The sequence below is a fragment of the Galleria mellonella genome, unplaced genomic scaffold (assembly GCF_026898425.1).
Source record: "Galleria mellonella isolate WM207_F2 unplaced genomic scaffold, CSIRO_AGI_GalMel_v1 utg32, whole genome shotgun sequence".
Taxonomy (NCBI): domain Eukaryota; kingdom Metazoa; phylum Arthropoda; class Insecta; order Lepidoptera; family Pyralidae; genus Galleria; species Galleria mellonella.
The window spans coordinates 758,786-880,681 of NW_026442075.1; the positions used below are offsets into that span (position 1 = coordinate 758,786).

The 121,896-nt window shown below is 36.6% G+C and overlaps 1 protein-coding gene across 1 annotated transcript; it reads right to left on the minus strand.

Moving 5' to 3' along the window:
• Positions 1-33,147: 33,147 nt before the first annotated feature.
• Positions 33,148-115,384, minus strand: LOC113510703 (RNA-binding protein MEX3B). Its single transcript, XM_026894208.3, has 2 exons — positions 114,982-115,384; positions 33,148-35,845 (listed from the first exon to the last, which is right to left on the minus strand). The coding sequence occupies exons 1-2, from the start codon at positions 115,226-115,228 to the stop codon at positions 34,971-34,973; spliced, it is 1,122 nt and encodes a 373-aa protein (XP_026750009.1). The 5' UTR covers positions 115,229-115,384; the 3' UTR covers positions 33,148-34,970.
• Positions 115,385-121,896: the final 6,512 nt, after the last annotated feature.

The window sequence follows — 121,896 nt, forward strand, 5'->3', positions numbered from 1 at the left end:
AAATATATATGAATAACAAATATACTTACACATATATAATATATACTATATTATATACGAAATTGAGAATAATATAAAGTACTAAAATGAGTTTATTTGTATGTTATCTCTTAGCTTCTTGATAGCTAAACCAATCAGTACGAAATTAAGGTACATTACCATATATGGAGTACAGGCCACATATATTATTTATAGCTGTATATTATTATTAACCAAATTCGATATTGACACGTATATTGTTTTCTTTTGGCTTGCCTTCACGGTTCTAGTCTTCTAAGTTCCTTTGACCAATATACATATATTTCCAATTTCCATTTATTTATTCTTTACTGAACAATAAAACTTTGTACAAGTGGCAAGCTTAATGCCATATTGCATTCTCTAGCTAACCATTCATATTCCATTCGTGTTTTCTTTTGTCGCCCACACCATGTGTAAAGTATTATACATACTTTCAAAATGGTTTCCTAGACATTTTATCAAAATCGGTTCAGTTTTTAAATCAAAACGTGTCACCTATCACCGTTTGCTGAGTCCATTTTTTTATACTCATCCTCTCAAATTGAAGTAAACAATTACGTTTTTATAACCTAGTTCAAACACAAACGTATAAGCTGATCCAAATGTACTAATGCATTTAAGTAATCGTACCAACTTTTACTGTACTTTCCAGTGCTTAGTTTGTTACAATAATGTTTATGCAAATAAAGTTTGTTTTGTTTGTTTGTAACACTTTACTGTACAGTAAAGTATTAAATTATATAGTACAGAGCTCTTGAGAAAAGAAAGAGTACAATGGCGGACTTATTCCTTAAAAGAAATCTCTTCCAGTCAACCTGTTAATGTCTAATAGAAATTGTAAATTGGTCGAGACAGAAAAAAAATTGCTAATTAAAAAAAATATATATAGAATACTGTAACACCTATTATTACAGTTACAATAGGAGCACAACATCGATACTGGACAATATAACACATCTAAATGGTACTTAATACCTCTAAAAGGATTATATCTCTATGTATAACACTTAGTTTTATTATTATTTATATCTGTCCTATTTAAGAGCTGCGCTCTTGTCGGTGGAGCTCTCGTCACTCACTACGATTTTCAGCGAGTCCCTTCACCTCTTGATACGACACGACACCAATTTTTTCCTTGATCTGCCTGATGTAACTATGCCTTAGTCTCCCCCTTCGCCTACATCCTTCTATCTTACCTTCTATTATAATGTTCATAAGTTCGTCGAGTCGTGTCAAGTATCCTAACATTTTTTTTTCTTTTTATAACATATTATTATTTATATTAGTTTTTTTTTCTACAACTTAGAATGGCAAACAAGCTGACGGCCCACCTGATGGAAAGTAGTAATCGTCGCCTATAGACATGAGCAGTACCATGGACATAACAGTGTATACTGTTTCGCCCATGGTACACCTCCCATGCGTTGCCATTCCTGAGGACTCAGGTGTTATTCCTCTGTACCCAGTAAATTTACGTATTTTGTAATTTACTTTTGTACAAAGTCTCCCTCTGGTAATAATATTCACAAAATTTTAATAAAATCAGTTGAGTGGTTTCGTAGGTCGTGAATAGGACACAACGGACACGGGATTTTTTACATTGAGACGTGTATTATATCTATTTAATTTCGAAAAAAAGCAAATCTATTTTTCTTATGCTTTTTTTTTTCAATTATCTATTCCCGCATGTTGGTTTTTCTAAGACAAGTTGCGAGAGAGTATTCTTCTACGCATTTGTGTCACAGCGTCATTAATTGTATTGTTCCACATATTATTGGTAAGTAGGGTGATAGCATAGTATGAAGATTCCAATCCAGTGATGTGTCGAGTGAGTTTTCTACATTTAAACTAATATTATAAAAATAAATTAATTATTAATTAAATTAGAGTTTTTGTGTCTATTCGTTTGTAATGGTCAGGCTAAAAAAATACTTAACTAAATTTTAAAATACTTTCACTTCTAGAAATAATAATTTCTAGAAGTCTAGTTTTAATTCTAGAAATAACACAGATTTTGTATTGGTTTTAATTCGTGTAATCCTGGTATAGCATAGGCCACCTCTTTCTTTCTCGTAGGTGTCGTAAGAGGCGACTAAGGGACTGCGAGGGATGGGCAGTAGCGTCCCTTTTAAAACATTTCTAAAGCCTAATCGCGGTTGTCAATCCATCTGCCAAGCATAGCAACTACTGGAAAACCCCCCAAAGGGACGGCTTATGTAGAAGACGTTCAGAAATAGACTGTTAAAGGCTGATATAATTAATCAGGAATAGCTACGTATTAGATGTAGCACGGGTGCCACTGTATATTCTGTGACGTCTATTACAAGACGCATAAAAAAAAAAACTGTACAGATAAAGAAATCGTGGGTAACGAATTTGTTTCAGTGCTACTTAGTGATTCAACTTGAAATTTAGAAAACCGTTTATCTGCCATTGGCCTCCTGAATTAGCGCGCCGGATATTACAGGCAGCAAAGATGTATTTACCGATAGCAGGACCATTTCCTGTGCAGCCACTCGGCCGGGGGAGGCTGCGAATAGTTAGAATATTCCTTCTCGATACGATGTAAGGGGAGCCATACATACGTTTATACAGTGAAACTGTTTTATATGGTATATATATATATATATATATATATATATATATATATATATATATATATATATATATAAGACAGGGGTTGATCGTAAAACGGTGAAAATTTAAAGTTGTGTGTATTTTTCAATGCTAAATCATTTTTGGGGAGGGTCACCCTTATCATTGAGGGGTATGAAAAATAGATGTTTGGCCGATTCTCAGATCTACCCAATATGCACACAAAATTTCATAAAAATCGGTAAAGCCGTGTCGGAGGAGTTTGGTAACAAACACCGCGACACGAGAATTTTATATATATAAGATATATACATTACACTTGTATAAGCCATGGCAGTTAGTTCCTGATGAAATCGTCACGATGAGCCAACTAACCTGCTTTCATCCTCACCTATCACTCACTGATGCCCTACATTGTATACCAATCGTGGAGGTAAGGTTATCGTTCCATTTTACTTATTTGTTCTTTATTAACCGCGTTACAATAAATGTTTGGTAAAAAAAGCGAACTTAATGTTATATAGCATGATCTCAGTGAATTTACTGGGTACAGAGGAATAACACCTGAGTCCTCAGTAATGGCAAAGCATGGGGTGTATCATGGGTGAAACAGTATACTCTGTTATGTGCATGGTACTGCTCATGTCTATAGGCGACGGTTATCACTTCCCAATATGTGAGCTGTCAGCTTGTTTACTATTCTAAATTGAATAAAAAAAGATAGTAGTAACTGCACAGCTAAAGATAAACTCAATAATACAATAATATAGTTAAAATTTATGTTAATAAAATTGAAAATTAGGATATAATCTAGTCGTAAAACAAATTTCATTCAAATCCACGTAGTAATTTTTGGGTGAAAGAGTAATAAACACACACGTTTAGAGCAGTTGTAGAATTATATTATTTGTTTCAACAGGTGTCTCGGTTTATGCAGACGATAACGGGGCGAATTGTTTGCCGCAATGTACTGTGTGTGTTATAATCCCTATTGCGAATGGGCACGAGTCATATGTAGTTCGGATTAACGCCCTATGATTCACTATCGATTCACGCGGAACAACTAAACCTTTCAGTGTGCTTAGTGTGAGTTGCACAAAGATTTACGTTACGATCGCGTTCATGTTTACGTTTTTTTTAAAACACAGGGGGCAATGCCGACGATCCAGGACGAGCATGCGGCTCACCTGATGGTAAGTGACTATCACCACCCATGATCACCTACAACACCAAAGGCATTGCAGGTACACTACCGGCCTTTTAAAAAGGTATATTGATGTATCTGCTACCCTCATTTAATAATAATGTAGCATAAATATATCTACCTACATACATATTAGTAATGGCAGAATTGATGCGCAGTTAGTAATAAACCAGTATTCTTTCAAACCACTTGTCATCTATTCTCGAACCATCCTTAAAACATATCAAATATGCTCTTGGTTGGTTGTTGGTAAGTTTTTATAGCAATCTGAGTTTTCGAAATTATTTGCTAGAGGCGCAGTTATGTTTTCAATACAAAACTCGCACTAGGCACTTGGAATACTTAGTGTGAGTTGTAAAATATTTATGTGTGCGTCGTGTTTACGTGTCGGTAAGTTTGTTAGAAATCTGAGATTTCGAATCTATCCGTTAAATTAAAAATATGACTGCGGTAGTCATGTTTTTAATTTCAAAACTAAAAGCGTAGTGCGAGCTGTACAAAGATTGAGTTTACGTATAAGTTTGTATGAGAAACTGAGTTTCCGGAATTATCTGCCAGATGCGCAATTAACTAATACAATACTCATACTATGCACTCAGAATATCTAGTGTGAGTAGTACAAATATTTATGTTACGGTTATGTTCACGTTTACAAGTCGGTAAGTTTATTGGAAATCTAAGTTTTCGCAACTATTTGCTAGAGGCGCAGATAAATTTTCAATACAAAACTCACACTTTCTTACTAAGAGAGGCATTTCGAGTGCGTAGTGCGAGTTGTACAAAGATATTAATTTACGTAGACATGTTTGTGTGGAAATCTGAATTGTTGAAACTGTTGCTTACTAGTTGTCGATTATTCGAGCAATATAGCTGAGCCATTGGCAAAGCTTCTGATATTTTAGCACTTAGAAAGAATTTAGATCAGACCTAAAAGAATTTAGAAAAAAGTTTCTTGTAAAAAAACTGTACGACAATGGAATTTAAACCTTATTTATATAAATTGAGAGATAATATTTGACTGTAGCCTAAAGATTCCAAGACAAAAGCATTCCATTTTTAGACTTTTAAATTTTTCAGTTTATGTTTAGATAATTTAATAATTATCGTTACTTCTTACTTTTGAGCTATAATCTATAATGTTTCAATAGAATTTAATTAAAAAGTAAACAATTATTTACCGGATCGTGAGAGAACTTGTTGATGTCTCATAGGGTCGATTCTTAAGCACCATTTCTCTTATCCTACCTCTCAATCTAATATTTTAATTTAATAATTTCACAAAATTGCTGTTTTATTCGTAAATTAAAAATTATAATAATTTTAACTTGAATCAAATTGTTGCTTACAATAAATATTTTGCTGTGATATCAAATCGATATTTTAATTTTAGAGATAGAGAAACAGGGCCACACAATGGATCTCAACAGTAATATATGCTAATATTAGTACAAATTAAAAATGGTACAATTTATTGAATATTGCGGTTTGTTACTAAATTCATTTGGAATGGTTTTTCGTGATAATTAAAAAGAAACTTGGTTACTTTTTTATTAAGTCCCAATTGACGTAACGTCAGAGGTCTTCGTGTACAATGAGGATGGATTTTTTTGATGGGTAAAAATGGTGTAGTAACACCAGTGAAGGGTGATACGTGAGAATGAAAACAGGCCTGTTAGCACATCATGATGAATTCATCAAGAATTAACTATGATAATTTCCAGGGGGAACCGCGAGGAGGTCGACCTGGTTGGTTATATTGTTAGCAATGGGATTCTCAGTCTCCATCACTAACAATCCCTTTCCCCCCAATGAGGATGGATTAGGAATTCTTGACACCAGAAGGCGTACGTGACTTAATACTAGCAGTAATGACATTTAGATGTTTTTAACTCAATCATAATAAAACAGCTGAATGGATTTAAAATAAATTGAGACAACAGATGGACCAACTTCAGGATTAACAATTATTATCGAATAAATAGTGTTATACACTTTATAATTCGAATTAAAACCTCTGAATGGATGAATGAATGAGTATGCTTTCTTTGAATCATACAATATAGGATACATTACAATAAGTAACATAATAAATGTAATGATACAGTTATGTAAGTACAGTAAGGCGGTGGTTCGATTAAGCATTTTTTTTTTCTATTAAACCGTATGAGTCACGTAGTTGGCAACATTGCTTGCCACCGCCTCCCAGTCGCCAGGTTGTCCGTCTGTCTGCGAACGGCGGCGAGGTCAGCCACCGCTCGTAACAACCTTTAACGAGTTACTGAACACTTAATACCCTGAGATCATCAGAGAAATGCGTTAGTCATAGTGTTATTTAAATTAAGATGTATGGCTAGGGGACACATAGTACTGTGCCAAGTGAGAATGGGCACTTCTAAATATTTATTGGTGAATTAAAATTGCCGCCGAAGGTTGGTGAACCCTGAAGTTTAAAAACTGCGATAATTCTGGTGCAAATGCGGTTAAACTATTATATATTTACTAGCTGACTCGGTAAACGTTGTTTTACCATATATATTATTTCTAGAACTATATATGAAAATATATTATACTACAATTATTATATTCGATTGTCATCTTGCAAACCTATTGTGGCATATAAAAATTGCGATTAAACAACAGGGGTTGATCGTAAAAGGGTAAAAATTTTAATTTGTATGTATTTTTCAATGCTAAATCATAATAAATTAAAAATAAAAAAAAATTGCTAAAAAAATAAAAAAAAATATTTAGGGGTGGGTCACCCCTATCAGTAAGGGGTATGAAAAACAGATGTTGGCCGATTCTCAGACCTACCCACCTAATATGCACACAAAATTTCATAAAAATCGGAAAAGCCGTTTCGGAGGAGTTTGGTAACAAACACCGCGACACGAGAATTTTATATATTAGAAATAAAGACGATGAGATAAATAAAATACATATTATGTTTTGAACATCCTTTTTTTACAAAATTAGAATAGAAAGAAGCATTATATTTTTAATAGTAAAATAAGTATAAGTGGCCAGTACGTGCAATAATAAAAAGAGTTCATTTTCACATATTAAATTGAATCTGCAACACCAATATTATAGATAAAAAATTTCAACATAGTTTTTTTTTTATACATTTTATACATGAGCAGTACCATGGACATAACAGAGTATACTGTTTCGCCCATGATACCCTCCATGCGTTGCCATTCCTGAGGACTCAGATGTTATTCCTCTGTACCCAGTAAACTTACGCCATATCCCACCCTTCAATAGAGTGAAATAAATGTTGTTTTTTTCTTTTTTTAGTCTAATAATAATAATAGTTTTTAGTAATTGTACTTAAAAACTATTAATAAGCCTTCCCCATAAGGGGAGTTTTGTTTATTTAAAACCTATGATAGTGATTATTATGGAGTTTGACAGCCCCATTGCTAACAATATATGCCCTATTAGGTCGACCTCCTAGTGGTTCCTCCTGGAAACCGTCATGATTGATTTATTGTTAGATTCGTCACGGTGGGCTAACTGACCTGCTTCATCATTCATTCAGCGCGCATGCTAAAGGTAAAGGAGTTAAGGGGCCGCCTGAAAATCAGCGCTATATAGGTACATCTCGCTGGAGCTGTACATATATAGCAACAGCTGAGACGGCTCCAGCAACCAGCAACATTAATTGTGTTTTTTTTCTTTTTGTTGTTTTAATTTTTTATTTTTTTAATACTGGTAATAAAGGTTATCTATCTATCTATCTATCCTTACCTATCATCATTCACTGGTGCACCGCCAGTGTATACCGATAGCGCAGGCGGGGCTACCAACTCGCCACTTGTACAAAGTTTTATTGTGCAATAAAGAATAAATAAAATAAACAAATAATAAATTAATAATTAAATAAATTCCATACAAATTTTGTCACTACTCTACTCTCTCAAAAAACTCTTTGTGGAGCACTTTTTGTGGAGCAAAATTGTAACTACATAGTCTGTATCTATTTCGTGTATTAAACTCTATTTTCCTTATTAAACAGATACATTATAGTTTCTGTGATTATACGCAATAAACAGACTCATACATTTTTCATAAACGCAGAAAAAAAAACTTGTTTACCTATACCTAAATGTGAAAGAAATAAGGAAAGATTCATACAACCCAGGGTAAGAGTATAAGGAAATACGAGTTGTGTACCTTTGGTCTCATATATAAATCACACGGGCAAAGTTACGGGTAAAAGCTAGCAATAAATAAGTTATAAGTTCACACAAGTAAGGAACTTTGACCTCAGAATCGTTTTGATTTTTGCTTTGTAAAGCGGTCTTATTAAGTTGACGGCCTACTGATGGAGAGTGGTAGCAAGTAAATGTATCTCAAACCTGGCGACTTATGTAATGTTAAAATAACGTTTTTTTTTAGTAATTTTTAGATCGTTTCTACTACAGAATGACTAAAGAATGACATTTTCTAGAACTACGTTACGTTAGAACTACGTACCAGAGGGAGACTTTGTACAAAAGTCGATCGCTTGGGTACCTCTGTCCCATTCGTGTTTCAACCGTGAAGCAGCTGTGTTTGCATGGCTGTGTTTTGATTTGAAGGGTGGGATATAGCGTGAATTTACTGGGTACAGAGGAATAACACCTGAGTCCTCAGGAATGGCAACGCATGGAGGGTTATCATGGGCGAAACAGTATACTCTGTTATGTCCATGGTACTGCTCATGTCTATAGGCGACGGTTACCACTTTCCATCAGGTGGGCCGTCAGCTTGTTTGCCATTCTAAGTTGTATAAAAAAAAAACTACGTTTCATCATCATCATATCAGCTTTTTACTGTCCACTGCTGAACATAAGCCTCCCCTAGGGAGGTTTTGCAAGTAGTTGCCACACTTAGCAGGTGGATTGGCAACCGCAGTTAGGTTTTGGAGACGTTTTGAGAGGTTGTTTGAAGGGGTTTGTGTTGAGAGGAGGAGGTTTGAACGCTGCTGCTCATTCTATTTTTATCCCTCGTCCTCCCTTAGTTTCCTCTTACGACATCTACGGGATAGGAAGGGGTGATCTACGCTGGGACCATACACGAATGCCCCTATTTTAGGTTATAATTCTTTATTCACTTTCTTTATGTTTAAATGAAACTTAATAGTTACACTAATTATTAATACAGAGAAGATTAATAATTAATACAGATTTATTATAAGTATAGATTAGTCGATTGGCTTATGGTTGGGACGATTATTTCTTTGTTTACATTTCAATTAAGTTCAATTGAACCGGACTATTATTTATACCGTTGCAGTCCGCGTCACCACGCTTTTATCGTTATTGTTCCATTTCTAACCAATTCATTTTCACTTCATTTTATATTTTCAGCAACAAAGTAACAAACTATAAGCTACTGCGGCAACATTGTTACCTCGTGGCTTTTAAGTGGAAATATTGTCACGTGGCACCACTTTATAGTTCGCCGACAATGATTCACTTTGGCTCAGCAGTAGCTCTTGTTTGTAGAGTAACAAAATAGTCTATGGTATGGATAGATATTAGGGAATGGTTTGTTGTAAATATTTATTACTATTAATACATCAGCCGTTAACTGTCCACCGCTGGACATAGGCCTCCCGCATAAAAGGGGTGTTGCTAATAGTTGCCATGCTTCGCAGGCAAGTTAGCAACCGCAGTTAGACTTTAAGAGATGTTTTAAATGGGACGTTGTCGACATTCCTTGGCCATTAAGTTCTTTTAGTCGCCTCTTACGGTATTTACCGGTTTGCAATATATAATGGGTAGTAAATATGCTAATGAATACCATACCATAATGGGGCCCATTTTGAGACTTCAATTCTCTAAACCTCTCTTTTAACCTAATAATTATTTGTGTTAGCTTTACACAGATTTTAATATCGGGGAAGCCAGACTAGTGTCAAAATTCGTAGAAGCCTTTATTCAGCTGTGAACCGCGCTCATGAACAAGGGCTCTTGAGTTCGAAACTACATATTTAGGCAGTTTCGAATTGAAAACTATTGTAAATTGCCGATTTTTTTATACAACTTAGAATGGCAAACAAGCTGACGGCCCACCTGATGGAAAGCTGTAACCGTCGCCTATAGACATGAACAGTACCATGGACATAACAGAGTATACTGTTTCGCCCATGATACCCCCCATGCGTTGCCATTCCTTAGGACTCGGATGTTATTCCTCTGTATTCTGTAAATTAACGCCATATCGTACCCTTAAAACTGAAACACAGCCATGCAAACACAACTGCTTCACGGTAGAAACACGAATGGGACAGAGGTACCCAAGCCTTTGTATAAAGTCTCCCTCTAAAAATATATAAAGTGATTGTTAGAATGAAAAAATTTATTCAGAGAGAATTGTGCAAGAAATCGTAGTCTTTAGTTGGAGTAAGCTGCGGTGATGCACAACAAAAACCGAATATTTTCGTTTGATAATTTTGCGAAATTACTATTTTATGGACCATCATACATTGGAATTCTAATAATTTTGATTCAATTTATTAAAAATTAGTTCGTATTTCTTATAATAAAAATTTCGCTGTAAAAACAAATCGAAATTTATATGAATAGAGACTGGTTTAGAGAAATGACGGCTCGGATGTTTTTTTGTTTTATATTACTGAGGTGGCAAACAAGCATACGGCCCACCTGATGGTAAGCGGTTACCGTAGCCTATGAACGCCTGTAATATCAATATGAATGTGTAATTCAATAATAACACGCGCGACTTGCCAATTCTAAATCGTGGGGGAAGGGGTTGTTAGTAATGGGGATTAGTAACCCTATTACTAATAATATACCCTATCAGGTCGACCTCCTCGAGGTTCCCCCTGGAGATCATAGTGATTGGTCCATTATTGAATTTGTCACGATGGGCTAACTGACCTGCTTCATCTTCACTTATCATCCCTCACTGGTGCCCCGCCGGTGTATACCGATAGATAGTATATTGCTAGCAATGGGATTCTCAGTCTCCATTACTAACAATCCCTTTCCCCCTTAATGGGGCAATTAGAACCCGTTACTAACAATCCCTTTCCCCCCGATACCCACGGGTTAGCAAAGGGTGGCCTATTCAATGCCGGGACCACACGGCTTAAGAATATAATAATAATTCTAATCAACTAACCAATTCTGATTAAACCATATTTCAAAATAAAACGAAACGCCTTTTCGTTTTATTAAATTTTGTCTGTCTTGTAGCTACGAGACAAATGTGCAGACAAAGCATCGAACTCCTAACACCCCTCCTTTAAGGTTGGGGGTTAAAATCATATTAGCGAAGCTGAGTTATTGTGTTGGGAACGCGCTCGTCCGTGGTGGCGGAGGCTTGATTTTCGAGTGGTGTGCTGCGAGCCGATGAGGTGTGAGGCAGTGACGTAAGGGGTCGATACACTGTGGAGGGCGCCCACCCTTCACCGTTTCCATTATACTCCGATATTATTGATTATTTTTATGCAGCTACTAGCTTCGCTTGGCAATCGGGTTGGCAATAGCAGTAGTGATGTAAATTAAGTAAATCTCTTCTAATTGGCGTATAAAGATAAAACATGCACCAGATTTTCAATTACACCTTCATACAACTGTGAAAACTGCATTCAATTTGGTGCTGTAATCTTTGTGTGATGGCCGGTACAAACATACAGACAGACAGACAATTCCTAAAAGATATTCTTTTGCATTCAATGATATTGTTAAGATCCTTCGTATTCTTCATCATCCCAGCCATTATCTGTCTGCTGCTGAACATAGGCCTCTTTCAAAGACTACCATAAGGAACGGTCCTGAGTCTCTGCAATGCATTTGAGGTCATATTCCATCTAGCAGAGGGTCGTTCTACACTGCGTTTGCTCGTACGGGGTCCTCACTCAAGAACCTTTCTTTCCCATCGGTTATCGGTATTTCAGCCCATTGCCACTTTAGCTTGTTTATCCTTCATGCTATGTCGATTACTTTGGTTTTTTTGCGGATATTCATATTAATTTTTCCTTAAAAAATATCTCTCATGTATAAACATCAACTAGTTACAGTTTTATCATATTAATAAGATAAATGGCAAACGAATTGAAGGCTCACACTATGGGTAGTTGTTACTGTAACACTAATACGTAGAGCAATATATCCTGATTACTCTGTGTACCATTTTAGCGAATTCAATAATTTTAATTGACATTTATATACAGTCTATTTTATTATGACAAACAGACAAAAATCTGTCAATTATAGTATGGAAGAACATATAAGGTAAACATTATAAACAAAACAATATGTAATGTTATAAGGATATATATAGGATAGATTATTTAAAATAACCTTTATATCGTACAGAAAGTGTGAAATGTGTGTATAAAAGTATTTTTTCGCACAGTAAATGTATATTTGAAAAGAAAAAATAAAATGTAAATTTAAGCGAAAATGAAGTGAAAGTACAAATAAGAATAAATATTTGACATCTGTTAAAAATGTATCCTTAAATTTTTATAATTAATTATTATAATTAGTTAAATTTTAATGTAAGAAAACAATAATTCGATGTTATAGTTAGAAAAATAGATTAAAATTAATTAAAATGTGCTCTGTTAGCGCTATTGTAATATGTTACATAAATATATTTCACTAAAAACTTATTATTATAATTGTTATATTATCATTCACATTTTTTAAATAATTCTATGCCATCAAAATTCAAATTTTCGTCGTCAGCTTAATAAGTATATCAATGCATTATTTCAGAGCATGCAGGCACGCTAATAAATCACTTTTTAAATAATCAATCTGAAATACTGGAAATTATTAAATTCTTTTTGAAAATTGACGGCTAATGGTCATGTCGTCACATTTTGTCAAGCCAAAGTTATGGACGCTCTTAAACTATAAATAAATAAATAAATGGTACATCCGAGAATATTGATCGCATCGAACAACAATGGAGCCACGCAAATCTGACGTCACTGTTACAATTCCGTAATACCCAGAGTCGAATCAATGCTGTTATCCGCATCCCTCCGACCGATACGCGTTGGATGCTGTACATCGCTGGCCATTTTGAAGTCACCAACCGTTTCCTTATTACATTACGAGCATTGTATACATGTCTAATAAAGCTAGTGTAGTATAAATACATCATTGTTGTGAGGACTGGCCTGCTATCTCAAGTCTATGTCCGGAGATGTTTTCATTGTAGATATAGCAGACAAAAGCAGACAGGTAGGGTAGGTGGCGTTGTTCCAGTTTCATGCAATACAATACAAGTATGTTTATGTAGTAGTAAAAGATATTTAATAGAATTTAAATAAGTAGATAGTTTTATAAGCCCGTGAAACACGTATCTTTAAGGGCGATATCAAGTCAAGTTTTTTTACAAGACATAATACATTATAAAGGGGCATCGACTAACATAAACCAAGAGGGGGAAAGGGATTGTCAGTAATGGGGTCCAATAGCCCCATTACTAGCAATATAACCTGTCAAGTCGACCTCCACGTGGTTCCCCTGGAAACCATCGTGGCTAATTCTAGTTGAATTCGTCAACATGGACTAACTGACCTGCTTTTATCAACCATCTATCACTGGTGCCCCGCCAGTGTATACCGATAGTGCAGATGGGGTTACCATACCATGAACACCCATTAAAAAAAAACATAAACCGAGAAGATACTGTACCTCTACTACTGTGGTTATTAAACCAATAGCAGGGCGAAAGGGATTGTAAGTAATAGGATCTAACAGTCCCATAGTGGGGGGAAAGGGATCATGATTTTTTTTATTGGTTGAAAATGGAATGGTAACCCCACCCCGCCTGCGCTAACGGGATACGCTGGCGGGGCACCAGTGAAGGGTGATCGATGAGGATGAAAACAGGCCAGTTAGCCTGAATTAATCAAGATAGTTTCCGGGGGGAACCGCGAGGAGGTCGACCTGGTTGGGTATATTGCTAGCAATGGGATTCTCAGTCTCCATAACTAACAATCCCTTTACCCCCGACTATCATGAATAATTCCTGATGAATTCATCATGATGGGCTAACTGGCCTGTTTTTCATTCTAATCGATCACCCTTCACTGGTGCTCCGCCAGCGTATCCTGTTACCGCAGGCGGGGTTACCATACCATTTTCACCCCAAAAAAAAATACAGTCTCATAGCTAGCAATATCCTATATTAGACCTAGGTAGATGCGATGGTTTTTTTTAATGAGTGATAATGGAATGGTAACCCCACCCGCGCTAATACACCGGCGGGGCACCAGTGAAGCATGATAGTTGTGGATGAAGCAGGTCAGTTAGCCCATCGTGACGAATTCAATAAGAATTGTTCATGATGGTTTCCAGGGGAATCCACGTGGAGGTCGACCTAATAGGGCAAATTGCTAACAATGGGGCTGTCAAACTCTACCTAACTATCCCTTTCCCCCCAGATGCGATGGTTTCCAGGACCACACATCAGGGAACCACATGGAGGTCCACGCACACAGGGTTACCATTGCACTTTCACTCATTAAAAAAATCGAAGGTTCGGATTGAGTACCTAGTTCTTCTTCAAGATAGCGATCGACTTGATGGGTTACATTGGTATCTAATGGAGCTATCTAATTATATAATTGAATATCATTCAATTACTAAATATTAGATAATTACTAACAAACTCTTTCCTCCAGAGAGAGATAATAGCCTATTTCTTCTTTTCATTTAAGAGTTTCCTCTTGTTGGTGCAACTAATTCATGCATCTTCCTCCAGCCAACTCTATCCCATATCCTTTATCTCCCTATACGACATGACGCCTAGTGTTTCCTTTATCTGTCCCATGTAGTTATTCCTCGGTCTTCCTCTTAGCCTATTTATGAAGTTCTATTTCAAGTTACCATGGATTGGTTTATTGTGCTGTGTCTTTTTAATAATTGATAATGGAATGGTAACCCCGCCTGCGCTATCGGCATACACCGACGAGGCACCAGTGAGAGGTGATAGGTGAGGGTGAAAGCAGATCAGTTAGCCCATCGTGAAGAATTCTGTGAGAATTAACCACGATGGTTTCCAGGGGGAACCGCGTGGAGGTCGACCTGATAGGGTACATTGCTAGCAATGGAGCTGTTAGATCCCATTACTAACATACCCTTCTCCCCTGTGCTATGTGTCAGAGGACGTAAAAGAGTGTCAATTTTTGATTCATGTTTTATACATTTTCTTTATTACATCGTTACCGCATGGAGAATGGAGAGCGCGTATCTAATTAATTGCCGGGGTCCCCTTGTGGGCGCCCATTTATAATCGTCTACTTTATGTCTGCTGGGGCTCAACGGATAAATTCAACAGCCACAATCGGCTTGTATCCATCTTCTTAGCAAATTAAGAATTTCCTCTGGTTGTGATATTTTTTTTATATATCTTAGAATGGCAAACAAGCTGACGGCCCACCTGATAGAAAGTGGTAACCGTCGCCTATAGATATAAGCAGTACCATGGACATAACAGAATATACTGTTTCGCCCATGATACCCCCCATGCGTTACCGTTCCTGAGGACTCAGATGTTATTCCACTGTACCCTGTAAATTCACACCATATCCCACCCTTCAAACCGAAACACAGCCATGCAAACACAACTGCTTTACGGTTAAGACACGAATGGGACAGAGGTGTCCAAGCAAACGACTTTTGTATTATACAAAGTCTTCCTATGGTAAAATTCTTCTGATAACTGAATAAGGTATTCTTGAATTTCTACATTTCATCATCTCAGCCATTATCTGTCCACTGCTGGACATAGGCCTATCCCATAGACTGCCACATGAAACGGTCCTGAGCCACCTGCATCTAGTGACTACCTGCAATTCTACATATTAACTTAATATTAGCCGTGTGGTCCAGGAATAAAATGGTCCCTTTCTTTCCCGTAAGTGTTGTAAGAAATGTCGTGTCGTAAAACTGCGGTTGCTAACCTGCCTGCAGTTAGGCTTTGGTGATGTTTTAAGAGAAACACTGCTGCCCTGTCCTCGCTTTCCCTTAGTCGCCTCTTATGACACCCATGGAAAAGGAAAGGGTGGCCTATTCTATGCCGGGACCGCACAGCCAATACCACTAGATTGTATATACTTTTAAGTTGTGTATATATATATATATATATATATATATATATATATATATATATATATATATATATATATATCTATTTTTTAATATTTTTACGGTTGGGTAATTTATTTTTATACAAACAAAAAAGAACAAAAAAATGCAAACAAGCTGTTTTCTCACCTGATAGATTTTTATTTAAAATTTGATAAGTAACAGTCATTTGCCTATAGACATGAGCAGTACCATTGATGTAACAGATGTAATGATGTAATTTTCCTCTCTGTTTCACCTTCATAATCTAACCATGCTCCCATGCGTTGCCATGGTCTCTCTCTGGTAATTAATTTGAGGAACTTAGGTGTTATTCCTCTGTACCCTGTAAATTCACTGCCATATCCAATATATAATACATATGCCATATAAAATACGCAAGCAATCGACTTTTGTACAAAGTCTCCCTCTCGTAATATTAATATTTCAATTAATAATTTATATACAACCAGATAGTAAAAAAAAAATGAAAAATATTTATTTCTATAACAAAATTGGAATAATACAAAAATCGATGTTGTGACCCTCTAGTAAATGATATCACCAGTGTCTATAGCTAGATATACGAGTATATTTAAATTAATAGTTTTATATTAAAATTAAATTAATATTAAGCCTAACTGTGATTGCTAATCCGCCTGCCGAGCGTGGTAATTATTGGTAAATCCCCCCAAGGGGGAGGCTTATGTTCAGCAATGGACGGTTAAGGACTGACTGATATGATATTGTTAACACTAATACATGCCTAGACAATGGCGGACCGGCATAAACGTAGTGGGTAGGCCGTGTAAATTATTACAACGGAACGGTCACCATACTACCCTGCAAATTGGATATTAATCGCTCAGTGGAGACGCCCTCTGTGTGACACTATACTTGACTACTACAAGACTGTCTTATTGTTACGCTTTAAATCTTATTATTATATATCTATTTTTAAGTAAAACTAAAATTATTAAATGTATTAAATACTACTGTATTACTGCATCAACCGGAGTATTTATTAATGTTGTATCAAACAATATAACTCAAATGGTTGACCATTCGTAACCGCAAAGACTTACGTATACTTTGCACACTGTTCTCTATCCTCAATGACCCTTCCTCTCCTACTTATTTGAAAGATAGATTTCAGTACCTCAAAGACTCCCATACCCTTAATCTTCGATCATCTCATAATCTCCTCCTCATCACCCCGTCACACCATTCCGGATTTATGTCCAATTCTTTTACTGTCACCGCTATCTGCCTTTGGTATAAAATCCCTGTAGATCTACGCAGAGTATCAAGTAAGGATATTTTTAAAAGAAGACTTTTTAATTATTTGTTGAGTCAACAAAACCAGTTCTAGTTACAGGTTACTCAATAGTTATTATATCTCATAATGCTTAATATATATATATATATATATATATATATATATATATATATATATATATATATATATATATATATATATATATATATATATATATATATATATATATATATATATATATATATATATATATATATTTCTGTGCTGTATCGTTCGTGAATCTGTTCACGCGATATGTATATTACGAACGCTGGTCGCTCACCGCGCAATTCGCCGTTCGCTACGCTTCTGTACACATATTCCTTCCTTTCCCAGGTGAGTTGTAATAGACGACTAAGAGAACTTAATAGTCAAGGGATGGGCAGCAGCGTCCCTCTTAAAACATCACCAAAAGCCAAACTGCGGTTGCCAATCAAAGTCAAAAGTTGAGGGGTCCGATGGGCATCACAGTGTATTCTATGACGTCCACTTTACATCAGGCGAGCCATTATATTTTCACTATAATTAACCTAGTGAAAAATTAATTACCCACCACCTACTCGTAACATAAATGCCCCACATTATGGTGGTAAAAATACATATGACTACTGCCCGGGAAATCCTGTGAGTCAGGGCTTTTCCCGTTATTAACCTATCCACCCTTTTGTAGACCTTCTATAAGAAATTTTCTATTTTTAGGCAAATCTTTTGTTATTATTTTTAAGCTGTGTATAAAAGTTGCCATCCCTTTATTATGTCGTTGTACAGGGTAGTTCACGTTTGACCAAAAATTTGTCACGTGTCAGCTTGTTATGAGAGAGTTTATAGCTTTAGCTTCATAAAGTGTCACAACGTTACAATTATCCGTCGATTTTCGAAAACAATGTCATAATTTCCAATTTTTTTTTTATTTTTTATTTATTTATTCATTAGTACATGTATAATATATATATTGTTTATTGCACTTGTAAGTTACATATAAAATAATGCATTTATAAATGTTGTGAGCAAGGCTGGACTTATCTCTGACAGAGATCTCTTCCAGTCAACCCAGTACAGTAAGAAAGCATTTCGTTAGCGGGCAGCTGAAGTGCTACAACTATTAATACATTAAACAAATATACAGTTAAATATGTATGTGTACAAGGCAAACTTAATTCTCTCCCATTCAACTTTAAGGGAAGTGCCAGAATATTCGAATGCGGTATTAGTAATAATTTATATTTTAATAAATACATAGATATATATAAATAACAAATATACTTACACATCGTGAATTTACTGGGTACAGAGGAATAACACCTGAGTCCTCAGGAATGGCAACTCATGGGGGTATCATGGGTGAAACAGTATACTTTGTTATATCTATGGTACTGCTCATGTCTATAGGCGACGGTTACCACTTTCCATCAGGTGGGTTGCGTTGCGTAAAAAAAATCTATAAGATTTTTTATGAAAATCTAGAATGACAAACAAGCTGACGGCTCACCAGATAGACCACTTGGTAATCTATTCATCTCTATATTACAGCGAAAATATTACTTTAAATATTACAATAAACTAAATTCATGCATAAAAACTCCTCCACATTTAATTCTCATCTCTAATTTATATCTTAATAATTAAAAATTGATAATTATACCCTACAGCTTAGATGGTTGCATACAACGCGGTTTCAGAGATGTTTTCTCCCTCGAACACTCAGGTTATGGAATGAGCTCCCTGCCGAGGTTTCCCCAAGAGACTACAGCATGGGGTTCTTCAAAAGTGGGGTAAAGAGGTTTCTTCAATATCGGTAACGCGCGCGTAAAATCCCTGGTATTGCAGGCGTTCATAGGCTACTGTAACCGCTTACCATCAGGTGGGCCGTTTGCTTGTTTGCCACCTCAGTGGTATAGAAAAAATTTCGATAATGAATTTCCTATTTGCAATATACAAACTATTATAAATAATTTTATGTCAGCATTTCGATTAGTTTTTTTTTACTTTACTGTAAAATTCACTAAATGGCATTTAATACGTTTTACCTTTCCAATGTAACCTTCAAGAATAGAGCATATTAAAAAGGCCTGCGCACCCGCAATGCCTCTGGTAATGCGGGTGCTTATGCGCAGCGGTAATCACTTACCATCCGTGGGGGAAAGGGATTGTTAGTAATGGAGACTGAGAATCCTATTGCTAGCAATATACCCAACCAGGTCGACCTCCTCGCGGTTCCCCCTGGAAACTATCATGGTTAATTCCTGATGAATTCATCATGATGGGCTAACTGGCCTGTTTTCATTCTCATCTATCACCCTTCACTGGTGCTCTGCCAGCGTATACTGTTAGCGCAGGCGGGGTTACCATACCATTTTCAACCATCAAAAAAAAAAACTTACCATCCGTTTTTTTTAATGGATGAAAATGGAATGGTAACCCCGCTATCGGTATACACTGACGAGGCACCAGTGGAAGATGATAGATAGGTGAAAATGAATGCAGGTAAGTCGGCCCACCATGATGAATTCTATAAGAATTAACCAAGATGGTTTCCAGGGGAAATCGCGTGGATGTCGACCTGAGAGGGTATGTTGCTAGCAATGGGGCTATTAGATCTCATTACTAACAATCCCTTTCCCCCCCGCTTACCATAAGGTTAGCCGCATGCTCGTTTGCCTCCTGTATTTTAAAAAAAAACGTCAATATTATTTACACCTTAGGAGTGCGCAACTTGAAAACTTTAATTCGACCCCAATCGCTCTCTGACAAAGAAAGTTTTAAGTAAACAACAAAATATCGAATAATTATGAAGTGGTTAAAAAACCGTTCGCATCCGGCCGGGTCATGGGAACGGATGGAATAAAAAAAAGGACCATACTCGTATAGTAATGCGAGGAGCGGAAGTAGGCCGGCCGTCGTCACCGCAGCCTCAGAGCGATCGCTCGCGCTTGCTAACTATATTTTAATATGATTTATGTATACAATTACCATAACTATAACGACAATAGCGTCCCACTGTTGGGCACAGAGCTCTTCTATAAAATGAGGAATACCATGACCTCATAGTCACTATGACATAGTGTATACAGTGGTGTTCCTGTGTTCACGTTTGTAGAATTTGTACAATAGTCGTTTGCTTGGGCACCTCTGTTCGATTCGTGTTTCTACCGTGAAACAATTGTGTTTGCATGGCTGTGTTTCGGTTTGAAGGGTGGGATATATGGCAATGAATTTACACGGTACAGAGGTATAACACCTGAGTCCTCAGGAATGGCAACGCATGGGGGATAACATGTGCGAAATAGTATACTCTGTTATGTTTATGGTACTGCTCGTGTCTATAGGTGACAGTTACTACTTTTTACTGCAATTATGGTAAAATAAATTGTTTTGTTTTTAAAACTAAACAACTGAACCGATTTTGGTAAAATTTTAACGATATCAATTTCTAAGTATATCTTTTATGGTAAAAAAATAATTTTCCAAATCGGTTAACAATTGACGGAGTTATGTGGTAACAAACATAAAAAAACTATAACCGAATTGGGAAGCTACTTCTTTTTGACGTTAGTCGAAAATCTACAATTTTGGGATATTTCTAATTCTTTAATTACTTGCAACACTGAAATCTGCGCGCATTGTCATAGATATTGGATAAGTGTAGTGAATCACGTGAGCAGTTTGTTTCGTTTGCGATAAAATATTTGTCATAGAAAAGTTACTGTCAGCTGTCAGTGTCTGTCAACATGACGTTTTTGACACTCTAAATTCCATCTGTAGACGTATAATCTATGTTGACATATTCATCTTCAAACAATATGAATGTAGTTGCTGATAATGGTAACGTATATTCACATTCAATGCCATGTGGGATAATCTCGGATACGGTTGCCTAGCAACCGCAGAGCCTGCGGCAGCACGTGCGCTCCAGTCCAAGGACATAATCCCAATATCCTACATAACTTTCACGTTGTCTACAGGCAAGGTTTGTTAATTATCGTTGATAATTAAACAAAAACATGAACGTTTCGTATCACTGATGTAGTAAACAAATAAACAGCCAATTGTAATTTTAAATGAGGTAGTTTTTTTTTAATGCAATTTAGTTTGGCTTATAAGTTGACGTATCACCTGATGGAAAGTGGTGTCGCCTATAGACATGAATAGTACTGTGGACATAATAGAGTTTACTGTGTCGCCCATGATGTCAATATAATATATGCTTATTTTTTTACTACATTACCAGAGAGCATGCAGAGTGCATGCAGGTGGCTCAGGACCGTTCCTTATAGCAGTCAGTGGCGAAGGTCTATGTTTAGCAGCAACCAAGAGAGAAATTTTGTCCAAAAGTCTGTATGATTACTTCTGTCCCATTCGTGTTTTTTTTTATGGGTGAAAATGGAATGGTAACCTCACCCGCCCACGCTAACGGGATACGCCGGCGGAGCACCAGTGAAGGGTGATAGATGAGAATGAAAACAGGGCAGTTATTAATCTTGATAGTTAGGGGGAAAGCGATTGTTAGTGATGGAGACTGAGAATCCCATTGCTAGCAATATACCCAACCAGGTCGACCTCCTCGTGGTTCTCTCTGAAAACTATCATGGTTAATTCCTGATGAATTCATCATGATGTGCTAACTGGCCTGTTTTCATTCTCATCTATCACCCTTCACTGGTGCTCCGCCAGCGTATCCCATCAGCGCAGGCGGGGTTACCATACCATTTTCACCCATAAAAAAAACCATGATGAAACAATTGATTTCCATCCATCGCGAGAAGGTCGACCTGGTTGGGTATATTGCTAGCAATAGGTTTCTCAGTCTCCATTACTGACAATCCCTTTCCCCACGTCCCGTTCGTGTTTCTGGAAGCAGTTGTGTCTTGTGTGTTGGCTGCCTTTGACTGTCTACTGCTGACCATGAGCCTTTTGTGATTAGCGGTTGCTAATCCAGGCGGAGCAGTCAGGTTTTAGAGATGTTTAAACAGGGCCGCTGCTGCCCATCTCTCGCTCTCCCTTAATCGCCTCTTACGACACCCACGGGAAAGGAAGAGTTGGGCTATGCCAGGACCCCATACCCAGAGGAGGAATTAGAAATGTACTAAGTTCGATATCTGTGGGAAAATTTAATTTTTCAATTTAAAATACGGTACGATCTGTCAACTCGTCTTATCGCGGCGTACCATTAAAATTTATGTCGTCATTATTATAAACAGGACACCATAGCGTATTGCGAGTGATTAATTAGTGTATTTTAAATTAAGTCTAGTTAGATATAATTATTTGGTGACCTAAAAACGTGAGTAAGATGTTTGTTTCACTTTGAACACATTTATTTTAATAACAATTGGCTTTTGTGCCACAATGATTCGGCAATTAGTATTTTGTTCTTTATAAACAAAGAGTAACGGTTTAATATTAGGTCGTAACATTTTATAAGTGAGATTTTTTTTTATTTTTATTTTTTTAAATAAAAATACAATTGTATTCATAATCATCGTCATGGCCTTCAAGAAAAGAGCATTTCTTTTTATACAACTTAGAATGGCAAACAAGCTGACGGCCCACCTGATGGAAAGTGGTGACCGTTGCCTGTAGACTCCATGTCCATATATAACAGAGTATACTGTGTCGCCCACGATACCCTTCACGCTTTACTATTCTAGAGGATTAAGGTGATATATGGTGGTTTCTAAACTAAACTACTGAATCGATTTTAATAAAAATTCTATGAGACCAATCTGGAAGTTCATTCAGATAAAAAAAAAAATTTTTCAAATCGTTTTAGAATGGACGACGTTATGTGGTAACAAATATAAAAAAATATAAATATAAAATAGTAAACTGTGACTCAAACAGAGCAACCAGCAAGATTAAAGGAAAGTGTTTTTTTTTTAAAGAAATATATTTAAATAACAATTTTGTTTTCTTTTTTCTAGGAAACAAAATTTTTTCGAAGATTTAATAATGGTTGACAATAAAAATGATACTAGTTTTAAGGAATAAAGTATGTTAATGAAAATATTTTATAAACTCTGTGTTGGTCATTCAACAAACAAACTATATCACCTCCCTACTAGAAAGCAAATCGCATCCTGTTCAAATACACCAGAAAAACGTGTGATCGTGTTTGAGTGCCCGACATCGTGCTGCTGGCTCTACAGTTACTGCTACCTCCACCTATGAAGTGGCTATTAACCATACCATGGTATTCCTTTACAATTTCTACAGTCTGCTGGACAAATTACAACCTTATGTCACCGTAATAAGTTACTTTTAGGTTTTTAATTGAACAGCAAAGGAGCGTCGCTTTACCCATAGTATCAAATTTCACCAACATCCTGCGTTGTGATGTTCAATAGTTGAACAATAAATCGAACAAAGAATGGTTACATGTTATAAAATAAAATATAGACACACATACAATGTTATAATTAAAAATGATGATATATATATATATATATATATATATATATATATATATATATATATATATATATATATATATATATATATATATATATATATATATATATATATATATATATATATATATATATATATATATATATATATATATATATATATATATATATATATATTTTTTAAGAAACTTAGAATGGTAAACAAGCTGACGGTCCACCTGATGGAAAGTTGTAATCCTCGCTCTTAGACATGAACAGTATCATGGACATAACAGAGTAATGTGTCGCCCATGAAGCCCTATTATTTATAATTCTTGATGAATTCGTTAAGATGGGTCAACTGACCTTTTAAAAAACTTGTCTTGTCATGAATTGTATTATCATTACATAGTATAAAACAAAGTAGCTGTCGCTGTCTGTCCATCCCTATGTATGCTTAAATCTTTGAAACTACGTAACGGATTTTGAAGCAGTTTTTTTTTAATAGATAGCGATTCAAGAGGAATGTTTATATGTATAATACATGCATAATATTGTAGAGAAACACTGATAAATTTAGAGGTTTCTAATGTGATGTCGTAAATAAACGCATTTTTGCGCTTACATTGCAAACGCTGGCTGAACCTCACGGGATAAATCAAAATAATGTACTACAGTATTGTACACCTTAAAAAGGTCAATAAAAATAGCTCTATAGCACTTTATCTTGTTTGTATTGTCTAATGTCAAAAAAGCTGTAAACGTTGTTTATAAGGACATTCTGTAGTAGGTAGGTATATTTAGTATCAGCATTGCACTCGTGCGAAGCCGGGCCGGGTCGCTAGTTATTAATATTGCTTTAGTTTCCCGCTGATGATGAAATTATAACTGTAGCATTTAATATAAAATCTAACAAATAAATAGTTCAAATCTTTTGACATCATAAAAGTCTTTCCTATGGTCCTTTGAGCCGGATTTGAATCAGCGACCTATGGACATTTTATCAAAGTTCGCCAAGCATATTAGAATCAGTATCTAACGTAGTAAAGAGCAAGCCTACCCTCATCACTTGGATTAATTCGGTTTATTAAGTTTTCAGTATGAGAAACCGTAAAAAGTGCCTCAATGATCTTGCTAATAAATTCAAATTTCAGAATTCTTGGAAGACAGTTTCTGTTAAATTAAGCTTTTGACTTTAAATCTTATTTTACTAACTTCACTTAGACCTTAATTTCTCTGAATAAAAATAATTTATAACGTCGATCCCAGATGTGTTCGATAAATTCTTGTTAATATTATAAATGCGTGAGTTTGTTCCTTTATTTGTTACTCTTGGCGTGTTAACGGTTAACCAATCGCCGTGAAATTTGATATATCGATATATATATTTTCAATGCAACATATAATGGTAAACAAGAAGACGGTCCACCTGATGGAAAGTGGTAACCGTCACCTATAGACATGAGTAGTACCACTGATATAACAGAGTATACTGTTTCACCCATGATATCCCTTTTGCGTTGCTATTCCTGAAGACTCAGATGTTGTTCCTCTGTATCTTGTAAATTCAATGCCATATTGCACCCTTCAAACCGAAACACAGCCATGCAAACACAACTGCTTCACGATAGAAACACCAACGGATCAGAGGCATTTAAGCAGACGACTTTTGTACAGAGTCTCCCTCCGGTGCTAGAACTACTAGGGTAAAAGAAAGGCCTCAGAATATATTAATGTTTAAGTTTATATAAACTTGCAGTATAATAGTTGCCGAGCTTGATAACCGCAGTTAGGCTTTGGTGATGTTTAAACAGGGACACTACTGCCATCCGTCGATCATTAATAATAATAATAATCTTTATTATCAGGTACTTAACCCATAGAGGTACAATTGTATTACAACGTTGCAAAATAAATGCACGCATGCATGCATAAATAAAATGCACGGATAACATATAAAAATATAACAATCAAAACATACAAAAAAAAACCATAAAAATAAAATTATGTAGAAAATTTATAAAAAGTAAAGTAAATAATATAGCAAACACAGTTATTAGATAAAAAACCAAAAGAACATTATTCAATGTTCCTGACTTGGTGCGCGGACAACCAATGCTTTTGAATGGGACCGTTCAGACACTGGGACAATGTGCTGAGGATTTCATTCTTTGAATTCCGAATGTGAGCCCAGAAATTTGCTACACGATTTCTTATTATAGCGAAGTTTATTATGTTACTAGCCAGCTAAAGGAAGGGTTGGTCCATTTTATGCCGGAACCATACGACAAAATTATTACTATATGTTTTAGTAAAGTAATAAAGAATTTATATCGAAACATTTCATCAATTAATAGTTTTTTTTATACCACTGAGGTGGCAAACAAGCATTCGGCCCACCTGATGGTAAGTGGTTACAGTAGCCTATGAACACTTGCAATACCAGAGACATTACGCTTGCGTTGCCGACCCTGAAGAAACCTCTTTACCCTCCTTTTGAAGAACCCCATGCTGTAGTCTCTTGGGAAAATCTCGGCAGGGAGCTCATTCCACAATCTGAGTGTTCGTGGGAGGAAACATCTCTGAAACCGCGCAGTACACGACCATTAAGACATTTTTCAACCGACTTCAAAAAGAAGGACGTTTTTAATTCGGTTGTTTTTCTTTTATGTATATTACCTCATAACTCCGTCAGTTGTAAACCGATTTGTAAAACTTGAATTCTCTTTTATCTGAAATAATATACTTACAGATTGGCCCCATAAAAAAATTATCAAAATCGGTTCAGTAGTTTTGCTTTTAAATTAAAATAATTGAGTTACCCTCAACCGAAGTCGAGTTTTTTGCAGAACTATTTGACATCAGCGAACTGTCTTATAATCTGGTCAATTATTCGTTTTTTTTTTTAATATTTTTACTGTGTTTTATTTATTTATTTAAGGACAACCCACAAAGCATACATTTATATCTACTTAAAATACATTATAATAAGGTTACATTATAAAATGCTGCCTCAATTAAAGGCCGCCACGACGCACTATATTTATATTTAAACAAACTACAGATTTTTTATAACATCATGTTATTTACGAGACTTTGTACAAAAGTCGTGTTGCTTGGGTACCTCTGTCCCATTCGTGTTTCAACCATGAAGCAGTTGTATTTGCATGGCTGTGTTTCGGTTTGAAGGGTGGGATATGGCGTGAATTTACTGGGTACAGAGGAATAACACCTGAGTCCTCAGGAATGGCAACGCATGGTGAGTATCATGGGCGAAACAGTATACTCTGCTATGTCTATGGTACTACTCATGTGTATAGGCGACGGTTGCCACTTTCCATCAAGTGGGCCGTCAGCTTGTTTGCTATTCTAAGTTGTATAAAAAAAAAAAAATATTTTAATGTGATGATTCATTATTTTAACTGTAGTTATAAAAACAGCTGTATATTACCTAAACCTTATTTATCCCATCAGGCGCAGTATGAAAGCGCCTTAACGACTTGTCTGCAAATCTTACTCGTCTGACTCGGCTTACTCGCGTTGCGGCGCGCAGTCGCGGCGAGGCACCGCGGGGCGGCGGCTACGTGCTACGTGGCTCGTAGCCACCGGCCGCTACGTCACGCTACACGATCATGCACTACGAGTCTACGGGATAATTAATGAGTGACGAGATTGCAGGCTGCGTAAAGTAATACGTATTATAACAATTATTTTTCTATATTCTGTCATAATTTTAAATAATTGTGTATTTTTCTTAATGTTATGCGACGTCTTCATCAAAACACTACTAATACTTGCGGGAAAGTCAACTGTTCTCCTATTTGCATTGATTTATTTTTAATTATATTTTTTTTTGTAATAATAGTTTTGCATGCATTGCATATGATGAATAATATCTACTTTAAATAATAATTGACTTGATTCGGATTTTGAATCGAAACAGTTTTTCAGTGTTGCCCGATAAAATTTTGTCAAAATTTAAATAGAATTTCGTAAAATAAAATTTTGAATTACTTAATCATTTAATATTTATATAATTATTTATAACATACATATGTAAAAAGATTATGTCCACAAATATACTTCAATTGTGGCAACACATGTGGTTATTTTGATTTAAAAACTAAACTACTAAACCAATTCCGATAAAATTTTTATTGGACCAATCTGTAAATATATCCTTTTAGATAAAAATAGAATCTTCCAAATCGGTTTAGAACTGACGGTGTTATGAGGTAACATAAGAAAAAAATACAACCGAACTGAGAATCTTTTTTTAAGTCGGTTAAAACGGAGAATATTTCGTTCTATGTAGTCACGAATTCGGCATAAAGCCTCCTCACATGCCATTCAGTCTACTACAAATAGGATTGTATAAATTCCCACGGGAGTGAAAGATAAGGAACAGAGCGGCACAAGCCGCTTGAGATCTTAAATGTATTAATAAAGTTGTGTTTCAGCTTGTTAAAGATATTCTTTTTTATACAACTTAGTATGACAAACAAGCTAACGGCCCACCTGATGGAAAGCGGTAACCGTCGCCTACAGACATGAGCAGTACCATGGACATAACAGAGTATACTGTTTCGCCCATGATACCCCTCATGCGTTGCCATTCCTGAGAACTCAAATGTTATTCCTCTGTACCCTGTAAATTCACGCTATATCCCACTGTTCAAACCGAAATACAGCTATGCAAACACAACTGCTTCACGGTTGAAACACGAATGGGACAGAGGTACCCAAGCAATCGACTTTTGTACAAAGTCTCCCTCTGGACGGTCTCTAGCGGTTTGTGGAAGGTGGTAAATAACGAGAATAATTCAAGATATAAAATGTAAACTTGTATATTGAATAGACTGGCTAGCACAGAGCTTGTATCGCGAATATGTATAAGATATGTGAACATATTTTTAATTTAATTGAACATGAAGCTAGCAGTGAATTTAAAACAAAAACATTTTCAACTAGTGTAAAATCAAAGTTTTGTGACTGGGCCACGTTTGGTATTTATAAGTCTAGGGCTAATCTTTACGAACTTTACGAAAAACGAAGCTATATATCCGATCCCTTATTTCATGAACATGTAAAATCTTATTCGAAAATATTTAAAAAGGTTTGTCATACAGCTAAGTCTCTCTATTTAGGTAAAATAATAACTAAATCTAAAGATAAAATAAAAACCACTTGGAAAGTAATAAATAGCGAAACTGGAAAAGTTAATTTTCAAAATAGCAAAATAGCTTTAAATATTAATAACAAATTGGTAAATTCCGACACAGAGGTCGCGCATACATTCGAATCTTATTTTACTAATATTCCATTAATTACGACACAGGCTCTAAAATCTTCCCGTCTGCTGCTGAAACTTTACTAACAGACAATGTTAGCAAGTCATCAGCTGTATTTAACTTTAGACATACATCATGTAGAAATAATGAAAATATTCAAACAGCTTAATAATAAAAAAACAGAGGATCTATGGGGTATATCTGTTAAAATACTGGATAGTATAATGGAAATTATTGCGCCCTCTCTTGCTTTTATTTTCAATAAATGTATAGATGAAGGTAAATTTCCTAACATAATGAAAATTAGTAAAATCATACCGCTTTTTAAATCTGGAGATAGGAGTGACCCAATAAATTATAGACCTATATCCATACTCCCAGCACTCAGTAAAATTTTTGAAAAAATAATCCTTATGCAACTTGTCAGTTATTTCAATTTAAATAATTTAATCCACAATAGTCAATTCGGTTTTTCCAAAGGTCGTTCAACTACAGACGCAGGTGCAGAGTTGCTTAGACACGTATTTGCTGCATGGGAAACTAAAATGGATGTGATAGGTGTTTTTTGTGACCTTTCTAAGGCTTTTGATTGCGTTGATCATAATACATTGCTAAAAAACTTGCTTTTTATGGCGTCAAAGACAATGCTTTAAATTTAATAAAATCTTATCTATCTGATAGAATACAGAAAGTGAAGATTAGCAACGCTACGTCTGACGGGTCACTTGTGCAAATGGGTGTACCTCAAGGATCTATTCTCGGTCCATTTTTATTCCTAGTTTACATTAATGATCTCCCATATGCCATGCAGGATAGATGCGGTATAGTATTGTTTGCAGACGATACTTCATTGATTTTTAAAGTTAATAGAATGACTAATAATTATGACGATGTAAATAGTGCTTTGCGGCGTCTCCTGCACTGGTTTACAACTAACAATCTTATGTTAAACGCTAAAAAAACAAAATGTGTTAATTTCTCTCTATCTAAAAGTTTTAATAATTGCAATATTAAATTAAATGACGAATCTCTCGAATTTATAGAATCTACTGTCTTTCTAGGAATCACACTAGATAGTAAAACACAATGGGGTGCACAAATTCAAAGCCTTGCAGCGAAACTAAGTTCAGCAGCTTTTGCCGTGCGTAAAGTTAGACAGTACACTGATACTGATACTGCTAGATTAGTCTATTTTAGTTATTTTCATAGTTTACTCTCTTATTGAATATTACTATGGGGGAAAGCGGCAGATATTAAGAATATATTCATATTACAAAAACGTGCCGTTCGAGCGATCTACTGTATGAAGAGTCGTGACTCATTAAGAGAGAAATTCAAAGAGGCAAATATTCTCACCGTTACTTCTCAATTTATATATTCAAATATTCTATATGTTCATAAAAATCTTGACTTATTTCCAAAAAACAGCAATATTCATAATATTAATACTAGATTTAAAGACAAACTTGCTGTCCCCAAGTATCGTTTAGAAAAAGTTAATAGGTCTTTTATGGGAATAGGTATAAAAATTTACAATAAGATACCAAAGGATATGTTGGAATTACCCTTAAATAAATTCAAAACATCTGTTAAATCATATTTACTGAGCAAAGCCTATTACTCACTAAACGATTACTTGAATGACGAGTGTGCATGGCAATAGTTGTTCATGCACTGAATTTTCATTTAATGTTAGACATAGACACCTATATAAATATACATTGTAAATAAACTGGCTTTAAAAAAAAAAGTAATTCAATTGAGTTTCTTGCCAGTTCTTCTCAATTGGATCTATATACCGAACTGGACGGTAGGGTAAATATAAAATTATAATGTACAAATTTGACGTTCAAAAGCGGCTAAAATGTCCTACATGAATAAATGATTTTTGAATTTGAATTTGAATTTGATAAAACGTTCAAGTTACGTTGATTAATTTAGGTCACTTACAAATTAGGGAACGGTGCAAAGTTCGCTTTGGAATTATGAATAATCATTGTGCAATATTACATGTAGGCACATATCTGTTAGACATACACCTTACATCTATGTACTATAAATATCAAAAACAAGACCTTAAAAAATTTCTTTGAGATCACTGCCCACTGGTAAGGTAGCTAGGAGACTAGCTGCATTTTCTGAATAGCTATGAAGATGCGTTGACCAAAGTATAAGCCAGCCTTCTGGTCGCCAGAGGTTTCCACCAGTCAACGTGATATTGACATTTATACTTGTACATACATACATATCTGTCACGCCTGTCTCCCATTAGGGTAGGCAGAACCAATGGAACGCCAAATGCTTCGATTCAAACAAACCTCTTTGTTTATTTATTTAAATTACTCACCAAAATATGATATAAAAGGTGGACTTAACGCTGGTAGCGTTAAATAAGTCTTATCTTGGGTACGCTGCCTCGATGTGGTGCGTTGGGAGACTATTTATGATTAATTGTAAATGTAGTTATTTAAAAAATTGTATATGCTAGTAACTTATGTATATATATATATATATATATATATATATATATATATATATAAACAGTGGTAATTAGTATCACGACATCGCCCGCGTGAATCCGACGTGCTCCATCTCAATAGGAAATTCGGGAAATTCATAGTGAATACTTACGTCATAAACCCATTCAGCCAGGTATCTACATAGTTGTTTACCATGGCATGTGCCATCGTGAAGGGATAATTGGGAATTCTTAGTAAATGGCTTCGTCATTTACCCATTCGCAGAGGTACACTTACCATACAAAATTGTAGTTGCTTACTTCGTGTATTTAGACTGTACCTCTATATATAATTTTTTTTTTGTATGTTAGAAAGACTTTTTGAAAATTCTAAAGTTAATACAATTGAAAGGCATTAAGATACTTTCTTCTTTTGAGTTCTCAATGTTGACTGGAAGAAATCCCTTTAAGTGACAAGGCCGCGGCGTGTAGGTTTTCGTTACAACCTGATATGTATATTAAAAATAAATATACAGCATATAAATAAATAAATGTTTATTTATTTTAATGCATTCATGTAGATAATATAGAGTTGTTATGTTCTTATGAAGAGTAAGTACATGAACGTAGAACCTATCCTTATAATCACTTAGTCCTACGTATTTCCAGTTTTATGTGTGTTATATATATGTGTATTAGTATGGTATATTTGTATGTATTTATGCGTATATATGTATATGTATGTATATATATTTATGTATATATATATATATGTATATGTTTGGATGTATGTGTATATGACTATGCTGTCACAGATATTATTTTTTACAATTCTATTTTTTTTAACGCGCCACCTACCTATTTATGCTTTAATTCCTTCTACCCAAAGGTTGTCTGGAAGAGATTGCTTAGCAATAACACCGCCTTTTGTACTACACTATACTTATTGAAAATTGTTTAACAAATCATGTTATGTTGGTGCAATAAAGTGTTAAATAAATAAAAAAAAAACCCTGTTTGGGTGTAGTAAAATTTAAATGACAGGTATTTAATATACATAATATAAATAAGACATAGTTTTGCTTATCTTCACACAGTATCAGCACTTTTTTCTTATAATATTTTATTATTGATATATTGTATCATTTAAGCTGTGTGGTCCCGGCATAGAATAGGCCACGCCTTCCTTTCCCGTGGGTGTCGTAATAGAAAACTAAGGGACGGCGAGAGATGGGCCGCAGCGTTCCTCTTAAAACATCTCCAAAGCCTAACTGCGGTTGCCAATCCGCCTGCCAAGCGTGGCAACTACTGGTAAAACTGTCCAAGCAGTGGACGGTTAAAGGCTGATATGATTTAAATGTCAATTTAAATCAAAATTTAATGAATTTTAGCTACTCTCCAATAGTGTTACGGTCACCACAATAGCAACTGTTGACTAATGCCTTTGACTACCCCTTTAGGGATAATAGTCGTGAGTATATTTATTTTTTCGGTGTTCACACTTATACATTTCTTTCCTCTGTGGACCTCGAGTCTTCAGGATAGGAGGTACCAAGCGTTTTACTATATTGCGATGCTTGTAGATATTGGTTAGGAGTTCCCAACAGGTGGTCAGCCTGTTCGCCATTCCGACTCGTAGAAAGCTTAGTTTGTAGTTAACTACCTAAACCAAACTCAAAAGGTGCATGTGTGTTTGTGTGTCGAAAGCTATTAATCCTAATTGGGTTTGTTCGTGACTTTATGATAAAATAAAAGATGGTATTTCGAAAGTTATAGTTTATATTACATTTATAATAAGATATGTAGTCTACAAAATTTCACAAATTTTCACAACGTTATTTGAACCTAAAGCGTCTACCCATTTTATATGAAAATAAAATTATCGAAACCACTGACTGATCTACGTACGGCGGGGGCTGATTTTACGCAACCATTATTTTTTAAAATATAATCTAATAGGCAGTTATTTATTATATCTCGCGTATCTTTACATGAGTAAGTCAAAAACTAATAACGGTAAAAAAATAAAAAAATATCAATTCATAAAACCGGCCCCCGGTGAACTCAACACAAGACAACAACGCTCCCTCACTTTCTCTCACCCAATCACTCGTCACCGGTACCCCGGTACATATACAAACATATTTAATATATCGTTATATTTAACTAGAGTTATACAGAATAATGATTCCTATGAAATATAATTATTATGCATTCTTTAAATTTATTCAATAATATAATAATAATAATACTTAATAAGTATCAATAGGTAATGGTTAGTCAATGTCGAGCTACAGACTACTATATTTTATAATAATGAATGAGTCGTATTAGTTCTTTATCATTTAATCATTTATTATTTAAATTTATTATTACTTGATATACCAGTAAACGAACATACAGCAGCCTCGGCCCGACTTCGGGCACACATAATCACAAAAAAACATTGTCAACACATAAAATAATAATCAATAATAATAATCATACAGATAAAAATCATCCATAAAAACATTACAATAAAAATCTAAACATTAAAACACACTTAAAACAAACATTATATTAATATTATCATAATCATAGTGTGTACGTATATAATATCATTTAAGCGAATAATCGTATAGTCAAAATAATGTGAGCATGGCGCGCGGGGAAGCGATGCGCGCGGCGGCCACCTAACTAGCTCGCTACAGAGTACAGCGCGCCGCAAGCCCGCCACGCAGCGCATGCGCGGCGCGGCGCTGCGGCGCTGCGGCTGCGCACCCACGGCCACGCACACGGCACAACACAGTCATTAGTCTACAACGAGGACACGCGCGGCCGCCGCGGCGGCGCGGGCGCGCGGCGCGGCGCGGCGCGGCGCGGCATTCACACAACCAACCAACTCATTACCTATAAAACAACACATTAGCTAGGCGCGCGGCGCGGTATACACAGCGGCGGCGGCGGCGGCGGCGACGCAGCACGCCAGCACGCCTGCACGCTCGCACGCTCGCTCGCGCGCGCGCGCGCATACACTACACTACGCTAGCTAGACTCTGAACAGACAACAGGCCGCGCGTCACGCTTCCCGCGCCACCCGTCCCTCGACTATTATATTATAATATTATCTTAATACTTTACGCTATTACGTTAGGTAAGCTTTATAAATTTTCGATTTTTCATTACGCTATTCAATAATAATAATTATACAACTTTTTTTAAATTTTATGTTTTTTTTTTCGAAATTCTATCGTAACGTACTTCGACTCTCTCTGTGGCGGCGAGCGCGCCGTGCGCTCGACGACCTAATAAAAAACGTTCATAATAAGAAAATATATCGTGAACAACTCTGCCGACTTACGATAGGTACGGCGCGGCGGACGGGCCGTGCCGGCGAGGCGCCGACTTTTGGCACCAGGATTTCGATTACGCGATTTTTATTCTTTTAATATTTTTATAACGATTCGAGTAAAAAAGATCGATCTCTACTACGAGAACGTGCGGTTCGACGAGATCCGCGTGCGTCGGGTGAACGGGCCTCTAACGCCCGCCCCGCGCCCGCGGCGACGCATCGAAATACACGAGACGCGAGTCGGCCGGCGGCGTGCCGCTTATGAGATGATACGGATCGCCTGCAGCGCGGGCGCCGAGCAGGCGGGGCACGGCGCGCCGCCTGCCGCCAGTCGTTGCGCGCACTCCATGCAGAAGAGGTTATGTCCGCAGGGCACCAGCGCCGCTGCTACACCGCGTTCGCCGCAAACGGTGCATGCGCGTGCTGGTGACGTCGCGGGCGATGGTCGCGTGGGTCCCCATGCCCACACCCCCGCAGCACAGCCCCCTGGTGACTCAAATGATGGGGACTCTCCTAGACCTTCGTCACGCTCCGTTGAGGACCAGATGCCGAGCAGATCGCCGAGTCGAGCTGATGATCCACCCGATGAGCACGAGCCTGCTGAGGAGAACGCAGCTTCTTGTTCGGGCCGTAGCAGCGAGGCGATGCCAGCGCGATATAGTTGTGCAAGAGGTTCTCCATCTGCTGGCGTGGCGCTGGCACCACCGGCTGCACCGGTGCGTAGCGCAATATGCGCTTCGATTTCTTTACGAGCTGCTTCCACGCTCTCCGGCAATCCCGTCACCTCAAATACGGGCTCACGTTCGCGCGACGGTGTCACGATGTATGTGTGGGTGGTGTGTTGTATACGTTTGATAGTGGCGCCCTTAGGTCCGACAACGAGTCCGACGACGCGATATGGTACGCGTACTTGTGCTGTGACATGTCCAGGCGCGCCAGCGGGCGGCGGTGGTGCGGCGCCGCACTTGCGCGACGCTCTAATCTGCGAGAAGTGTTCGGCCGCCGAGAGGATCTCACGCTTGGCCCGGGCAACATCTTCCTTGCGGCCGGTGACAACGAACACCGGTTCTTCGCCACGCACTGGCGTCTTAATGTACGTGTTGGTTTTCGCTCGCAGAGCTTTGATCTTGCAGCCTGAAACAAAGGAAAAAATGTCTGTATATATCACAAGGACATTCTACTCTACGATACATTCGGGGATAAAGTATATAGGAACCGCATTGGCGCCCAATAGGACTTTTAAATTCAAAGTTGTATACATAAATAAATTTGTTAGCGCGGCGTTGTATGACGTTGAATATTGTTAGACGGCACAATGTTCATTTTGGATAGAGAGAGTCGCTCCGCTACGCGAAATCAACGTGGAGCGAAACACTGTTTATTGTGAAGCGCCGCTAGCCTAACAGTCTGCTTTCGAGCGCCGTACGAACCTATCGCACTACTCAGGCAATAAGTATTTGGTGCTACAATAGCGTTTCAGAGCATTATTTTATTAAACTTAATATTAAGTTACATATTCCTTCTACTTAATAAATGTTCGGTAGAAAATGCTGACATACTATACTTAATACTTATTGTGCGTCATTAAAATAATACCATAAAGTAACTTATTCGGTCGCGTTGCTAAGAGGAAAAGTGGCACGTGTAGAGCCTCTGCGGTTTCCATCCTGCACTGGCGCGTGTCGTATGTATATATCTATCCTACTCATCCTACCCCATTGCGGCAAAACAGAGTAGCGCTACAGCATCTTGCTACAGCGAACGTGTATCTGCTTATTGCTACACTCCCCGCTCTTAAAATCCGTATCGGAATTTGATTTTCTATTTCATTCTGGCTGTAAGAAGTAAACCGTGCAAGTTATTAACATCACTAATGCTTACTCCAATGTATGGTTCTAATATAATAATAAAATACGTGTAGATTCATAAAAAATGACGATTTCAAAGTGATTATTTGTTTAGAACTATTTTGTTTAATTCCGCTACCATTAGTATGTGTGCGTCTGCCAACACTCGAAGATTGACCACCATTATTACTATCATTAGTGCCATACTAATGGTAGCGGAATTAAACAAAATAATTCTAACCGAATAACCAGTGATACCGACTTTCGCAAGATAACACTTCGTTTAGTAAAAGATTAAAAAGTGCTTGTAAACAAGTGTATTTGAATAAAGATGATTGGAATTAAATAAATGTTAGCACAATATTTATAATGTATTACATTTGTTTCATTTGAAATAAATATACCGCATTGGCTCATAATATCCGCATAGAATACAATACACGGCAATAACAAATGGGAAAACCTAACGTGTAATAGGGGTAGTTATGTGAATCACAGGGCATCGAACCCAAACATTAAATTCAGTTTTGATACGTTCACATACGCCTACTTCGCACATATAGATTTAAAGTCGATATTCCCCCGTTTCAGTATGGTCGGCAACTAGGCAGTTCAGTGCAGTTGTGTTATTTTAAAACCAAACGATATAGGCGTTAAGGTATAAAATTACACGGCATCGGTTTTTCATTAGGAAATAAAAGAGCGGTGGGTGCAGAGGGATCGGTTTTAAATATGATTCAAATTAGTACGATCGTATTGGGTTGATTAATACAGCGGGGGATGAAGGTGCGGTAATTAATTTGATTCGACATTGTCGAACGACAGTGCTGATTTTTTTAGACAGAAATTGGAAAATATGTTCTTATATATATATTGAAAAAAAAAAAAATGCTTTTTTGAGCATTTTATCAGAGCTGCGGATGTTTGTATTAAATAAAAATAAGTTAGCATGTTACGAAGGATATCTTTTTATATATGTCTCCGACTGGACTGTTTACAATTTCTCCAAAAGGCGCCTGGAAGAAATCGCTTTTAGCGATAAGGCCGCCCATTGTTTTCTCATTGTGATTATTTCTTGTAATTTTTTATATTTATAATAAGTTTACTATTGTAATCTTTTGGAGGAAACAATAAAGAGTAACTATTTTTTTCTTTACTGACAGTATATGTATACTTTTTATTATATAATTATCTAGAGAGAGACTTTGTACAAAACTCCTTTGCTTGGGTACCTTTGTCCCATTCGTATTTCTACCCTAGCAATGTCCGCATGGCAGTGTTGCGGTTTGAAGGGTAGGATATGGCAGTGGATTTTAGGGTACAGAAGAATAACACTTGAGTCCTCAGGAATGGCAACGCCTGGAGGTATCATAGGCTAAATAGTATACTCTGTTATGTCCATGGTACTGCTCATGTCTATAGGCGACAGTTACAACTTTTTATCAGGTGGGCCGTCAGCTTGTTTGCCATTCTAGTTGGATAAAAAAAAAACAAATAGTATGATTTACATGACTTAGATAACGACTTAGAACTAGTCTAGACTGTATAGTGAACTCGACTGTTGGCAAGTAGCCAGCAGGCGGCGGTTGATTCGACGGGAAATTAGCATGCACTTATTAACAAGTGGATGCGACAATGTTTCCAAAAATCTGAGTATAAAATGATTTTTTTTATAACCGATTACGTCCGTGTGAAAGGAATAACAAGTAGTTGTATGTCAATTACTTTGGATAAGCTTTTCAAATAAGGAGTTTTGCCAGCAGTTGCTACGATTGGCAGGCAGTTTGGCAACCACAGTTAGGTTCTTCAGAGATGTTTTAACAGGAATGCTGCTGCCCATCCTTCGACTATAAGTTCTCTTAATCATTTCCTACGACAACCATGGAAAAGGAAGGGGTAGCTCATTCTATGCCGGGGCATACAAGTCGAATGTATGTCACGAATCTATGTCAATTACTACGTATATGTTAAGTTTCAAGAAAATCATATTGAATCGTACCACCCACAACGCCATCTATTAAAATCAATCCGAAGTGGTGATTTCTATACAAAATTACCTGTTTTCAAATTTTCGGTTTATATAAACTTTAACGTTATTATACTTCTTATTTGGTTTTAAACCGTCGTCTCGTCTGTATTATAAGATACAATAAAAAAATTAATCCGTAACAGATTATATATATATATATAACTTATAAAGCAAGCATATACCACAATCCTAGTTCTATAATGCAGTGTCATTAACAAAGAACGTATTAAATTTTAAAAGTTAACAGATCGTCTGATTCCGTACTTGCACGTGCTACGCGGCGCGGCGTCTACGCGGCCGCTACGGCCAGTGCACTCTACGCCGTAGAACCGGGTCACTGAGCCTCCACTCACTCACCCCACCGCACGCTGCCGCAGCCACGCCGCGTAGCAATGTACCCTTGCATTCTACATTATATTTCACGATTCAAGCCTCGCTCGTGGATGTTTGTTTGTACCAGAGGTTATGAATTCTCTACTTCACTTTTGAAATTCATACCAATTTTATAATTTATTGTCAAAACTTTATAAAGCACATATTATATTTTAATATAATTACTTCAACTTTTTTTACAACTTAGAATGTCCACTTGATGGAAAGTGGTAACTGTCGCCTATAAACACTTACAGGAATAACGCCTGAGAACTCAGGAATGGCAACGCATAGGGGTATCATGGGCGAAACAGTATGGTACTGCTCATGTCTATAGGCGACGGTTACCGCTTTTCATCAGGAGGGCCGTCAGCAAACAATTGCCATTCTAAGTTGTATAAAAAAAAACCCTGTAAATTAATAAATATGTAACAAATAAAAACAATACATATATAAATAATCAATAATGTAATTTAGCAATTAATTGATCCGAAGTAATTATTTAAACCACTAGATAAAATAATGAATCCGTGTTGTATAAGTTTGTGTAACTTAAACAAGTTGCACGTGTCACTAAAATGGTTATTTCAGTTTGTGACCTTCAAGCACGCATTTCAAGCGACAACAAAGCCCCATTGTCGGTGCCAGGGGAGCAGTCGACTACTGCTAGTGTGCTCGGACTCCTGGCATCGCTTACAATAATTGCTCATTTTATTTTCTTATTTTAGGCAACAACTTTATAAACATATGGCTACAGAGTACCTTATAATGTAATATATACATTTAAGAATAGATAAAAACTAGCAATTACCTACGACTTCGTCCGTGTGACCGAGATATGTTCGGGATAAAAACAAGCCTATAATCTTTTTCATCCCTATCTATATATTAATTAATATTGTGTATAACATTTACATGGGAGTGGGGATGAGAAGGTATGTTTTTTTTGATGGGTGAAAATGGAACGGTAACCCCGCCTACGCTAACGGGATACGCTGGCGGAGCACCAGTGAAGGGTGATCGATGAGAATGAAAACATGCCAGTTAGCCCATCATGATGAATTCATCAGGAATTAACGATGATAGTTTCCAGGGGGAACCGCGAGGAGGTCGACCTAGTTGGGTATATTGCTAGCAATGGGATTTTTAGTCTTCATTACTAACAATTTCTTTCCCCCTACTGAGAAGGTATGTTAGTCAATGGGGATGTTAATTCCCATTGCTATCAATATAGGATGTGTGCCAAGCAAATGGTCAGGTCGACCTCCACGCGGTTCCTCCGGAAAACCATAGTGATTAATTATTGTCAAATTCACTCTATATTGTAACAGTAGTCACTTCCCGCGGCTCTGCCTGCGTGAATCAGTACACAAAGTATTCCACGTGTTATATCAGTGTATAACCTATCCGTGTACTAAATTCAAAATTAAATGTTGACGGTGACATTTCAACTATGGAATTTGCCACCACAAAAGTAGATGCTTAAATCAGACATTCTCAATTGTTCAAACCCATCAACCGGGAGGAAAGGGATTGTTAACAATGGAGTTTGACTGGCCCATTGCTAGCAATATGCCCTATTAGGTCGACCTCCACGTGGTTCCCCCTGGAAACCATCGTGAACAATTCTTGTTGAATTCGTCACGATGGGCTAACTGACATGCTTCATTCTCATCGATCATCCTTCACTGGTGCTCCGCCGGTGTATACTGTTAGCGCCGGTGGGGTTACCATTCCATTATCACCAATTAAAAAAAAAACACCCGTGAACCAATTATGGCCAATCCTTAGTTTGTAATATATCCGCTATGCCATCGGTTAAAAATTTAAGCATTTACCTTTCAATACTTAAAAAAAAATCAACAATCAATCTTATGCAACGAAGAATAAGAGCTATTTAAAGAATTCTCTAGTTTGTACACGTATACAGTTGGCAATAAGTATTTATAGGCGTGGGCATAACTTTGTTAAAGAGACATTGACAAGGGTAGCGTCGCGTCCGACTTAGTTTGAAGACAAGAAGAATTGTCTTAATTAACTATTGGTATAGGTATTGTACATAGGTATTATACAATTATTATTGTTGTGTTTACATGGCTGTGTTTCGGTTTGAAGGGTGGGATATGGCGTGAATTTACTGGGTACAGAGGAATAACATCTGAGTCCTCAGGAATGGCAACAGCATGGGGGGTATCATGGGCGAAACAGTATACTCTGTTATGTCCATGGTACTGCTCATGTCTATAGGCGACGGCTACCACTTTCCAACAGGTGGGCCGTCAGATTGTTTGCCATTCTAAGTTGTATAAAAATAATTATATGTAATCACTTTTTTTTTTTAATTTGACTATTATACTTATACTTAAGACTTAATTTAATAAGTATTTTCCTTAATGTCTTATTCTGGTAATTTTTTTTAACCCTTTTTTGCATATTTTTTTTTTTAATTGGTGAAATAAATCAAGGTGATATAATTCATGTTCAAAATTAAACGAAAAATGGTTAAAAAATAAATTTGACAGCTATGGTTTTTTTTCTGCAATGCACATTAAAAAGGTATCCGGACATAATCAACTAAAAGTGAACTTGTTCTTTTAAATAATTTTTGGGCATTCAATGTTATGATGGAAATTTCCAAAGAAGAATATGCAAAGAAGGGTCAATTATACAATACCTACTTGTACAACAATTAGTCCATTACCCTAAGGTTTTTTTTTGTTGGATGAAAATGGAATGGTAACTCCGACTGCGCTAACGGTATACGCTGGCGGAGTACCAATGAAGGGTGATAGATGAGAATGAAAACAGGCCAGTTAGCCGATCATGATGAATTTTCATCATGAAGAATCAATCATGACAGTTTCCAGGGGGAACCGTGTGGAGGACGACCTGGTTAAGTATATTGCTAGCAATGGGATTTTTAGTCTCCATTACTAATAATCCCTTTCCCCCCATTACCCTAAGGTTGTCTTGTACACTATATTATACTATTCTTAAAGGTATATCGTAACAATGTATTTCAACTGACCCATTGCCAGCAATACACCCTATCAGATCGACCTCCACGCGGTTCCCTCTTGAAGCCATCGTGGTTAATTACAGTGAAATTCGTCATGATGAACTAACTGACTTGTTTTCATTCCCACCTATTATCACTCCCTGGTGTCCCATCAGCGTATACCGATATCGAAGGCGGAATTACCATTCCTTTTTCATCCATAAAAAATACACTTCAGTCCTTGAGCATAGGAAAGCATGATGGCTTCCATAGACCGTTCATGGTCTCATGAGATGGGTCGTTCTTTTGCCATTCCAAGATCCATAAAAAAAAACAAAATTGTCTGTTATCCGTATTCCATTACATAACTGGGTCAACAGTAGATCTATACGCATATCTATTTAACCGAGCAGAGGAAAGGAAGGCGAAGTCACTCTGAATAATGAAGAGGACAAAGCCTTAGCGCCGTCTCCTTCGCGCCTCATCTCCCTCACATTTTGTCTGCGTTTTATATTTAGTTTGATTAATCGATTCCGGTGCTTGATTAATTATCGATTGGAGAACTCAATTATTTGTTTAAGTCTATTATCGCCGAAGATAAACATAGACTGCGCTATTTAATTTGTATGTTGATTAGCCTAAGGGAGTATTACGTATTGCGTAAATATTGTTTAGGAAAGAAGCCGGTACTGTGGTAGGCCGCGCGGAGTGATTGATACCTGCTAGAACTGTTTCTAGTCAAATCTTGAGAGTCAAAGTGAGGTAATGTTAATGTTTTTTTTTTATACGACTTAGAATGGCAAACAAGCTGACGGCCCACCTGATGTAAAGTGGTAACCTTCGCCTATAGACATGAGCAGTACCATGGACATAACAGAGTATACTGCTTCGCTCTTGATACCCCCCATGCGTTGCCATTATTGAGGACTCAGGTGTTATTCCTCTGTACCCTGTAAATTCACGCCATATTCCACCCTTCAAACCGAAACACAGCCATGCAAACACAACTGCTTCACGGAAATAACAAAGTGTAGTGTCATATGCAAAAAAAATTCAAAAATAAATTTCAAAAAATTTTTTCAATGTTTGATTATTTAAATGTTTATTATTATTATTTCAGCCGTTAACTGTCCACTGTTGGATGCCTTCCCCAGAAGGGGAGTTTTGTCAGTAGTTGCCACGCTTGGCACGCGACAACCGTAGTTAGGCTTTTAGAGACGTTTTAAGAGGAACGCTGCTGCCCATCCCTCGCCTTTAATTGAAATTGAAATTTAAAAATTAATAAATATTTAAATAATTAAATAAAAAAAAAAATTAAATAATTGTATAGCGAAATACAAAATGCACGCAAAATTTTTAATGGTACATGCGCATATATATATAAAGTATTGGAAGACTTCAAAGTTCATCTTATTGATGAAATAAATAAATAAATATGCAATCAAAAATATATTGAATTGTTAAATTATTTTGGAATGTATATTTTTATCACTTTTGGCATATTTCAAATAATTAAAAAACAAAAATTTGATCTTAATCAGTATTTTACAAAATTGGTATAATAAGGTTTCTTTAGGGATGGCAACACGCACGTGACGCCCGTGACACGTTGCAGGCGTCCATAATCTACAGTAACTGTTTATAATTACATGGGCTGTATGCCTGTGGTGGAAAACCTTTGGGGTATAAAAAAAATGATATCTATCAATCTGGGGCGTCATCAAGAGAAAATTACAACGATATTTTACAATTAAATATTGTTTTATCAGTATCCAGTATGTTTTATCATAATCAGTGGATAGAATAACGAAAAATAACTCAACTAGGTGGAACACTACTATCAGGGTTGCCAGATGCGATTTTAGATTTTTACCCAAATGTCAAATATTGTTTCTCCAAATCGATACGATTTCCTTTATTTTTGATATTATGTTGTTATGAATAAATTAATTTTTTTAACATTATAAAAACGAAGAAAGGTTAATTTTAATTTTTTTTTTTTATGTAAAAACATCATTAATTTATGTTAGATTTTATGAAAATAATCGGGTTCGATAAACAAGTAGTTCGCTATTACTAGTCACCAGGCGAGCATAAATCACAGAACGTATCCATAACAACCAGTAAGTAGGCTGTGCAGGGGTGGCCAACTTGGCTGCCGGCGCCCCCGCTCGAAGGCAAGCTGTTTTCCCGCGCACCCTTCCCTACAGCTGTTTCTCTATACAATGCTATAGGCTCGTTTCCTGCCCATAATGGATGCCCGGGAACGCGTTTTCATTTATTCTGTTTTCGTGGCTCTTCGTAAGGATCCTTTTGTGAGGCAGTCAGGACTTAGTTCAATGACATCTAAATAGAACACCATCTACAAATGTTTCTTCAAAAACAATGTAAAGAAAAATACAGTTTGGGAAATTTGAATTTCGACATTTCAATCCGATGGGTTTAAGACTTCTAAAACAGGGTTACCCATTTAAAATATTTTCAAAAACAACCTATTTTCTTTTTCAGAATTGATACGCTTTTAAAATTGTACTAATTTTGTAGCTATGATTGATGTAGTTAATTATATTTTTCATATTATAAATAAATATTGCAGTTAGGGATTTTCGTACATTATAACAAGAGATATGAACACGCGGTATAAAAGAACGAGTAATCGGCCGATCGGATATTGAGACGTTTTTTGACAATTCTCGCTCCATCTAGGTGCATAAGATCAACGCCTTTAAATGGATATTTAAGTAGTTAAACAAACATAAATATGTGGACCAAACTGCGTTCGTCATTTCGTCATAGAGCGCTGGCCGCGCGCCAGACCGACGCGGTTCGCATCAGATCAATGTTCACGAAACTGAACCGCATTGAACTCGAGGAAAAAAGTGTCAGCACACGCGGATTGTGGACAAACAATTCGCCATCGAGATGTGTACTCCGTACAAATAATAATGTTTGTTAAGAAATCGTGCAGTTGTTTGGTTCTCTTAAACAGCTTATGTTTTGCGACGAACCGTTTTTGTCACTGTAATATAAATTAAAAAAATAAATAAAAAAGAAACAGTCATAAATAAATCCTAGTGATTGTAAAACGGTGTATCGATTTAGTCCAAAAAAAAAAAAACAAAAATAAATTTAAACCTTTTTGATGTCATACCAAACGTTCGAGGTTGAATAATATAAAAAAAAAAAACGTGGTCACACGATGTTATCAACAGATCAGCACGTCCGTGACTCTCGCGTGCTCACTCGCTTAGAGTTTATCTAGATCGTCTTGAGTGACCAAAATGTCGCATGCGGAAAGAGTTCGCTCAGTGGCACCGCGTGTGTGCGGGGGGTTGTGCGGCGCCGGGGGGTGGCGGGGGGCGCGGCGCCGCAGGGGCGCGTGCCGTGTCGCACCCCCGCGATCGATAACGGTCAACGACCCCGGTAGCGGTCCGCGACCGGTGCATTGCCGATCCCTGCCGGCCGCGAATTTAACCCATATTCAGACGCGCGGGCGGCATTGCCAGATTGGGCATTGTTTTTGGCGATTGTCTGTACCAGAGAAAAAAAATTGACATGGGAAATTTTGGATAATTAATGAAACAAGCAAACGGGTAGTATGTAGTAAAAATGAGTTTTGTTTTGTTAAATGATGAAATTGGAATTATGTAACTCCGTCTTCGCTATAGGATAAAAGCAAAGCTGAGTTAGTAATGTTTTTTCGAGGCTAATCACTGATTTGTAGTGATTACTTAATTGGTTACTACAAAATTGTAGTTTGTAAAAAATTAAAGGAAATATCATATTGGAGAAAAATTAAAATAGCAATAAACAAAAAGTCGTGTGTGACAATCCTGCGTGTAGAGAGCACGCCGAGTCACAGAGACCACCCCGCTAATTACTACACGCGGATTATGCTGAAATATGCAATGTCTGTAATATGGGTCACGTTACGTCAAGGGGACGCTGGTGTGGTTTTTTTCATTAATACCGATTGTAAATAAGCATTGTTTTCAATTGTTATCTCACTGCAAACTGTGAACGTAGTTAAGACATATTTTCTTTTATTATTTCTGTAGTTATATTAATTTTATTATATAATTAAGGGAAATATAACAAGGTTTGTCTTAGTGCGTGTGTGTGTGTTTTTATGGGTGAAAATAAAATAGTAACTCCGCCTGCGCTATCGGTATATGCTGGCGAGGCACCAGTGAGAGAGGATAGGTGAGGACGAATGCAGGTCAGTCGGCCCATCGTGACAAATTGGAGAGAAATAACTACAATGGTTTTCCGAGGGAATCACATGGAGGCTGGCATGGTAAGGTACATTGCTAGCAATGGGGTTGTTAACTCATTACTGATAATCCTTTTCCCATACTAGTGGATGTGTTTGTTTGTTTCTGATCTCTTAACGCTTGAACCGCTCATCAATTTTTATGTAATTTGCTAGATAAATATATTATATGGGAAAGAGAAGAACACAGACTGCTTCTCACTCTGGCCAATCTTTATAGGTACTCCGTAAACGCGCACAAAGTAGCGGGAAAAGCTACTACTCTATATCCAGTCAAATCAAAGCCTCAACAGGAGAGCTAATTTGAATAATATTTCAAACAAACCCTCCCCAGTTTATATAAACAATCTTTATGAAAAAATTATGCCAAAGCATGTCATAATAGCGATGAAACGGGAACCATCATCATATTTTCGTGGAGAACACCTAAAATTAAGGTTTACCCAAGGAAATTTAGCGCGGAGGGGAAAATGTTTTCCTGGTTTTCGAGCGGCCATTGCACTCGACTTACATAACACTAGGGGTACAGAGGTAACAAGAGGTAGGCCGACGATCGCGGGCAGGCCTCGCATCGCAATGGACGGAAAAACTCCGTACGACGCAACCAAAAACCAGCTTTAATCCGACAACGATAACGCCTATATTTTAACGTACAAAGTCGAGAGATGTGCGTTGTGGTATGATTAATGGTGCGTCTTAGCGGGCCCGGGTGACTTAGGGGGTGTGATGCGGAATGCGGGGAGTATGGGGTCGATCGAACTGAAATTGGCAGCGTTCAACGCCCGACCAACATTTGTTTTCTTAACCAAGTAATTTGTCATGAAGCAGTATAATAATAGGATATAATCAGACTATCTACATTTAAAATTGGATTGAGGTTCCAGTGATAAAAATATTGTTCATTTATCAAATGGTTCCTATTTTTCTAGTAAAAATCAGAGAAACCAAATACCTACTTGATGAGTAGAAATAGGAACGCAAGTCCTTAATCTACGACTTCATGTTTAGAGCAACACATTCTTGCCGGTCAAAATTAGTAACATTTGAATATGGAACAGTTCGAACTTCAAGACGAGCTACTTAATATTACAATATCCAAAGGAATATAAATCTTAGACCTAACAGAATAAGACACCGAGTTAAATTAAACCAATTAGACTACGACTCGTAATTATCCTGGAGCTTATGCTCATCGATGAGTACCTGTATAAACAATTAGAAACCTTGTCAAGCAAGTAATAAACGTTAATATCATTTACGATCCTATAACGACTTGATACATTATGTTACTGGGGATGGACACGTGGCGTCTAGGGACCGTCGCGAAGGTGTGAAGGAGAGAGTGGTAGTCGGTTTCGCTCTGATTGCCTGAGATAGACATCTTCCCGACGAAAGGGAAATGGTAAGACGAGTCAGTGGTTATTTTTGTTTTGCCTGTCCCTTTTTATAATCATTCTAGATCACTTGAATATTTATATTAAACAGGTAACAAACATTTACTTTGATGAGATTTTATTCCTCAGAGTGTAGTAAATAAAAACTTATTATGTTAAGTATTATGATAAAGATGAATTTAGAGTAAAGAACACAGAATAAAAACTTAGAATTATAATAAATAATAGATTAACCAAAAAAAAAAAAAATGCAACGTTAAAACAACATACAAAGTTGTTCGCAATTGTAATTGAATAGTCAAAGAATGCCATTAGCATGTTTACATTAAAATTTTTGTAGAAAAAAAGAGGGAAGCAGTTATTTCCAAGGTTGATCTAGATCCAAATTATAATAATTATTAAATTAAATTATTGTAAATGTGAAAGTGAGTTTGTTTGTTACCTTATAGTGTCTTAACGATTTAATTAATCATTGTGAAAATTTGTGTATATTTTCAAACCAAATTTCATAGTATAAGCATGGGATAGAAATGGACATAGGCTACTTTTTATCCCGGTCATGCAGACGAAGTCGCGAGTAAAAGATAGTAGTATTTTAAATGTACATGATAACAAACTAATTAATAATGTTACATTAAATAAATTAATAAAAATATTTTTTTAATCAAATAAACTTCGTTATAAGTACTTTTGAATTGTTATTTTTTTAATGAACCTACTGCCCAGTTCGGAATGCATTTTCAACTGAGAAGACCGGGCAAGAAACTCAGCCGCTTTATTTGAACAAAAGTTGAGTTTACAACAAAAAAAAAAAAATTAGAACGAATGAAATGATTATCGCAAACTTCATATTGATAAAAAAGTAGTGTCTTTTTTTTATTGGATGAAAATGGTATGGTAACCCCGCCTGCGCTAACGGGATACGTTGGCGGAGCACCAGTGAAGGGTGATAGATGAGAATAAAAACAGGCCAGTTAGCCCATCATGATGAATTCATCAGGAATTAACCATGATAGTTTACAGGGGGGACCGCGAGGAGGTCGACCTGGTTAGGTATATTGCTAGCAATGGGATTCTCAGTCTCCATTACTAACAATCCCTTTCGCCCCTAAAAAAGTAGTGTCTATTTTTAATCACAATATACTTGAACAGACCAATTGCTATTAAAGGCACTCGTTCACGAGTATGACGCATATTAATGTGAGGTTAACAATTTCGATGTCAGCCTGTACTTTTTAATCTAAGCAAGCAAACCTTGTGTTTTTACAATAGCAATGTTTATTTTTCATTGTAATTTCTTTACAACATGTGTACTGTACTGACATTATAATGTTTGCATATATGTTACACACGATAACAAGTGACCGCTGGGAGTGTGCTGTGTCGCTTGCGAAACAGTCGCAGTGCATTCTGTATTGCAACTAGTGTTAATTTCTACACTGCATCGCTCTTCTGCCAATTAGTATTTTACTAATATAATAAAATCGTAACTAGACGTCTGTATACGTACATGAGAGATATAATAGACAGACAGACAGACAGAGAGAGAGAGAGAGAGAGAAAAAAAAAAGAGAAATATATAAGGAAAATTAATATCTCTGTTCACTCGTACACTTACCAGAGGGAGACTTTGTACAAAAGTCGATTGCTTGGGTACCTCTGTCCCATTCGTGTTTCTACCGTGAAGCAGTTGTGTTTGCATGGCTGTGTTTCGGTTTGAAGGGTGGGATATAGCGTGAATTTACTGGGTAAAGAGGAATAACACTTGAGTCCTCAGGAATGGCAACGCATGGGGGGTGTCATGGGCGAAATAGTATACTCTGTTATGTCCATAGTACTGCTCATGTCTATAGGCGACGGTTACCACTTTCCATCAGGTGGGCCGTCAGCTTGTTTGCCATTCTAAGTTGTATAAATAAATAAATAAAAAACACTCTTGACAGAGTGGTCGTGGTTTTCCTGATTATAGTGGATTGTGAAAGGAGATCCCTTTAAATTAATATGAGAGATCTGATACTGTGGATCGGTGTTGTATATATAACATCAACAGTAAAAAAAAAGGGAACCAGCTCTAAATGATGCCCGAAATAACCTGGCTGCAAAATGAACCACGTTGGAAAGATATGGAATGCAGGTATGAATGGGATGGATGATTGGGAAGGATAAATGACAAAATAAAAATATTACTAAATAAAAAAAAATCGAAAAAGGTATACAAACTGGAATATAATATCTGGTCGTACGCGTGCTCCTCGAGGGAGCCATTGAAAAAAAAAATATGAGAGATCATACATAATACATACAAACTAATAGATGCCAATACAAAAATTTTTAGAAATTTCGTCTCTCTGTCTATGTTTTTATTTGTTCTGGTATTACGTAAAAACTACTATTTTATACCAGGGAGGTGTCAAGCATACAGTTCATCTGATGGTAAGCGATTACTGTAGTCTATGGACGCTTGCAATACTAGTGACGCCACGTGCACGTTGCCAACTCTAAAAAAGCCGTCATATACTCTTTTTGAAAAATTAGATGCAGTTGATCTTCTAAAGATCTATATTAAATTTGAATGTTTCTCTGATGATATTTCTTGTGTAGTGAATGTAGCAATAAACGTGTCATGGACCTAAATAAATAAACTTTGTAATTAAATAAATACCACTAGGGACATCAAATAGCGCCATCTATTAAAGACGAAACTAAACAGATCTTATATATTTATTTGTATATGTATTTTTTTTAAATTGACATATTTAGTATATAATCTTAATATCTTTTTATTTATATATTTTTTTGTCTTTATCGTGAATCGACTTTATTAATACTTTCGCATGTACTTTCTAATTAAATAAATACCACAAGGCATATAGCGCCATCTAGTAAGAACGAAACTAAGCAGATCTTATACATGATTGTATATATTTTTTAAATTGACATATTTAGTAAACAATTCTATTATTTCTTTTTTATATCTTTATCGTGAATTAGTTACATTAAATGCATGTAACAGTGCGAGATGGCATTTGTATGATGAACTCACAAATGTATGTAACAAAATACGACTAGGGTACGAACTTGTATGATTAGAAACAATGTTGTATATATTTAATTAAAAGTCAATAGACGAGATTGGCTTTGTCAAAAAATCGTTGAAAATGAAAAAATGACCTTGAGACGTACTTTTATTAGATCCCCTGAGGGTATACCTAGGTATTAACTAAAGATATACGAGTTCCACTTGTAGGTAGAAAGAGAGGATGCAGTATACGAGTATGGAGTGATATTTATGTTACTTACGGTAGTTCAGTGAGAACATAGTTTGTGAAATATATATATCAGCGATATAAAATAAATATCGGCGAAATTTCACCCCAGTAAGGGTAACATTTTAAAAATCTAAATTCATAGTGATTATAATAGTAACTTAGGTGTTACACAAGAAATTCCATCACAATCTTTTTTTTTTTATCTGTGTTTAATTTAGGATATTTGTTTTTTAAAATATCAATCTCTATAAATATCTAAACAGGTTATCTACAACTATAATTATAACTAAACAATTTTACTCACTAAAAACTCTATTAATATAAATGCAAAAGTTTGTATCGTAGGATGGATGAATGGATGTTTGTTACTCTTTTATGTAAAAACTACTGAACTATTTTTTTTTTATACAACATAATGGCAAACAAGCTGACGGTCCACCTGATGGAAAGTGGTAACCATCGCCTATAGACATGAGCAATACCATGGACATAACAGAGTATACTGTTTCGTCCATAATAACCCCCATGTGTTGCCATTCCTGAGGACTCAGGTGTTATTCCTCTGTACCCAGTAAATTCACGCCATATCCCACCCTTCAAACCGAAACACAGCCATGCAAACACAACTGCTTCGCGGTTGAAACACGAATGGGACAGAGGACTAACTGAATGTTTGGGGACACGGGTTGGTTATATCCTAACTTAGCACATTAAATATATATACGAGAGTGAAGCCGCGGTATATGATTAGTATTTCATGTTCTCACCTTCATCCACAGTTAAGATAGTGTTTGAGAGGAAGTGTCAGATGTTACATACGTTATCATATATTCTTATGTCTCTATGAAATCATCAAATAATGTCATAGACCTAGTTCTATGAAACATTTTACGACTTGGACGTAAATGTCATTCAATTGAAGATAATAATGTCATAACCTAAGAGATTTTAATTACATTATTTGATTAATGAACTTTAAAGTTGATTTATATTGAGCGATTTTGAAGCAAATTTGTTGTTTCAAATCAGTTATTAATAATAATAATATTTAGAAAATGTAATTATTAAGAAAATTAAGAATTTGAGGGGGGAGGGATGGCTAGTAATGTGGATTACCAGTCCCATTGCTAGTAATATACCCTGGCAGGTCCACCTACACGTGATCCTCTCTGGAAAGCATCGTTTTGAATTCCAGGTGTATTCATCACGATGTGCTAACTGACCTGCATTTTCATTTTCACCTATCATTCCTTACTGATGCCCCGCCATCGTATAATCGTATAGCGTTAGCGCAGACGGGGTAACCATTCCATTATAATCCACGAAAAAAAATTAAGAATTCGAAATTAAGTAGGTAGATATCAGCATTTTCACTAAATTTTTTGAAGATACATAGCTACTTATCGCAATTTTTGGAGTGACGCTGACGCAGCAGATATCTTACCTGAAAAGAAAAAGAAACAATTTAGTAAACACAATAAATGTACATATATTTATAAATAAATACTAATTAATATAAAACATACTATTTACTTCTAAAATACAATAATGGACGAAGTAGATTAAAGTACACATAAATGCTGCCTACGTTTTGTTTGTTCCAAGATCCAAGTTTTTCGCGTAATTTTTCTTTTATGTCCAGTGTTATGAGAAATAAGGTAAAGGAGGTACAATAGAATATAATATAAATATGTCGTCACTTAAATTGGCTCAACTTGGAATTCAATCCGAAGTCTTACAAGGATATGCTGGGTCCGTTATGCATACCACTATCCTACGGAAATTGTTCGACATTATTATGAATGATGGTGCGCTAAGTGACATGGAAAATTTATAGTAAAACGTCTTATGGGAAATGTTGATGTTAAAACTATTTTTCTATTGATATGTTACTTTTTTTTTTTTATATCACAACGATGGTAAACAAGTATAAGTAATCTGATGGTAGGAGGGAAAGAAATTATTACTAATGAGATCTTATCAAGCTCATTACTAGCAATATATCCTAACAGGTTGACCACCACGCAGTTACTATTGGAAACCATTGTGGTTAATTTTTGATGAATTCATCACGATGGACCAACTGACCTGCTTCATTCTACCAAACATCCCTCACTAGTGCCTCGCCAGCGTACATATATAGCTGCTGATAGCGCAGACAGAGTTACTAAATTTATTAAAAGAAAAAATATACTAAACATAAATGGTGGCACAAATGCGTGAAACCATATTACGCCCTTTTTGAAGAGCCCTATGCTATAATCAGTGTAGTCTTTCTAGAAAAATTTAGTTCAGGTTATATATTTCGAGCTAATTTAGCTCGAATTCGACATACGAGTGACATTCGAGTGACAGCACGGTTTATCGGAGGTTTTACCTTTTTATAACGTCAAAAGTGGCAAGGTCGTGCATACAAAAGCGTCGCGACCCGGCCACCTCCGCCACCCTTCCTCGTGAACTGTCATGTTGCGTCGCCGTGCTCAACTTGAAGGGCGGTAATTTGCCTCTACATTTATTTATTACCTTTCGATTAATTCTAGAATAAAATAAAACAATGATTTTGCGAGGTAGTTTGCATGTTTTGATGAAAAGATTATATCATGATATCCTTGTACAATTTTGTTTTTAACTTGCGAAAATAAACAAAATTTTGTGAAATTTTTAAACAAGCAATGATCAAGAATACATTTTCTTTGATGGAATTTATGGTAAAATGTTTTTAATTAATTAAAATTAAATGCAACCTCGTCTTTGTTATCTGTATGCATTGACGAGGCACCAGTGATAGACAATAGGTGAGGATGAAAGCAGGTTAGTTAGCCCATCATGCTGGATTGAACAAGAATCACAATGGTTTCCATGACGACCGAAACTGATTGGATATATTGCTAACAGGGTTGATTATTATACAAAGATAGCGTGTGAAAAGCGATGTAGCAAACAGGAACCGAACTACTTGCCTACATCATTTTGGCAAGGCAATCTTGAACAAGATCTTGAAATTATTTTTTACGAGCCGACCAGTTCGTACATAGAAACGTGTTGTAGGTGTGGCGTGATTAATGAACTGTTTTAACTGGTTATTTTTCAACATTTGAGCTAATATTTGAATATTCAAAGTGTTAAACACAAGGATTCGCATAAACACTAAAGATGTGTATGTATCAAACACGTGATAAATAATAATTGTTGAAGTTTATTTATTTATTTATTCGTTAAAAAGAATTACGTTATGACAGCAAAAGACAAATCAATGTTATAAACCTAGTGTGCTAACATACAAAATTATAGTTATACAAATGTATTAAGTTGCGAAATATATATATATATATATATATATATATATATATATATATATATATATATATATATATATATATATATATATATATATATATATATATATATATAGTCCTTACTAATATTATTGTGTAATATAATTCAATGTGAAAGTTTTTTTTTATACAACTTAGAATGGCAAATAAGCTGACGGCTGACCCGATGGAAAGTGGTAACCGTCGCCTATAGACATGAGCAGTACCATGGACATAACAGAGTATGCTGTTTCGCCCATGATAACCCCCATGCGTTGCCATTCCTGAGGACTCAGGTGTTATTCCTCTGTACCCTGTAAATTCACGCTATATCCCACCCTTCAAACACAGCCATGCAATCACAACTGCTTCACGGTAGAAACAAAAATGATTTGCGAAGTTATATTTATAATCCTTACTAATATTATTGTGTGAAATTGAGTGTGAGTTTGTTTGTTACCCTTATGGAGCCTTAATGACTTAATAATGAAATTTGGTATATACGTACTATATGGGATGTAGGAGATAGGCTACTTTTTATCTCAGCCAGCAAACATACTGGTCACATGGACGAAGCTGTAGATATTTAACTAATTTCTTAATACTTGCTTAATTTTATTGATCTCCCAAACAGTGGTATTAAATAAAGATTAAGATTTTGTAGATCGCATTCTATTAAGGGAGTGTTCTTTCAGGTTGTCTGTAAGAGATTACTTTTAGCGATAAGGCCGCCTTTTGTATATGCGCATTCTGTATAAATACTCCTTGTATACATCTCTACTGTGCGCAATAAAGAGTTTATTATTATTATTAAAACTTTTTTTTCCCAAAGTAATATGGGTCAAAAATGAAAATTTTGAGCTTGCTATACAAACACGATGAATTGGCAAACATTGTATGGAACGACTTTCTCTTGTGTAATGATGACGTATGTAGGGCTGCAGGTAATTATATTTAATAACTAATTACTGGCAACTAAGAGCCAAAGATTATATTTAGTGGTTCAATAGGGCGGAGAGGCCTATGTCCTATGTCGTGGATAACAGAAAATGGCGACTTTGAATTTTAAAATCTAAGTTTTTCAGGTTAACTGACCAGGTAAACGTTTTGCCGCTTACCGTCACCTACTATTCCATTTTTCATATCCAGACAATAATAGTACCCAAATCTCTCTAGTTGGTGCAAATATGTTTACAAAATTTTATTAAAATTGGTCGAGCTATTTCGGAGATTACTTTTTTTTTTACATATTAAAATAGTAATTAATAACATATATTGCCAATTTTATAACGTTATATATTGGCGTGTATGGATGGGATACAGAGCACATGGCACCCGTGACGTCACGCCACGTGGCACCCATTCATATTTGGGCAGTGTGTGCGCGGTGTACGCCCAAGGATGCGCAGGCGCCGATCACTTGCCATTTACTCTGAATTGAATACTAAACATTCTGTTAAACAATGGTGATTATTGTTAGATATAAATCAAGGCCGTAAGGATAGAGGTGTGGATATTTTAAATGAATCTAGTTTTAATAAGCATGGGGCCTATGAGAATATGCTTCATGGCTGTTCTAACGCATAGTTGGACTTACGAGGTTGTTTTTGCTTTAGGAATCAAACGTAGGTTTGTCATCTGATGATAATCACATACCTACTGTCTATTTTTGGACATAAAGTACCATATAACAAGATACGGACAAAAATAACCGTACGTCAAGTCTTTTAAAAGGCCTTTTTGTTGGACTTAAAAAAAATATGGGGATCTTCGGCTAATTCTGTATTGATTTTGATCTTTTTCAATCAATATAGGCTTTAACCTTATTGATTCCAAAACATTGTGACGATTGAAATAGTCCATTTTATGTAAAAAAAAAAAAACTTAAATAATTGTCAGATGTTATCAAAATCGGTCCAGTAGTAGACTTGGATATATTACAAAAAAAAAAAAAAAACAAACAAACTCGCTTTCGTATTGATATATTAGGTAGCGAGAGAGCGACGGGCCTTGTTAATATTCTTTGTTCAGTTCGTATTCATGTCGGACATCTCACAATTTCGAGTTATGTATGAAACTTCCTCGACACATGAAAATTATTGTTTGTTTTTTTTTTCAATGACTCATAAATTTATTAAGAGTGTATCATCACGTTATAAATGTGGACTTTATTGAGTGTAAACCGGGAATGAATTATGTATGTGGTTAAAGTTCTTTATTGCCGTCAAACAATATTATTTAAGTGAATATCTTGCGCACGTATCGCCTCTGGGCCGGATCAAGGCTAAACGAGTCGAATACGTACTTTACATTACAAAGAAAAGTGCGAATTGGACTCGTGTTGTTCTAGACAATGCGGAGGGCATAGATTATGTTCTAGTCCAAGAGTCTTCCTTTGATCATCTTCCATAACTGCAGTAGCCACTTTTCTGAACTCTCTCTCTCTCTGAAAAAAAGGGATTGTTAGTAATGGGGTTTAATAACCCTTTGCTAGCAATATACCGACCACCACTTGGTGCCCCCTGGATATCATCGTGATTAATCCTTCGTCACGATGGGCTAACTGATCTTGCCAATGCAAACTATTGTAAGCCGATCCTAATTAATAGCTAATTCCTAACTGTTGTTACATGAGTGCAGTATTAAATTGTCATTAGCAATAGATTTGGATTCAAGAGTCTACTGTTCAAGAGATCCTACTGTTTGTTTGTTTGTTTATTGATTATTATTATTATTCCTTTTTAATTCAGACTCTAATTGAACTTCATTTAATTTAATTGCTTTCTATTTGTATACAATTTTGTTGGATTGTTTTGTTTTGGTTTCTTTTTTTCTTGTTTTGTGCGCTGCTGTGTGGGCTGCATGCTTCTTCGATTAAATTATTTCTTTCTTTCTTTCTTTCTTCTTTTTTATCATCTCTCTCTGATGCTCTTTAGTGTAAATAGATAGCGCAGGCTTAGGGATACCACTTCATTTTCCCTTTTTGAAAATAAATCTCTCTCTATCTCTCTCTTTCTCAGCCTAGGCTTATTATTATTCATTTTTCATTTGAGATCGGTTCTCCTCGTTTTCCTTTGTGTCCTGGGTTATTGAAACATTTGCTTGGTTCCTCATCAGGTCACTGTTAATGATGGGTCGCCAAGTTAGAAGGAGTCTTCATCATCTCTTTGTACAAATATCAAAGTTCACGACTTTTAGTCATATAGTTCTCTTGTCGCCTCAAAACATGGTCACACCACCTCAATCATGCTCCAGTGAGCCTGTCTTCGATGGGACGGATCTTAAAGCTGCGAAGAATGTGGTTATCCTTCACGTAGTGTAACATGGTGACGAGGCCCATCTCAACATCCTTATCTAGGTCGTGTGTATTTTGTTGGTATGAACCATCTTCATCTTCTGACCGAAATGTAATAAAAGTTGTAAAAAATTATTCAAAGACCAGTAGTACATGTAATAAGGCAATTGTGTTTACTATGCCGATTGGTTAACGTTTAATTAAGAAAACCCACACGTACCCATCGATTCCACGTTTTAAATTCAAATATTTAAAATCGAACGTGTCTATGAAACTTCATGTCATTTTAATAGTTTTAAAATAAGAACGGCGTGATTACTGGTCAATAATTAATTTTGTCACGATCAAAGTCGCCGTTTTTTTTTTTTTGTTACCATTACCTGTTTAATTTAAATTACTTGAGCGATGCTGTAGTCGTCTCTGAGAACTTGCATCAGTATTCAGGGTGCATCGACATCGGCAAGTGTGAGGTGCGAGTAGGTATACACAGATACGATCTTCACACGAGTATGTTTGTCACAAGTTACAACTGGTTTTTTAATGGGATGAAAATGAAATGGCCAGAGCTATTCGTATACGTTGGCGAGGTACTAGCGTACCAGTGAGGGATGATAGATGAGAATAAAGTATTTTTTTTTATGCAATTTGTTGCGGGTGTCTATGGATGGCGATAGTCATCATTAAGTGAGCCGCGTTCTTGTTTTTTTTATAAAATTTTGAATGGCATATAAGCTGATGGCCCACATGATGGACAGCGGTAACCATCGTTTATAGACATGAGCAGTACCATGGATATAACAGAGTTACCTGTATCACCCGTGATACCCCTCATGCGTTGCCATTCTTGAGGACTAAGGTGTTATATCGCTGTACTCTATAACTTCTCTGGGATATTTTACTCTTCAAATCAGAAACACAGCTATGCAAATACAAAAGCTTTACGATAGACACACGAATAGGACACAGGTACCCGCAGGCTATTTCATTTACTTACTTGATTACTAGACTTTTTTATCATCGGTTTTCGCACCGGAATCTTGATCGATATCTATCTCTCCTGGGGGAATTCCAATAAACTTTCTTAGTTAATGCCTCGCGAAATGTCAAGTTTCCAAACTCAATAGTTTTACTGTGTATTGATAGCCTAATTAGGTCATTCGTTTTCTAATCAAGCTATGTAAAAAATGCCAAAATATAAAAAAAACAAAAATAAATATATAATATATAAACGTTTATCCACGCAAATCACGTAACCGCTCGATTGGTCAACCGACTTCAAAAAAGAGGTTTTTAATTCGGTTTTATTTTTTTTATGTTTGTTACCTCATAACTCCATCAGTACTAAGCCGATTTGGTAAATTATTTATTTATCTGAAAGGATATGCTTATAAATCGGTTCCATTGAAATTTTATCAAAATCGGTTCAGTGGTTTAATTTTTAGACTAAAATAACCGGTTTTTTCACAATTGAAGTTGTTTTTTTTTTTGTGGGACACAATCTTTAATTATTTTCATGAAATTTTTAAACGTGTATTGTTTGCACATACAGATAGGAAAGCTTTTAAACCAAGAAGAAAAAATGGGCCCGATAGATGGCGCATAGATCAAATCAATGTTTGCAAGGTGAGTTAGATTAATCGGAGATATTGTATTTGTTTGTAATATGTGCTGGTTCTAGTATTTAATTATATTATTATTTATATTATATTATTTATTATATTAATTGTAAATAAAATTGCCGTCTGTTGACTTGAAGTATATTATGTATTTTATTTTTTTGTTCTATTTCAATTGTTTATCAATTTTCTTTTTTATAAAAAACTACAATTGTCAAAGTATATAAAAAGGTTAATTTTGAACAGTATTCATTTTATAAATTTTCGTGGTCCCTGCATAGAATGGACCACCCCTTTCCCGCGGGTGTCCTAGCAAGCGACTATGGGAACTTAATAGTAGAGGGATGGGCAGCAGCGCCCTTCTTAAAACAATTCTAAAAGCCTAACTGCGGTTGCCAACCCGCCTGCCAAACGTGGCAACTACTGCCAAAATTTATGGAGAAGGCTTATATTCAGCAGTGGACTGTTACTGGCTGAAATGATAATGCAGTAAAATAGTGTCTCACCATACGGAATGTACAGATTACTAACGCGGTTTTACCAACATGCAGTGTAGACTTTGGTAAATAAGACAAGATTATAAAAAAAATAAAAAAGGTCGGTCAAGTGCGAATTGGACTCGCGCAAAGAGGGTTTCGTACAAAATCATCAAGTTTATAAATATTTTTTTTTTGTGAAATAACTAAAATTTACAGTTTTCGGATTGTTTCCTTTACTTGTGCTAGATGACATTGCTTCTTGTTAAATTTCATGATTCTTGGTGTACGGGAAGTACCCTATAGATTTTCATTTCCTTTGCGAATATCAAAATATGCGATATAAATGGAACATAAACGGTCGTATCGTTTGTTTGCGTCGATTTAAAAGCTTGATTTTTTTCATTATTTTAAGAGATTGCATATCTAATTATAAGATAATTATTTCACCTTAATATCCTCACGCGTTCCTAAGAAAAAGGGTCTTGGCCGACGGACAGACGGACAACGAAGTGATCCTATAAGTGTTAAGTTTTTCCTTTGCAGGTACGGAACCCTAAAAACTAATTTTACGGTGTAGGTAGGTTAATACTTCACTTCCCTGTAAAGTGTAATGACTTTAAACTTTGCTACAATGTGTTATATAAAATTCACTTACATTTACATTACAAAACACAAAAAAATCTTCTAGTATAGTACGAATTTGTTTATCTACTCCTTGTATCCAATTAATTAATTAGTTGAAGTCATAAGTTAATTAGTATAAAAAAAACATTAGAGGCACGTTATCAATACGGGCGTTGTAAAATAACAATTGTAATTAGGTATATTAACTGTGAGCCGCATGCGCCCGTGGGCCGCGTGGGTGAACGCACCGGCGTGGCCTGCTTGGCCCGCTGCCAGCTCTCACGGTAAACGTTCCTAATCACTGAACTCTTAGCACGTTCCTGATAGCTTATAAACGCCTAGTGCTTAATCGTTGAACCTAGCACGTAGTATTGTCACAACTAGTCTCGTCTAACTAAACAAGTGCCTTTTACGACGAATTCTAGCCGACTTGTTTGCTATTAATGCATCCAGTTTTCGGTGTTAGCGACACGGACTGAGCTTGATCTATTTTTTTACAACACAGGGGGCAAACGAGCATGCGACATACCTGATGGTAAGTGACTACCGCCGCCCATGAGCAATCGCAACACCAAAAGTGTGCTGGCGGCCTTTTAAATAGGAATACGCTCTTTTCTTGAAGGTTATGATATCGTATCGGTTCGGAAATACCGCTGCTGGAAGTGGATACCAAAGAGTGGTTGTGCGTGGAAGAAAGTGCCTTGAAAAACGTACGGTGGAGGACCGCCACTCGTCCAGATGGTTGGGATGAAACTTTAGTTTATGACGGGTTGTATGGTGTTGAAAGTCAGCAGCAGGTATCAATCCGAACAATTCCTCTTGTGTTTCATTTACTTATCATATTTTTTTAAGGCTCGTATGCACAATTGTCATTTTTGTATTGCACAAGATTTACATTGGAGCGATAAATTCTTATCGGTTAGTAAACCCGGACTATCTCACACGGTGCAGTGACATAGACCTTATGCGTCAATTTTCGGACTAAAAAAAGATGGCAACATCACGTAAGTTTTATTGGTCCGCCGGCGAAATATCAAAGTTGTTTTAGGTATAAAGTCAGAACGGAATGTTATTGCGTACTAGGCCACCATGACCGCCGAGTCATGTTTAGATGCTGATAAGTCAGTGGCTACGACCTGCTTCATTGCCGAATATACCTAATATGAGTACGCGTTTCCGGCTAGACACATTCGCGCAGTGTTGCCAGATTGGGTATTTTTTCGCAATTTCGTGTAAAATATTTTCTGTATGCGAAATTTTGAAGTATTAAAATTTTTGGAGAAAGGTGAAATGGCCTTGGAGAAATTTGGGTAATTTTTTTCGAACATTTGGGTAATAGTTTTAGTACTTGTAAAATTTTTAGAAGTATGTACTAAAGTAAAATACAATGAAGATACATAATACAAGAGAGGTAAAATGGAAGGACAAATATTAATCTTTTTTTTATCGTTACCCTTTGTTGCAGGTGGCAAACCATAACGAAAAACGTGAAAGGTTGAGATTGGCTCAAAAGCTCGGAAATCGTTTTGATTTGGAGAAAAAAATATTTGAGGTGTGGATAAAAATCAAAATTGGCATCTGGCAACCCAGCATTTGCAAAACACATGAGATCAGATTGTTGTAACACAACAAATTCTACGTGTCTATTAATATCATCATAATATTTTATTGGCACGCATAAAAATGTTGAACGAATGTATGAATTCAAATTGTGTTGTTCAGTGGGATAATTGGTACTTCGGCAGGTACTTGGGGCATCTTATTTCGTATGAAATAATTGCAAATTGCATTTAAATGAGCTCACATCTAATTTATATTCAGCGCTTCGTTGGTTCATTTGAGAATTGTTTCGTGACAGGACTGCAGCGAGACCTAGGTCACTTAGTGCCGAAAATGACATTTTATTGAAGCTATGGAATTTGTACTAACGTATATCGTCAAATATCCATTGGATTTAATGAATAACAAATTCACAAATACTTACGTAGACGTGAGCAATATTGTGAAGGTCAACGGTCAATGCACCTCGACAAAATACCCGCAATTTGTCGCTTATATATACTTGTATACCTAATTTAGTCTAAAAATAGTTTATACTATTATTAAATCAATTACTATTATTATATTAATATATTTTCTAACATCCTTTTTACAGTGAAATAAACAAAGTCAAAGAAGATACCTAACAACGTTTGAGACTAGGCTTCAGTACTAAAAAAAAAATACAAAATAATTGCTTCTATTCTAAGATTCTTGTTTTGTCTAATGTAGCTCTAAATATCAAATATATATAGGATAATAAGAAAGGAGATCTGTGCTTTTTGCTTTCTCTGAAAGAGAAATGATGTGACCTTTAACAATTCCCGTTAACTTTTCAGGAATATTTCCTTTTAGTGAGTTTTTTTTTATCGTAATCTTTATCTACCAGGGGCTCAGAGGCGCGGAGTTCGTGGTCGTTACTAGAGCGAGGCGATAGTATCTCGGCCTTGAGCAACATTCGGCAATGACCCTGCGCCTGCGATGTTCACCGCTCAGCCGCCTCAAACCGTCGCGAGTACGTGCCGTACCCTGCTGCTTTGTCGAGAGGCGGTCAATAGTTGTTATTATTTAGGTAATCCAATAGTCAACACCTTTGTATACTGCTCATATCCACCATGCTATTCATTGCCAATAACATAAGATCAAGGTTTTTCCGTCTGATTCGACTTGGTAACACACAACCATTGATTTTATTTGTCATTTATAATAGTCACAAGCTTTTAACCTGCGACTTCGTTCACATGATTGGGATATGTTTACGGGCCGAGATAAAAAAATAGCCTATATCTTTCTACGTCCCGTACACTGTGTATACTAAAGTTTAATAATAATTGGTTAAGCCGCTATATGGTAAACAAACAAACAAACTCATTTTGACATTTATATTATTTAGTAAAGATGAAAAGATGAACATCAGCTTGCTCTCACATGAACTTCAAAATACCAGGATATCATAAATCACTAGGTAGTTTGCCTACAATTGCAATGAAATACAAGATTTTGTCTACACCGTTTGTTGAACCCTTACGGCGCCAGTCGCGTGGAGACAAAGATTATGTTGAAGCCTTTTTTAACCCCCGCTCAAGGGTCGGGTTGGGGTTAATCCAGGTCAAGTAAATAGATCTTCGGTCGTGTCTCCACCGCCGGAGGTAATGGCCGTGAGGGTACAAGCAATTCATGGGACTGTAAGGTGTGAGATATGTGTTTATGGTTGCCATCACAACAGGAATTGAACCTACAATACGAAGCGGTAATTTCGAAGATCATACAACAATAATATTTTTCGATTAATCGAGCATAGAATAAATTTCTAAGAATACTTATTATTTATTGGTTTTTGTCCGCAAGATGTCGTAAGAGAACAAAGCTGAATATATATACAAGGGGGGAAATATTGGAAATGAAATGCACTCATATTTAAGAATAATCGAACACAGAAGGGATTCCTAAGAATAGTTATGTTCCATTCTTTTTGTCTCCAAGACATCGTAAGGGAACAAAGCTCAATATATCATTACAAGGCAAAAATTATTGGAAGCTCTACTCTGATCTGCCCGGACATAATGGTAATAAGTAGGCCATGGCTTTTATGGGAAGAGATTTGCGAAGAGTGATATCAATTTATCAACATCATTATATTAACCGTTATCTGTCCACTTGTTAATAAAGGCCTCCGAAATAGACTGCCTTAAGGATCGGTACCGGTAACCGAACCACCTGCATCCCTGCAATGAATTTGAAGTCGTTGCTCTATCTAGAGGGGCAGAGGGGGGAGGAATGTCCTATGTAACTTTAATGAATGGATTTTTATAGCTTAATTTAAACATCGCTTGAAAAAACTGTTAAAATTATAACTTATTGTTTTAATAGGAAACTCACTCGTAGGTTTGAGGTAAAGAAAGACGATGAATTACATATAATAATAAACCATAATGTTATTATAATAAGGTGTAATTTGTTATTTAATCGAATGCCTATTTTTAGAAGTAACCAATGTATGACTGAAATGATAATGACTTAATCGAAGGCAAACGGTCGCGGAGCGAGCGACTGTTTTTATTATTAGTACAAAAGATATCAACGCCGTTCAATACCGAATATTTATATACACGTATTCGATATTCTATCGAAAACTGCAGATTATGCACGACAGAGAGGTCAAAACATTTGTGTCTATCTATTCCTTTATTTAAGTTTCATATGAAAACAAATGGACAAATTTTGATGCGGTTTTTACTGAATCGTTTAGCCAGGTCTGACATTTCAGAAAAAGGTGGAATGGTACAATATTAAAATGACGAATATAATTTAATATGACGAACGCCTAAAGAGTATATTACGTGGCCCATGAGACCTTTAATGTATGGCCATTCCTGAGGATTAAGGTGACAGGCCTCTGTAAGATATACTGTATGGTACTCCGCTGGTGTATACCGATGTCTCAGCCATTCCAATTTCATCTCATTAAAAAAAAAATTACCGACCCGGATGTCGAACGAAATAAGAATTTATTTATTAATTAGAAGCCATATATAAATAAATGTAATAAAAATAATTAAAATATATTTATTTAATGGGATAATTCTAAAATCTACTACTGAATTATTTGTTTATTGGCATAATATTAAATAACCGATCCATCGACTAACTTTGTTTGCTAAACATGGGCTCTTGAGATAACGATACTCTACTTGACCTTGAACTGAAGTTATATAACATCGTATACCTAATATTAGAACAACTTATTAGATTAACAAAATAAACATATCGATCGACAGTTATAGTAAAAGTCAAGTGGAAAATGTGATATGAAAAAAGTTAACCACCGAGAATCGAACTTGTTACCTTATTTACCTACACAAAACAATACTTTTTTTATACAACTTAGAATGATAAAAAAGCTGATGGCACATCTGATAGAAAGTGGTAACCGTCGCCTATAGACATGAGCAGTATCATGGACATAACAGAGTATACTCTTTCACCAATGATACACCCCATGCTTTGCCATTACTGAAGACTCAGGTGTTATTCCTCTGTAACCTGTAAATTCACGCCATGTACCATCCTTCAAACCAAAACAAAGCCATGCAAACATAACTGCTTCACGGTTGAAACATGAATGGGATAGAGGTACCCAAGCTAACGACTTTTATACAAAGTCTCCCTCTGGTATGTCTAATATAACGACTACTACTGATAAACTAATTACTGATAAATATTATCACAACTTTATTTCCGTATTGTCACGTTCAATTATTCGAATTTCAAAATTTACTTTTACGAATACCCGCAACTCGAGAATCACTAATCTTGCACAGAGCCCGTCCGAATATTATGAGCGCACGTCCCTCAGGATCTGAATGGGGGATAACGTTATTAAGCTCCACAAATAACGGCACTGAATGCAGATGAGCCCTGTATCTAATCTAAAGTTGGCGCCTCCGACGACGCTAGAAATAACACGGCTCTGATAGAAATGTCGATGGCCAAACTATGAGTGACGCACCGCCTGCGCCGCCGCGGGCAATCCCGCCACGTGACAATCGATTCGAGAGCCGCTTCATCGATTATCGGGACCGACCCGATTCTATATTAAAAGAAGCATTATTTCCAACAAACTCGCATTTTTATAGCCTCCGTGACTTGCGAATCTGCGTTTCCTGCATTCATAATAGATTCCGCGGGCGCAATAAAACAACAATTACGCAATAAAAGCCAGCTGTTTGGATGGACGCCATAGAAAAAAGTGCAAATTCTACGGGAGTTGTTTACAAACATTCAGTTGTAAATTTCACGATCGGAGTTCAGTTTACCACAATGAGAACGTTGGGTTACCTCATCCAAGATTATGTGATCCCAGTAGGTGAGATAACGTGGCTGTTACGAGGCGTCGAGCTTTCGATATGTATTTACCGCGAATGATTCAGCTAGTATTGCGATTAAATAATCGATTGTGTTTTATTTTTTTTATAGATCAGAGGTGTCAAAAGTTTTTGCTGCACCGTCATTATGACGGGTCGAAAATTGCAGTGATATTCGCGGTCGGGTTTTGCATTCGGAACGAATACTCAATTAATTTCGAATACGGTTTGACAGCATCAATTACACGCGGGTAATCCGACTGGATGGAATCTCATTTTTATAATGCAAGTTGGTAATCTCAGTGCACAAAGTGGCCGGGATTTACGAAAAAAATTTTAGGGTATGTATGAATCGTATTGGATACAATTCAATGCTCCTTTTGTTTGTGGACTGTGCCGGTGTGGAGTGCGAAGAGCACTGATGTATGAGTGGCGGAGTGGTAGCCGGGAGTTGATGACGAATGTAAGGGGTTGATGAACGCGGCCGGTCTATTTCGGAGCGACTAAATGTGGCAGCGGCTCACCGAGTGACATTTAGACGGCTAGGTGCATCCGACACTGTACTATCAACTACTATAGATAATTTGAGCACTATGAATAGGACGCGACTATGCGAAAGGTCTCGGAAAATGCCAAGGGAAATGTGGACTCGAAATGAAAGTCTGTGGATTGTATTTTGTTTATAATGTTTGAAAATGAAATGGTAATTGTTTACGCTATTGGTATACGCTGGCAGGGTAATAGTGATAGATGATAGGTGGGGATAAAGACAGGTCAGTCGGCCCATCGTGAAGAATTCGACAAGAATTAACCACGATGATTTTAAGGGGGAACCGCGTGGAGATTGAACTGATAGGGTATATTGCTAGCAATGGGGCTGTTATGCAGGGTCAACAGGGCATAGGGTTTATCAGGTCGATCTCCATGCGATTCCCCTTGGAAACCGTCATGGTTTATTTTTAATGAATTTGCCATGAAGGGCTAACTGATCTGCTTTCAGTTATTCCTTCAGTTCTCACCTATCATTGCTCACTGGTGCCCTGCCAGCATATACCTATTATCATCTATTAAAAAAAAAATAGATTATCGTACTATCTGATAGATCTGTCTAGATGTAACATAAAGTGTCTTAGTGGTAACTGATAAAATGCATCGCCTTTGTGATCACACTTTGCGTCAAATCCGGACATTTATAAAAACAATAACTTCTTTCTTTACGTAGTCGATTAAAACGTTACACTCATAAAAATATTTACGATGATACAGGAATCGAATAATGTGTAACGAGTCGAATAAAAAACGATTAGCGTATCGAAACGGAACTGTGGAATGTCGGTGAAACAAAGTTCTGTATTTTTGTGAATGGTTGAGCCGGCCGTGGCTTTGTTAAAGGAATACATACCATAGAACATCTGCAATCTGATTTCCCATGATTGGCTCGAATGAGTAAAGAATCTACTAATGTATGATGAGTTTTTATTGAAATGACGGTACTTAAAATAAAGAAATAATAATAGCAAGATTAAACAATAAGCTTTTTGTAATAATTGATTTATTTATTGATTTTTATCTGTTTTATTGTGAAAGTGAAAATTTCTTTCAACGAAAGATAGGTTGAATGTATCAGGTAAATTATTACTAGTTTAGGCAAATGATCGCGTTAATACATGTCTCTCAAAAATCATAAAACATGCAACCCGAGAGTCCCCCCTCAGGGGGACAGGAGACAAGAGGTTCATCCCCAAATATATCAGGGGTTTCCAAAATTTATTTTGTCTACTGCCCAGTTTGAGAATAAATTGTTTTTAGCTCCCCCATTTTTTCACCTACTTAAATACCACTATTATTTTAAGATCAACAAATCACCCCCCAAACCGCTACACAACACCCCTTAGGCCTTAGGTCTTACCGCCCTTTAGGCCTACAGCGCCGCAAGGGGGCGTTATCGCCCACTTTGGGAAAGACTGATCTATATTAATATACCAAACCGGAAGAGTTTATTCAAACGCGCTGAACTCTGAAGTCGGATTTGAATAATTCTTTCAGCATTTGATAGCTCATTTCTTGAGGAAGGTATAGGCACGAGCGAAGTCGCGATATACAGCTAGTAGTTAATATGCCTCTTAGAGGATGTTTAGACAGCAACCCGTAACGACATTCCGAGCCGCGTACTGGCCGCGTGGCGAATTGGATTAGAGTATGGACAAATTACTGTGTTCATTATTATACATAAGCACGCACTACGATTTACGAACTGTCCGTTTTTATGTGTTAACTTGGTATATAAGTTAATATTTTATTCCATAAAAGGCAGCGACTTCAATCGTGACAATATGTCGACGGGTGATCCCACTGTTCTTATTTTAAAAACGACTACTATTACTCGTGTAAGAGTAGCGCCCTCTATTGTCAATAGATTAGATTTACATAAAATATTTCCTCTCATGTCTATCCTGCGATAACTACTTATTTTCATTTTGGGACACTTTTGGATGTAACTTTTGTATGGCAAGACGAATTTAGTTTTTTTTTACATCTATGATCTAAATTGTATAATTCTAATGCACGAGTAGATACGTACAATTATTGCAAATATTGAAAAACAAAGACATGTGATTAAGAAAAATACCCAGAAAGCGTATATTGGGAGGCGTATACCTAATCATTTAGAGATTGATGACCGGGTCGGTTATTATACGAATTGTCCAAGAATGAGCATCTCGTTAAACAAAAATGATACAGATCGTAAACACGGCCGCAACAGATCTAATTCCGAACATTTTAATTAGTGTTCGGCGGTATAATGTGATACAGTTTCCAGACAAAGACAGAATAAGTATAAAACGAGTGGTGCGGCGCGGGCGCAGCGCGACCGGTCGCGCGCCGCCGACGACACCCAAATGAGCTTCGCAGAAATTACAGTTTTTTTTTGTCTCTCAAATGTTGATCTCTTTACACTACGTCGCGTTCGACAATTAGCCCGCTCGTCGGTCCACCCGAGCGGGCGACCGCTTCACGATCAATTTGAGACGTTCGAGAGTATCGGATTCCCGGGCGGAATGCACTCCACGCGAAATAGGTTAATGGGTATTTTGATTGAAACACAAATTAACCGGGGTGGACGACCGCCGCCGGTGACCTAACCACTACTACCAGGATATCAACGGCGTCTTTATCGCGATCTGTTCGCACGCACTCCACCCGCCAAATAATAAACGAGCAAGTCATTACAATGACTAACAATCGATTAAAACGTCCATTTTATTACCGCAAAAACTGGACTTTACGAGCGTTTTTCTGCGACACCATTTACTGCCGTGAGATTCGGGAACTAGCCATCGATCATGATTTAGGGCAAGCGTCGCATATTACGCGCAAGATAAACACAGCTTTCATTTTTATACGTCCTCGCATTCTATTCAGGTTTGGGCTGTCACTTTTTCTTTCGTTGCGGCGGCGTCGCGCTGTGGCGGTGCTAGTGCCGTGCGTTTGGAACGTAGGATCTCGATCGCTCGCGGGTAGCCTTGACCTTCGGCTGCGATCGGTCGTGCGGGCGATCGTCGACCCGCACGCCGGCCGCCGCCTGGAGCCGGCCGCACCGCACCACCGCGCCGCGCCGCTGCATCGTCTCACCTCGCACTCTCGCCCGCACGATGCACTTCTGCACAATAAGTCTTCCGCAAATTATGTAGGTGCGCACCCGTCCGCGTGACATTAGCACCGACGTGCTAATTCTAATAAGTATTTAAGTTTTTAGTCATTCGAAACGCTCGTTATTCAAACGAGGCGTTTTCCATCGCATTGCACTTTGCAAGCAAATCGATCGACGTTTGTGCGAAGCAATTGGCAAATAAGAGGAAATGGTTTCAAATGAGATGGAACAGCGTCGGGGTATCGGTGCCGGTAACGCGTCGCGTCGTGCTCGCAGTGTGCACGTCTTACGAGGGGCGCCTTGCGAGCCGTGACGCTCGGCCGACGTTTCGTTTCCGCTCAATATGTGATACATGGACTCTCAGAATGGGCAACAACTAAGTTTTATATTTTAAGATATTTTTATAATAACCTATTTGTATAAAATTCAGTAAATGATCTTATATTTATTTAATTATCCAATGATATGCACAGGAGAATTTATCATTACCGAAAATAAATTAACTGCGCAAATTTGTTATCAGTGACAGGAATGTGAGGTTGAATTAAAATTTTCACAAAAATATTTACTCAATAGTATTTACGATCTCCGATTATTGATAAAAATACCGTAGATTAGTCTGAATCGTAAATGATTTTCGCTAAAACCGTTAATAGTTATGGTGCGGCTGGCTCGGAGCGGCGCGGCCGAGCACGTCGACGGACGCGGCTGTACGTAATCTTGTTAGTCAAACATACGAGTACTTGAATTATCATGCGTTAACGGCGCGCACACATGAATGGTACATACATACGTGAGCGTACGCGATTCATTCAATTTGTTTACTCGGACTCATCGCGTATGCCGACGCGTCGCCGCGACGCTGCGGTCAAGGGCGCAATCCATCGCACGCCCGAAACCTGCCCAAATTGTTACGGTGCAAGCATACGGAGCGATAGCACGCCCACTGGTGTACGCTCGCGAATGTGCAATGCTGTGTTGTTGTTTACAAATGCCGAACTTTGCTATACTGCGTAAACATGCGTACTCGAAGAGGATATTGGCATTGTACGATAGTAGAACAATTTTGAGTCGTGAATAATTTATAATAGCCTGTCTTAACTTTTTGTATGATGTAAAACTTGTAGGTATTCTTGTTTATAAAATTGAACAAAGAAAGAAAAAAGCTTAGAAAAAATTAATATGGAATTACGACTATACTTCACATACCCACAATAAAATACATAAAATCATAACACAAAATTACTTTGTTAATTAATTTTAAATCTATTACTGCATCATGAATTCACTCTCGGCCAGAAAAGAACTGGTTCCGGTACGTATTCTTCAATCGCTATTATCCATAGTAGATCAACTTATGTTAGTGTTAATAGTGTATCGGTTAGGTACAGAATTAGCGAGGAGTCAATTTTGAAAGGCATACTGCCACCACGTGCTCAGCTGTGAAGACCTTCGGCCGGACCACAAACTCTTAGGTCGTTTACTCCAATTACGTAACACCCGTGTAACAACGAGTATATAATCGGCGGAATTTTTATTGACTAATTATTCGCCATTTTTTATAAGCGGTGAAGTCAGCGGATATAGCTAAATATTCAAACAGTGTATCATTCGAGGCTAACAATAACGTACAAAAAATACTTCGGATCGAATTATCTCACGTCGATATCTGTCGGTCTGTAAATAATCGAACGGGCGCGGTTAGCAGGCATCGCTCGACTTGCACCGCGGTGCTGTATCGGTCGCGACGCGGGATGCCAGTGCAGTAGTAGGTAGGCTTTATATGTGAACTGGTGCGAGATGCAACCACATTCCAAGACGATGAGTCGCCCCGCGCCGGACCACCATTGTGAGCTTTTCCATCTACAAGTAAATGTATTCATTACTATCTTTTACTACTCATGATGTCGCATAGGATAAAGTGAGCCATTCATCGTCCAGGCGTGGTCGCGGACCGGAGTCAACGCCCAGACGGATTAAAGGGCCGATTAACGAGCAATTTAATTTATAACCGGAATAATAAAGTTCACGGAAGGACCGCCGCGCCGCACTGCGCCGCGCACGCTCGGACAATCCCGTGACGTTCATAACTCGCAACCGAAGTGTCAACAAAGCAAGGTATTCTTTCAAAGGATATCTTCGAAAGATTTGACTAACTGTATTGACCCTATCGTGTTTGTTTATCGAGATACATACTACGTTAGTGACTAGCTACAAAAGGGGAGGTAACTTTCGGTTTCGCACAACATTGACTTAGAGCAGAACGATAACAAATTCAAAAGTGCCGGGACTCCCAAACCGGTCAGCGCAGCCGAAACTCCGTAATTATGTTAACGAGGTCGACGCAGAGCCACGTGGCTGCGGTTTATTAGTACGATCGTAAACGATAGTGAAAGATGCTTTCATAACTTTGAGCTAGTTTTATGTAGTCAACAACGCACGTGTCTCGACCGCTGTTATTCGTTGTTCCTCCCCCGCTAACCGCTCGATAAGCACGATAAATTTATCGAGACCGGAAAAGTTAGTAAGATTCGCCGGTGAGCAACGAGGCGGAGGTACCAGGGAAACGTGACTGATAAGGAGGTTACACAACAGGCTGATGGAGCCAAGGTCGCGACAGATGTGGGAAGCACAGGCGCGGCGTTCACGACTTATCTCGTCGAATGTTTGCTCGACATAAATAAGCAGCCCATCAACACTCCGGTGGGATCGAAGAAGGCAGTAGGTACAGCGCCCGTACTTTATGGGTGTGAACGCACGCGGTTAGCGTCGTGAGAACTCGACTACCGCGTATTAGGAGCCATGGTATTATGTACGATAACGCGACACGTGGCCGTTCGAACATCGCGAGCGCTTAACATGTTGGTTTATGGATTGCGTAATGTTACCCAAATTTGGTTGTCAATCAACAACTCAGCAGTAATCTTGCGTAAGATTTGGTGATATTTTTTATTGCCTGAATGATGAATATGCTCCCGACCGATAAAGAGTTCATGAGATCTCAGCGGGAGGGCGAACTGACGCGGTCGGCATTCCATAACTAACATTATTTATTTTTAATGAAGCCAATGAACGCTTGGCGCGTTTACCTTCGATTTGCATCTACTTTTTTATTCAAAAGCTTCCTGTAAAAGGCATGTTTAACTTGTAATTTGTTTATTGTAAGTGATACCCATTCAACCGGCGAACGGACCGGGAGTGGTGACTACGGCGGACGCTGACGCAGCGAAAAGTAAGAATTCAGCTGTGGCCGCAGTAGGTCAGTGGACTCTACACAGGAACGAATGTATCTCGGCATCCCTGTATTGAAGGCCTTCATTCATAACAAAAATGACATAAACCGCGTGGGAACGAATAAATGCCAAGCGAGACGACCGGTCCGACGGGCAGATTTAATTACACCGCCTCTGATTAATATTGGCATAAACGACATTCGTCGAAACCAATGTTGTTAACATAACGAAACTGAAAGCCGTAGGAGTAATGTATATAAAAAAAGTCAAGAAAGCGCACAGGCGATCGAGATGCGTCAGTGCACCACACTTCTTCTATCCCTGTCGTGTCAGCAAAGGCACTTGTCACAATACAGTCATCCTTGTCTGGCGAACGACAATGTAGGGCCTTTCATTATGTGTCCCGCTCGCGCACGCCACTTGTTCGAGGAAGTGTGGCTTACATTTACGGGATCTGCTAGCTACTGCTTTGCATCGCATACCAAGCCGATTAGTGCTAGAAGATTAGTCATTGAAGAGAATCAATCGGAGGCGGCGTTAGCCAGAGCGGTGTGTGTGGCCGCGACATTTCCCCCATAACAATGAGTGATAGTGCATCCGTCCCTTTCACGGCGGACCTTGCCGTGCTGTTGCTCCGAGCCAGGTTCAATATCCCAGACCTTGGAATGATCGAGAGAACCAATGGCCAGTTAAAACTAGTTACCTACCACCTGCAATAATTTATAATTTAGTCACTATTTTTAGCATCTTATTGACCAACGAATCGCGAAACGAGTTATATGTATATTAGCGGAATGTATGAATGGTTTTATTGTGACTTGTGTCACGGAAACGTTTTTTGTGACATTTAGAAAGGAAATGGAATTTTCCACGGGGTGTACGTCGGTTGCGGGTGTGCGTCGGTGCGATGCTTCGCCTTCTGAGGTCACGTCGTGACATAAACGGCTGGGCATAAAAAATTTAGTGTTTTATGATTTCTATACCAGGAAAACTAATGAAACGCTGGCCCGGTGGTCGGCGCCGAGGCCGCAACCTCGTACCTACATCAAAATATACGAGCGTCCAATTAGATGTCGGTCGTATTGCGAAAATATAAATATTAGTAGAACCGACAAAGGTTTTTAATCACCGATCTCGATGCGTTTTGTTCCTTTTGCGGTCCGAAATTACAGGTTGCGAGTTCGCTCACCCCGGCACGCCGCGCTTAGGGCAACTATGCCTTGCGAATCGTGTGAAAAATTACCGAAGATTTTGCTCTTGTTTCACATTATAAGTGGCATTCGATATGTGTAATTTTTGTATCCGGCCGAATATTAAATAAGAAGCTTCGATACACGCACACTTTCGGCGTCGATCGCCTTTAATCGGGGATCAGTGAACTTATCGTATCGAATGGGTAAGCTGCACCCGGTCAAGGTTCAAGCAAAGATTTGACTACTTTTATTAAAGTCATGCTACTAGTTTGACATTTGGCATACAACGTCAACTATATAGCTCGACATATAAAATGACAACAAATAATGCGAGACGCGACATATTTTGTCTGCGTTGCTGTGCAACGTCGCCAACAGTGTTGTCATATTGTGGTTCCGTCATCGTTTATAGAATACATGGATTTATAAAAAAAAAAAAGAGAATAATGAAAACGAAAGCGGTGATCGTACAACACGAGCGAGCAGAGGCGCGCGAGCCTGCCGCCACCGCCGCCGCGCCTCGCCTGAGCGCGGAGCGGTGCGCATCTCACACCGCCAAGGTTACGTAGTAGGGGCGGCGACCGGCGAGACGGGCGTGACGTCACGGGCGCCGGAAACGATTGTCCGCCTCATAGTTACGGTTACATTTTGAGTTTAGAAGAAAGTATGTACAGTCCGCGTGGGCTAGGTCAGTACGCTGCACTAGTACTAGCCAGTTATTATCTACTGTCCACCACTACCTATATGTACCAGTATATATATATACATAATTTGAAGTATAATTTATTATTTATTAGGATCGTAGTTTTAATTTTTTATGAAGCAACTGGCGTACTTTGAACATTTTTACTAATATTATAAATAGACAAGTTTGTTTGTTTGTCAACGGTATTAACGGCTAAAACTAATATAACTATGAAATTTTTCATTGTGTGAAAAAAAAAAAAACTAACTCCTTATTTATATAAATGCTAAACGTCTTATAAATCTATTATAAGACATTTAGCATCTTATAAAGCTATTGAAGTGTTTTGTCTTTTTTGAGTTGAATTCCCAATTTGAGAGAAAGTAATATAGGTATGTAGGTTTCAGTTTTTTAAAATAAGGGGTTTACATTTTTTATCCTGTGAACATTGTGATTATGTGATTGCATGGCACGGACGAAGCCGCGGATAAAATCTACTCATATTTTTTTATATTTATTTTAACTTCTGTTTAGCATTACTACTGCCCACTCACTACTTCCTATGCCACTGTGTTAGGTTGACTGGAAGAAATCTCTATAAAAAATATATATATATATATATATATATATATATTATATATTATATATATATATATATATATATATATATATATTCAATAAACTTGTAATTCTTGTCGTACATGCCAAAACTAAAAGCTACGAGACATAAGTACCTCCGTGCATTGTTGTATAAAAAAGCAGATGTCTCATGAAAGCAGGCGACCTCCACTACTGTCGTGACCAACGAATTAATTATCCACAACGGTTCGTGTACAAAATTAATATTTAACCAATAACTTATTGTAATTTTTATATTACACTAGTGATCCGGCCCGGCTTCGCACGGTTAGACAGAATTTTCAAACATAATATATGACCTATGTTAACGATAATGTAAAGGTGAAATAATTAAACATTGTGTCCCACAAAAAAATTCGACTTTAATTCTGATAAAAAGAAGTTTTTTTTTTTATTTAAAAATTAAACTATTTAATCGTTTTTGATAAAACCGCTATGCGACCAATCTGTAAGCAATATCCTTTTAGATAAAAAAAGAATTTTTCAAAACAGAGGGCCTACCATGAAATGTTTTCCGAAATTTCGGAGCCAAACGAAACAGAAATTTGATGTTAAAATTGGACATGATGTTAACATGCTGTTTGGAAATATTAAAAATGTTAAAATATTGTTCTTTTGGACTTTTATGATAGGATGTATGACGAACGAAATGTTAAACTCCATTTATTAGTCCGATTTTGGTATAAACAAAAACACGAAAATGAGTCCGAAATTTCGGAATTTCATTTCATGGTAGACCCGCTGATCACAACTGACGGAGTTATGAGGTTACAAACATAAAAAAAACCCTCTTTCTTTATGAAGTCTATTGAAAAGCTGTCAAAATTAATTTAAAAATTCTTGAATTTGAAGTTGCAAATTAAGCTTACTCCCTATTTTATAAGCCCTAAAATAATCCCATCCAATTCCAAAACAATGAACTCAATTTGTTATTCGATAGTGTTATGTCTGATTTTTGTTGGTCTAAGCTACTAGGACACCATAACAACGGGCAGGCTAAATTTATTTATGTCAATTAATTACGTTTCAATGCTGATGTTGCAGTCAAAACTCTTAACCAGTCGAAAGTACTTTTGACCGTATGCTTTATTACGATGCCGTATGCAATAATACGTTTGACTAAAATAACAGTTAAAATACTTTTGTCCAATGGAGCTGGTTAAAAGTACTTTTAACTAAGTGATTCCGTCAAAAGTGGTTTTGACTGGTTGTATTAGTCAAAACTCTTATAAAGTCCTAACCTAACCTAACCTAAGTTAGGCGGGGGAAAGGGATTGTTGGCAATGGAGTTTAAAACAGCCCCATTGCTAACAATATGCCCTGTCAGGTCAACCTCCACGTGGTTCCCCCTGAAAACCATCGTGAACTATTCTTTGTTGAATTCACCACGGTGGGCTAACTGACCTGCTTCATCCTCACCTATCATCCTTCACTGGTGCCCCGCCGGTGTATACCGATAGCGCGGGTGGGGTTACCATTCCAAAATCACCCATTAAAAAAAACCTAGGTTAGGCTACGTTAGTATGTTTTCTTTGATTTCACATTTAATAAATACCTTTTTTTTTCATCTAACGAGTTAATAGTATTTTTGACTGATACTTTATGCAGTTAAAACTATTTTTGACTAAGAGCGTCAGTCAAAAGTACTTTTAACCGCAAATTTGCAGTTAAAAGTACTAATAACCAATAACTTTCAGTCAAAACCACTTTCGACCAACCTGTTCAGTCAAAAGTACTTTTGTCTGATTTTGATAGTCAATAGTACTTTTGACTGGTTAAGAGTTTTGACTGCAACATATACATTAATTCGAATCAATTTGCAAGACATTAAGATAAACGCGGAACCAAGTATGCGACAATTGTTTATTGAACGTGATAAATTAATAAAAATATTTTTTTAAAAATAATATATAATTAATTACCAATAACCGTCACAGTACATGATCCAATTGATTATTACCTGCAAATAAAGAAATATTTTTAATTAGTTAAACTCAAAACTCAAAAACTACTTAACAAATTGTAACCAATTTTTCACATATAGAAAGCTTTTACCAGATTGAGACTTTGTACAAAAGTCGTTTGCTTGGGTACCTCTGTCCCATTCGTGTTTCAACCGTGAAGCAGTTGTGTTTGCATGACTGTGTTTCAGTTTGAATGGTGGGATATGGCGTGAATTTACAGGGTACAGAGGAATAACACCTGAGTCCTCAGGAATGGCAACGCATGGAGGGTATCATGGGTGAAACAGTATACTCTGTTATGTGCATGGTACTGCTCATGTCTATAGGCGACGGTTACCACTTTTCATCAGGTGGGCCGTAAGCTTGTTTCCCATTCTAAGTTGTATAAAAAAAATATAAAAAATACAAATGTTTGCACCGTGCGGGGATTGAATCCGTGACCATCGGAAGGAAAGGTAGTGTTAATCCGCCAGACCACCAAGGTCGTTATTATAACAAAAAGTTTTCAATAACTATAATTGAAAAATTATTATATCCTTGATATTATTGTTATTGTAGTATTCTTACTAATATTGTAAATGTGTTTGTTTGTTTGTTACCTTATAGCGTCTTAACGACTTAACCGAACACTATGAAATTTTATATACACTATATGGGATGGAAAATGTTTAAGGCTACTTTTTATTCTGGCCAGTAAACGTATCCCCGTTACGCGGAAGAAGTCGCGGGAAAAAGCTAGTTAAGAATAAATGTATAGAATGTAAGTATCAATACAAAGTTATTTTAAGATTTTAATTAAGCTCTATACCTATATCTCGTATCGATTTACGCACAATCCTTTGTCCCTGAAAATATGACAGATATGCAGTGAGAGTAAACATCGTCGCGTGAGACGCAAACGAATGCAAACAAAAAACATACAATTACGTAAAACTGCAGTTTGTCGCATCGATAATCGTTATCATCCAAACAATCGAATATTCGAATCCGATTGTACTCAGTGCCTAAATTATAATTTGAATTAAGAATAAGGAATTTTTAATAAAAAAAAATATACAATCGAAAATCGAACGTATTCGGCGCCATAACGAGACAATCCAAAATTGAATTTAGAATTAGGGAATTTGTACAGAGCACAAAAAAAGATTAAATTAATCTATGTACAGTTCATAGAACTGACATTTTGACACTTCTAGACAAAATCAGATAATTCAAATTTTAAATTTGGAACTACATTTGTTTCTAAAAAGGTTGTGTTAAGAATGCCCAATGCCGGAGTATTGTATGGCACTACGCCACCAACGAACGTTGATCTGGCTTGATCAACAATATTTTATATGTTATAATTGAGCGACGGATAAAACGGTGGGTAATAAGGGCTCAAATAAAGCTGGCGAGTGTTTATTTAAATACGCGACTGGCCGTTAGCGTTTCCGATAGGCGCGTGACGCAGCGCGATGTATGGCGAATATAAAGTGACTCACGAGTCAGGCAGGGTCAGCCTCTAGATCTAGACAATATACTTACAGCGAGCGAACTGTGGGACAGTTCATTGTGCTAATAGTAAAATGGCCAATCTTGACTGTTTTAAAATATTACAAACATATGGTACGTAACTACAATTAGAAACGAGTTAAACGATCGATATTATACAAAATTGTGAACCATAAAAAAATAATTGAGTATCCATTTTGAAAAAAGACTCCCTAGCAAAGAAAGTATTTCTTATTTTCTTCGCTAGGGGGTCTTTTTTCCCAATGCCTTCCTAATATTTTTTTTAATGGGTAATAATAAAATGGTAACCTCGCCTGCGCTATCGGTATATGCTGGCGGGGCACCAGTGAGGGACGGCAGGTGAGGATGAAAGCAGGTCAGTTAACCCATCGTGACGAATTCCACTAGAATTAACCACGACTGTTTCCAGGGGGAACTGCGTGGAAATCGACCATATAGTGTTTTGTTAGCAATGGGGCTATTAGACTCCATTACTAAGAATCCCTTTTCCTTTTATTCGCTTTTTTATTCCCTTTTATTATTATTATTCCCTTCTACCCAAAGGTTGTACCCATACCTATACTTTCCCTCTAACGTAGTAAGCTATGAAATTGTTGAAATTTTTGTTTGTATATAAATAAATAAATAAATACAATAAATAGAAAATAATTCACTAGACTTGTCCATATAAGAGTAAATTACAAATAATCATAACTATTGTACATTAATTAATGAATTACTGTGTTTTGAAACGTACCATCAAATCGAGAATTTAGCTCGAAATAAAGTAACAAAAACACATTTATATATCTAAAAATAGTTTAATTAGATGTATAAAGTTTTTTTTTGCGAGGAAGTAAATATTTTTATTACGTAGATATTCGATAAGCGAGTAACTTATTATTTACCTACACCTACTTGTTCTTTGTTGTACACGAAAAGGTATTGTAATAGAATAATCATCATCTCAGCCATTATCTGTCCACTGCTAAAGGATCACTGTACACGCCTGTCCAACAGACTTTTTTTTTACAACACAGGGGGCAAACGAGCTTGCGGCTCACCTGATGGTAAATGACTACCGCCGCCCATGATCACCCACAACACCAGCGGCATTGCAGGTGTGCTGCCGGCCTTTTAAAAAGGAATATACTCTTTTCTTGAAGGTTATGTTGTCGTATCGGTTCGGAAATACTGCTGCTGGAAGTTGATTCCAAAAAATGGAATTGTGCGTGGAAGAAAGTGCCTTGAAAAACGCACGGTGGAAGACCGCCACTCGTCCAGATGGTTGGGGTGAAACTTTAGTTTGTGGCGGGTTGTACGGTGGTGAAAATCAGCAGCAGGTATCAATCTGTCATAAAGAACGTTCCTTAGCCACCTGCATCCACTGACTCCCTGCAATGCATTTGAGGTCTTCACCTACACTGCACTACATGCATCACAGGTCATTAATCGTTTCATTATACATTCAAAATAAAATAAAAAAAAGGGCAAATTACATATAATATTTTAATATTTATTTACAGCGAGCCTCAACTGTCTCATTTAAGATGTCGCGCCTGATAAATGGACCGCGACCTTATAAGAGCGAAAATATATTAATTTTATTCCAATTAACTTGTATATCTTGTAAATAATTAAATATATATTATTCATTCAACAGTGTGCATATGTTTAACTTATTTATTTATATCTCGAATTAACATTTCTTATTTTAATGTAAGTTAAATTTAAAATTTCAATGTTGAAAGTAGTTAATTTAGTATGGAATAAACATGGGATGAAATAAACCCTTTGTATTAAAAAAAAAATTAAAAACAATAAACTATTAGCGAAGATAATGAGTATTACAGGTTAAAAAAATTATATTGAATTCAAAATTTCCTTTTTTTTGTAAATATATTATAAAATACTAATAAATATTAGTCAATCAAAACTAATACTTAATCTCGTTACAAACTATAAATAAGGTAACGATATTATATTGTCAAGTCGACCTCCACACGGTCCCCTCTGGTAATCATCGTGCTTAAGTGTCCAATTCATCATTATGGTCTAACTGACCTGCCTTACTATCCTTACCTATTATGTCTCATGCCCCGTATCGTATACCGATAGCGCTGACGGGGTTACCATTCCATTATCACCCATTAAAAACGTGCTTTGTTAAGGAGGCCATATTTTAATTATTTATTGGTAAAAGTGAACGCGTCTACGTTAATGAGATTTAAGCTTGACAACCAGACAGAAAAATCTGGAAATAAATCAAGTCACGTGTACAAATGCGCGCCTTTTTTCATTTTATCGCCCACTTATATACTACGTGATGGAATATTTCTCAGTGGTTTTATATGGCTTTCCTTATTAAAATAATTGATGAAAAAAGACAATCGATCAGTTACTAATAATTGTTATTGAACGCGACAGAGACAGGTGGAGAACGAAGTGCTGGGTGCGGTCAATGCCACCAACGAGAATTAAAACTTTAAAACAAAATAAAACGGTCAATATTTCAATAGCACACAGGTCTGTAGATGATATCAGTAATACCTAATCATTCCCTCGTTGAAACCTCTTAAAATTTACATTCTAATTTCTTCTAAATCTCGATATTTTAAATGTCGAATCTTTATTTAGACAAATTATTTGAATTCATACTGTTTTCTAGCTGTAGTTAAATAAGTGGGCGTCTTCAATTCCATCTGTTAAAAGTAGTTTCCATTAAACGTCAGGATTATATCTTAAATAAAAAAAAAAAACTTACTGAATTGAACATCTGGAGGAGTGGCGGTCCTTCACGATGCATTCCTGCAGATTTTCTATCATGCACTACTAAATCATGAATCCAATTCCCAGCAGCAGTATTTCCGAACAAATACGACATTGAAACCTTCAAGAATGGAGCGTAAACCTTCTTAAAAAGCTGATAAGAAGCCTGTAATTTCTCTGATATTGCGGATGTTTATGGGTGGCGATAATCACTTACGATCAGGTGAGCCGCATGCTCGTTTGCCCCTGTGTTATAAAAAATCCATTCGTTTCAAACTACGTACGATTCCACAGAAAGGATTTACAGTCACAACAACAAAGCGTTCAATCATTTACCACTGATGGGTGGTATCAATAAGATTTTACTGCTTCGGGGTCACAAACCACAGCGCGAAAATTCACACTCGCGACCAATTTCCACACTGACTGTTTAAACATTTAATGTGTGATAAAAAATAATGAACAAATTCTCATTGCTCGTCACTACCATTGGTATGGACATTATTCAGCGTTCCCGTGGCAGTAAAATTAAAAATGCGTAAAGTCTGCGGTGGGCTGAGACCGGACCCTGCCAACTTCAATTAGATTTCGCGAAAGGCGAACAATAAGAAATAAAATCTGATCTTTTACGATCACTCTGTCAGACGTTGGCCAGTCATGATCGTAAAAGCGGGAATGCAACGGGTCCGAAGTTACTAAAAAACCAAAAGTTTACCAATTGTCGGCGTGTACTGCGTTTAACCCGAAACCACTGCGACGAAATTTGATGGCGCGCTTTATGGTCACAAAAGTAGGTCACTCGCTAACAAAACTCGTATTTTTTTTTCGCCCAGAAGGTGTCGAAGGTGGCGGCAATAAGAATCGAAATTAAATCGCGCGGAAACTTAACCCTCAATAGTGGAGCATATACGACTACGTTATCTTAATAGATTTTCTCAAAGATGCTCACGTGATACGCGTTGTAATGCGCCGCATCGAATCGATCCGGTCGCCAATTTGAAAACAAAGTTGGAAGTGGTCCGTCAGACGCGATGCGACGCGGAATGCAAAACGGAATTTCGCTTGTTCTTTGTTGCGGATTCCCAGACAGCGACGACGGCAAGTAAGGTAAAAAGCGGTCGCATGAGCTGCTTCATAAATTATAAGCTGCACCAGAGATTATTAGATGTCGAGAGACGGCAACGAGCCAAGGTCCACGAGGCCCGGCGTTTGGTGCCTAATGTGACGCCCGTTTTACCGTTACAAAATCTAGTGAGGCTTAAAAAACGAACGAAGGGCGTTAGGGTCGAGCGTCCAGTTTCTGCGTTTTACTTTTATTCTGCGACTCGCTCCTGAGGTTACTGTTAGCCACACAATGCTTTTAGACAGATGAAATAAAAGAACATTGAATTTAGAACGAGAACTCACTCGTATGAGCACGATATCGTATATCATCGGGATATAGGCATAATTAATTTATTGCGATCGTGGTATTCGATGAGGTTAAAGTTACAATAACATTGTTATCGAGCGACATATTGATTCGTCCAAGAAAGCAATAAGTCAACGACACTAGTGAAATGAAAGAAACTTTTGATTAACGTCATGCGGACATTACCGTGTTGTAAATAATTCCTCGCGTTATCTATGTATAACTCGTTACGCAACAATCGTTTATTTAGTTCATCGGCTCCGTTTTATTGCTGCCAATTAAAAAATCTACAAACATGTTTATAGTTAAGACGTTAGAATAAATATTCCCAACAATAGCGGAGGTATTGCTTCGCTGACAGTCTTATGCCTTGATTGATGTTAAACGCCCATGCATATATGATAAAGCTATTTATAAATGCATAGACGCGATAGAAGGTCGCGGCCTACGTAGGCGAACATCGAGGTAGGTCGGGGTAAAAACAAATAGTAGGCACCAAAACACCGTCTTATAAGAAACCGGACACCGAAATCTCTTTTTGTATTAAAATATTAAGACATCAATGTGAAGCTAATCGATGCATTGTGATGGAAGAGACGTTGTTGCTAATTTAATCGCCCGACCACCCGTACCATCGTTATTTGTGATATTCATATTAAAATCTAGTACTTCAGTTATATGTGTCCAATGATTTCACAATTATGTATTTAATTAACTATGTATCCGTTTGTATTTTTCGTTGTTATTTGTTAAGTGAAGAACTGGTTGAAAACAAGCACCGTGCAGCCGTTCACACTGTACTGGGATACTCACAGCATCAGCTGAGCCAGTTTCTTTTGTTCATATGACACACTTTTTATTGCTTTATTATACTGCATTTTCTGTTATTACTATATTATTTTCTGATTATAAATATTTTCCATTCTATTCTACTTTTAAGTCTAATCAATTAATATTAATGTAAAGATTTATTTTAATAAAAGTTTCGATGGTACAATTTGTAAATCGTTGTGGAATCTCACTTTCGCAGACATTCCAGGAATTCAGGGTTCAAATTCTGTTACGAATATCGATTGCGAGTCGTGTAAAATCAGAGCTGGAAACAAAGAAATTTTAAACTGAACTAGGCGAATACTTATCCAATTTGCCTTTATATTCTTTAGTCAAAAACTGTCTGATTCAAAATTTTATACTACTACTGTCTACTTTTAGTTTAGTCCGAGTTTGCCCCAACGTTATCATCGCTAATGGAAAAGCTAAATATATTAGTCTAACTAACATAAGCTTTCCAACAGTCTCCCGGTGTTGGAGCGTGAAATTATCTCAATCCCATACATTTTGCACTACACCATTAACAACACCGCTAATAGAATGTAACTTTCTATTAGGATTTATTCTTATACAATAAATTACTTTATTCTTATACGAGCCGTTACCAGAATTTGGGGTCAAATAATAATTACTTTGACTCCAATGTTAGATAATATTTTTATCATTTACAGATACATTAATGTTATTAGTATACATATGTACCTAATAATCAATTTACTCATGTTAACGAATATTAATATATTCAGCCCTACTAGATCCATCGTTTTCGCTGTCGAGTCCGTGAGATAGAAAAGAGTATTTAGTGTCTTGTTCTTCCGCATGCGAGCGTTATCCGATTCGTTTGGCCCTTGTCTAAGGAGGTTGATACGGAAAACTAATATTTTGTCACTGGTATGTAATGAGAACAATTGTTTTTTACTTAATTCGTCTTCTTTAAGAATTCATACTTGCCAGGACGACTTAAACGGAATGGGAGTGCGCAGTAGAAGTTGAGAAATTGCGTGTGACCGCAACACATCCGGCGGACAATGGCGCATGAGCAGCGGAGGCGGACGAAAGCTCGCGCCGGATGCACGTAATGTGCAAATATATTGCATGTGCATTTATGTCTGTTTATAAGCTTATTGGCCCTACAACACTAGTTCTTTTGTTAACAAACACAGATAACAAAATAGATTCTACATTATTACTATTTGATAAATTTTGAAACAATATTTTATTGTCTTTATTTTATTTTTTATTTTTATTTTTAGATATGCACATTTCTAAGCTATAATTATTATGGTAAAGTCTATTTCAGGTACAATAGCAGTTTATCCTATGTATTAGGAGTGTAACATGAAACAGAATTATGTGGTATTCGACTAGGGCATCATGATCACCAAAGTAGTCATCAAAGGTATCGAATGAAGCGATCTATCAGACGGGTCGTTACCACAGGGAAACCTTCTATGTGTGGGAGACACACAGTGCAGAACTGGTTTGTCTATGCGTTGGCCACTGGCCGTTCGCTGAGATGCATCCACTTGCTTTTGTTTTCCTAGTACTCGGTGAGCGAGTAACCAGCGGTAAATAGCAAAGAGACACACCGACCTCATTGCGAACCTTTCAATAAAAGATTAAGGCGTCACGGAACGTTTATTAAACATATAACTTCTTTTGTGTAACCCAACCGTGTCAGTAATATCGCCATAATCTCACTTCGTCCAAATTGCAGCACCCGATGTAAAAATATCAAAAGATGTCAAAACACAAAAAGCTTTCCAAACTTCTTTGTTCGGTGGCAATTTTAATAATAATGGAGCGTTCGATTCTTTTATTCGATATTCGAAATAAACGGTCAACGGTTATAGTAACGTATTTAATCACGCGATACGTACAGATCGTTCTCGGTAATTGCCCGCTTTACCTACATGTGAGGTGGTCGGTTGGGTAGGAAATGTATTTGCACCTACATATTACTAACGACCTTCATATCTAAATAATGTCTGATAGGTTAATTGCTGTGAACAGATTAGCTTTTGGCAGTTTTTTTCCACGCTCCAAAATCTTGAGGCTCTTTGTTTATGATACGTAATTATTATCTTATAAGAGAGTCAATCAGCAAGCCGGTCGTTACGCTGTACAAATAACTGCTTAATTATTCATTCACGGTAAAGTGAGTTAATATGATACCTCCAACGGATCATGTTATCCCAATCGAGAGCTTATTTGGTTATTTATTTATTGATCGGCAAATTGGTGCGAAGTAAAAAAAGGGACGGGTTTATTATTATATCGCTGTATATCATCCGGCTGTTTCCCATAGTTCGTATATAGATAAAAACCGATATTGTTTACGGTAAGATAAAATTAAGATTAATATCGCATTTTTTTGTGGTTGAAAAGCTCGATGATTATGATTTGTGGTCATTAACGAACCTACATCAAACGGTTCGCGTGTGACCCCTAACATGCATCGGTGCAGTGCCGCGCTGACGCAATATCCAAAAATGCTGCGAGCAACTGTTTTTATTAGTAACATAATCGTGTAATCGCTGCGTCCGTTTGTACGGCTAGTTGTATGCGAATATTGTCGTAGGTGGTTGTCGCTCTATCACTTTGTTGGTCGATTTTTCAGCGAGCGAACGGCCGTGAACGCAGGACTGGGGTGAGCAAACTCGATACTTTCTCCAAGTGTGCACTAATGTGTTAAACTCAACATGAATGCAAATTTTACAAATCTTTGTTATCATTTTTATACTGATAGTTACTATAGTAATACTATAGTTATTCTGTTTACATAGGTCGATTAGTGAATTGATATGTATTTGAATGTTATAGGATACAATAATTTCATACACTATATAAAATATAAATGAAATGATAATAGTCTTAGTCGTCTCTTAACATAAACAATATGGTATATATTCAAATTTACTATAATTAGAATTCGTCAATTGAGTACAATTTCGTGTTTTTGTTCGATCTACTATAAAATACCAAAATCGTTTTTGGTATAAATGTAGCCTAACATTTCATTTGTCATAAATCCTACCATAAAAGTAAAAAGGGACGATATTTTAGCATTTTTAATATTTTTAAACGGTACGTATCAAGTAATTTTAACATCAAATTTTTGTTTCCTTCGGATCCGAAATTTCGGAAAACATTTCATGGTAGGCCAACTGATTCTCTCTCGAGACTCGAAACAAGATTTTTTTAATCGTCTTCAAAAAGACGGGAAGTTCTTAACTCTGCTGGACATATTTTCTTTTATGTTTGTTACTTCATAACTCCATCAGTTGTAAACAGATTTGAAAAGTTCTTTTATTATCTGAAATTGTATCAAAATCGGTTTAGTAGTTTAGTTTTAAAATCAAAATAATGGTGTTGCCCATAACTGAAGTCGATTTTTATGTGGGACACGATCTTTATTAAATTATTAACCGTGGACATAACGGAGTATACTGTGTCGCCCATGACTGTGTCATTTCATACAAAACCGAGTTTTTCCATTTATATTTTATATAATAGTATACAGGCTATATTTGTAGTAATACTTCTATATTTAAAACGTTTTTCGTTTTCTTTTATAAAATACTAGCGACCCGCCCTGGCTTCGCACGCTTCCTTGTAATTAAAATATAGCCCATGTTACTCATTTATAAAGTAACTTTCTATGGGTGAAATAATTTTTAAAATCAAACAAAAAATCAAACATAAAAGATGTTTGATTTATTGTTATGATATATAATTACATTTTAATATTTTTCCTAAGTTATTATTAAAATTATAAAACGTACAGGCAACACCGTGGGACAAGACACTGGCATATTATAATAATAAGTTAATAATACGTCTGGCCTAAACGTCTGATCTGAACGGTCCCGCGGAACGGGCAACTTTTTATACGTCGGTCGCTCAGTGTTGCCATGTCTCGAACGAGAAGTTCCCGCCGTTTAACTAGTTCAAGGTTACGTGATTTGATCGTGAATGGGCGGCATTATTTTTGTTAGCGATAAGTCATTTTTAGGTCGCTAAAGTCACCCCACTCGAAACGTAGACGGCATAATAAGGCCTGTTAGTCGATCTATATGTATTACATCTACGTCCACTCCTGTAGTTAGTCACTTCACTCTGCTAAAGTTTAAAGGGAAATAATCCTATGCCAATATTATAAATAGAGTCAGCTCGACTAATTATCATGATATTTAGTATACACATTTTTTTCTGCAACTTAGAATGACAAACAAACCGACGACCCACCTGATGGACAGTGGTAACCGTCGCCTACAGTCATGAGCAGTATCATGGACATAACAGAGTATACTGTTTCGCTCATGATACCCCTATGCGTTACCATTCCTGAGGACTCAGTGTTATTCTTTTGTATCCTGTAAATTCATTGCCATATGCCATCCTTTAAACCGAAACACAGTTGGGGGGAAAGGGATTATTAGTAATAGGGTTTGATAGCCCTATTGCTAGCAATATACCTTATCAGGTCGACCTCCACGCGGTTCCTCCTGGAAACCATCGTAGCTAATTCTTGTTAAATTCGTCATGATGGGCTAACTGACCTGTTTCATCCCTCACTGGTACCTCGCTAGTGTATACCGATAGCACAGGCGGGATTACCACTCCATTATCACTCATTAAAAAAAACCGAAACAGCCATACAAACATAACTGCTTCACCGTAGAAACATGAATGGGACAGAGGTGCCCAAGCAAACGACTTTTGTACAAAGTCTTCCTCTAGTGGAGAAGGATATAGACTACTATTCAATTGACATACCCCGGTAACACGGACCAAGTCGCGGGTAAAAACTAGTTTTATATAAAACACTATTTAATATAAAAGTTGATGATTATTTACTTAAAAATTTTTGTATTTACCCGTTACTTTGTTACAATGATTAACCACGATAGAATAAAAAGAAGCCTATGATCTTTCATCGTATATACCATATTTCATGACAATTGGTTGAGCTATTAAGGCATCATTAGGTAACAAACAAACAAATATAAATGCAAACTCACTTTCTCATTTATAACATTAAGTAAGTATGCAAATTAGAGCGTCTAATAAGATTTGAAAATTCTAATAAGTCCAGACTTGAACATAATATTTTATGTTGAGGAATTTCATTATCAACGAATTATGTTATTTAAATTTGAAACACATGCATTATTTTTTTATTATTTTATTAAGCAATTATTGCAAAACATTTTTGTACACAATGCAAATTAGTTGCTGCTATTAAGGGCGATTAATAAAATAAAACAAATCAATAAAACAGGTTCCATTTAAAATTAATTAACTACTTATGCTAATGTTTGGGGTCGACCCAAAAATGCACATTTAATTGTGGCAAAACACTACAAAAAGTAGTATCGAATGACGAAGACATTAAGTTATTTTGTAACAGAGTGCAACGCACTGGGAATTGACCGCTTCAGGTTGGCAACCCATGGCGGAGGGCGCTACAAATATGCACCCAATCGGAGCGTAAACAATTACATATTCGAATTTCGAATGTGCCACGTGACCGTCACACGTCGACTTTGAGTTTGAATTTGGAACATCCCGGGAACGATTAGTTCCTCAAATAATTGACAGTCTTAATTCGAGTTTGAATTTGAATTCGGAATACATCGGGAACGACTAGTTCTTCAAATAATTAACTTACACATGTTGAATTTGAATTTGGAACACATCGGGGATGTTTAGTTCTCTGTTACCTTGTAATTGTTACTTTTTGGCTGATGGCTTTCGCCAAAGTCACAATAAATGAAAAAAAAAAAGTTTAGTTCTTCAAATAATTTGTCGCTCTTCAATCGGTCATATATTAAAATATATTATTTTATTGACATTTTAGTTTCCGGGTCCGTTCGCCAGGTGCGGTGCTATGCTGGGGTGGCGGCGCGGCAGTGGGACCGCCGCGTCGTGAACGCGACCGAGACAAAGTCACTTACAAGTAACTTTGCTAAAAAAACAGGCCACCAATACCCGCGGTAAGTCATCCATGTATAAATTAAGATAATCTGCGAACTATCAAAATATCTGTCAACCGGCGGCTAATCGTTTTGATGTATGGCGTGGGGCCGCCGCGCCGCGCCGGGCCGAGTGCGCACTCGTTCAAAATTTGTAAAGAAAAAACTCGGGCCGGTCACGATTTTTCGTCGGACGAATTAATGAACTAGATAATTTGGGGTTTGTATATTGTGTCGCCCAGTTTAATGAGATTCAAATTAACAAAGGTTTTTCGTGGTAAAATTCAATTTGAAAGTGTATTTTGTAACTTATTTATTTATTTATAGGAACACAAATAGCATATTGCTTTATAATATATGTAACAAACATTAAAAACAATACAATATTAATGCACATGCCTATTAAAGTTATTTACAGCACTTATTTTAACATAATTATACGATAACTTGAAGTGTATGTAAAATCCTATTAGAGTTGTCAATAGATTTGTATTATAAATTGTTTCAACTATTCAAGTTAAATATTTGATCCAAAACTTCATATATATATTATATGTATTAATATATTTTTTTATGTAACTTCGAATGGCAAACAAGCTGACGACCCATCTGATAAAAAGTGATGACTGGCCAGGACATAATTATACTGTGTCGCCCATAATGCCTCTCATGTGTTACCAATCTTGAGAATTTCCCGAGGTATAAAAAAGATGCCAATGATAATTCTATCACCCTGTATATATATACATAGGTATAGGTAAATAAAACGTGGCAGTAAATCAAAATGTAAGTCGGACCAATTCCAGACGCTATGACGTTATTAGTTGTTCTTCTTAAAAGCGATAAACATCTAAATGAATTGTGAATCGTTGTGTTCGAGGACGATGTTTATGTGGTATAAATCGTTCGATGGGGCGGCCACATCAAACGGAACGGTCCACGCTGCAGACCACCAAAGAATAGTGACTTTTGCAATGACACATTATACTTACTAGGGTTACCGTTCCGGAAATTAATATCCTGACATTTAAAAAAAAGTGTGGACATTGTAGTCGATTATTTTAACCCATATTTCATTTATTATTGTAAATCTGAAAGTATGTTACTTCTCAATTGTTCGATGAACCAATGCAAATTTGAGACGTTAAGGACAAACTACCAGGGGGAAGGGATCGTTAGTAATGCGGGCTACCAGTCTAATCGCTAGCGATATACCCTGTCAGGTCGACCTTCACGCGGTTCCCCCTGGAAACCATCGTGCTGAGTTCCAGATGTATTCATCACGATGGGCTGACTGACCTGCTTTTTTCAATATTCACCTATCACCCCTCACTGGTGCCCCGCCAGCGTATACCGTTAGCGCAGGCGGGGCCATCACTCCATTCATTATCCATTAAAAAAAAAAAAAAGAACAAACTACCTTTTAATTTTGTCAATCTATTCTAAACGTTTCGATCCAGCAAACTTAGAAGTGGTCACAGCCAACTAATTAATGTTTTTTTTTAATAATTAAATGGGAAATACATAAATTTTTTTACAACACAGGGCGCAAACGAGCCTGTGGCCCACCTAATGGTAAATGACTACCACCATCCAAGATCACCCCGCAACGCCACGTGTGCAAGTGTGCTATCGGCCTTTTAAAAAATAATATGCTCTTTTCTTAAAGGTTATGATGTCGTATCGGTTCGGAAATTAACTAAAAAAATTTAGATTTAAATTACATGTATTAATTTTTTTTTATTGAGTCGGAAAATTCGAATTTCGAAATTCGGGATTCGGAGTGATTTTATGGTGGACTCCTAGAAACAAAGAGATCATCGTAAGCTGGACGCAGCTTTCGATATGTCATTGGCAGTGAGATCCTCGGTGGAATATAAAAAAACTAACTTGAGATTTCTCAAAAATGTCGTCGGCATTCTAATGACTGTTCGGACATACTTGAAATATCGAATTGTTATTTATTGCCTTTGTGTCGTGAACTTCTGATAAAAATATGCGGTGGCAAAACCTTATTTTGTACAATAATTAAATTCATGATTTATGAACGCATCGGTCACTTTAATTAAATATATACTTTTATTTATGGGTATGAGTAATAAGACAATTTATATTGTCAAAACAATTAAATATACAAAAAAATATAATAAAAAAAAATGTCTATTAATGTTCACAGAGTATATATAATATAAACAAGCTCAAGTGTGTATAATTTTTTTAGCTTATTTTTAAATGTTAATAATTCTTAAGATATTATAAAGATATTTGCAAATTAAGTATAAATGGCTGAACAATTTTTAATGAAACTCTTTATACGAATAGGCCATATCCTGAATTTAACATATAGGATACTTTTTGAAATAAGAATGATCTATCTATCTTATATTGATTATAATTCGTTGGCAAATTAAAATCATAACGATCATTATCATTATACCAGCTGTAATCTGTTCATTTATAAACATAGGTCTTCCCATAAACTGAGCAAAACAGCCAGAGTAAAATAAACAACTATAAACAAAAATTTTTAAGTTTAATTATTTTTGGTATATATATTTTTGTTTATTTATTTATTTATTCTTTATTGCACAATAAAATTTTATACAAATGGCGAGCTTAATGCCATATGGCATTTCTCATCTAACCATTGGTGCTAAAAACAGAAAGCGTATGAAGGGCAGATGTGGTGAAAAATATGTGACAATTATAATAACACCAATACACAAATAAAATAATATACACATAAGTGCACATATAATTAAACATTTTTTAATATATATTAAACTTATCTTTACTTTTATTTTTCAAATACAAACATAATTACGTTTTATATTTTTAAAATTATTTTTATAACAGAATATTAATGAGTGATTATCCAATATGATATTCACTTGTATTAAGTTTTTACTTATCGGTGATGCATAGAATTTTCTGTTCGAACGGTCACCGTTCACGGTCGGGTTGGCTCGCGGCCGCCCGGCCGCGGCGCGTCAGTTGGACGTCCCCCTGGTTCAGTGGCTCCCACACTCGCACCTAGCACTCTTACCCCTAATTATGGGGAGTGTGTTTCTGTGTCAACACTCCAATTGGAAATAAAACGGCGGACACCTGTCAATCGCTGTGTTCCTGGTACCTTTTCTATAAGTATAGATATATTTATTGCAAGTTTCAAATTTCCCATAAAAATAATAGAAATCAATAATCTAAGACCAATAATATATATATATATATATATATATATATATATATATATATATATATATATATATATATTATAGCAGTTGTCTTAGAATGGCTGTGTTTCGGTTTGAAGCTGGGATATGGCGTGAATTTACAGGGACAGAGGAATAACACGTGAGCCTCAGGAATAAACATGAGCAGTACCATGGACGAAACAGTATAATCTGTTCACGGTACTGCTCATGTCTATAGGCGACAGTTACTACTTTCCATCAGGTGGGCCATCACTTATTTGTATTCTAAGTTATATATATATATATATATATATATATATATATATATATATATATATATATATATATATTGCACTTGTGAAAATATACTAAGCTTGTCAAAGAAGACCCGTTTATGGAATAAGTCAGCCATTGTATATTATGAAATCTTTTTAAAATGTCCAATGAACATGTTACAATACAATATTAAAGATGATAAGGCTTTGTTGTACAACATTTAAAAGCTTGGTTTTACTCCATCGTAGAACCGGATTCAAGACATAAATAGTATATCTCTCTTTGTCGGTAAATTTATATAATAATAAACTGTACAATTGTTATGATTCTTTAATTAAAAGTCAACCGCAATCCTATTTGTTTCTGTAGTCTAATTCGAGTTATCTTCTAAAGGTTTCTTATAAGTACTCTTATGTTAAGTTTCTTGCGGATTAAGATAACATACCAGAGGGAGACTCAAAAGTCGATTGTTTCTGTCCCATTCGTGTTTCAACCGTGTTGGTTTCATCTCAGCAGATAACATTTGGGGTGTATCATGGGCGAAACAGTATACTCTGTTATGTCCATGGACTACCATTATAACTTTCCATTTGACGACATGTATAAAAAAAAAAGCATTGTAAACAATTCTAAAAAATTGAATTTTTCTATTTTATTCTTAGACAAACGAATCTCTCGACAGAATCGCTTCGCTCATCGCTCAATTGAGAAAGAACAAGACAGCGCATGTCACCGTCTCATTCTATCTCACGGACTCGCTAGCGATAACGATTCTATCAATAGATTCGTCTGTACTTTATCTGTCAGGATATACGCAGATAAAATTGTAATTGGACACTATTATTTACAATAGACACCTGCCTAACATTGAGAACTTTCACTCAACTTTCGTAGTTTCATTCGCAATCAGCCGCCATTAAAAACAATATAGCCGAGAACAAAGGTCCATTCGAGCGATTCCGGCGCAAAAACAAGATCGGTTAATGTTGAAAATAAAAGGGAGAAAAAAAGCCAATTTCCAAGAAGCGTTGGCCGCGTTGCCAATTATAATAAAATCGTTGTTCAATACGGCAAGCAGCGGGAAGGTTGGCAATTTAGTACGTATACACTACAGCAGATACAGACGCGGAGGCGATACTAGATGCCTACTAGGGCATGATGAAATCTCTAAAAAAAAATCCCACGGATATAGATTTAAATATATACCTGCATATTTTGGTTTCCAATAGACCTAAATTGGGTTCCAAAGAGCGCATTTGACAATGTCTTTAGACAGACTATGTGAAAGATGTGACCAGAGATAGATTAAATACTAAAATACCTGGAACCCATCATACTCGTGAACAGTACTGCTTATAAGCAGGAACTGAATTCCCTGTCCAAACAATTTTAGACCATATGTATGTATGTATGTATGTATGTTGTAGCTATGTATTACGAAAAATCTTATGTATGCATATCTGTACATGGGAGATATTTAAGAAAAAATAACATGAGACTTGATAGGATAATACTAAAACAATACTTTTTAGAAATATTGTCTGAAAATTTGTTTACAGATATGTTAATTGGATGCGGTTTACTCCTACACAGAAGTATTCCTAAAGATCTAACATCAAAATTAGCTTAACACGCTTTCTAGTGTTTTCCTATTTCTAAAATCCACGTGTTAGTTTTAAATAAATTACGGCCAGTAGGTACCAGGGATTCATAAAACGAAATTGATTGTCGCCAAAGTATCAGGAAAGGAAAGGATGTGTTCGGCCGGTGTGTCGGGCGTCGGGCGGCCGATTCTAAGGATTATTACTGCGGAATGCCGCCCCACGGCTCTCGCTTTTCTACCGGCGTCGCCGTTCGGATTCACGCTCGGTGATATAATCGTTTTATAGTTTATTTAAAACGGCCATTATTATACGAACGAACGCACACTCGATTCGGTATAAAAATGCGACATGCCATCGATTAACTTGTTGCCATCAAGTTTGGCAATTTCAGATTGTAATATTTTACATTATAAGCGCAGCGAGAGATCTTTTTATTCAGTAGCTCATGTCTGAAGGCGAAATTAGATTAAACGAGAGAAATACCTTGTAGTCCTAGTATAGAATGGGCCACCTTTTTCTTTTTCGTGCCATAAGTGGCGACTAAGCGACATATTAATGGTCGAGGGATGAGCAGCAGCGTATCTTTTAAAACGTCACCAAAGCTTATTTCAGTTGCTAACCCGCCTGCCAAGCGTGGCAATTACTTTCAAAACCTTCTAACTGGGGGAGGCCTATGTTTAGCTGTGGACAATAAACAGTTGATATGATGTCCTAGTACTCCTGATGTAATAGTGGATGATAATTTTAACACAATTTCGTTTTTTTTTTTTTTGAGTTAGTTTCGAAAGAGACTACATGAGCGCATCAAGGAATCTTGCAGTTCGATTGCTTACAACTAAAAGTGAAATTAAATAATAGAATAAAAAGTGGCGTTAAAATACATATTGTTTATTTCTCATTGTCTCAGAGAATTCGACCCCAAATGTTTGTAGATTAATTATGTCTAATCTCATGGCGTTCTTATAGTTATTGTAAACGATCACCATCAACTGCGCTGCCACTTTGACAAACGTGCTTCGATCTCGCTGCTTTGTTCAGCACGTGTCGCTAAAGGAATGGAATGCATTAAATCGAGCAATCAGAGGAAACATTTTTACAATTATGTTCACATGTCGAAATTATAGGTTGTCGTGGTGCGTGCCCGCAGAAGATGGTGCATGGGTTTTTGTTCAATCGTGGCAAATAAAGGCAGGCGTCTTGTCGTCATGCCGACATCATGTGAATCAATGCCGACATAAACTTATTTTTAATGTTATTCAATTTTTCTAGAAATAATAGTAGTTAACAATTTTTTTTTTAAATACATATTTATGTATAGTATACATGTAGTAAAAGATTAATATATAATAATTATATTATATAATAAATTAAGTACTTTATATATAGTAGGTATCTATAATTTAAGCAACCATGTTAATTTGGAAATTCATAACATTTTAATATGTTCCCTATATGGTGCAATATGTTTTAAAAAAATTGGTATAGAATTAGAATGATACATACTCAGAAGAATTACTAGAACTTATATTTCATTACGGAATCTAATAAATAAAATTAGTGTGTGTGAAGTGAAAAGAAATATTAAAATGTACCAGGACAATATGAGTTATCAGACGGTCGCATCGTCCCTCCATATCCATGTGTTGTGTTCTGAGTATGGTAAGATGGCAAAAAAGTTAGTGGGTTCAGGGCGGCAGGTGCGACGGCAGATGTAAACTAAGTACTATGACGACTGACGAAGCACGTAGCGTTCAAATATTTAAAATAACTTAAATATACGTGTAAATACTCTGCCGCTGTGAATATTCATAACGTAAATAGTTAAAATCTAAGAAATTCGAATTTAGAACAGACCACAGGCAAAATTTATAATTCCATGAATTTTAAATTCAATGAATAAGACCTACATTTTATATTAATTTATACTTTAAATTAATTAAAATTAGTACCTAATTAATTAACTACTAATCTACTAAAATAATTTTAAGACCACATAATTTATTTATATTTTATTGTACACAAAAACTACATTGTTATATTTTTTCAAATAAAGATGTACAGAAGGCGAGCTTAATTCTATAAGTTTTTTTTTTCGGTAAACCCTGAGAGGAAAGGATCATTAATTATCATATTGATATTTTTCAAGTTATGGGAAAAACGAAATAAACTATGATATATCTTTTAGTATTAAACTTAGATTTTAATTTTAATTTTGTTTATATTGATATAAAAGGAATCATAAAAACCGGTTCAAAATTATCGAAACAGTCGGTGTATATATACAGATACTCATTTTTTTTTATTGATTTAAAGATACTTTTTAAAAAAAGTTATATTAATTATCCAAAATTATAAGCTATATATGTATGTATATATATATTAATTTATTTATATCAGGCATAAGTCATTAATATATCTTTTTTCTATAACCATTCAAAATTAATTTCCACCGGTCAGTTCCAACGACGTAAAATTATTAATAGCTGGTACCATAGGTTTAATAATTTTATTGAATAATGTATGACCAATTCTCTAACAAGCGTAGATTATATTAGGGGGATATTACACTATCAATGTATGGCCATATAACTTCGAGATTCATTGATTATAGTTTTCAATAGGATCATAGTATCAATATTTGGGGGTAACTTAAAAAAAAAAACAGCTTTAGCTGTATAATATTTATGATTGTGTCCCAAAAAAAAAAAAACTACTTCAACTGTGGCAAAACTAATTATTTTAATTTAAAAACTAAATTATTAAATCGATTTTGATAAAATTTCTATGAGTATGAGACCGAATCCAAATTGGTTTACAATACGAATTGAAAACCTCTTTTTTTGAAATCGATTAAAAATTTATTTAAAAAAGTTAAACCGCATCATCATTAATACAGTCCATTAGCAACCACGTTTATGATATGTACGTAAACGGAAATGTAATTGTAAAAAAAGATTTGGAACACCTACAACATCTGACCCAATAAATTTGATATCATTCATAACTCCCTTTAGGCATACTCACGTGTAATATTATTCACGTAACAAAACCCATTCGCAAAATAATAAGTATATCAGTTTATTTAAAATTTTCAAAATTTACAAAAGTCTTTATAAATATGTGTAAATTATAACAAATTACTTGTGCATAGTAAAATTATATAAAAGTAGATTCTTTTACCTTAGTAGAATATAAATATAATAAAGAGGAAATATTTGTTTTTTTTTTTTTTTTATAATGAATAAATTTAAAAAATACTTAACCGATTTTAAAAATGTTTTATCTATATAAAGCAACATTATTAGTAATATTGGCTACACATCTAATGGGTAGATATGTAGTTACTCGTGCAAAGTCGGGACGGGTTGCTAGTTAGGTAATAACATAATTATTTCCGATCCCTGAGTGGAGCACGTGACGTGACGGTGAACCGCAAATGGCAGAAGTATCGACCGTTGATTCCCTTGCATATTGTATTGTACCAAGAATCGAATTCGATTCGAAATTTGAAAACAAAACGAATCGCGCTTCCGGGGCGCCGCTCGACAGATGGCGCCTTTCCGCCAGCTGCGGCCGCCTCCGCTCAGCGGAACCGAGCGGTCCAACTTAAGTCCGCCTCCCGCTTATGTACAACGCAAACTATAAGCTCCAAGTTCTGAGCGCTCGCCTTCAGTAACCACAGTTACATCGCGTCCTCTTTATAAATTCAATTCGTCTATAAATATCGTAATTCTTAAAACGCTCGTCTCACGAAGGTGAACTCGTATTTTTACCGGAGAGACCGGAGACTTCTTTTATCAAGCAAGCCTACGCGCAATCTTTAATTACAGCAGCCGATACCGACAGGTGGCTTATGCGAGCCTCTCCGCACAAAAAAGCTGTACACAATAATTAATGACGCGAAATAATGTACCAGCATGCGAGACGAAAATCTAAAGGCTCTACACGCAGAGCGCGGTGAAGGGCAATACGACACCAGCCATTGAACATATTTTCACGAGGGAAATATCGGCTTACATGCGCAGTCGTCACCCACTAAGCAGACGGTAGCCTTTCAAAACTAGAGCTCTTTAGTGCGTATGCGCGCCTAGTGTTTGTCCGATTTTTAACTCGACATAAAAAATTTATTACTAAAGAAGAAAAAAATCTTGTACAACGACCTCCTATATAGATCGCCATTTAAAAATAAAATACCTGAGACGACGGATAAAGAAATTAGTTCAGTTGTCGAGAAACTGGATCTTGCACAGTAAACACAAAACCTTCTGCTACTCATTTGCAAGTCCACTAACCCGAGACAACAAGAAAAAGAAGAACAAACGCAAATGCAGGAATAATGAACTCGCAGATGCCCATAAATCTCGGCCGAAACGTTTAAAGGTGTATTTAATTTATCGTCAATAGCATGAGGCTGATTAGCGCAGGTACCACGCGGCCGAGCAGGTAACGTAGACCCTTTCACGGGAATTTTAGGAACCCAGAGTTAATAACAGGCCGGTGAGGATGGCAAAGAAACCACTTTTTTTTCAGTGATAATTTTGGTACAGTTATGTACGATTGTTTGGGCAAAGCGTTGGTCCTTTTGTTACAAGTGTTAAAGAATTCGACAATACATGTCGTTGCCGGCCGATAGATAATATTTTATTGTTGTATACAAAAGTTTTAAGTGCGTAGTGTCGAAATTGTCGGCGTGAAGATGAATGGCATGGTCGTCCTTGTAATCGCTGTGGCCCTTTTGTGAAGGTCCACTGGCTTTGATCTGTCTTTTAGATACCTACATGTGCCAGTACATAGTAAATTTCCGCTTATTGTGATACGAGTAAGACGCGATAACCCCACGTCCGCCACCGGTAACACATAAAATGAATCACACGATTGATTGATATATGGCCCGCGTACATTCACATGAGTTAGATTTGTACTAGGCACGAGGAAAAGCTGCAATTGTCATGCGCATACGCAGCAATGTTTTTACGAGTAGTTACAGATCATAACTTCAAAGGATTTGGTTGCAGTTTTTACGGGGAGTTAGTCCAGTACGTACTTACAGATTGTTATTATGACGTTCAATATTTGGGTTTTTATAATTTCACCTCGCAAAATGGCAACCTCTTACAAAACCAGAGACAAAACGTTCGCTACTCAATATAAAAGCTTCTCGTAGTACCAACCTCTCGACATGACAACTTCCAATAATGCCAATTTCTCGTGACAGCGCAAAATGACAACCCAACGAATTGAAATGTGATAATACAAAGTTTTGTAAATCAATAAAGCATCCATACCTGTAGCTATTTCTAATAATGCATGAGTAACAAAGTATTCCGCTTAGTTAGTAATGAAAATTGTATAATTGTAATGCTATCATCATGCTTAATGATTATTTAAGTTAGTTTCGACCGTTGCCGGTCTCAGGTGCGTGTAACGGAAACCGCAGCTGTTGCTGTGTCGCCGGGTCGCCGGTCACTTGCCGGTCGTTAGTTGCCCGCCACGACGTGTGCATTGTCTACTTTTTAATAAAATTTCATTGTAAAACAAGGCCCGTGGACTAGTTATGGCTAATCGCGGTGAGACTTGCATTATTTCGTACGCCAAAGAAGAGGCGGTAATGAGACAGTTTTTTTTTTTTATTTTACATAAGGAAAATATAACCATCTTGGCCCAATAGCAAATTTATGATTAAACATTTATTTATCATTTATTTTATTGAGCAACATTTATTACTTCAATTTAAGAAACGAAGTTCTATAAAATGGCTCAGATCTGGGTGTGCCTCAGATCCAAACATAGAAGAAGTCGGCATCAAATTGCCTGGTTCCTTATAACAAAGAGTATCTAAATATAATTAATAATTACTAAAGCAAACTAAACTAATTAAAAACAAGCATAAAATATACAATCTGCAAGCTTATCACAGTGAAAATAAATAATCTAAACTGTATACCATATTGGAACGACATTAGCGTAAATACTACAACCAGCTGATCAAATATGATTATAATACGTACCAAAAAATTAATCAACTGGAAACCCAAGCAAAACCAACTCAAAACACGTATACCCGAATGCGATGTATCCCATTTGCTTTCAGGGCTCACACGATTAGGGACACTGTTCGTCCCTAGATCCCAAAAAGCGTAGCACTTACTATTTTTATTTCTTCATTAAATTCTAATTTAATAATTAATAGAAGAAAACTCAAGCCAAGAATATAATCAGTAACTGGATCAAGATAAATCTCATTTTATGTTCAATTATGTAGAACATAATAACTAAATTGTTATAAGTATTTTTTTATTTATAAGGATAATGATTAGTAGCTATATATCAATAACAACATGCAAATTAGAAAAAAAAGAAGCCAAAATGTGATCGCTACCTATAGATGTCTCGACCATATTACCAAGATAGCAAATTTTAAAGAGGAAAAAACAATATACTGAGCATTATTTAAATTCTTAATTCAAAATAATAAAACCACTTAAGGAAAATGCCTCCCGTCTCAGGAAATTGGTATTAATTTTCTTTCCTTGTTTCATGAAACCATAAATTAAGCAAAATAATATTTAGATCCACTGTTGTCGTATACACGGTTAATTTTAATGTCAGCACATGTGTTGGTGTAGTGGGTGATCATGGGCAGCGGTAGTCACTTATCATCAGGTGAGCCGCATGCTCGTTTGCCCTCTGTGTTGTAAAAAAAAAAGCCCAAACCGAATAATAGTAGCTACGGAACTAAACAACTTAAGTTCAAAAACACAATCAAAATCTTCTATATATAAAGGGGATATACATATATATATAAGGGAAATTGATAAGACTAATAGATGCCAAAACAATATTTTTTACAATTTTTGTCTATCCGTATGTTTCTTCTGGCATTACATCAAAATTACTGCACCAAATTGGGAGCGGTTTTCACAGGTGTGTTCCTTTGTCTAATTTAAAATTTGGGGTATCAACCAAAAATTTATTTTTAGTATTGAAATTTGCATACAAAATTTGACCATTGGTATTTGTAATACAAGCGATAAGTCCAATAAAACCAAGATCAATATTTTAGACTCATGTTTAAATTCCTCACATTATACGTACTGTTTTCTGTAAAGTCATCGTTCGGCAGAGGCGTTTGTGTACAAATATAGTTTAGAAAGTCTAGACACCTAAATGCAAAGATGAACAGTATTATTTCAATAAATTAAAGTAAGCAAAGAAATAATTGATTCAACTATAAGATACTTTGTTGATGTCCATATAATAGTACAAATCAAAAATCAATTACTTGAATGTATCGACTTGCTACAAATTTAAAGCAAGTGTTTATTATAATATCAACAAAACTTTGGTTACCTGATCATTAAATTGTGCTGGAGGAATCTATTGTAGTGATTCAGGTATAGGTATATACCAGAGGAAGAGTTTACAAAAGTCCTTTTTTTTGGACGCTTCTGTCCCATTCGTGTTTCTACAGTGAAACAGTTGTTTTCAAGGCTATGTTTCGGTTTTAAGGGTGGGATATGATAGTAAATTTACAGGGTACATAGGAATAACACCTGAATTCTCAGGAATGGCAATGCAAGGGGGTATCATAGGCGAAACAGTATACTCTGTTTTGTCCATGGTACTGCTCATGTCTATAGACGACGGTTACCACTTTCCATCAGGAAGGCTGTCAGCTTGTTTTTCATTCTAAGTTGCATAAAAAAATCAGGTATCCGACTGATCCTACCCCAGATAATATAATATATAACTAAACTAGACCAGATGCATTTTTGTAAAAAAATAATATAGAGAATATTTTATATTTGTTTAGTTCAAATTTAGTAACGGATTTACGTGATAGATAAGGATCATGACGCTAATGCTGTAAAGTCAACGCCATGTTCATCATAGATGGAGTTACACACAAATACCATCATTATCTGAAACTATTAAAGTTATAAATATACACAGTAAATGAATGGCATTCAAGGGCTCTGAACACTCCGCAATTGGTATAATGCCAATCACATGTGTACGGTACACCTGCCGCGCCGTCGAAGCCTATTTTTACTTTTAAACCATGTTCAAGTATGGCATATAAATTGACGTGGCATTTAAACGTAAATAAACATTTAAATATTATAAATTATTTTAATGTAAATCCTCGGAAATTGTTAAAACATGAATTTTATAGAAAGAATTGAATTAGTTAAAGGCCAAAAAGGTAACAGTTCTGTAATTTATTTACTTAGTTATTAGGCTAACAGAGTTCCTCAGGAGTTGAGACGGTTGGCCCAGCGGGTTCGCGGCAGGTGTGTGTGTGCAATGACGGTTGGTCGAACCCACCGCGTCGCGGCAGTTGGCAGATGTTTGTCGTAACGTCGTATGTTATTACTTACGATTCGATAACATAATAATTTAGCTATAGTAAGCTAATGTTAAGAGGTGTGAGTGAAAGTATTTTAAACTCTATTACAGGAAAAATACCATTTTTTTTTATGCAACTTAGAATGGCAAGCAAATGACCCACCTTATGGAAAGTGGTAACCGTCGCTTATAGACATGAGCAATACCATGGACATAACAGAATATACTGTTTCGGCCTTGATAGTCCCCATGCGTTGTTATTCCTGAGGGCTCAGATGTTATTCCTCTGTAGCCTGTAAATTAACTGCCATATCCCCCCTTCAAACCGAAACACAGCCATTCAAATATAACTGCTTCACGGTAGAAACACGAATGAGACAAAGATGCCCAAGCAAACGACCTTTGTACAAAGTCTCCCTCTGATAATCTTCCTAATTTGAGATAATTTTTTTAATTTGAATTTAGATTGAAATCACAACCAACTTTTTTAAAATCTGTAATTTCAAAAATATTTTGCTGTGTAGATAATTTAACCATTTAACATGTTCAATAATGAACACATGTGCTAGAGCAGAACCGACATGGCGACATTTTGCACATCTGCCCACCCGACTCCAAGACGAACACATTAACATCATATCCTGTCATTAAACCTTTGGTTGCGAGAAATACGTACGCATATTTTTTTCTCAACAACAATGTAGTTCGAAGCAAATTAATCTCAAGCAGAAATTGCTCCCGCATAGTTCTGATTCTGATACAGAACAACCGGCAGCGGAGTAATGAAAGACGTCTGCGGGCTGGTCACTTATTACAGCTCTGGACGAGAAGTAAATCGAAATGGGACTGAGTGTAATTCGCGGCGCCGGGTGCCAACACTGACAGCCCGAGATGGATAGTCGTCAACATTAGTGCGGGAGCATATCGACTTGTCGCTTTATAACGCTTCAGCCATCTTGCGCAGGATACAATGGGCGAATAACGAGACGACCCGTTCTAAAATAAACCTAGCGACACAAATAATAAGACTCTATTTCATTTTACTACATTATACCGTTTGTGACTGAATAGCTTTATATTAACAACTCGCATCCAGAACTACATGTCGCGAGACATTTGACAATCGATTTCAAACTTAGAAACAAAAGGGCTCAAGGTCCACAATTAAACGGAGTATCAGTTCTCGTTCCGGATTACGGGCTTATTCGTGCTGCCGCGGCAATTAGGAAGTCATTCATTAGGGTCCCTAAGTTTCGCAGACGTGGGGGTGCCGTCGCACTGTTACGTCACACTGCTTCTTTCGCAACAGGCCACAATTTTAAATGCGTTCTAATTCTTTCTTCTGACTCGACTAGTAGTCTGGTTACATTCATACTGTAAAACAAAAAAAGTAGCCATGTTTAAGAATGCTGCTACAGCGACGGAGCGCACTATACAAACAGGAGCGAGTCACTTGCAGCTCTCCTCTTTCCGAGGCAATGGCGCCACGGTGAGCGACAAGGACGGAGAAATGTACCTTAAAATAACCCTCAAATTCATCGTAGTAGATACAAGCGTAGATCTCATTTCCGAAAGCGCGATAAGGATGCAAGATATGGTTAGCGGCATCCCAGAATGCATCTGTCAAGGTACACAAAAAATGGAACCCTGGAATTTCGGGACGTCTCGACAGCGCCGGGACACATGCTCGTTTATTTTTTACCTCTGAGTAGTTTCATTCAAAAATTGTCAACGGGTAGAGAGATTTGTGTAATCTTGTTAAAGTAATAGGAGTTAGACCTTTAACAGCCAATTTAGCGATCATTTAAGAGCTTTTACAATCTCTGGTGACATTTATAACTGCTTCGTTTATAAAGCACACTGAGCTTTTATCGTTTATAAAACATACACAGATTTTATTTTACAACAACATTCATAAAATTGATAGTCTCCAAGTAAACATGATGTTTATAAGGTATTATTTGAAAGGGACAATTCTTCAATACAATAAATACAACAGACGTGGGAAAATGTCGTAAACACGGGTGGGTACCTTTCCTATCAGTTTCGCTTTTAGTCCCATTTCCGCTTGGTGCGGCGAGAACAAGTCAGTCGGTGCTTTCCGCGTGTACTAGGCATGCAGCAGTGTGCAGGAGTGGAAGCCTTGACCCTGACTGCGGTGGCGTCGACCGGAACGCACGCTGAGGCATATTGCGAATCTTGCCGATACTCGCGCACTGCCTAGCTAACATTGCGATCTTAGTACATTCCGTTCACACGTGTGTATTACTAGATACGTTTGTTTTCTCTTTCGTTAACGCGTAAAATTTAATTACGTTTTATTTGCAATCGCGGCTTATGTAGCTATTGAATATTAGTTACCATTGGTAAAGCAACAACGACATATCTTTAAAACCAGGCGTTGAAACGGACGGGTAACGTCAAAATCGAGAGTTATTGTGTACAAAAAAATATAGGCAACTATCAAGAGTTGAGAAGTAAATAGAGGTCGGGAGAGGGGTAGCAGTCATTGATGTGGAACCGGTCCTAGCGACCCGTCACTGGAACCGGCTTGTGATGGACAGGGATGAATTACTCAGCGTAACACCGCGGTTTGGTAACATTGTTACGAGTCGCTTAGTTCTATTTAGATAATATTAAACGTAATGACAGAACTGTGTAGCAGTGCAGTCAAATACCACGTGTATTGAAACAAGATTAAATAGACTCGTTCAAGATGCACAAATTCGTGGAAACGTCGTGAATCACTTTTGATATTAGGAATTAAAGGACGCGGAACAAAATTAAATTTTACAGATGCAAAACAGCACCTCAATGTAAATGTGAGAACAAACATGCCGACAGGAGACACGATCGACGTCGATACATCATATCGACATCGATAGTCTGCGCTGGACACGATTGTCGACAGCCGGACGTGACGTCACGCGATGTCCGCGACCATTTTAAACAAGCTTTGGTACATCGCCGTCTCGAACAGATGTCATTGGTACAAACAAAGATGTCGCCTTTTTATTTGTTTTACGGACGCACTAAGGTTCACAATTGTGAACATGAGCATATGGGATTATTTTATATTCATCGTAAGTGAAGTGCGTAGTTAAAAGGTCGAAGCAACTTCGAATAGGAATTTTCAATATTGTAACTTGCCTACATGATGTCACTATTGGCCTCAGGTTCGCATAACCATAACGCAAACAAAACTAATGGTGTATAAGTTATAAATTCTTTTATAAAAGAGTTTTTAGTAATAATCATCATTTATTTAAAGCATAATTCATATTTGATATCATTTTGTTTTATTTTTTTTTTTGATCATGTATTCAACTGTTGGTAAACTTAAAGTTGTTTTAGAGAAAGTCAGGGACGAAATTTTGACGATTTCAATATGAGCATCAACAACAACAGAGAAAAAAAAAAGAATCAATACGTATAAGAAATAAATCTTTTTTTTTTCAAAGAATACTTCATCTTATTGAAAAGTGTTTCAATTTATTTATGAGTCCATCCAAAGGCAAACAATGCATCGATCAAGGTCCCGGGTTTGAGCCTTTTCATTTACTTACAGCGAGAAAGATTAAAGGAAACGACAAACAAAATGTGCAACCGTTGCTAAAATAAAAAAAAAAAAGACCATTATCATTACAAAAGTACGGTCCTTTTGACATCCAAAATTGAATGTGAACATAGAAATTTTCAACAGAATAAGCAATTTATAATTGTCTTGTCGTAACAGCAGGTAATCGTCCTACAATGAGTCTTGCAGTAAAGGGAACATTTGGCGGGAGTATTGGGTTTCTAGCCATCCTTTGTACACAGCGCTGACTAAAAAAAAAAAAATAAACTTTCTATAGACGTTCTCAGAACGTCGTTTCGGGATTTTTGTTTTCGTGTTGTTTATGATTGCGTGTTAAATTGAAAAAAGCTTTGTTGCTCTTGGCAGTAACGTATTAATATTATTATTTTGAGGGTTTACAAGAAGTGTGGATCTGCCTTTGCTTAATAATATTTACAAAAATATTAAATGAAAAATTGCAAATATTGCATGAAATGAATAGGGATATGTACATTATATGTAAAGTGCAGGATTAAAATATTTAGTGGGTACAGATGTTGATGGTTTAAAGGATAGATATAAAACCTAAACAAATATGGATGAAATAGCTAGAAAAGAAGTGAAAATACCAGAGGAGATTTTGTACAAAAGTCGATTGCTTGGGTACCTCTGTCCCATTCGTGTTTCTACCGTGAAGCAGTTGTATGTTGTGTTTCGGTTTGAAGGGTGGGATATGGCGTGAATTTACAGGGTACAGAACACCTGAACAGGAATAACACCTGAGTCCTCAGGAATGGCAACACATGGGGGTATCATGGGCGAAACAGTATACTCTGTTATGTCCATGGTACTGCTCATGTCTATAGGCGACGGTTACCACTTTCCATCAGGTGTGCCGTCAGCTTGTTTGCCATTCTAAGTTGTATATAAAAAGAAAATTAAAATGATTGCAACATAGAGATGAATGAAAGAGAATACATTTCGCTGTCTCAAAAAGACATGAGTGTGATAAGGACAGAAAAAGAAGAACGCAACTGTCTAGCTCCCGTGACCTTTCCCAAAGTTGAAACCACATTCAAGAACTACTTGTATGACCAACAAAAAAAACATTGTTTCAGTTCGCGAACAAGCTTCGAAAGCGCAGCTCCTAATTCTCCTAAACGTCGATTTACACAGATAATTTTATAAATAAAACAAAAATCCACAAACAAAACGAATAAACAGAACGAAACGCCCTAAATATAACGTAACCTACATAACAATACATGAAATGCGTCGCGATGGTACCGTGTCACATTGAGCGGCTGGAATATCGCCATTGAGATCGTTGGCCGAAAGGTGCCGTCCGTGGTTCGACAAGGTTGCAAGTGGAGCAGCTGCGTTTTTTTGCTTCGGTTTTACGAGTCTTGTCTGGAAATGCAAGGGACGGCGTGTCTATATCTATAGTCGACTGTCTATATCGTATTGTTCTCTAGTTATGGGAAAGGTTTTGGAGCGAAGCGAACTATGGAGAGACGGAGCCACTGCTTTACGAAGACTAGTCGTATCTATAATAGGTAGGTAGTTTGTAGGGGCCCTACGAGCGAGCCGGTTCTATTTAATAATCCATTTTTGTGTGTACGAACACTTCGGTCCGTTAACGGTTAATAACCGATTATTATAAAGACGTTATTACCATTTGTAAATTAAGGATATGTGTAACTAAAATTAGACATAACAAAGTACTATTACACAATCTAATATTAGGGGGTAATCAGTGATCAGTATAACGATATTGTAAAAAATATTTAAATTGCATCGTTTATTATAGACGGACTAGCTCAATTTGATTTAAACTAGCCCTCGCCGCGGTTTCGTCTGCTTGAAATGTCAATAATACGTCAAATTATCGATCTAGTTTTGTCGACTTAAATAATAAGCAGATTCTCAATTCGGTTGCATTACTTTTATGTTTGTTACCTCATAACTGAGAAATCAGTTCAGGGTACAATAGGACTGATATACCTGAAGAAGGTAAAAACCCTTAAAATAATATAAAAAAAAAACCCAGCCAGTTGTGAACCGATTTGGAAAATTCTTTTTTTTTTCTGAAATAATATACTTACAGGTTGGTCCTATAGACGTCTTCGAAATTCGGTCAAGAAGTTCAGTTTTAAATTATTATAACTGGTTGTCACAATCGAAGTCTTGATTTTTTTGGAACACAATTTTAAATTATATTTGCATATGTTTTAGTCGTTCCATTTTTGAACTAAGTTCAAAGGTTGACTTGTGAAAAATTTGAACAGCCGTTAAATCCATCTTGCGCCTATTCTACCTGTGTGCCAATACACGCAGACATAAATGATGACCATTATTTTTTTTAATGGGTGGTAATGGTATGGCAACCCCATCTGCGCATTGGCGGCGTCAGTGTATTGGTATACATTGGCTGGGCACCAGTGAGGGATGACAGATGAAGATGAAAGTAGGTCAGTTAGCCCATCCTGACGAATTAAACTAGAATTAGTCACGATGGTCCAGGGGGAACCACGTGGAGGTCGACCTGACAGGGTATATTGCTAGTAGTAGGGCTATTTGACCCCATTACTAACAATCCCTTCCCCCCCCCATGGTGACCATTTGTGACCATTTTATACCACGTTATCTACTAAATGTGCGAGGGACTAGACTCGTATCGTTTTCAATTATCTCATCGCAACGGGTTACCGGAATAAAAGATTCTGTGTCAATCCGGGTTGTTACGGTCTATCTTTATCTCAAATTCTATTTTAAACAGTTCAGCCGTATATGATTGGGTAACAAACATCGGAACGTCTTCTAACGGCATTATATATACTGACTAATATTATAAATATCAAAGTGTCTATTTGTTTGTTACATCTAAGCGCCTTAATGACTCATACGACAGTCGTTAAATTCAGTACAGATGTAGTATTTGAGGTGGAGCAGCACATACCAGAGGGAGACTTTGTACGAACGTCGTCTGCTTGGGTACCTCTGTCCCATTCGAATTTCTACCGTGAAGCAGGTTGTTTTGTTTTAAAGGATGGGATATGGCAGTGAATTCACAGGGTACAGAGGAATAACATCCGAGTCCTCAGGAATGGCAATACATCGGGGGTATCATGGGCGAAATATATTCTGTTATGTCCATGGTGCTGTTCATATCTATAAGCGACAGTTACAGCTTTCCATCAGGCGGGCCGTCAGCTTGTTTGTCATTCCAAGTTGTATAAAAAACATAAGCTACGTATAAGTCATATACGATACGCGTCATTGTTTCGCAGTTTTTGATGACGCCACACTCACGCATCCAGTCCATGTTTACGCCACAGTCCATCTCTTTCACTCTAATAATCAATCATCATTAAAGGGTCATACCGAACCGAAATTGAATGATATTAAACTAGATACTTTCCCCAGGGAATAAAGGGTGGAATTTTAGAGCAATTTACGAGCTCGTTTTTAAATAATTACTTAAAAACGACTTGTCGTTTAAGTGATCACGCAGTGATTTCAGTATCACCGATGAGATTGAAGTGCGCAAAGAATTGTTAGCAATTAAGTTATAACAGTTAGGCTTTAGAGATGTTTTAAAAGGGACGCTGCTGCCTATCCTCGCGGTTGCCAATCCGCCTGCCAAACGTGGCAACTACTGGCAAAACCCCCAAAATAGAGGTCGATATGTTGAGTATATATAACAGGATAAAATCGGATAGCATTATTTTAAGGAATAATTTTATTATACCAGTGTACCATTGTTTCCAAGGGAATACTGGTCAAAAAAAAAAAATATGTTCCACAAAAAACGGAAACGGTTGTGTCAGTTAAAAACCAGTTATTTATATTTCAAATTTCAAAATTAAATAACTGAACCGATTTTGATAAAATGTCTATGGAACCAAACTGTAAAATCATTTTAGATAAAAAAAAATCCAAATAGTTTTATTACTAAGTTAATAGGTTACATATAAAAGAGAAATGACGTGAATTTACAGGGTACAGAGGAATAACACCTGAGTCCTCAGGAATGGCAACGCATGGGGGGTATCATGGGCGAAACAATATACTCTGTTATGTCTATGGTACTGCTCATGTCTATAGGCGACGGTTACCACTTTCCATCAGGTGGGCCGTCAGCTTGTTTGCCATTCAAAGCTGTATAAAAAAAAAACATTACTGAATTGAGTAATTCGTTTTGAAGTCGGTTAAAAATTTGACGAAATACTAAATTTGACATTTTTCAAATATTACACCTATTTGTGGGTAGAATGTACAGCAGTTTCTTTTGAAGAAAATTTCTTAAATGGATGCTCGAGTTCGAGCTTACATCCTGTATAATCAAGCCTTTGATACAATATTGAAATCTGATTGGAGACTGGAGGGAGTAGAGAGAGAGAGAGACAGAGAGAGTTTATTAGTTACTGACGTTAGCGGCTACATTGCTAGCAATATTGGGTGTATTTATTTATTTTTTATTGGCCAAATTAAAAACAAATGTCTGCTACAAAAGGCGGATTTAATGCTAGATAGCATTCTTTCCCAGTCGAAACAGAAATGTTATTATAGAATAGAATAGAATAGAAACATTTATACTATAAAAAATTGAATATTGTAAATTTCGCTAGCAATAAACCTAACCTATTTTTGATTCATAATTTGAATACCTATTGTATGGATAAAAAGGCCATATTTTAATAAAATATTTTTACTTTGTATTTTATTCATCATTAGTTATTTTTATTTTTATTCGTCTTGTTTGTTTATATACATATCTTTTTTTTTTGTTAACTCCAATTTGGTTGCTTTGTGTACAGCGCTTTTTATCCATACTGTTGCTACTTGTGAAAACCTATTAGTGGCTTATTTTGTGATCCTAAGCTGTATCTATTTGCTCTAGTGTAGTTCTAGTTTTCCTGTGAATAAATAAATTAAAAATAAATAAATAATGCTAGAATTAATGTTAAAGTTAGTCCGACCCCCCCCATCGGCCCCACCCAACCATCATGGTTAATTTAATTACCGGCTATCTTCATCATCATTCACTGGAACCCGGCCAGCGTTTTCCAATACCGCAGGCAGGTATACCATTCCGATTTCAAACCATAAAAAAAAAAACTGAAGACCAACACATTTCTCAAAATTCGAATAACTATGTGAATAAAAAAAAATATCTTCATCCTTAATTAAATGGTACCATTCGAGCAAAAAGGTTGCCCCACCGGTAAGGGATGTAACAATTTTTTCCCTTAAGGGCTGAACAAAAAACACCGACAAAGTGATTCTTGGTAGGACTTATCTGAGACTCCCTTTTTTTTTCCCAAATGTTCGCAGTACCTACCCAGCGGCGCGAAAAATTTATTTAATACTTTTAAATTGCAAATCATAGTGATTTAAAATCCCTCAATACCCCGGGGGTTTTATTAATTTGACGTGTTCTTCAATTTTCTCTCATCATCTCTCATCAACAATATTAAATTTGTACATAGTTTTAATAAGCCTTATGGTCCAGGCATAGAATGGGCCATCTCTTTCTTGTTCGTGGATGTTGTAGGAAACTAAGGGAACTTAATGATTAAGGGATGGGCAGCAGCGACCCTCTTAAAACATTACCAAAGCCTAACTGCGGTAACCAACCCCTTGCCGAAAATGGCAACTTCTGGTATGGGGATACCTATGTTCAGTCTTGGACAATTAACAGTTGATCTAATTGTAAGAATTTATTTAATACCAGCTTTTTAGAACTATACATGTATATACTAAATTTCATGAAAATTGGTTGAGCCGTTAAGGCGTCAAGAGACAACAGGCAAAGATAAACTCTTTTTAACTTCAAAAAGTAGGTATTTCATTCCACAAACATTTATAGCAAATATCAGTTATTTTGAATTCAAAACTAAACTGTTGAACCGATTTGAATGAAATATGCATGGGACCAATTTGTAAATACTTATATCCCTTGAGATTTTTTTACTGTTTTCATCTTTTTTTTTTATACATCTTAAAATGGCAAACAAGCTGACGGCCCACCTGATGGAAAGTGATAACCGTCGCCTATAAACATGAGTAGTACCATGGAAATAACAGAGTATACTATTTCGCCCATGATACCCCCCATGTGTTGCCATTCCTGAGGACTCAAGTGTTATTCCTCTGTACCCAGTAAATTCACGCCATATCCCACCCTTCAAACCGAAACACAGCCATGCAAACACAACTGCTTCACGGTTGAAACACGAATGGGACAGAGGTACCCAAGCAATCTACTTTTGTACAAAAATATACAGGTAATATGTATGTTATTTTTAAATCACTGTTTTAATTTAATATTGTTTTTGTTTTTCTATTCGCTTATCACGTTGTAAATGGCGGACTTTAAGCTATACGGTGTTAAGTCCGCCACTTACACTAAGTATAGTAAAGTTTATAAAGTAAATATGTAAAACACTAATTATGTATGTAATAAATGGTTAAATACATTAGGGAATGATTTAAAAGATACATAGATATTATATTTTGTCTATACACAAAATAATTATTAAAAAAATTTTAAGTGATTGTGAAATCTTAAAAAATAAGCGGATAAACAAACAGACGCGGACAAACAGACTTTGTGTTATACTAGATATTTAGTTTGCTAATATCCCTAGCATTATTAATTCTTACTTTTTTTTTTAATGACTGAAAGGAAATATTGAACTCTCCTACACTATAATTCAACTAGAAGTAACCATGATGGTTTCCAAGAGGAACCGTGTGGAGGTCGACCTGATAGGGTATATTACTAGCAACGGGGCGATTAGGCCCCGAATTTAACTACAAGTCACCGTGATGGTTTCCAGGGGGAACCGTGTGGAGGTCGACCTGATAGGGTATATTACTAACAATGGGGCAATTAGGTACCGCACTAATATTTACTTACTAATATTATGAATGTGAAAGTGAGTTTGTTAGCTTTTAAATGAAAATAACGAAATTTACCATACATATAGTAATCGGGATGGAAAAGTAACAAGGGTTTTTATCCCAGGCACATTATTTCTAATGATTACGCAGGCAAAGTCGGGGCAAAATTAATACCTATTAAGTAGATATAAACGTGATAATGGGTTTGTTTATTTATTGCCCATTGGCATCTTAATAACTTAAACAATTGCTATATAAAATTTGGCATAATGAATACCTAGTAAGTGTTATTTATAGAGTAAAACACGTTAAAGTCAAAAATCATACAAAGACGCGGGCATTATTAGTTGTTTATTTAACTATTTACTGCATCTAATACATAAAAATACACAATGACAATTATAGATTTTAAATAAAATACAGTAGGATAAAATACAGATTAAATTAGAAACACAAAAAAAAAAGTTGAAAAAGCCGTCTTAACGCTAGGACTAGAGTCGACTTTAAAGTTATTTATAATTATAAATATAATTTATTAATACCTTCAAAATGTAATGTAAACGGCAGATATTTAAAATATATATATATCTAAATAATTGTTCGTTACTCGTGGCTGAAAAATTATGTCCTTGGCCTTCATTTCTTAGGTATTACCTCGCAAAGATCAAAGTCAGACAGACGTCTACTAGCTAGATATTGCTCCATCTATATTAACATGGATAATATTATATGAAAAAGCGAGTTATCTACAAGGTATATAAGTAAACACGAGCTTTCCGACGTTGCACTATCTACAACGATATTTTAAAATGTATATATAATACGTTGTTATCTACGTAGCGCAGGGCCGTTACAAGTTCGTGCAAAACACGAAACGGTTACACCGCACATTTCACATGGGGGGTAAACAAATAAAAAGAACGCATGCTTTTTGACGTTTCTCATGCGGATTTCGTGCAAATGCCGGTCGCTAAGGGTGTTGGTTGTGATCGAACATAACCTAGCGAGCCGGCGCGTCACGTGCCCTTACATAAGGGTGGCGCTCGCGGCGCCGGGCTCGCGTCGCGGCCCCGTCCGTCTCACAACCGGCCACCGGGCTACCACACCACTCGCCACCTACCTTGTCGTCCAACTATCTCCGCGACGTGCTCCGAAGACGGCACCGGCACGCACTCGGTCATGTTCTGCGATTTCTTCGCGCGGTCATCGGGTGGCGGCGCGAACCCGAGCGGGCTCGACAGCGGGTTTGCGGTCGGCAGGCTCTCGCCGAGGCTCAGCATGCTCAGTTCCAGCGCTAGCTGGAACGCCCGCTGGTCCTCCATGAGGCCGCCGCCACCGCCCAGGTCTCCGAACAGGCTTGAGGGCATTTCCACTTGTGAAGCTATTTTGTCGTCTACGAGAGGTCGCCCTCTCGGTCACTGGTAAAAATTAAGCGTTCGATCGTTTTAGGCGCCGCGAATTGTCATGTGTCTCACACGTGTGGTGATCGCGCGACGCGGCGGTGAACTGAGTGCCGGCCGGCGGGCGCACGCGCTCTGTGCCGGGTTGTTGGCGGGGGCCGGGGCGCGGGGCCCGGCGGGGCGCGGCGGGGTGCGGGCGCGGGCCGGCGCTCCACCGGCGGCGGCCGGGGACCGGGCCACGCCGGGGTGACTGCATCGAGGGCGGGATGCGCCGCAGCTTCCGCCCGCCCTGTATAGCGTACGGTATACGGTGCCGCCGCCACCACGTACCGTGCTTAACACCTACCGCAGGTAATTACTTCGAACACGCGCTCACTGGATGCTGTGTGGTGACGGTGACGAGACGTTATCGCAAAATGTGCATTTAACACGCATTACATCAATTGGAATGAAACTTACATAGATTCAATTTCTTTGAAAGACTCTAGTACACAGAAATGAATTATTTAACTAGCTTTTTGCCGCTACTTCGCATGGATTTCAAAATTAGGAAATAAATGAAATAGACTACATCTTCATGGCATATTAAGATGAACCAGTGTCTGGACTTCGATATATTAATTTCTAAACTTGTCGAATTTCGCAGAAGGACAATAAGTTATTTAGAAATATAATCCAATAATTAAACTTTATTGTTTTGTTTATGGCGATTCGTAAGCAAGGGAAATTGTCAAGCTCCCTTAGTTGATAATTATAATAAATAAATAAAATATACAATAGATTTTAAGTTCGACCTTCGATAATGCAAACGTGAGAATTGCATTCAATTTGGTGCAGTAATTTTTGCGTTATTTCAGAACAAACCTTTCAGGCATATAGACTTTCCAACAATTATTGTTTTATAAATTATGAAGACTGTTCATTTTTTTTTCAATAATCATGTAAAAATACATATTATCTAGTTATAGTTTTATTATATTAAATAGATTGATAAATAGATACTCTGTATTGTTTCCTCCATAAGATTGCATTAGTAAAATTATTATAAATGCGAGTACAAACAATTACAAGAAATGATTACAGTAAGAAAACAATGGGCGGCCTTATCGCTAAAAGCGATCTCTTCAACTAAATATCTTACTAATCCAGTTTAAGTAAAAATCCTCACGCCTATAATCTTTGATAGAGTGTAGTCAGAGGTATGTTGTTAAATAATGTACTTAGCACTATGGCTGTACAACATTTCTGAATTACACCACACAGGCTTGCATGCCTAGTGTACGTATTCGTAGAATTAATAATCGATTTAATATTGTTTCGGCAAATAAATATTCAATTTGTTTAATTTCATTTAATTTAATTTAGTTTCATTTTGTTTCATCTCGTTTCTTTTAGTTTCATTTCGTTACATTTATTTTAATTTCATTAGACACCATTATGATGAATGGGTCGGCAACGCGCGCGTAATACCTCTGGTATTGCAGGCGTTCATAGGCTACAGTGACTGCTTACCATCAGGTGGGCCGTATGCTTGTTTGCCACCACAGTGGTATAAAATGTGACCCATATACTCATATATTCGCGAGCTTATTACATGCAACATATTAAAACCAATGTTTAGTCAGCCTTAATTTTTCTATTTCATTATTTAATTACTATTTATTTATAATAAAATAATTATTTTATTAATAACACCCCAATTGAAATTTAATTGTAGTATTATTTATTTATTGAGGCAAACCAATAGTTTACAGTCTAAGACAATCAGCACAGTACAAGATAAGGTTATAATTGAATGTATGTAATTAGTAATTAGTAACTAGTAATTAGTATTTAGTAAATTATTAACTAGTAATTAGTAAAATTTAGACAATCAACACAGATAAGGTTATAATTAAATATATGTACATCAAGTAATCTTCTATCTATACTTATAATAAATCTGTAGAGAGGTCAATTCTGTACATGAAATATATTTCCAAAATAACTATCAGGCGGTGATTAGTGATCGATACTGATGTAAAAATGCAATCAGTAAAATTTTTGTCTGTCTGTCTGTATGTTCGTTATAGAGACAAAAACTACTCGACGAATTTTAACGAAACTTGGTACAATTATTCTTCATACTTCTGGGCAGGTTATAGTATACTTTTCATCACGCTACGATCAATAGGAGCAGTGCAGTGAAGGGAAATGTATCTGTTACATCAAAACCACTGAACCGTGAGGAAGGACATAGGCTACTTATTTTACGAAAAACAACGGAAACGCGGACGAAATCGCGGGCGACAGTTAGTTAGTAACATTTGTGAAATAAAATTCTGATATATTCCGAAAAAGTAAAGCAAAAAGTAAAAGAGACTTAAAATAATGAAAAAAAGGCAATTTTTACACGCGGACGAAATCGCGGGTAAAAGCTAGCAAGCAAATAAAATAAAATACATCAAGGAATTAAAAAAATAATTAATTAGGCAATTAAAGTCTTACGATTAATCTCACATAAGGGGGTAAGGAGACTCATTAGATCTCACCAAGGAAGGAATCAGGATTGTTACAAAATAAAATCCCTATTCCTCTTACATAATTAATAGACGATTAGACGTCCTCTTAGTGTTCTGCTATAAAATTTGACAGACAAACTAACAAGCCGTTAATCTCTTGGCGCCTGCGCAGCATGGCCGGAAGTGAGGTCAGCTGTCCGCGGTCACATTAAACGGCCCCCTGTGACCGCGCGCAAACACGCGACCTCAGTTGAATAACAAACACTAACATTGATAACACAATCATATCAATAAAGATTTCTAAGAAAGTCTGCCGGTACTGAGAACTTTATATGCTGAACACTAGAAATTAAAGTTTGAATTACGTCATACATTTTTGTCTACATTTTTTTATGCTACTTAGAATGGCAAATAAACTGACAGCCCTGATGTAAAATAGTAACCGTTGCCTGTAGATGTAACAGAGTATACTGTGGTACCCATGATACCCATCATGCATTGCTATTCCTGAGGATTATGGTCATTCTTTTAATGGGTGATGATGAAATGGAAACATTGCCTGCGCCTGGTATAACATATACCAGGTACGGAAGAAAGGTTCTTAAGTGGCGACCTCGTACGGGCAAACGCAGTGTAGGACGACTCCCCTCCACTAGATGGAGTGATGACCTCAAATACATTTTTTTTATAGATGATAATGGAATGGTAGCCCCGCCTGCGCTAATGGTATACGCTGGTGGAGCACCAGTGACGGATGATAGGTGAGAATGAAAAGGCAGGTCAGTTAGCCCATCGTGATGAATACACCTGGAAATCAGCACGATGGTTTCCAAGGGGGACCACGTGGAGCTCTACCTTATAGGGTATATCACTAGCAATGGCCCCCACCCATGTCAACCATGATATTACTTTATTTAATATATCCTTAATGCAATTTTCGAAAGTGTCTAAATCTTTATATTTGCATAGTAATGTACATCTGCAAATAAAATACATTTTTGATCAACTATATCTGGAAGATCATTTTTGTATAAAAGAAATAGTAACGGACCCAGTATACTTCCTTGAGGTACACCGGTTTCATTAGTTTTAAAACGCCCTTTGAAAGTTTCTATGGAATTTCATCAGTATAAAAGTTAGATATATGAATTTAGGCTCTTGGTTTAAAACAAAAATTAATATGTTTATAGGCTTTTTAAGAACTCATCCCAAAAGGGATGAAAAATGGGACGAAATGTAAGAGCTATCTAAGCCGCAGGCGAATGCAATACCACTAGTATTTTACTTAAAATTCTTCGCTGTATCTTATTTGTTTCTTTTTTTTATATCACTGAGGTGGCAAACAAGTATTCGGCTCACTTGATGATAAGCAGTTACCCTATCCTATGAAGTAGTAAATGGTAGCCCCGCCTGCGCTATCGGTATACGCTGACGGGATACCAGTGAGTGGTGATAGTCAGTTAGCCCACCGTGACGAATCTAACAATAAATCAATCACGATGGTTTCCAGGGGGAACCACGAGGAGGTCGACCTGACAGGGTATATTGCTAGCAATGGGGATACTAATCCCCATTACTAACAATCCCTTTTCTCCCCTATACCACGGGTATTACACGTGCGTTGCTGACCCTGAAGAAACCTCTTTACTCTCCTTTTGAAGAACCCCATGTTGTAGTCTCTCGGGGAACCTAGGTAGGGAGCTCATTCCATAACCTGAGTGTTCGTGGGAGAAAACATCTCTGAAAGCGCGTTGTAGATAGATAAATATTTTATTTGCATTACTTATAGCACACAAACAATATATAAATGCACACATAAATGCACAGTGAAAAAAAGATAAAAAAAAGATACATGTACAAAAAATTAAAAAAATAAATAAAAACAAAATGCATAAAATTAGTAACAATTTTTTCCCTTCATGCATGTACAACTGTTACATTTAGGCAGTAGGGTATGAGGGTGAACTCCCTGTTGATGGCGAGCCGTGCGATGTTAAAAAGTGGTATATATATAATAAATTGGTGATCTTGTAAATAAATAAATATAGGCTTTTGATATGAACACCTGCCCAACCAGAAACTTATTTGTAAATTATTTAAATATCTTTGTAACTTAAGTAAAACCATTGTTGAAAGTGGGACACACCGTAATCATGGACTCGCTAAGGTACGTTTAATTAACCAATAAGTACCTCTGAGGGTTCTGGACTTGGTTTATGTTCTTAATATCGTTTGTTGTTAATCTGAGACACTTGCCCAACGATGGGGTGTACATAATTATGATTATAATTTGTTAATTTTATTGCTATCTCTTTCCTTCTGTTTTCTGCATCTTTCTGAGTAACGTAATATATTAAATGATGATAGTGTTAAATCAAGTGTACAATTATAATATATATTTATATATATATATATATATATATATATATATATATATATACACACTTCATTGCACTTGTAACTTACATATAAAACAACATTTATAAATGTTGTAAACGAGGCTGAACTTGTTTCTGACAGAGATCTCTTCCAGTCAACCCAATACAGTGAGAAAACATGTCGTTAGCGGGCAGCTGAAGTGCTACAACTATTAATACATAAACAAATATACAGTTAAATAAAATATTAAAATATATAATAAAATATTACATAGATATGTATATTTTATATGTTTATTTGTAATGGATAAACTCAAAAATTAGTCGACGGATTTTAAAAATTCTTTCACCTATAGAGAGCTACATTTTCAGCGACTAATATGTGTATATTCTCTCTCTGTATTTAACGGTTTCCAAGTTACAGTCAGTACAACTAATTAACATGTTTTCTGACAGCCAGCTCTATCCCAGGACATATTTTTGACCTCTCTAAACGACATGAAACCAAGAGTTTTTTTTTTTTGATGGGTGAAAATGGTATGGTAACCCCGCCTGCGCTAACGGGATACACTGGCAGAGCACCAGTGAAGGGTGATAGATGAGAATGAAAACAGGCCAGTTAGCACATCATGATAAATTTATCAGGAATTAACCATGATAGTTTCCAGGGAGAACCGCGAGGAGGTCGACCTGGTTGGGTATATTGCTAGCAATAGGATTCTCAGTCTCTATTACTAACAATCCCTTTCCCCCCTACCCAGAGGAGAGTTTAACAGTGGAAAGCTGATTATGACAATGATGTTGATTTGTACCTGTATCTTTCACTGGTGCCCCGCCAGTATATAGTGATAGCGCAGGCGAGGTAACCATTCCATTATCATCCATTAAAAAAAGCAGGGTATGTTAGTCCATCGTGATGAATTTCACAAGAAAACATCGATGGTTTCCAGGGGCAACCGCGTGATTGACTGACAAACACGCGCCATAAAGTTTCTTTGTAACTTTTTGTAATGGGACTCTAAAAATGCGAATAAATAATAATAAATTGTAATCTATGTTTATTTTTTTACAACACAGGGAGCAAACGAGCATACGGCTCACCTGATGGTAAGTGACTACCGCCGCCTATGATCATCCACAACTAATAGGATATGTTAATAGCAATAGGAATTCACCTCCCCATTACTAACAATTCCTTCCCCCATTGATTTTGATTTAGATGAAAGCGAGTCAGTTGGGGGAAGAAGAGATTGTTAGTAATGGGGATTGCTAGCAATATACTATATACGACCTTCTCATGGTTCCCACTGCTGATTTATTGTTAGATTTGGCACAGTGGGCTGACTGACCTGGGGGCCTACTATGAAATGAAATTCCGAATTTTCGCGCACAATTTCGTGTTTTTGTTCGTACCTAAATCGACCCAGTAAATGGATCTTAACGTTTCATTCATCATAAATCCTATCCTAATAGTCCAGAGGAACGATATTTTAATATTTTTAATAATTTTAAACAGCATTTTAACATCAAATTTCTATTTCGTTCGTCCCCGAAATTTCGGAAAATATTTCATGGTAGGCCCTCTGCTTCATCCCACTTGTCATCCTTCACTGGTGCCTCGCCAGCGTATACCGATAGCGAAGGCAGAGTTACCGTTCCGTTTTCAGCTATTAAAAAAAGACCTTTACGCGGCCCCTCTGGAAACAATTTTGATTATTTTTTGATGAATTCGTCCCTATGCGCCGACTGACCTGCA

Bases quoted from the DNA above. Each gene is read 5' to 3' on its own strand.
- LOC113510703 (XM_026894208.3), bottom strand. From the start codon at position 115,228: ATGCCCTCAAGCCTGTTCGGAGACCTGGGCGGTGGCGGCGGCCTCATG. The intron at 35,846-114,981 runs GTAGGTGGCGAG...CCTTTGTTTCAG, and splicing joins GGAGATAGTTGGACGACAAG to GCTGCAAGATCAAAGCTCTG.